Raw genomic sequence first — 144179 nt, 5'->3', positions numbered from 1 at the left:
GCACGACACCAGGAGGAGCCGCAGATGCAGGAGAGCCTTGGGTTTATTCTTCTGCCTGCAACTGAAGTGACTGAAATCTTGTTTCTGAAACACAAAGGGATGATATTTGAAAGTTCATTTGTTAATGCCAGCGAGGTAAGATAAGTCAATGTACCATATTATTTTCTGCAAACATGAGCTGAAAGGGATAAAGCAGAAAACAACTGAAAATGTGAAAGCAGACAAAGCAAAACCAACTGAGCAAGGAGGAACCTCAGGCAGCATTTAAAATGAGGGCAGCAGTCATAGCATCTGATAGCATTTAATTTCATTTAAGGACTAGACTACACATACAAGCTATACTATCTTGGGAATAAAACGAAGGAAACAGTGAGCTCTTGTTAAACAGAGGTTTTAAAATAATACAGTCACTTATCAGTAGCTTGTACTTCTGCAGTCCTTTTGATGCTATAAAAGGGTGGCCACTCCATCACCTTTGAAATTTCAGGTCTTTGACACATCTGATTGTATCCAATCCCACTTACTTTCTCAATTGCTATGAGCTTAAAAGAACACTCCAAGGTCAGTCTGAAAATAGCTGTGAGCCACTGAAAAGAATGAAGAAATGTTTGATTTTTTCAAAAAGCAAACAGATTTCATTAGCAGTAGCTGTTATTTGAATAAAAAAAAAATACCAGAACTGCGAGTCCACAGTTATGTGGTAAATTAGAATAATATATCAAATTATTGAAGTAATGAATTATCAGAGCACTGTTGTCCTTCTGCCTGCGTATGAATATAACAATATCTGCATTACAAGTACAGAAGGTCTTTCTAAGCAAACTAAGCAGGCTGCAGAAGAATGTGACTTTTAAATCTCATAAGGATGTGTGTAGGTATCCCTGCTGAACACACTACTGGAATAGATGATCAAAATGTTAATTTTTACTCTTTTGATGCTTGCATTCCAAAAAAAAAAACATCTAACAAAACCTGACATCACCATTATGTAATTTATTATGGATGTATTTCAGGAAGTGAATGGAACTGCATACTATGGACTTAGATTTGGGCTCCTTCATTACCACACCCTTAGAAATAAGAAGAAAGAAAACGACGGCTTTGCATGAGTACAATGACACTTTGATATGTTATAGTAAACGCACATCTCAGCAACTTTGGGTAGTCAGTTTGAATGCTTATGTAAATCTTTTTCTATCTACCACTGCTCAACAAAATTGCTTTTACTCTAATCAAATATCTCATTTTTTTCACTTCTGGCAGTCCAGAAATAGAATCACAGAATCATAGAATCACGGAATCACTGAAGTTGCAAAACATCTTCAAGATCTAGTCCAACTATCCACCCAACACCAGTATTTCCCCACCAAACTGTATCCCTCACTGCATCTGAAATCTGCATTTCTTAAAATACTGATGTTTCATATCCTTTATATATTATCATCTTCACATTCTGATAAGACAAGATAGCACAAATCTCGGACAAAGTCTTTATAAATAAAAACAATAGAATGCTTCTTTGAAAATACTTTCTTAATGTAAAAATATGGTAAGTCATGATTTTATATTTATGCCACAGGTCAGTGTGATTCCTTGGCACAATAACTTGAGTAGTCCTACAAACTGATTTACGTTTCTAACTTGGATATGTACATAAATAATGAACTCAGATTAAGATTACTAAAGACATGAAATCAATCACCAGCACATTCCATTTCCATGCAAGTTAGAAACAGTCTGAAATTTTCTCCACATTTCCTGTAATTCTAAAACTTTATGAATATACTTTAATGTCAAAACATTCAACTGATTCAAAAACTATAAAGGAAGACAGATGATCCAGTGCAATCCATTTCTATTTTCTTGCGTTGCCTGAAAATATCACTTCCCCTTGAAAAATCATGTTATCCCAGCTCTATCATGACAAAATTCTAGGGTGAAAATTTCTAACTATGCCCTTACTCAAGCTTTGCAGAATGTCAGTTGGTGACTGACTTGGTGGAGTGTTTTGTTTCTCTGAATACAAGCTTCAAGATTTTCTTTAAACTAGGTACTGAAGTCTTTAGAAATTCCTGTGTTTCTAGAACAATATTGGTTACATGAGGAGCTATACTATGAATCTTATATTAAAGATCTATATACTGGAAAAAGATTTCAAGTGTAGATTTACATCTTCCTTATCTTTATTGTATGGTTTTCTTCTGTGCACAAAATTGATTGTGACCTCAAAATTCTGTGTTTAACTGAAAGAACAAATCTTCAAAGGTCAGCCAGCTGCACTCTATACTGAAATGGATTCAAAACAGTGGCACTTACTGGAAAAAGCAATAGAAAATCGATGTGCTTAGTATTGGCATATCAAACCAGTAAAGAAGCAGATAGATGATCGTAATCAATCAGATGCTTGCATTGGAAGGATATATGCATCAAGTAAGCAAATGCAGACTCTTCCTTCTTGATATTTTTTATTGTCTGATATTGATACAGCATTAGCTCTTGGATCAAGACCCAAGACTGGAAACCATGCATAAATGTACAGAAAACAAAGCCAAGGATTCTCAGTTCCAAGGCTAATTTTGGGTATGATAGAAAAGATTTTAGATATCCCTTAGATTTGTTTGTGGATTCTCTGTCCTATGTCTATCAATAAAATTCTGGGGGAAGAAGGACAATACCTCTGACTTTTATTTATGACCATCTCCATCACAATAGGTCTGCCATGTGTATCAATTGATTGCAGGTGAATGTTTGACTGTTTAGCTGCTAAACTGACTACCAGTCTTTAGGACATCCATAACATCTTTAAGGTCCTTTCCAACACAAACAGTTCTGTCATTCTCTGGTTCTATGATTAGATTGTATTTTTATGTAGATGAGACACTAAGTTGCTAAGCACTCAGTGCTAAGCCCAAATGTACTGTGGCAGGGCAGAACAGGTTGAGAGCCTGTGAGTTAGAGTTAGGGACTGGACTAATAAAGGCGAGATGCTAATAGGAGTACACTACAGGCCACCTGATCAAGGGGAGAGAGTTGATGAGGCTTTCTTGCTTCAGATGCAGGAGGTATCGTGCTTACAGGCTCTTATCCTGGTGGGGACTTCAACCATCTGGATATCTGTTGGAAAGACCGCACAGTGAGCTGCTAGAGGTCCAGGAGGCTCCTGGAGTCTGTTGATGATAACTTTTTGGTCCAGGTATTGAACAGACTGACCAGACGTGAAGAGTTGCTGTACCTCCTGCTCACCAATATGGAGGAGATCATTAAAGGTGTCAAAGTTGAAGGCAGCTGGGGCTGCAGTTGAACATGCCCTGTCGAGTTTGTGATCTCAATGGATGTGGATCTGGCAAAGAGTGGGGTCAGGACCCTGAGCTTTGGAAGAGCAAACTTTAAGCTGTTCAAGAAATTGGACAAGATCCCTGGGATGCTGTCCTAAAAGACAAAGATGTTGAGGAGAGCTGGCTACTCTTCAAGGATAACTTCCTGAGAGCACAAAAGCCCTCTGTCCCTCTGAATAAGAAAGCAGGCAGAGGAGGTAGGAAACCAGCAAGGCTCGGCAAGGACCTGCTGGGCATACTGAGGGCAAAGAAAGGTGTGTACAAGCTCTGGAAACAAGAGCGTGTCACTTGGGAAGAACACAGGTATGCTGTCTGGATTTGCAGATGTGGGATTGGGAAAACCAAGGCACAGGCAGAACTGAACTTGGCGAGGGATGTGAAAAACAATATGAAGATATTCTACAGGTACATTGGCCAGAAGAGACAGGCCAAAATGATGTACTTCCTTCAGTAAATGTAAAAGGAGAACTGGCTTCAACAGATGAAGAGAAGGCTGAGGTACTGAATGAGTTCTCTGTGTTGGTCTTCAGTGGCAGCCAGGATTCTAGCATTTCTCACATCCCTGAGTCCTGCATCCCTAAACCTCTTGGTGAGGTCTGGGGTGGTAAATCTGCCCTTACTGTAAGGGCAGAGCAAGTCCGAGATTGCCTCATGAGACAGAATGTGTACTGATCTATGGGTCTGGATGGCGTGCATCCCAGGGTTCTGAAGGAGCTGGCTGAGGTGGTTGCCAAGCTGCTCTCCATCATATTTGGAAAGTCGTGGCTGTCAGGTGAGGTCCTGGATGACTGGAGGAAGGGTCACGTCACTCCCATTTACAAGAAAGGGAGCAAGGAGGACCTAAGGAACTACAGTCTGGTGAGTCTCACCTCTGTACCTGGGAAGATCATGGAACAGATCCTCCTGGACAACATGCTTGATCACATGAGGAATGAGCGTGTGATCCGAGACAGCCAGCACGGCTTCACCAGGGGAAGGTCATGCTTAACCAGTCTGGTGGCCTACTATGATGGAGTGATGTCATTGGTGGACAAAGGGAAGGTGACTGATTTCATTTACATTGAGCAAAGCCTTTGACATGGTTCCCCGTCACACCCTTATATCCAAATTGAAGGCATGTGGATTTGATTGGTGGACACTTGATGGATAAGAAACTGGTTGAAAGGCCACAGACAGAGGGTAGTGATTAACGGCTCCATGTCCGGGTGGAGGCCAGTAATGAGCCGTGTCCCCCAGGGATCTGTCTTGGGACCGGTGCTCTTTAACATCTTTAACATCGAGTGCACCTCAGCAAGTTTGATGGTGTCACCAAGCTGAGTGGTGTAATTTACACAATGGAAGGAAGGAATGATATTCAGAGGGACCTCAACAGACATGAAAGGTGGGCCCGGGTGAACCTAATGGGATTCAGCACAGCAAAGTACAAGGTTTTGCACTTGGACCAGAGGAATCACAGGCATTTATACAGACTGGAAGGAGCAGTCCTTGAGAGCAGCCCTGCAGAGAAGGACCTGGGGGCCTTGGTGGATGAAAAACTTAACATGAGACAGCACTGTGCTCTTGCAGCTTGGAAAGCAAATGGTATCCTGGGTTCCATCAGAAGAGCAGGGACAGGGGGGTGATTGTCCCTCTCTACTCTGCTCTTGTGAGGCCCCATCTGGAGTACTGTGTCCAGGTCTGGAGCTCCCAGTACAAGAAGGACAGAGAGCTGTAGGAGAGGATCCAGAGGAGAGCCACAAAGATGATCAGGGAGCTGGAGCACCTCCCCTACAAAGACAGATTGAGGGAGCTGGACTTGTTCGGCCTGGAGGGAAGAAGGCTGCAGGGTGACCTCGTTGAGGACTTTCAGTACCTAAATGGAGCCTACAAACAGGAGTGGAATAAGCTCTTTGAAAGGGTAGATAACAGCAGGACAAGAGGAAATGGTTTTGATTTGAGGCAGGGAAGATTTAGGTTGGATGTCAGGGGGAAGTTCTTTACAGAGAGAGTGATGAGGTGCTGGAACAGGCTGCCCAGAGAGATTGTGGATTCCCCGTCCCTGGAGGTGTTCAAGGCCAGATTGCATGGGGCCCTGGGCAACTGGTCTAGCATTAAAATGGGGAGGTTGGTGGCCCTGCATGTGGCAGGGGGTTTGGAGATTCATGATCCTTGAGGTCTCTTCCAATCCTGGCCATTCTGTGATTCTGTGAGACAGAGCATATGGCACTGCACTGCAGTCGTCTGCAGTGTATAACCACTTTTATTAGCAAATACACGTCTAAAAACTAGAAAAGGAGAGACAATGTGTAATGGATTTAGTATCTGACCCACCATGCCTGGAGATTACAAATCACTTGATAGTTTGTGAAAAGACTAGCAGGTAGAGCCTGAGGTAAGAGTAAATTAGAGCAGATAGTTATAGAAGCAAATGTCAAATCACAAAATACATTTGGCCTCCCAAACTAAGAAAAAGTGCAATATGACCTAGATTCTGCTCTGCTCTAACACTTACTTGTAAATGGAAAACTATCATGCTGCAAGTGCAAGAAAATGGCAAGGTGTCAAATTCAAAGCTTTACAGCAAATTTTTTGTTGCATTTCTGAAGCACAAAGGAAATCTTCTGTAATGCGAGTCCATATATATTTTTGCACCCATTACTTTGTTCTACTAAACCAAGTGCTCAAACACTTTATCATTCTGTATTTTCCATTTTAATCACAATGAGAGCAAATTTCAAGTGAAATCAAAAGGTCATTTGCAAAAAAAACCACACAATTACATGTGTACTTTTTGTTCAGTTGCCTTGACAGTGCCTGCATGGAAGGTAATTTCTGTTCCAAATGGGCAATTATGTATCACACAGATACAGAAATGCGAATGATTTTACACAGACTGCTGTACTGGGGATTTGGTGCCTTTCTGATAGCTAGAAACAAAAGGCACAATAAAAAGCTATCATCTCCCTACTCTTTCTTTAGTGTAAAATCCATACTAGAATTTACCACTTTGGTTTTCCTTTGAAATCTGCTTTGACTCTGGCAGTTCCTATCAGATATTTAATTGGAATAAGAGTTCAATTCTGTAAAATACATTTTCTTAGAAACTGCACTAAAATTACTGACAGCTCCATCATTCTCACCTATATGCTTCTATGCAAATTCTTCTTTTTTTCCCCTGAACTTGCAATTTTGCTTGATACCCACTCATCAGAGTGATAAGGGACTCTACCAAATAAATTTAAAAAAGAAGACAAGTAATGTGTGCTGTTGAGCTAGGGTGCAACCACACTATAAGCTGTGTAGAAACCACTGTGGTGGCAGACAGACTTACACCAGTGAATACCTTCTCAAACATCTGTGAGTGCACATGGGGGTGGTGTGGCTCCAAACCCTGCCTGGAGCAGGGCAGCAATGCTTCATGTCCTGAACACCCTCTTTGGTCTCTTGACTTCTCCTGAGGCTGCTGCTGCCACTTTACCCTCTCTCCTTCTCCACAAAGGTGCTATATGTCTTCCAGGAGCACTGGGAATCACCTCTACCAAAGAAGTAACACCTTTCAAGTCACATTAGCAGCTACCAGAAGAATTGTGTTTCTGCCTCACTTGCTCTCCAATTGCACCAGGGCCCCTGGGCAAGACTGTGGGGCTACTGTGCCATTGTGGGTGCTTCCTGCAGCATCTCCATCCCACCAGCACGAGGGAAGAGCAGCTCTTTTAAGCTCCAAGAGCACTAATGGGAAAGCCTAGAGAAAGGACAATCTTGTCAAATATATTTTCTATTTTCAGATGAGCAAAATCAGCCCATTTTCTGAGCACAAAGCAACGTCCATATGATGAGTGTTCATTAGTACCACACGACTGGGTCAGTGTGTCTGCTACCCTGTTTTCTTCCCAGCAGCTTATTTATGGCCAAGGTGGGGGACAGATTCCCAGCTGCTCTGACCCACACACCACTCTCTCAAGGGGAGGTAAGCAATGGCAGTGAGAATGATGGCAGCCCTGATGTGGTCTTGGGCTGGTCTGGTGGAGGCTGATGCTAGGTGGATGCAGGAACAGAAACAGCTCAGCCCCAGAGCAGATTGCAGTTCTGTCCTTCTGGGCCGTATGCTCAGCTGTGGTTATAGGAAAGTCTCCTGAAGAATTCTCAGAAATTAAATGCATAAATAATGTATCAGACCAGGTGGCAGACACATAATAAAGATCGGACAGTACCCACTTCTGCCTTAGGATCACTGAGGCTTCACTGAAAATATTCTTTCTTCCTACACTATTTTGAAGTTCCCTTAAATTATTGTCCTTGGTTCATGTGGTTGCCTCTGTCCTCTAATACTGAAGAGAAAATGATATATACATTTTTAAATGTATATATTTGGCATCAAAGATGGAATGAAATGTGCTCAAGTCTCAAGTCTCTACAGCGTTAGACATTTAGGGACTGCCAGTTCTCAGGAGCAGAGAAGCACAGGGAAGCAGCACAGGTATTAGTAGCTGATGTGGGCAGGGTTGGTGAAATATGCTGACAGCCTCAGTGGCATTACTGCAAAACAGATAATTTCTGCTTGCAGAGGCTATTGTTTTGCTTTTCAGCAGCTGAGCCCTGGCTATGGGAAACATAATTCCCTGCCACTTGCTGCCATAGCCCCAGGTCAGTGACAGCACCACCCTACATGGCACCCAGAGAATGAGCATGGGCCTGAGGGCAAGGAGCTGGTTTCTTCTCAGAAAAATAGATATGCACAAGGATGGCAGGGGGACGAGGAGAGCAGATCCCTGGTGATGCTACTGTGGACATCAGGCAGAAGGTTTAAAGTCAGTGCTATGTGTTTTTACAACCTTTAGTGCTTCTTTTTGATTTAGACTGTATGTTATGAAGAAATTCTTCACTCTGAGGGTGGTGAGGCACTGGCACAGGCAGTTCAGAGAAGCTGTGGATGCCCATCCCTGGAGGTGTTCAAGGCCAGGTTGGATGGGATCCTGGACAGCCTGATCAGGTGGGTGGTAACTCTGCCCGTGGCAAGGGAGTTTAAGGTCCTTTACAACCCAAGCCATTCTATGATTCTATGGTTCTATGATTCTTTCTGCAGTGGGATTTCTACAGCCCCAGGATTTTGTCCAACAATGTGTGATACGAAAGCCTGAAGCTCTGGCAGAGGATTTTCTTGAAGGGAAAGGAGAAGAGTAGCATTCTTTAATTTTATACCAGATAGTGAGCAGTTTATAAGGTCTACATATGTAATGCACCTTGTTCCTGTATTACTCCAGTCTTGCTTTGCAAGCAAGCACACAGCTGATCATCTCAGCTGTGTTCAGGTTTCTTAACACCAGCTGACATTTTGTGAATTATTTACAGAGAGACAATCGCATGCCTTATGTTGCTGCTAAAAACTTAACTCTCCAAGGCAGCTGTCTGGGTTTCCTGACACTGGGACTACCACTCCCAAAGAAGGGCACAGGATGGGGGATGCAGGAACTGAATCTGCCTATAGCACCCCAGACCAGTCACTGCCATTTTCATAAGTTCTAGTAGCTGATAAAGTAAAACTGATAAAGAGCCTTTGGAAATTAGGAAAATCCTCTCTCATAAGTGTCTGATGGGAAAACCACGTGGTTCACAGTAAGAACTTCAACACGCAAACAACTCCAGGTACTGCTGTAACTGTCACAGCTCGGCACTCAGAAAGGCAATGGCTCCTCAGGGAGATGGGGACAGCACTGGCATGTGGGGCACCAGAACTCCTGCCAAGTAGCAGTAGAAACTGAGCTCCCCATCCCTATCCATGGCAAGTCTTTCACAGGCTCAACAGGAATGAGCTCAGTCAAAGTGGCTGCACAGCTCTGCATATTTTGCTAGGATGGTATCACAGAGACATCATTATCACTGTACTGCTTTTCTGCAAGATATGAAAAGTACTGCAAAAGAAGGGATTTGCTGTAACATTTTCTCTTAGAAATGAGGTTTATGCCCAGCATTCCACACCTCAAGCACATGCCAGTGCATATAAACAAAGATGTCCCTGTAAAATGTGGGACTTCAGCTCACAGAAGTTTGCTAAGCATATATGACTTTCCCCGGATTAACCAACAAATTGATCTTCTGGGACAGCTGAAAGCTGAGCAAAAAACCTCCTCTGTCCTTACATACCTGTACAACTCTTCCATTCTAAGTGCAGATGGAATTCTGTACTGGAAATAGAGGTGCCAAACAACATCAAAAAGCGCAGATCATGCAAGTGCTTCAGAAGTGCAATATTTTAGAAATCACTTTGCATCTCTCAGAAACTCCTGTGCCCTGAAGGAGTTGTACTGTGCAATGCAGAAGCAGCAGAGAACAGAAGAATGGCTCTGTTTTTTGGGGTGCTTCAGGAAAAGCTGAAGTGGAGCGTGGAGAACAATTGCTGGATTTCCCTGGTTTTGTTATGCTATCAGACTGGAGGTGCAAAATAAGGCATAGGACAAAACACATGACAGAAAACTCTTTCAAACTTTTACGCCTTTGAGGTAAAGATGAAGGCTAAAGCAGGGGCTAAAGCAAATGAAAATCAGTAGCTTCTGCCTGTTGCAGAAGGGGATGTGGAAAATCAAGTCACACATTTGCCAGTGGGGGCACATTTGACAATGTTTTCTTTGAATAAAACTAGTTTTCTGACAAATCCTCTGCTAATTAGACTAGTGTGTGGGAAACTACAATGCTTCACCTTGTCCATATGCAAGACAACATAGAAGTTCTCTTGTGCTCATCACAGCCAGTATGAAATAAAGGACAGCCAGCTACTCATCTCCAAAACACTACATGATGCTCTCTTTCCAGTCTAGTATGCATACATCTGATGCCACTTGGATATGCAGCATTGCTTACTCATTTCCTGCAACCGGAGACACCAAGGCAATTAAAAGCCATGTCTAAGGGAATGTCACACAGAAAGCTGGAATTGTACATGCCAAATTTCAATCCAAAGATTTCCATTTTTTTCATAAACAAGCCTTTTGTTGGAGGCTCGTTGGAGGTCAGCTCTTTGGAAATTGAAGATGCAGGTGCTTTAGAAAATATCACTATCAGTTCTCGCTTACTGTGATGTAGAAAAATGGTTGCGAAATAAGCAGCTGAACCTGCAGGTGTCTCAAGGTGCAGGATATCCCTTTACTCCATGATTTGTCTTCTTTTATTTTCAAAATGCTGCCATTTGCCAAGTATTACCATTTTCTGAAGCCTCAGCTTACAGTGATTAAGAGGTTTAATGGCTGAAAAAATGGCCTGAGGGTCAGAAATCTTCAGCATGGTTCAGTGCTGGGTCACTGCATTGATTCAAGACTGCAGGCAAGAACCTGACCTCTCCGATCTGTCTTATGCCCTGTAGTGAAAAGCAAGTATTGTAATTGATGCATTGTTTATACATGTAATTGATTTTAAAGAGCTCGGAGTCCCTCCAGTTAAGCCATTAATAGCAAGAAAAGCTAGTATTGCCATTCTAAAACTGCTGAAACTAAAATAATGCTAAAAAGATCGATGTTCTAACTAACAGTCTAACCAGAGTTTGTTTCCTTTTATATGCTCCTGCTCAGAAAGATAAAAAAAAAATTAAGAAGTTTACTCTGATGAGTATGTTGGGGCTGTACTGGCAGTGTAAAGCGGACAGCACCCTATATCAATGGAGAAGCGTGTGTACATGTGTGTTATGCATGTTTCTGAACATGCGCATGAAAACACATGCGTGCAACAAGGCAAATGCATGCACAGCACTTAGCACAGGCTGGATGCCAAGCTTTTACCATGCATCTGTGCAAGAAAGTCTTGTTTATCTTCATCAGTTTTAAGACTTTTTATTTCATGTATCCTTCTGCAGTAGCAGTTGAACAATATTGTATACATAACTGTGCCAGAACATGCAGGCACAGCATGAAAAAAGGGAAACAGAAAATTTTGCCATTACCGAATTCCACTTAATTTGGGTAGTAAAACATGCTGTGGTGTCCTTGGCAGCCTTTCAGACAGCAACAGAATTGGTTTACTTGGTTGGGTGTTTACTCAAAACTTCAAAAACATTCTCTGTTATTTAATTACATTAGCTACCATCTCATCAATAGACCCATTCCTTTCTGGTGGAGCACAAGCTCTTACAGTCCTAATTTCATGCACAGTAAATTTCCAGCCTTCCTGTTAATTTATCCATCTGCGATAAACTAGCGAACCTGTGAAGGGAAGTTTTGATTTCTGTTGTTTCTCTTTTCACTCATCACACAATAACTTATATTCTTTTTCTTTGAAAACTGGACATAGATAAAACAATGGCAATGCAGAGAACAGAAAAGACCAACATTAAAACTAACTATATATGAAAGAGAAAGAAAGCAGTTTGCATACTGCCTCAAGAAGCATACCACCAAAGGCCATTTCACATCTCCATATGCTCTTAACAGCACAAATATAGTTAACATACAGAACCCTGGGACAGAAATTACTAGAGATAGACTCCATGGAGTTGCATGCCAGCCTACCACCTGGCTTTTTGAGCTGCAAAAGTATTTTTTCCCAGCATCACCTATCAGGAGCCACCAGACACATGTTCAATGGCCTCAGCTGCTGGCACCTCTGGGAGCAGGATTTGTGCAGTGCAGTTGGTACAGCACAGGCAACTTACTTCCATACATACTTCATAATCAAGTCCTACACCTTGGGAAACCCAGTAGAAAACCGATGTTTTATTGACAAATGCGATCATTCCTCTTGTGGAAAAGATACTGTAAAGTGCGAAGTAATGTTTTGACATCACTTTTAGTGGACTTCTTTAAACAAACTGTTTATCCTACAGTATTGCTAGGCCTTGACACTGAAAAGTACACTCCAAGTTTACTGTGCTGGTAGCTCATAGCTGCAGTCCAACAGCTCTGAGCAGCACTGTGTCAATAGCTGCACTAAGCCTCAGACCTTGAGAAGCATCCAAGCATTTCACTGATGAACACAAGTTGATAATAATATAAATTTCTAGTGCTAACAACAACATGGCTATTACTAATAGAAGTGTCAGTTTCAGGAAGTTGCTGAGTATCTCAGAAATAATTCATGATGAACGCAATTTGCTAGCAATGCTGCTATCTGAAGACGGAGTGCTGACGGAGCCTGGGGCTCACAGTAGCGATGGGGACATTGTACAGGGTGCCCCACTTTGGCTGTACCAGAGCTGCCAACACCCCTACGACACTTCTCAGCAGGATTGACACCTTTTACCCTTCCAGACAGTGCAAAGATCAGTTCTCAGGGTCTGCCTCCCACGTGGAGATAACAGTAACAAAGCCCTGTAGAGCAGCTCTTGGTGCATACCCAACCAACCTGCAGAGAAGCAAAGGTCCTATCTCCAGCAGCACACACACAGTCCTCGCTAAAACATGAAAAGTGGGAAAGTCATAGAATCATAGAATCAGGGAATCATAAAGGTTGGGAAAGACCTTTAAGATCAACCATCCACCAACCATTGACCTACAACTAGTATTGCCCATTGAACCATGTCCCTAAGTACTATATCAACCCCTTCCCTAAGCACCTCTAGAGACAGTGATTCCACCACCTCCTTTGGCAGCCCATTCCAACCTTTCCTCCTAAGAAAGCTGAGACTTACACAGATCATCAAAGTACATCAATAAAACCTTTTTTTCCCTACATTCTAAAGCAAAGTATAGGCACTGAGTAGTACCACAGAAATAAAAATCATATTGAAGAATTTTGTGTGCATTATATGTATGAAAATACATTTCTCTGCATATGTGTCTGATGGTTTTGATTTCCTTCACCACTGCTATCAGCAGCCGCACATGCATAATGATCACCAGAGAGTGAGGAAAGTTGCCTTTATTTGCACTGCTATTTGCAGAGTTTGGTTTGTTTGTTAGGTGATATTTCTGTCCCAGGATCTGACAAAGAGCGTTGCAATTGCCAAGTATTCTGGTGAGAATAGCAGTGCTTCTGCAATGTCACCTAGTGTGGCCAGCAATAGTTTTAATCTCACAGGCAAGCTTACCACTTAAGTGCTGCAATACTCCTTAAATCAATGCACTAGGTACATGCATTAATATTTAATATTGAAAAGCAATATTAGAATGTGGCAATGCTGCACATAAATAAACACATTTTATTCAATACAACTCCATCATATCTGAATTTGACCTGCTATACTGACTTTTGCAATTAAAAACAGAAGCACAAATAAGTCAGCTACTGGAAGAAAGAAACAAACAAAACAAATATGTTGCCCTGGGGAAAATACAACCAAAATGAAAAAATAATTATTATGAAAGAATAGCATACTAGGGTAAAACCTGAAATATAAAACATTTATTTTAGTTTAGGTTAAGCCTTCCAAAATTGCTCCAGAGCTGTTAAGGTATTATTTCCCTTACAGAAATATGTGTGTTAAAGATTGTTTGTGGTAAGATAGGTGAATTTTATCTGTAATTAGGCTCACTGTAGGTGCACCTGGCAGTTTGAGAGCTGTTTTTTTTTTAATAAACCCGCTGACCTTGGAGCTTGTTCAAGTGCTGGCAGATTTGTTCCATCTCACCTTTGATGTGTGAGGACAGGCTGTGTGCACACATATTACTCATGTTATGAATGCTGGAAAAGCAGAATTCAAATTCACGCTGGAGACAATTAAATTGAGACCAGAAGAAGCACTAGGGGACTGTGGAGTACCATCAGCTCCCCACCAAGGACAGTCTCTGTCGTAGGTGACTATGCAACAAGTCCCAGAGCATCCCTCTGTCTCAAACTCAGCCCTGGGAAAGAAATCCTATAAAACTCAGCTTACGCAGTGACAAAAACAGCCTTATTGCCAGTGCTCTTCCAAAACACCTTGCAGTCCAAAAACACACTGGAGGGTGTCTGCAGCTTCTCATATGCCGCACACTGCCTGACACTTCTCTCAATCACCCTTCAACTTAACCCTCATACTTACTACTGGTAAGCAGGTTCCACCTGTTCGGAAACAGAAAATTACTGAGAGACAGGATATATTTCCCCAGTGAAGGAACCATATATTAGTATGTCAGGGTGACACTGCAACTCACTTTCACAAAACCAGTAACTCCTCACTAAAAGTCATTCACTCAGATTTCTGACGTTTCCACCTTTTCTTACACAGTCCTAAGGCCCCACAGAAGGGCTGTAGTCCCAAATGTGTCAAATATTTCAGCTGCTCCTAACATTGGGATGTTAACTTATGACGGGCACCAGTGTCTTTGTGCTTCATGCTGAAGGTAAACATTTCAGGGACTGACAAGAGCAGGACTGCAGAATTGAACAGCAGCAAAAAACAAACCAGAGAAGAGAACACAATAAGCAACAATTCTTTTTCAGATGGATTTAATAAAATTCGAGGTAACAGCAAAGGGACAAGAGAGAATGGCTTCGAGTTGCACCAGGAGAGGTTCACATTGGATGCTAGGAAGAAATTCTCAGGAATAGTGGTCAGATGACAAAATGGGCTGCCCACAGAGATGATAGAGTCACCATCTGTGGAGGTGTTCAAGAAATATAGAGATATGGCACTGAGGGGCATAGTTTAGTGGGCAATACTGGTAATAGCTAGATGGTTGGACTAAACGACCTTAGAGGTCTTTTCCAACTTAATATTCTATGGTTCTATGAAATGAAGGATTACCCTTGCTTCAGACATAAAGCTTAATCAACATGGAATTGTGAATTTGGAACACATTAGGGTGAAGGGCAAATCTGCTATGGATTAGATGCATTTTCCCATGGGCATTTTGGATCAGCATCTCTTCTTTTACATATTTAGCAATGATCCAACCTGTATCAAGCAGGATGCCTGTCTGAGGAAGGAAATGGCACTGGGCAAAAGATGGCACAGAAGCATTCAGGAAAACTGAGCTACGTATCATTTCAGATACCTTGTCTAGTATTAAATGGGCAGTGTAGTGGCCCTGCCTGTGGCAGGGGGTTGGAAATTCATGATCCTTTGGGTCCCTTCCAACTTGGGCCATTCTGTGTGATTCTGTGATTCTGTGAGATTTTGTGTCCCTACATTATGATTCAGTACTTTGCAGGAGACAAGCTTGTGATGCCTTAATCTGTAGCACAGCAGCAGTGATGCCTCATGCTCTGCGACTGCTGCAAAAGTAAAATTTGCATCCCTTTCATTATTGGCAGCCAAGAGGAATTATGTACAAATGAATAAAGGCACCCTCTGTCTAGAGTTGGAGGCTAGTGTGTGATTGCTGTTTGCCTGCATTATCTCCTGCCTCCTTAAAATATCACTGCATCCTGACATATATATCCAGTCCCAGCAAAACTTTCTCCATGGTTGTAATGCTGCAAAATGCCCCTTGGCAGGTAGTAGTGGGAAGTGAATTGAAGGAGAATTAACCGCTGGGTGATGGAGAGAGGACAACCAGAAGTGGCACTTAGAGAATGCTACTTGAAGGCTTTCTCCAAGCAACTACTGGGAGGAAAATTGTGCTAACTGTTGCCAAAGAGATATCTCAGAAGAAGTGTTATTTTTCTACTCTCTGTACAATTTTAAATTTTTTTCTTGCAAGGAATGAGCACTGAGTTTGAGATGGGACTGTGGTTGTGTGAAGGATTTCTCCAGGGTGGAGACTTCCATCTCTTCCTTGTCCTGGCTGTGGATAAGAGGAGAGAAACCACAGAAGACATGCTATGAACTCACACACCCACATAGCTAGGCTTTCATTTCAACTTGGATAGTGGGCAGAGGCTCAGAGGCTCAGGGGGGGAAAGGGAATGCACTGTCTTTACCTGCGGAAATAACGTCTTCATCCAAATCTCTATGCTTTTCAGCAGCAGTTTTGCTGTAAGTGTATATGTTCCCTCTGGAGCTGCTTTAACCTCAGAACCGTCTGAGAAAAAACCTTCTTCCACTGGTGTGCTCTCAACATTCACTCCCTCTAGACACTTACAGCTCCATATCACCACATAAATGACAAATGCTATCCTTGTCCTAGCCAACAGGAAGGCCCGTTGCCCGCCTTCTTCTGTAGGTCTTCTCTCCAGAACTAGAGGCCCTCATGCACTCCTCTGTGCTTTGGACAAACATCGCAGAGCAGCAACAAAGCTGTTTCTCAGAGTGCACTGGAGGAGATGTTTTCATCTTTTTTATTTGCTTTGTGTGGTTATTGTTTCTGTTGGTGCTTTCACAGATCTCAGGTTACTGTATTTTCATCCTGTCAAGTGTGGTGACCCGTGTTAACCTTCTCCATGCAAATCAATCATCTACTATTTCCCTCCACATGCTCTGCCTTCAACAACAGATTTAGAGAGCAATTAAAGTCTCAGAAATCATATGATTAGGTCTTCACTTCAGAGGACACTACAGTATTTGACCCATTTTCCTTCCCTTTATCCCACTGCCTAAGGATTGCCTTTCTCAAAGATAAAGGGAAAGGAGATAGAGGGAAGAAGAGGATGGTCTTCCTGAAATCTGACCCATTGCAAAGCTTTTATGTTTCAGCTCAGACGTGGAAATAATTTCTGATACTCATACCCAGGACTACAATTGCCATTGCTGGTTTTAGGCTTGATTACTACTTCTTAATGATCTCCCAGACTACATCATGCCATGGGGCCACAGTGCTTAGCATCTGTTGGCTGGACATCCTTGAGTACACACACTTTGGGAGTGTCATATTTTAAATATGTTTGTGTCTCCAGGAAAGGAAACAGGCAAATAAAGCTTCAGAAAGAAATTTTTTGGAGACAGAAATGTCAGAGAGCAGGGGGAAGATCAGTAAAATGCATAGGGCAACAAAAAGACATTTGTAATTTTTCTCAGTAGTAGTCGGTCATTTGCACTGAAGCAAATGGAAAAAAAAAAGCCCAAAATGAACGTCAGAATTACAGAGTCAGAACAGAGCTGGTTGGATAAGAAAATATAATACAAGTTAATAACCTGATTGCTATCAGGGCAGTGCACTGATTCTTCCTAAGATTTCTCTCTGAATCACTGTCCCTTTTATACATGTGCACGTGTATATGCACATTCAGCACTTTTTATCAACGGCAAAGGGGTCTCTCATTATCACTATTTTCACACTCAGGCTTGCACATATCTGGCAAGGATTTGAGGCCATAAGAAAACAAACGTTCATCTGCAAAGCCAGGCATGGCGCCTCTGGGGCAGCGTGGATGATGTGCGGCCCCATCGGTCCTTCTCACTGCTCATAGCTCACACCTCCTCCATAGCATCTTCTGATCCCAAGGGCAAGTGCTGTCAGAGAAGCAGCACCCACACTAAATGTCTGGGGATGGGACAGGCTGTGCCAGGTACCATCACTGTTGCCTTCCCAGCATGAGCAATGCAAGGCTCCTCTCCAGCTGCATGTTGCAGAAGCCCCTCCATAGGCATGTGTACTTAATGACCAGCACTCCTCACCAGGGTCCCACAGCCTGGCTCAACAAAGCACTTTAAGCATGTTCAAAGTATCACACAGCTTTAAACACTTCACTGGAATCACATGCCTGTGGTAAATGCATTTACAGCACTGCCTGGGCAAAATTGAGTGAAGAGGATTTGTCTTGGGCCACATATAAAATTTATAATGTAGCTAATGTATGTAAGTAACAAAATGTATTTATTTATTCCATATTTTTTATTAAAACATAAAAAGGAGGGTAACAAAAACATGAAACTACCAGGTTGGGCACATATGCTTTGCAGTCTGCATCTCCTCACAGCAGTGCACTAGATCCCAAATCCTGCAAACTGTTGCAGATTTACTTTAAAACAGAAGGTGAAAGCCCAGGCTTCCACTGAGGGTGAGGAAGATATTGAAAAAAGGAATAAAAATTTGTGTAATATAAAAATTAAGAAATAAAAAGCAATATTTGATGGGAACATAAAATTGCTTGACAGATATTACCAAAGTTTTATTGTTTTTGAAAAATGAAAGGAAGAAGAACATATCACAGGACAGATTCAGTTTGGAAATACCTAAATCACATGGCTCACAAATAACACCTTTCTTCTGTGCCGTCAACAAGCAGTCAAGGACTCATGTAAAATGTATGTTATTCAGAGATAATTCATTAAGTAATTTCTGCAATGATCTTTGTTCTCACAAAGAGTTTGTGTCAAATATTTGGCACTCAAAATTGTTTCGCTCTATTTCATCTGGCTAATGAATCTAAACCAGAACTTTTGTTATAGCGAGGTTTGAACTTGGATTGCTGGAATAAATTCATTTGTATACTCATTTCAAAAACCATTCCCCCATAGTGTTGCAATGCACTGGTAGAGTCCCCCAAACATCTGCAGTACAGAGTGTCAGTTTTCTCTTCAGACCTGAACAGGGCTGCTTAGAATGACTAGTAAAACAGCTATCACCACACAAAGAGAAACGCGAGGTGTGGAAATCCAGCTTCATAGTTGCTTGCCAGATCAGTATTTCACAGCTGTAGGATATATCAAGGTCAGGCTGAGGCATGCTGACCAGAGACTGCTCAGATCCACCCAGCCTCAGACCATCAGAGAGCCAAATACAGAGCAGGGTTATCCACATGAGATGCCTGAAGATGCCAGTTATACACAAACTCTAAGAAAATTATGTGACTTTGGCAGTAAACTCAGTCCATGTAGGATCATGATGAGAAATTATAGACAAATAACTGAAAATAAATGATGAATTATAAGAAAGAATCATATGGAGCTTAAAAAAAGAGCAGGGTAAGAATTTCTACCTATTCTCCCATGTGTTCACATGAAGAATGGTGCACTTCAAATTGTAAAGTCATTTCTCAAACACAGTTTAACTCGTGAAATTTATTCCACAGTGTTAAGTCTAAAGAAAGGAAAATACTGGCTGAATGGACATGCTACAGTCAACATGCTGGTGAGAAGAGATACCATTCAGAGAGACCATGAGATGCTTGAGAGATGGGCCTGCATAAATTTCATGAACTTCAACAAGAGCAAATGCAAGATTCTGCGCCTGGGTCAGGGCAATCCTAAGCACAATACAGCCTGGACAGAAAATGGGTTGAATGCAGCCCTGAGGAGAAGGACTTCAGGGTGTTGATCAATGAGAACTCAACATGAGCCAGCAGTGTGCCCTCGCAGCCCAGAAAACCAACTGTGCCCTGTGCTGCATCAAAAAAAAGCAGGACCAAGAGGATTAAAGAGGTGATTCTGCCCTTATACTCCTCCCTCACGAGATGCCACCTGCAGTGCTGCCTTCAGCTCTAGGGCTGCAAATACAAGACGTGAAGCTATTGGAGCAGGTTCAGAGGATGTTCTGAGGATGATCAGAGGGCTGGAGCACCTCTCCTATGAAGAAAGACTGAGGACTTTGGTCCTGCTCAGCCTGGAGAAGAGAAGGCTCCTTGGAGCCTTCTAAATTTTTATCAGTCTGATGGTGATTGGACAAGAGGGATTGGCTTTAAACTAAAACAGGAGAGACTTACATTAGATATTAGAAGGAAATTATTCACTGCAAGGGTGATGAGGATAGGGAACAGGTTACCCTGAGAAGCTGTGGATGCCCCATCTCTGGTATTATTAAAGGTATTATTCAAGAGCTACATTCCTTCATCATTAAAGAACCTTGCAGGACTCAAAACAGTAACTGAACCACATTGTAAAGAAAGGCAAATACTGCAATTGCAGTAAAACCGTTAATTTAAACATCTGTATGTTTTGGTAATACTATTAAGCTTCCATCATTCAGAGCATACAGCATTTTCTCATGAAATGAGAGTGTATAAAGAGTTTTCTTTTGTACTGGTTAATTAGTTATCACCCGCTTTCATACCTTTTCTTCCATGTTTCAATGCTGCTTCAGTCATTAGTGATTACTGGATTAGATTAACCACTCATCCAATGAGGCAATACCCAAGCTCCTATACCAAGCAAATACCTTTAAAGCAATTAAAAAAAAAAAAAAAAAAAACCTTAGATTTTGCTGCATTAACTGTTTTGTTTTGGTTTTACACATTTAAATGTTCTGATTTGTAACCATACAGCCAGCGAATAAATGCTCCTTCCTTTGTCCTGAAAGTTTGTCTGCTTCAGAATGTGATTCCCTAACAAGGAGGATATTCACAAGATACTTGTCAATATGGAAATGCCCATTTCTACTGGAACCACTTTACTAATCATATGGCAACTAATGCTATTACTGATTTCACTGTGACATCAATAGTTGCCTTGGCTGTGTAGATGACAGGGAATGTGTGAGAACACTTCTACTTCAATCTTGAGATTTGCAGAAATTTCAAAAATAGGCTGTAACAAAAATCTCACTTTCTTCGACATTTGAGAATTTAACAACGAACCCATGAAATCCTACTTGGAAAAGTGGATAGCAATTAGATTAATTCATCCAGAACTGAATGCCTTAATTAAAGTACCCAATCAAACAGAGAATTAATAATATACTCTATATATCACAAAGACTTTGTAAACAGTTCACAGAGCTTCTATCAGTACTCATACCTATAAAGTGTTAATTAGTGTTCTTGCATTTGCCAGATATTTAGAAGACCTTTTAACTCTTGCAGAATGCTGTATCTGTTCAGGCATAATCAACTCACAAAATATTACTTGTTGATTTTCCCACATGATTAACATACTTGGTTTTAAAGTCAGCACTGTAGAACACTAAAAAGTCACTAATTTTATTTTTAAAACACCCCACAATGCTCATTGATGAGGTGGTGAGGAAGGAAGACTTCTGGGATGGATTACTGGTGACAGTGTGAGTACCATTATGGAACTTCCACATACTTTACTGAAATGCCTGGGAAATAAGGGTGCTGTGCAGGACTCTGAACACTGCAGCAGCCAGCTGCTTCCTACAGGCTTGCAAACTTTAGAGGTGTAAAATTTTGCCTAAGTGCAATACCAAAGAGGAGGGGAGAGCTGGAATCACATGCGCTCAGTGTATTGCACTGCTTATCTGTTACGCTGCTGCATGTTTCTGGACAAAAACAAACTGGGAAGAGATGGGCTTTCTGTCTTTCTATTGGGCCTGGAGTAGAGTAAGGAACTCTCATGAAGGCAGTGCTGGGGTCATACGGAGGGAAGAATTTCTACAGAAATAACTTCAGTCTCCAAAAATATGAGGGTTATTTTTTAATTTGAGGTTCAATAAGGCCAAGTGCAGGGTGCTGAACTTGGGTCAGGTCAATCCCAGGTATTTGTACAAATTGGGGAAGATTTCCTTGAGAGCAGCCCTGTGGAGAAGCACTTGGGGGTCCTGGTAAATGAGAAGCTGGACATGAGCCAGCAGTGTGTGCTTGCAGCCCAGAGGCCAACTGTATCTGGGCTGCATTAAAAAAGCAGTGGCCAGCAAGGAGAGGGAGGTGATTGTCCCCCTCGGCTCCTGTGAGGCTCCATCTGCAGTACTGCGTCCAGGCCTGAGGCCCCCAGAACAAGAAGGACGTGGAGCTCTTGGAGTGGTCCAGAGGAGGGCCACTAAGATGATCAGAGGGCTGGATCACCTCTCCTGTGAAGAAAGGTTGGGGGAACTGGGCTTGTTTAGCTTGGAGAAGAGAAAGCTGCAGACAGACCTCACTGTGGCCTTCTTGAACTTGAAGGGAGTATATGAGCAGGAGGGGAAGCAGCTGTTAACATGAGTGGATAGTGATAGGACAAGGGGAAATGGTTTTAAACTAGACAGGGGAGGTTTAGGATAGATATTAGGAGGAAATTTTTCACACAGAGGGTGGTGGTGCACTGGAACAGGTTGCCCAAGGAGGTTGTGGATGCCCCATCCCTGGAAGCATTCAAGGCCAGGCCGGATGTGGCTCTGGGCAGCCTGGTCTGGTGGTTGGCGACCCTGCACACAGCAGGGGGTTGAAATTAGATGATCATTGTGGTCCTTTTCAATCCAGGCCATTCTATGATTTTATGATTCTATGTACTTCTGTTAAGTGTTTTCCAAATAGTTCCTATCTGTCTGAAATATATCTGTGAGGACTAGACTATGTAATTCCCATTTTTGGCATCTCAGGCTAGTTATATCAGAAATATTTATCCTGAATTAAACACTGTTTACTCTGGATCTGGAGAGCAGTGAGAGTGACAATGACCTAAGGTTAAATATAAGTTATATTTATATATTTTAAAGTTATCAAGCTAATCCATGTACACATCCTGAGTGTGACAGTCACTAACAAGTCATAACAGTTCAAATAAACCCTTTTAAAGGAAGTTCTAAATTTCTTGGAAAGAGCAGAGATGCAATTTGCACAGATCTAGGAAGATAACAATAAATGCCATAAGGCTTCACAGTAACTTGTCAACTGTAAGGTACCATGCAAATGGAGCAGATCATAAAAGACATTTTAGCCTAGCTTCCAGCAAAGCTTATGAATCTAAGTTTGTTCTTGCCAAGAAGGGAGAAAATACACGGGATGGCAAAAGACATTAGTCACTGTATTATAACACTACTCATAGCCATTCCCTAGGTGATAGATTTTTTTTCTAGATCTGCACATAGCTATATGATATGTCTTGATAATGCAGAAAAAATCACGTGTTGACCAGCATAGTAACAGTGTTCACTCTTTCACCTGAGGGGAAAAAAAAAAGAAGAATTGGCTCTGGTGCAGATAATTTTCTCAGTGAGCATAGCTGTCTGAAGCCCTGGAAAAAAGCAAGTATTTTTCCTACCTGTTTCTTATTACAGAAATAAAACATAAATAATTGTTTTTTTTTTGTTTTTTTTTTTTGGTTTTTTTTTTTTTCTTTTTCCCCCCAGACAAGAGAACTTCTGTATTGGCAAAATGTATTCTAAGCCAAACAGTTTGAATCCACACAACATACTATCTTTTGCAGATGGTTTTGGAGCATAGCCTGAACTAACTCTCCATTTACAGATAGTAGTGATGTGGGATGAATATTCGCTTCCAAGTAATTGTTCATCTCATATACTATATTATGCAGAAAAATACATTATAGATCGTCAAAATCCAATCCTAAAGAATGTAACAAATTCTAAATCACTTTTCTTTATCTACCAAAAGAATTTCAGAATAATAAAAACTCGTTCTGTCAAATGTGAACTTCCACAAATGCCAAAGCATGCACTCAAAAGCAATTATGCCTGCATTGTACTGCTGGCAGGCTAAAAGCTACTCAGAATTGTTTCTGAATATCAGACCAGTTGGAAAAAAATTCTTTTTGTTTACTAAAGTACATAAACAATATATACATACCTTGAAAATCTGTTCTTTGGAAAGTTATACAGTTTATTCTATGGTCAACAAAGTCCTTGTCCGGAACTAAATCATAATCAAGCCGTAAATGGAACGTGATTTTGGTACATAATGTATTTGATCTTGGGCACGATTGTACATTACAAAAGTGAATAAGCAGTTGAAACAGGCTAATTTTGCTCTATTCTCTTCTGTTTTTTACTTAGCAGAAAATCATTTAGCTGCAAATTCAAGGTCTCAAGTTTGATGACAGGGCAAAATTTGTTTATATGAAGATTATTGTAGGCTGGCAAACACAGAAATATTTGTGTATGTATCACTTAAGATTTTTGTGTGACTTTTACTTCATTAAAGTACCATTTCAGCTAAGAATGTAAAAATCACAATGACTGAACTTCCACTGTAGAAAGCAGAACATATAATTTGGTAAGATATACTGGAACAGAGGGCAAGGAAGAATCATAGAATCATAGAATTTTAGAATCATAGAATCATTCAGGTTGGAAAAGACTTTAAAGATCATCAAGTCCAATCACTACCTAACCACTCTACTCTTACTCTAACAACCCTCTGCTAAATCATGTCCTTGAGCAAATGAAGAATAAAGAAATCACCTTACAATCAATGCAGATAAAATATATGTTGCGTGCATTTCACCACATTCAACGTGGGGGAGATCTTGCAGACCACCTAAAAGAGAAGTCTGATTTCTGTCAGTCCACAGCAAGAACATGGAATGCCCTCTCTAAGTAGAAGGAGCCAGAACATGATCCTAGGAGCATCAGGAACCCCTTTCTATAACTGGGAACACAGTTCTTTCTCCTGAAAGCAGATTGTAGCCCTACAGGCCCCACCACCAATATGCTTCCTGGCCATTCATATTTCCCATTTCTCCCAGTCACATCCTGCTGGAAAGCCTGGGGTAGGTGGATGCCAGCTAACTCTTGCTTTGGAGTGCCTCCAGGACTGTATTGGTCTGTATCCAATGCAGTGCCTCCACTGCATTGGATGTTCTCAAGTGTTATGTTCAAATTTTCTACCTAGACCCCATGGAATAAATACCTGCCTTTGACACAGAAGATGAAGCTGCAGTTTCACAGCCAAAAAGGTAAAGACATTGTACTGGACAGTAGCTGGATCCTGAGAATGAGAGCCCTTAAAAAACACTGCCTTGTGTTTACCTTAAAGGGAGCTCAACAGGCTAACGTCAAGCAGTGCATATTACTTTGCATAGGGCTTTGGACTGGTCAGCGGCTCCCCTGCAATGAAGACTGACACCCACAGCTAGATCAGGTTGCTCAGAGCCCCATCTAGCCTGACTTTGAATGCCTCCAGGGAAGGGGCATCCACCACCTCTCTGGGCAACCTGCGCAAATGCCTCACCACTGTAAAAGACTTTCTCCTTATATCCAATATAAATCTTCCCTCTTTTAGTTTGAAACCAGTTCCCCTGTCCTACTGCAGCAGAGCCTGCTGAATAGTCTGTCCCCTTCTTTCTCCAACAGGTCCATGTCTCTCCTGTACTGAGGACTCAACATCTGGATGCACTACTCCAGGTGAGGTCTAACCAGTGAAGAGTAGAGGGGCAAGTTCCACCCATCAAATCCATATCTTTCTAATCTGGAGAGATGGATGTTATCGGTGACCTTGCCAGAGGCCTTACTGAAGTCCAGATAGATGTTATCAGTGGCTCTTCCCTTGTTCACTGATGCAGTTACATTGACATAGAAGACCATATGGTTGGTCAAGCAGGACCTGCCCTTGGTGAAACCATGCTGGTTATCCTGCATCATCTCCTACTCTTCCATGTGCCTTAGCATAGCTTCCAGCAGGATCTGCTCCAGAATCTTCCCTGTCACGGAGGTGAGGCTGATAGGCCAGTAGTTCCCAGGCTCATCCTTTCTACCCTTCTTAAAAATGGATTCTAAATTGCTTTTTTTTTTTTTTTTTTTTTTTTCTTTTTCCCCAGTCATCCTCTTTTTAATATCTTGTATTTATCAAAATCATGGATTGCTTTATATCCTGACATCTTTGCCAATGCAGTTGTGACTACGTTCTGCTATTACATCAGCTTAGCCAGTGAAAAAATAACATATGTAGGAATCTAACACTATAAAATAACATCTTCCTTGCCTTCTAACATACCAAATATATGTAAAAGGTAACATGAACAATGAAATATATTTTCAAAAAACCCTTCCCACTGAGAAAATGAATAGGCAAGATGCTGTCTTTAGAAATGTTATTATTGCATTAATCCAAAATTGTTTGAGTTCTATTACTTTCCAAAATCTCTGATCAAACCATTGAGTGGATTATATATGCCTTTATAACATACAGTACAGTACTGATAAAATCTAAAGCCAAAATAAGTTGAACAATTTTTCTTTTGATAGAAAAACTGAGTAGGACCATAATAACTGAGGGGTATAAAAGAGTTTTGCATCTTCCTGTGCAAGGAAGCCTGCCCATGACAGGCTTTATCCTCCCACTGCTTCCAGTGGGCCAGCAGTGATGCTCACTGCCACAGCAATCACAGCCACAGTCACTCATCTTTTCCCCAGACTGATCTTTCAAAGTATGTCCTGAAGGAGATGTCTTCAAACAGCTTAGTCAGGATTGAATTTAGCAACTCACTTTTTGACCCTGGAACAAGGAAAATTTGAGTCAGCAAGTCTGCAATGACCATGTTCCCACTGACTTCTTTGCTTTAAGCAATGTCATTGGCAGCATGATGCTTGAGTTACTTAATCATGACATTAGAACATCTCTCCTCAGTTATCAAAAGGACCACAGCTGATCTAGCAGTTGCTTCACTTGCTTTCTCCAGGGTTGAAACAATAATTTAGGCCTTTTTTTTTTTTTTGGCATTAGATGCAGTAGCACTTCAGAAAAGGTTTTCATTCTCTGGCAGAAGCACAGTATATCAACATGCCAATTTCTTCCCCTCACAGATTGCTTTATACTCAATTAAAAATAGGATTTTTATGGATAAAATATCTTTCTGGGGCAAGGCCTTTTGGTGCTGGTGACTATTCTCCTCTGCTGTTATTCCTTGTGACTGCAGCCAAATGCAAACCCTACAGCCAAGCACAAGCTGTCCCTCTGTGGGGGCCACTGTGCCCCTGGTGTTTGGAGCTGTGCTACTGCCCAGCACTGCAGCACATGTGCCCACACAATCATTGCCAGCATCCAGCCAACCGGGAAATTAAAGACAAGGCTGTGACTCAGCAAAACATTAATAAAGCCATAACGGCATATGAGAGCAAAGCAAAGAGTAAACCTCAAGCAAACTCAAAGCCAAGACAATAAGCATCTGAGAAAACCACCACTTTTCTCCAGAAGGATATTCTTCATTAAAATGGCATAATTCACCATCAGCTGCTAAAACAGTGAAAACAAAAACAGTTATCAACACATCAGTGTCTGAGAGATGGTACTGCTTATTTCTTTCTTCCTACATGCACAACAAATATAAAAAAGATAACAACAGCATTAGCACTTTGTCTTGCACTGTATTATCCCTGTCAGCCTCACATCTGTCTCCCTAAGTGTTTTTTAGTGCGCAAGCTTCACATGAGCTTGGCTGTGGCTGGACTGCCAGCTGCCCTGTGAAATCCCCAGGTCAGACTTCAGCTCATTCCTGAATTGGGATCACTTCTAGGCAGCATGAAAATTTGAGCCCTCCCATTTTCGGCCAGCTTACCAAAGCAGGAGAGGGGAATGATGGGGAGCATGTTCGTCCTTCCTCTCACAAGTGAGTTAACAAACTTCTGCATGCACATGAGCCTTGGAGGCAGCAAAGTAGAAATGTTTACAATATTTAAGAGCTTGAGGACCCACAGAAGACAAGAGGATTTCTGAGCACTGGAAGGGTGCCTGGCCAGGCTAGCTTGATGTCCCCAGCCGTCACCCCCTTACCCTGCTTCCTCCTGCCAAGATCCAGGCACACAGACCTCACCACACATAGCAAAACAAGTAAACTTACTCCCGTGCAGCATCTAATTAGTCTCAGAGGAGAGTGAATCTCAAAATGTCATCTTCTGCAAGCCACGATGACCTATACCAACCGAGGATCTTCCTTCTAAAGGCTCTCAAGGGAACATTATTTGGATCAGCATATGACCTCCTCCATCACAGCTGCCTATTCAAGGGTAACTGTATGGTAAGGGATGAACGGGGATGTTAGCACTAAGTTAAAAACATGAGGTACAGCAATGTCTAAGCATTACATACTATGACATTTCTCTTTCAGCAGCACACAAATCAGAATCAGGGAACCCACTCTGTGTCAGTGTTGTTTCCCATCTCAGTATAGGGCAGCCTGTAACACTGAGCACATTTGCTTTTGCTCCCTTTGTTTTGAGCTATTAATTTTGTCTAGAGTTCTGAGTAATAAACTCTAAGATGGGAAAAATCATGTAGGCTAGCCAAAAAGAGCAAAAGAAAACTAAAGTATGAACACAAAATTTACAAAATCAACTTTTTTTATTACTGTTATTTTTTATTTTTAGAACTTTATTTTCAGGATAAGTGTCTCAGACATCCCCCATGCCACATCTTGGTGACCCATGGCTTGTACAAGCCTCCATTCACATTACCAGTGGATGCAGCTAGAGACCCAAGCCAACAGAAATTGCAGAAATCCACTGCCTAGCTTCAGTCTCTGCTTGCCAGCTGTGTCTCTTTGGATAACAGCTCCTCAGAGCTGTATCCATTGTATTTCACTGCTGCCAATATGCGTAGCCATGACCCTGATTTGTGCTCAAAAGTATTAAAAAAGGACTCTGTTGCTTCAGTCGTCTCCTTGCCAGGAGGTGGTGTAAGCAATCATACTCTTACTGTAGCATTGCACATATTTCTAGCTGCAAATAGTGCCATAGTTTCTTTACAGTTTCTCCAAAAGGCAGGCAACAGAGCTGAGTTGTCCCTGCATCCTTCTCTGCTCATCACCCACTCTGAGTGATAGAATGAAGAGAGGGGAAAAGAAGGCTGCTTCTCTTTTCCATATCTGCATTAGGACCCTGGTGTGCTGCTCAGTGGCTGCCTGGTTTGCCCATAGTGTGGTTCTCATTTTACAGTAAGAGACAAAACTAAATCTAAGGGCCCAGAAATAGAGCTGAGTCTCCCCAGAAGTTTGGAACATGATGGTATGGAGGCTTTCTGCTGTGGTATCACAAGACTGACAGTGCTCTTTCTGCAAGCTAAAACTGCAGAGGTTGGCAAGTTCCATCCTGGTTGTGATCAGTTGATTTTGCAGGGATGACAGTCTCTTCATGGACCAGAAAAGTGAAGGAAAAGATGCAATACAAAGAAAGTAAGTGAAAGATAGAGGGGAATAGATCTTGAGTGCCCTCAGCAGAAAAATTAAAACAGATGGTGAGATCTAGAGGGTGGAAGATAGAGATAACCACAACAGCAAACCAAGAGCCTGGCTACTATCAGATAAGTACTGAAGCAGAAGGACTGGTCTAAAACCAGTGACATACTGATTAAGGCCGAGGTCTCTAAAAGCAATGTCTTGTTGACACTTTAATATGAAACACAGAGATGGAGACCATCCAGAAAGAAAGTAGGTGCTTTTGATACCCTCCATTTAAAAGAATTTTTGGAGTTAGTTTTCAGAAAAAAAAAAGTGAATTTTTTCCTCACTACTATGGGAAATTATCTGGGATCTGAAAAGCGAAGAGACAGATGGAATTGAATTTGGCGAGGGAAAAATAACAAGAATGGGTTCTTCAGATACATTGCTATAGAGACGAGCCTAAAGGAGTGTAGCTTCTCTGATAAATGAGAAGGTAAATCTCATTTCAACAGACACAGAGAAGTCTCAGGTACTCAGCAAGTTCTTTGCTTCAGTCTCCCCTGGCAGTCAGGCTTCTCACACCGTATTCCTGGGCCTCCAGGTAGCAGTTGGCTGAGCAAAATCCCTCCCACTGCAAGAGCAGAGTTTGAGACCACCTCATCTAACTGAATGTGCTCAAGTCTATGGAGGCTTGACGACATACATCCAGGAGTCCTGAAAAAAGCTGCTGATGTGGTTGCCAAGCCATCATTTGAAAATTTGTGGTTGTCAGGCAAAGTCTCTGGTGACTGGAAAAAGGGAACATCACTCCCATTTTCAAGAAAGGGAGAAAGGAATACCTGGGAACTTCAGACTAGTGAGCCTCAAACTGTCCCTGGGAATATCTTGGAGCAGAACCTTCTGAAAGAGATGTTAAGGCACATGTGAGATATGAAGGTGATCTGTATCCCATCCTTTTCTCTAAATTGGGAAGATACAGATTTGAAAAGTGAACTATTCAATGGATAAAGAATTGGTTGGATGTTCACGGTTAAAAGACTGGTCAGCAGCTCTATGCCCAGAGGCCAGTTATGAATGTTGTCTACTGTCTTGGGACTGGAACTCTTCAACATCTTTATCAGTGACATGGATAGTGGGATTGAGAGTATCCTCAGCAAGTTTGTTGATGGCACCAAGCTGAGTGATGCAGTTGATACAATAGAAGGGAGCGACACCATACAAGAGGGACCTGGACAGGCTAGAAAAGTGGGTACATGAGAACTGAATGAAGTTCTACAAGGCCAAGTGCAAGGTGTCACACATGCTGGGGCAATCCCAGATACAGATAGATGCAGATACAGATGCAGATACAGATACAGATACAGATACAGATACAGACTGAGAGAAGAAGTGCTTGAGAGCAGCCCTACGGAGAATGACATAGGGTTGGTTCCTAGTAGATGGAAAGCTTAACATGAGCCAGCAGGGTGCTCTTGCAGCCTGGAAGGCCAACTGTATCTTGGGCTGCATCAAAAAGGGGTGGCTAGCCAGAAGAAGAAGGTGATTTTCCCCTTATGCTCTACTCTCATGAGGACCCAATGAGAGTACTGCATCCAGGCCTGAGGCCTCCAGCACAGGAAAGATGCATAGCTATTGGAATGGGTCTGGAGAAGCATCTTGAAGATTATCAGAAAGCTGGAGCACCTCTCTTATACAGGGTGAGGGAACTGCACTTGTTCAACCTGGAGAAGAGAAAGCTCCAAGGAGGACCTCATTGCAGCTTTTCAATATTCAAAGGGAGTTCAAAAGCAAGAAGGAAAACAATTTCTTGCACAGATGGATAACAATAGGACAAGGGGCAATGACTATAAACTACAAGGAGATTAAGATTAGATTTCTGGGGAAAAAAGTTTAGGGAGAGAGTGCTGAGGTACTGGAACAGGCAGCCCAGATGGGCTGTGGATGCCCCATCCCTGAGTTCAGCTTGGATGGTATCCTGGGCAGCATGCAAGGTCATTGAATCTCATTGATCTTTGAGGTCCCTTCCAACTGAAGCCATTCTATGATTATACGATAATGGCCATTTATTAGCATAGATGCACAAAATCCCTCACAAAAGACATGCCTGTTCCCCAACGCCTGTACTCCCGAGCTCAGCAGATGCTTTTTTTCCTCAAAAATTGAAGTCTCAGAGCATTAACAACAATGAATTGCTTGGGCCTCATTTAAATTATGAGTCAGGATGATTTTTATGTGAATCCTGCCCTCTGTTGATGCATTTGAAACACTTCATGAAGGCTTTGGGGCTAGCTGAAGAGTGGCTGCTTTTAAAATTGTTTCTCGCTTAGGAAAGTGTTGGTTGACTGGTTTCTTTTGTTTCTCAAAGGTAGGCTTTCAGTGAGCCTGTAACAGACATCTGACAAGGCTGCAGCAGGAATGTACTGATTTTAAAAAAGATTTCCTTGTTACTGTTTTTGAATAAAGGAAACTTTTCTATAAAAAATTTGAACTTTGTGAAGTGTCTGGATTTCATCACCGTTCCTTCAGGCAGTTGTCCTCCCCAGATCATAATTCTATCAAATATATTTTGTCCCAAAATAAACCAGACGAGGCTATGAAATCATACATGTCTTACCAAATGACTTCTTCCTTCAACAGTTTTCTTAAAGCAAGGATCTCCAAGCAAGTGTGTTATCTCCCAAGCATTTTTCATTCTGCTAACCAGGAATGCATGGCTCTGGCTTGCCTTATACCAGACATACCACTCACGGCACCACCTTTACAGCCCCTCCATGTGCTCTTTCTGGCTTTCTGGTCTCTAGCCTTTTCTATTCAGACCTTGGTACTGTGTTCACTATGACAATTTTTAGTGTAATTAATATCAAGTCTTTCTGAAGTCTCACTGCTTGTAGACAATATCCTTTTTTGTAGAGGATCCCTTCATTTTACTTCACATCTCAGTTTTCTTTCCAGCTTTTTCCCAAGTTTGTCATACTTGCAGCAGTAAGTTACCTTCCCAACAGTCAACCATACATGGGTTACCTTATGTACTCTTATTAGCAAAAACAATTTTTTTTAGGCAAAGAGATGAAACCTTAACGTATTTCCTTCGTTCCATTCCAAGCAAACTGGCTACAGGGTATGCTCACAGACAAATACTTGCATGGCTAAAATTTGAGGAGTTCTATGCAGGCTTGCTATTTCCTCCTCACACGTACATAAGATATTTGTTATCAGAGACTGAGACATACAATCAACATGAAATAAAGATGCTGTGGTTCAAACTTGCAGACATCAAAGCCAAGGATTCTGGCATCTACCCAATAACAGTACTGGCTGATGGTCAACAGAAAGGCAAAAGTCTTGCAAGGGTCGATGAAGTTTGGAAAATATTTATTAAATGCAGAAGTTAAGATTTTAAGTTGATGCATTTAGGCTGACCCCTTGTTTGCTTTGATGCTAGTGCCTAGCAAGAGTCAAAGCAGTGTGTTAGGCAGCAGCACTGACTTTCCCAAGACTCACCTTTGTCCACCCAGAGACAACACTATCTAATACCCAAAGGCGAGTTTCTAGCAGGATTTTAAGAGGGGATGCTAATGTCTTCACATCTTTCCCTTCTTCCCCTCTGCATCTTGGGGCAGCTGGGGCTGCTGATAGACAGCCTGGCGCCCTGTCCTACTCATCCTGCTTAGACAAGAAACACCCAGCATGACTAACACAAAGGGAGCAGCCAATTTCAACTCATATTCTAGCAGATTTATCATAGCCCAAAGGGAAAATGAATATTGATTCCCAGCCCTTAGAGACTGCAAAGCATACATACATATTTATGCTAGATCACTGAGTTACATTCAAGAGAACTGTACACTGTGATGATAGCTTCATTTGGCACATGCAGTGAAATCTAAGTGAACAGTTCACCATTACAATGAGACACTGCGATACCACTCAAAATCCCACTGGGAAGAGACCTGCTCTAATAGAAGAAACTACCTATGGTATCATGGGCACTATTGTCAGAAGTGGCGCAGAAGCTCTGCAGGAAGGGACTTGCTTGTAGAAGTCAATATTAGGCAAAATTTCTTGGTTTCTTACTCATCTCATCAAGAAAGTTTATATAAAAATTGATAAAATCAAACAACAAAAACTATCAATTATTATTGCAGAGCTCAGATTCTTGTTCAGAATAGGTGACTACATGCTATTGTGCACCACGAAGTACATAAGCTGTGTATTTATGTAACATGTGTCTGTAGCAATGCCTCACAAATGCACATACTGCTTTATTTTCAAGAGCTTGACATGAGAAGAATAATTTGGGAGACGGTATGGTAGAGATAAAACATGTAAAACTTCATGACTTTACCCAAGAAGACGAGGTTTTCCCATATTTTGTAATATGTTTAGTCTCAGCAAACTAAAACCACCACTGGTAATCTAAATGTCTCATAGAAAAATGTATCATAACATAACAATCTACTTCACTGACTTATTTATTAGAGTTTTAGACTGGAAGAAGCATGTGGAGGTCTCTCATCAATCCTGCTGAATACAATTCTGACTCAGTAGCCAGTTAATTTGAACATATTATCCCACTCTGTTACATAGGGAAGGATTACCTAAGTGAAATGCTTATTGAGATGAGAGGAAACACCTTTTCATTTGTCTAAGAATGCATTTTCAGCCTCATGTTCTGATTACTCTTACAGGAAATTTGATTTCAAAAATCACTTACATTCATCTATAGCCACCATTCCAATTCTGGATGCAAGTCAGGAACATCAACACCCGTAGGGACTGGAACGCTGTAATTTGTGCCACTTCTGTCTCAGTCAGACACCAAACTGATTTTCTTTGTGGATAGAGTTTGTGAGGTTGCCACGCCAAGGAGATGTGGCGGCATTGGGAAAACACAGGATTCTTCCATGTTCAGGGATTTTTTTCAGTGCAGCTTTCTTTATATATATACTGACCCTAGTCAGCTTCTGCATGCCTCAGGGGAAATTTATTAGGGGAAAAATCTTTAATTTATAAGCCTTTTGAAGAAAGGACTGCCTTTCTCGTACTTCCCCTTGAAGACTAGGTAGGTTGTCAGCTCCTACACAAGAGGCAGTTGTATTTCTAGGCACATATAAGAAAGCTGTCTTGCTTTGCACTCAGAGCCATTCTTTCTTCAGAAGAAATCCCTGTAATTTTAACACTGGGTTATTAGCGTGGGCTTCTTCCCACGCTTCACTTAGAACAGATGAGAGCTAGAGCTGCAACTGGTGATGACTAGGCTGTAAATACCACAAATGTAAATTCAAATTCCCTCATTTTCCTTGGATATCTACACAAAAGAAGCAAAAAAAAATTAAAAATAAAATAAACACTGACAGTATTGCTAGCAGCCATTGCTGTGATGAAGTTGTACTTTTCCTTGTAAAAGCCTGATGTGGATGTGATATACACCCATGCCCTTAGATACACACAACAGAGAAATGGAAGCGCTAACAGATCTCTTAAAATGGGCACTATTTCATCACAGTTTCTTTTTTAGGTCCTCCTTTTAATTAAGCTTCATTAAAGGCATCATAGGTGAATATCAAAGGCAACCACTACACAGCAATGCAGCATAGACAGCAAGATATGAAACATTCCAAAAGAGGTGTTTTCTTCACATTTCTGTTTACTAATATTTTGCAGCACAAATGTCTTATTAAACAACAAACAGACGTGCCAGTGGCTCAGCCTTTTTCTCAAAGTATGCAGAGATCTTGAAGAAGTTCAAGAAAAGGTTAAATTTGGAACATGGCACTAAAAACCCACAGAGATGATTTGCTTTGGGATTTGATCTTGGTTTGCACTTGAGACTGGCTTCTAACCAAAAGGTCTGCTTCTCTTCTGGCTGGCCTTCATAGCAGAAATTTTCCCATATCAGATTTGGTCAAATAGTACTGGACAGATTGCCCAAAGAGGCTGTGAGATGTCCATCCATGGAGAGGTCTGGACCAACCCATTCTCCATGCATGTGCCTTGCACAGGGGTTGGGTTGCAGACCATCAGTCTGAAGCATGCTGTAGCTCCAGCTCATCCTTTGGCTTCCCCAAATTTCTCCAGGCCATTTTTCTGATTTGTCTTCTGTTGTGTCCCATGACAATAACTGAAATGAGCATCCCTGGTATTCCCGATGTGCCTGGGAGGATGTCCCATCAGCACGTGTTCAATCATTTCATGGCAAAGGCACACTAAAGTTCCTTTAATCAATACCAACAAGACAAACTTCAGGACGGTGGGCAGAAATAAGAAAAACACAGTTTATTTTCTGAATTTTGGGAGACGTTGTTTGTTTTGTTTTTTTAAGAACAAATATCTTACTGACTGGATTTGGAGCTCCTAAATTCCAAAGAAGAAAATATAATCTCAGTGCAGGAACTGAGCTTACTCTTTGCTCTTTTCTTGGTCAAAGCCCAAGCTGGGGCTAAGGGCAGGGAGCTGCATCCTGCTAAGGCCCAAGGGCCACAGATCTCTTGTGCTCATTCTCCCCTGAAACTCACCCCTGAAACTGTGCACACTCACCCCTGAAACTGTGGAAGCTGCTGGAAGCTGAAATGCCCTTTTCTTTCCAACAACCTCTGTTTTCTCTTAACTTCTCCCTTGATCTCCACCCTCCCCCAGAATCCCTCTCTTCCCCATCCTCCATGACCTCACCACCACCTCTACCACCTGAGTTGTTGCTACATGGTGTGCTTTACTTTGCAGAGCTTCAAGTGCTTTTCTTTTTGGCCAATATCTCTGGTTATTCCTCTTTGCCTCTGCTTTCCACAAACTTCCTCAAGTCCCTTTTACGAAAGTCACAGGGACCAGAAGTGCACATAGTGCTTGAGGTGAAGCTGTGCCACTCAGTGCTGTTACTGAACTGAGGCTTTTTCAAAAATGATCTTCCAGATCATCTTACTATCTACTATACACTTGAGACCACTAAAAGCTATGGAGCAAATGTTCCAGCAAGCTACCCACAGTGACGCTTAACTCAGAAAACAGTAATTATATTCTAGCTGCATGAAAAATGCCTAGTAATTAACTATGACAGCACTGTGTGGATGAAAGTAATTGAGACTTATTATGATGTTTGCTTAGTTTTCTTAAACTGTCAGTCAAGTACTGAATAAGAGGAAAAATCAGCTTGCTTTAAAACATCCAGTTCATTTTCTATGCAGGATTTAATAAACAATCAGCAAGAAAAATGTATTTCTTAACTTTCTCAAGCTTTAAAAGCACAAAATGAGAATGAATATTCCAGGCACCAGACTTGGAAAATGAGTTTGAGTAGTTCCAGAAATATGCATTATTTGTTGGAGGTTTTTATATATTTAGGGGCAACATAAATGTCTGCAGATCTGTTTTGTCCTGGTATGGATCAGACACATAACACTGATGCTATTTTCATATGCATGTAGCAGTTATTCAGTTTGCAGTTACCATCTGAGAAAACGTATTTTGATAGTTGTAATATCAAGGAGGCATTTTAAAGTGGCTTACAATGGCCAATTGTTAAGATATATTTTAAAATGAAGACTTACTGTTCAGTAGTACAATTCGAGACCAGCAGCAATCATGTTAAAAATGTTCTCTAACATGAACACTAGCTGCTAATAAAATGGCTGTTTAATCCTTCCAATGCTGTTTATTTAGGCATCTTATGGAAGGGATGTTTTGGTGTTTCTACATGATTACACAGAAACTAGACTTATGGCTCCTCTTGACTTCTTTGATTGCATGGCTTCAGAACTAAAATCTATAATGTATAGAATTAATTCTATTTATTGCTTGAAATCTCATCAATAACTGAATCCAAATAAGGCTGAACTCAGAACTGCTGGAGCAGCACTTAAGAAGAGGCAACTCTGTCAAATAAATTGGATGCAGCTGGAGAGAAAGTGTATCTCAATATTGCAGTCTGAGCAGAGGTCTCTTGGTGCAAAGCTACACTACCTCAAAATACTACACAAGCCAGATAGCAAGTTTCTCCAGTGGGATGTAATCAGTGACATCAGGGGATAGAGGTAAAAAATTCTTCAGCCTAATTTATTCCTTATCTACAGCAAATGATGACAGGAGCAGAAGATAATAAGTTCCAGTTTCATCAATTCTGTGCATGCAATGATTGAAAAAAAAAAAAAGGACCAAAGAAAAGGAATGTCTTTCAAGATCTTAACTGAGGAGTATTACCATTGCATTTCCCATCCCTCTGATTATGGATTATTTTGTCTTTCCAAAATAGAAGTGTCTGTCGAGAACTATACCTTAGAAAAACATATGAGGACTGTACCACTCATGTTCAGAAATCCTGTATATAAATCAGAGGGACTGGGAGAATAAAGATTAATTCTGGTTTCCACATCACAGACCTGCAGACAGAGCCCTGGTTTAAGGTGAAAGCTGTTACAGCTGAGTCCAACTGTGCCTTCTGTTTTTGTTCTTTTTCCTAACATATTCAGTAGTTAGGGTACTTACTATCACTATGAAAAAAAGCACAGTGTAATAACAGAAGTGTAAACACAGTATGTATTTACTGGAGAGGTATCCAGATTACCTAGGAGCAGTGCAATATTTGGATGGCTTCATTTTAAACAGTTGTTCTATGATCTGGTATTTTAAACAGTGATGTTAGAATTATTTGAGCTGGCTACAGTTGCCCTTCAGTGAGAGTTACTGTTGACATAAGAGCCGGTAGCCATGGCAAAAGCCTGCAGGGAACCACAAGAAAAGAAAGTAAACACCTCTATGGAGCTGAAATATGCTTTTGGTATCTGCCATGCTAAAGGAAAGTTGTGGAAAGAAATGGTTTCACAATGTCTAGACCTGCAGTGGTGGCCAGATGGCAAATGCTCAACAGATCAAGAATTGGTCAGAAGCTACCAGACTCCCAGAACAGATCAGCATGACGATTTTCTGGAATTCCACAAAAGGTAGATTTGGGTTAGGGGAACAATCTCTCTGCCCAGGTTTTAAAAGTGTTACATGAAACACTTGGCATCACCCAACAACTGCATGACCCCATCACCCACAGCAATCAGGGAAAACTGAAAAAATGAGTAAAAGCATCAGAAACACTGTCCAACACAATGTCCAAAATTTTTACAGAAACTGGTCTGAAGTGGCTGGATGCCACCTGTGAATGGTTATTTCAGATTAACTCAGTATGTGTTGCAAATACAGAAGTACATAAAATCCTCCCAGTACCAAGCTCAACTACAACAACCAGTGCCTTTGGGAAAGAAAATGCACTGCTGTAAACCAGGAGATTACATACGGATAAAGTACATCAAAAGAAAAAACAGTCAAGCCCTAAGGGGGGGAAGGTTTTTTGGTTTTGTTTTTTTGTTGTTGTCATTGTTTTGGTTTTTTGTTTGTTTGCTTGCTTGCTTTGTTTGTTTGTTTTTCATTATTAACCTTCTTTTCTGCAGCACATGTAAAAGAGAAAAATACTTCACTCTTCAGAGGCCCTAAACAGCTTAGCTCCTGGGGCAGGGGGTGCTCCAATCTGCTTGTTTCATGCTGCCTCCTTGATGGCAAGGACACAAAACCTGCCCTGTCTTCACAACTCTACCTGTGTTGCAAACACTGTGCCCTGGCTGGATGGGAGTACAGAGCCAAATGGAAGAGGTGCAGAGAGCCAGCTGAGACTGCAAAGGGATCAGCTCAATGGAAACACGTCCTAGGAAACTTACTAAGAACAAGGAGGTGTGGCAAAGAACACGCGACAAAAAGAGGTGCCCAGAGGGAAGGTCTGGTGCAAGAGCAGGGAAACCATGGACAGACACGGGTACAAGTCCCAGCTCTGAGACATCAGTGGGATCAAGCAGAAAATGCATGCTGAATTTATCCCAAGACACAAGGCATGTTAGTCTGGGGGTTCTCCAGTTTTACTGCAGTTCTTTACTGACCATTGCCACACGGCCAACTGGGGAAACTATATCCAGGGGCATCTTAAACAGTCTTGTTTCAGCAGGTTCCTGTCCATTTGATTTCCTGGTATTCATCCAGAAGAAACTTCACCTCAAACATTTTCAGACAGCATGTTTTGAACTGCTCCTTAATTTAATTGTTGAATAGAAATTGGATTTCCATGGAAATGACATCATGGCAGATGAAAAGAGATCACTGAGCAGCATAAAGAATGACAACACTGCCAAGTAAGATGAGTTCCCATAAGAGATGGCTGCATCTATTTTAAAGCCTTAAACAAGATTAAAAAATAAACATAACGAAGTGTGTGATCAGGATCTTCCATGTCAAGCCCCACTCTTGCTGTTTAACAGCAGATAATGGAAGGCAAAAAGTAGATCCTACCACAAAGAGATTTTCCATCTCTCAAGCCTTCCCTGCCAGAGGCTGAAGATTGTCTGAACTCACAGCCCCTCAACCGCTGAAGGCCAGGAGGCTGCAGAATTCTTTGTTGGTAAGGTGCCAAGGCCCTGCTGTTTGACAGACTTCTCCATTTCCAGTAGGCCCAATTACCCTACATGGCAAAAAAAGCTGTTGCTTTCTATTATTTCAGTATTATATTATTTTCAGTAGTGCTGCAGATCAGGTACAACTTATTTGCAAAAGACCACAGAGCTCAACTCAACACATAATAAAATAGCTAGGGAAATTCAGTTATTCCAGACAGGGAGTGGAAGCCTCACTATGTGCCACAGGAGTAGCAACCAGCTTGTTCAAACACCCATTGCACCAAGAAATTTTGCAATGAAGAGTTTACAAACCAAGCCTTCAACAAAGCACATAAGTCACTGTTGCACATGGAGAGGGAGATGGCACTGCTGCCTTTAACTAGGCAGGTCACTGTGACCCCAGATTACACCAAATGATTGCCACACTCTTAGAGGGGACAGCTTCTGGGGCTAATCTTAGGTCAGATCTCTGTATCAGTGGCAAGATGATCTTATAAGAGTTGCTGTTACGTAGAGATGATCAAGATGCCTGTAGAGGTCATAGGCAAAGAAACTAGAAATGTTTCCCAATTAACATATATATTACATGTAGGCACAGCAAAACACAGAAAGACGTAAGTGGTGATGCTCCATTGGTGATTAATGCACCCAATCACTCTTTTGAATCCGACAAGTACATGCCTAAGGGATGGTCCTCAATGGTGGGAGAGACAGAATGGTGGCAACTGGCTCTTCTCTTAAGTCTTAAGGGACTTAAGTCTGGTTCTTCTTAAGTCTTTTATAATATTATGCTACCTGAACATTAAATCCTAACTACACATATATTGCATGATACTTCATATTAAAATATTTGACACAGAAATCATCCTGCTTTCAGGCCACCTTAACTTAGTTCTTAATTAAAGGTTTCACAAAATCAGTAACTTCACTTCTACAAATCAGTAACTTAGGAAACTAGCTTCTGTCCCCTGCCTCCATTCACCTGTACAGGTGAAGCCAAAGAGAATCTTGGGCAGCAATGCTTCATGCTTTTCTGCTCTCCCTGAAAGGCACACCTCTTTGCCTTGTTTTTGCTCTTGCAAAACACGTAACTAGGCGCGTGCTCAGAAAAAGCAAAAGGCATAAATCACATCATGGAGAACTGTCCATCAGCCAGGACAGGCTGACAAACATTAATCTTGCAGTGTGACATGTATAACATGTGTCATATCATGAACCTGGTGAAGAACCATTCCTCTTCAGGTCAAGGTCTTTGGGACGCAGGATGTTCTCGTACAGAAGATTTGAGAGCTAAAACTCATGACTTAGACAGTGTGAGGGCCTGTGTGTAATTCTGTCTTACATCCACAGGTGTCAGTGAAGGACTAGAAGCATTTCTGGGTGTTCTGTAGCAAAAGATCAGAGAGCTGAGTAGCACTGCATAGCTAAGTTTCTGGGCTGCAGCCCCACCATTGCAGGATAAAACACATGTCAAAATGCACAGCTTAGTGGCAAGCTCAGGAAAGGCCACTCCTGATATGTGCAGGGCTGCACAGGTCAGTAAAGCAATTCTCTTCTATACCAACTCTGCTGCCACAGAACCTGATCTTATTTCTCTTTCATCCTCTGGAGAGATTCCTCCAGTTTCCCCATCCCGCAGCATCTTTCAAGTGTTAAACTCTCTGTGTGTTTTCTCTTCTCTCCACTGGGTATGCAGGGGACCCTCCTCCAAGCTCACCAACTCCACCTGTGATGATAATTCTTGCCTTGTTTGTACTTTTCCACACATACCCATCAGGCTTCTACTCTGTAACCAGAACAATTGGGGAAAACACAAAGGCACTGTCTGCCCTCAGTGCCTCCATGTTACCGCCAAAGAACTGCAGTGATGTGCTGTGGCCTGGCATGATTTACCCTGGAGCTATGCAGAGGAATAGAATAGGGTGCAGCTGGAGGTGAGACAAGCATATGGGCTCCTGCTCATGTGAACTGATGCACAGCAAGACAGGATGCAATCCATGCTGAAAAATATTAAAATTTTCCAAAGAAAATTAACATTTTTGAAACAGTTCCATTTTTCATCGAATGTAAGCAAGTGAAGAACAATGTTATGCTAACTGTTGCTTCTTTTCAAAACTTCTCATTACTTCCAGCTGCTCAGAAATACTTAGGAAGTCACTGGAAGAGCTACGAGAGACTCAATTAGCATTACAGTCTGTACAGGTTTGCACTAGTTTATTATAACTGAATCGGTGTCATGCTTTACTGGTTACAGAAATTCTCTCCAGTTCTAGTCTCCACCATCATCCATAGAAAGTATTGTAATCTACACAGTAATCAAGGTCTCTGAAGCTGATACAAGCTACAATTATTCTGTTGAGCTATTCCACTGAGTGGATTTGTTTTTTGATCATTTCATAGAATCATTATTTGCAGGAAAAATCACAGAATCATAGAATGGCCAGGGTTGAAAAGGACCACAAAGATCATCTAATTTCAAACCCCCTGCTGTGTGCAGGGTCACCAACCACCAGACCAGGCTGCCCAGAGCCACATCCAGCCTGGCCTTGAATGCCTCCAGGGATGGGGCATCCATAACCTCCTTGGGCAACCTGTTCCAGTGCACCACCACCCTTTGAGTGAAAAACATCCACCTAATATCTAACCTAAACCTCTCAGTTTAAAACCATTCCCCCTTGTCCAATCACTATCCACTCATGTTAACAGCTGCTTCCCCTCCTGTTTATATGCTCCCTTCAAATACTGGAAGGCCACAATGAGGTCTCTCTGCAGCCTCAAGCTGCAGCTAAACAAGCCCAGTTCCCTCAACCTTTCTTTAGTTTTCATTACATCTGGTATCATCCTTGTTAATCTTCCAGACTATCCATAATATGTAGAAAGGAATATTTAGTGCTCAGATTGGCACTGAAGTGAAAAATCATTTCTGCAATGTTATAACTGATGGAAGTTGAAGCAGGACAGGGGGAGGAGAAATCATCATCATCCAAACCATCTTACTTCTGTGCCCAAGGCAAACTTCTGCAAGTCTTTGAATAGGTATGTTCTGTATGACCTAAACCATGGTGTAGGTAATGGTAGCTCTCGTCTGCCTGTTTAAAGTTGTTCCTGAGCCATGTCCTGACTTCACAGAATCATACAATCACAGAATATCTCAAGTTGGAAAGGACCCATAGGGTTCAAGTTCAAGCCACTGGCTCCACATAGGACCACCCAAAATCCAAACCCTATGTCTGAGAGCAATATCCAAATGAACTCAAGTACTTGGGGGCCCCTGGGCAGCCTGTTCCAGGCCCCATCTGGTTCTGTCCTCTGGTGAAGAACCCATTCCTAACCCCCTCTTGCAATTCATTGCTGCATACTTCTGTGACAATACAGATGTAGAGATATGGTTCTCTTATTTTTGCTGTTCACAAGAATTAAAACACAGCCACACAGCCTGCACACCATTACATGGGCTGAATTACCCATTTTGCTTGCCAGCTGTATCGTGGATGCAGACCCTCCACTGGACCTGCCCATAAGTGATGCTGTGCACCAGGACAGAGGCACCTCACAGAGCCATCACACCACCCTGAACACCACAGTGCCCTGGGGCTCTGTCCAGCCCAAGAGGTTGTTGGGGCAGGCAGTCCCCTTCCAACAACTGCACTGTTGCTGTTTCCACCATGTTGTTCCCACCAAGACCCATTACCTCCTCTCACAAGATGAACATTTTCATAGCAATAAGCATGCTAGGTAGGTGTTTGGGGTGAGAAACTATTGTGAGCTTTGTCATAGACTGTCAAACAGTGAACAGTGTTGTAAATATCATTGCTGACCTCTACTTCTCTCATGACTGTGTTTAACCTACATACAGGGGTAAGCTGCCCCAGCTGCACGTTGCTGTGAAGTTTGGGCAATCTTACAGATTTTACAGTGTTTATAGTTTTCTGTGAAAAGTATAGTTGTGTAGAAAAACATCACCAACATAAAATCTGAAAGTTTGAGTTGTGCTGTGAACCTGTCTGCAGTGTAAACTAATTCCATGATGAGCAACCCGGAGGCAGAGAAGGAGTGTATTATCTGTGGTGTGGAAGGTATGCAGGAAAGCAGAACACATATCCCAAGTTACAGTTTTGCCATGGAATTAGCACCATATGCCCCCTGGGATGCAGAAGAGGCAAAGAAGAAAAGTGAATCAAAATGGGAGCTTAAAAGTCTGGCGGTCTTTATTCAGTCGTTTATGGGAACCAAGTTTCAGGTCTACACTTTCCTAGCACATAATGATAAAGTTATGATAGCTACTTCATTGTTAGTCAACTTCTGAAGGAAATGAGTTTCAAGTGCAATTCATCCAAGGTGGCAAATTCATGCACATAAAGGTACCCAGCCTAAGCATACATTTTATTGACTCTTTAGCTTTTTTACTACAACTTCTACCCAACCTTTGTGTATCAAGACTCAAAGTACTGTATCCAGACTACAAGCACTTCTCCAGTACTGCTAAAAATCAACGTTATGTCATGAACTCTTTTCACCATTAGAATATTATGGAGTGTGCTTGTGCTTGAAGAGAAAAAGATGTTCTTTGCATTGCACATAGTTACATGGGAGATTTTTTACTTGTAGAAACAACTGCAGTATTCTTGCCATCATCAGACACTCTGTGAGAAAGAGGGTGATAAAACAGTGAAGGATTATTGATGTTCAGGTTCCTTTCATTGTACGACACTCTACTTGCACACCCATGTTTCATTTCTGTTCTTCAAACCTAACATGGCAACGCTCCTCCCTCCAGATGGCATTTTCTCTGTTTTGGAAGGCAGCATCAAGGATAAGACAAATTACTATGTTTTTACTAGACTCTGTCCCTCCACACGTACAAAACATAAAAAATGCACTCTGGTATGCCCTGAAGTTGTTTTCAAGAATTTTGGTTCCCTGATGGCCTGTTTCATAATGGCAAAGAAAAGAAAATAATGACTGTGTGCCACACTATGGGCTTTCATGTTCTCTGAGGGTCTGTAGCAAGCTGCTTCTGTGATGCCCCCTGCACCCACAGTGATGAAGAAAGAGCCCTTGTTGGTCACCTAATGTTCCTGGAAACCAAACTAATCTTCACAGGAAGGCTACACAGTCTCTCAAATCTGTGAAGTTTGGTACTTTGCAAACAGTAGTAGGTAGCAGTTTTTTCTGGACTATATCTCCACCAGAAGCTGGAAGCATCAGAATATCCAGCCTGCTGCACAGATGAGGACAAAAAAAAAAAAAAAAAAAAAAAAAAAAAAAAGGAGAAGATTACAAGCAGAAAGAAAACATCATGTTGTGACCTGAGTATATTGATAAAAACCTTGACAAATGACAAAGTTTTAAACTTTTCTATGGGGAAAATGAAGACAGAAATCTAAGCAATCCATACCACCATCATAGCAAAACCAGAGGAGCTGCATTTACCTCTTCCATCTTTGCACTTGCACAGTTTTAGCAATAAGGGCTTGATCATTCACAGGGCTGCAGGTCATCTGAACGAGCTGCTTGTACTCACACAACATCCATCCTCCAGATTTCTGTTCCGTTCTGGGATAGATCCTCTCCACAACAGCTGCTAAAAGTTCTGTTATTTACCAATAAGCCTTGACAGCTCTCCCAGACTCAGATGTTCATTGGCTTCTGGCACAACTGCCAGGTGGTGTGCTCAGTTGCTCTCATGCCCATGAGCTCCACACCAGCAGTGCTCCGCCTCAATCACCCACCCTCTCTGCCACTTAATCTGGAAAAAAACATGGTCTTTTTCTTATTCAGTAGTTCACAGCTGGGTCCACACTAAGCCAGTAAGACAAAATAATGTAGCTTAACTCACGTGTTTTTATTCCAGAATCCCAAGTGAAAAACTACGTGCTAATGAATCTCCCTTATATGTCAGACCCAGCCTGTGAGAAGTGGGTAAGATATAAAGTGACAGGTTTCAATTTCAGGGTTGGCCAGCTCCAGTTCCAAGACTCTGTGGTGTACAAGCACGCACAAGTGAACAGTGCAAGTGAACTTTATACTGTTTCTGATATAAGCAGAGATTGGATCCTACATGACCTTGAGGTTACACTGCCGGGATATTTCTGAGGTTACTGTACAGGGCCCATCCCAATGCCTGCTTATCTTACGATAGTTTCTCCATGTATTTCAGAGATTTAAAAAACAGCATCCTCACACACATCCTGATCAACCCTGCTTACACAAATCATCCACTTTTTTGTGTTCTGCTAACATCTGCCTCATTTCATACTAAGGAACTTGGCCAACAGAGCACATGCAGGATCCTTGCTAGCTAAAATATGCAAGAAGTCATCCACCAGGGGAGATAATACTTTTTCCTTGTAGCCCAAAAGCTTGGACACCAACATTTTTAGCGATCATTTATAAATTACATAGAAATAAAGATATTTCTTAGGCATTATATACAATTTACGTGTCCAAACATCATCTGCCTAATTGTTGTGATGTGAAGGAAAAGCACAATTCAGATTCTTTGTAAACTAACTTTATTCTTTCGCATTTTATGTATGTAGCATATGGAATTTATCTGTTTGCCTGTTTTTCTGCCCATTTTACATCTTAGTTTCAAACCAACCTTAATGCTGACCTTTGCCTGACTTCATCCTTCTTCGTACCTATCTCCTTGCTGTATGACTGAGATACACATTTTCCTTTGCAGCAAAGGAGTATGCATTTTTTTTGTGCATTGCATCTGCCAGTAATCCAGTGTAGTGGTTTCCATATCAGATAAAATATTTCCTCTTAGAGATTAGCATGTCACAGTGTAAAGCTGTCCTTTTTGTGCATGCCGCTGACTTTTCAGAAATCCCAAAAGATTAAAAGAGTGGAAAAGAATTGCAGTTAGCTAACCTGTATTTTAGGCCTTTCACTTACAAACATAACTCTCTGATTGCGAATGGATCAATCTCAATTTCATGCTGCATGCAGAAAAGGTCTTTTATCCTCTGCTTAGATGGATATTTCAGCAGCTCAAGGGTATTTTTAACCTCATGTGTGTACACTTCCGTGTAGTATTCACTACTCTGAGACCAGAGTTATCAGATGGGAAACTATATAGAGTGAAAAGAGACCAATTCTGTATGGAAATATGGGTTGAGAATAGATGAATTTGGATTACTGGATATGTAAAGAGATTGAAAATGTATAAGGTTATTTATATTATTGTTAAAAATACTGTCTTCCTTTCAGGAAAGTGAAATTAAACCCTTGAAATGGACAAACACTGCCATAAAAAGTAATTAATTCTCAATTCGTTTTGCTCACTGCAGAAGATAAAGCACTCTCGTGATCAGGTTTTTCCAAAGCTCAAATCATATCAAAGCAGTCTTTGTTTGTACTACCTTGACCTAGAGCATTTTGTTTAATTTCCATCTTAAGAACAAAATCCTAATTAAAACAATACGTGCAAGGAGATTGAGGAGGAAGATTTTTACAAGGCCATATCCTCCATATGGATGAGTAATTAGACTACACTAGATGGTCATTTGCCTCTATCAAGGTAAGATAATTTCCATGGGATTAATATGCAAACACAGCATAATGAAGCCTCTAAAGTTGTCATAAGCATCTCAAGTGTTTGAGTTATAAGAAAGGAAATAGCTTCCATGGTAAGACTGTAACTCACACAGTCCAAAGATTAGATTTGTCACTACAGAATTGCAGGGAAAAATAAAAATTTAAAAAAAGCTAAAAAAAAATTAAAAAAAAAAATCCTTAAAAAAAATGTCCTTAAACTTGTCCTTAAAATTGTAGGAAGGTAGCAACACACAATTTAATTTTGTGTTCATCTCGTCTGGCACCTCTCCTGGAAAAAGATATTAACTACAGCAACTGTTCTGTGAATATCTGTGTACGTGTGCTATCTTTGGAACCATGCTGGTGAGGAGCAGTGGCACAGGCTGCCCAGAGGCTGTGAAATCTTCTCCTTGGAGATGTTCAAAAGCCATATGGACGTGGGAGTGGGCATCCTGCCTGGGCAGGGGTTGGTCCAGAGGGCACAAAGAAATCCCTGTCATCCTCGACCACACTCTCATCCTATTCCTTCCAGAGGTAATGTGTGAATAATAGGATATATCAGAATTAAAATCACGGTTTGAAAAAGATGAGTGATTGGGCAGAGGAAACCCACATTGTCTCTGTACCACAGTGATCCCATCCCTATTCCTATTCTGTTTTTGGCAGAATGTGCTATAGGTGGTGAAAAGGCAGTACTCTTGAGTTCCCTGCTTTCCTCCTCCCATTCATTCCTCATTCAGCTCAGCCTAATCATGTCTGTGGCTTTTGGAACTTAAACCCTCACTTGTGTTTGAATATTTGTTCCAAGGAGCAACCTTACAAAAAGGGCAGCTACCAAGAGCTGTAACCTGTACAGCAATTTGAATCACAGTGAGAGTTCTAGATAAGTAACATTCATGGACAGCTCTATGACAATCAGATCTTAGTCTATTTTCCCATTTGTTAAAATCCATATGAGCAAGCAGTCCCTGTGAAATGACTTGGAGGATCCAAATCTAGCCTCATTACGCAGCTACTTATTTAAAAGTTCTTTACCCACTGGTAATCATCTCATCTTCAAATCACAACTGTCTGCAATTCTGCAAAGGAGCTAAAAGTAACACAGAAAACAACACTCATCCTTTCTGTTTAGAGGATGCAAGTAGTTTGTGATGAGTTTGGAAGAACCTCCTAAACAAAGGATTTCACAGCTTCCCATTTTACTCAGACAGTGCAGCGATTCAGTTTCAGTTCACTTCTCAGTTTCAAAATTAATTCTACCAAAATATAAGAGGAACTTTTTGTTTGGAAAATTAAGGAGAAAGAGGTAAAAGCAAAAACGTAAAGTGATTATGATTCTATGTGTGAGAACAAATTGCAGAAGGAAAACCAACAGGTCAAAAGACTGAAAGTGGAAATAGAGAAATAGTACTGAGAAACAAAGCATGTGTTCTTATCAGTGGAAGTAAGAAGTAATTATCATAAGATGCTCTCTAAGGAAAGTAATCAGTACTTCAGTTTTCCAAAATGAGAATAGAACATGAATTTGAGAGGCATACATCTTTTCCATTAGTCTTCATAATTGCAAAATAGGACTTAACTACTGCATCAAAGACTAACAGCTGACCAGCTGTGAAGAGTCTGAAGAGAGAAGTCTTCCTTGTGTCTTGATGGGCTTTGCTCCTTCAGTCTTATTTTGTAATTCACGTGATAAATTGAGCAGTTGTTTCATACAATTAGCTGTAATGAAGACAGGCTTATCTGCTGGGATTAGCTTTAAAAAAATAATTTGCTACATGACTTTCTTTACTGAATACTTTTTATGTTTAAGTTCTATATGATAGCAATGGAGGTGTTCAAGACCAGGTTGGATGGAGTTCTGGGCAACCTGGTCTAGTACCTGATCGGGAGGTTGGGGGCCCTGCTTGTAGCAGAGGGATTAGAACATGATGATCGATGGGGTCCCTTCCAACTCAAGCCATTCTATGATTCTATGATTCAAGATGTTGTGTATTGGCACTGCCTGATTTCCTTTCATTGGGCTAGACCTGTGTTCGTGTCTTTGCTCTCAAGCTTGGCCTGACATCAGAAAAGAATTTGAGAGAATACCATCTTATGGCAATTTAAGCAAATACTGAATTGTAGCAATCCTCTGTAGGTATGTTTTAGATACTAAGGATAGATACTGATCTTGTCTTCTGCAATAAACAAAAATATTAACCCATCAAAATATTTGGGAAAGTGAAATATTATTAAAAAGCTGATTTTTAATTCAATTTTGTGTTCCCCACAACATGTAGGATCTATATAAGTGTCAACTTATGTACTCACATTCTGCATTGAAGGATAGCAAGTAATTGCAAAGCAGATCTGATTTCCCTCTTCAAAACAGTGGTGTTCGTTTTAAGCAAAGCTCTAGAATTTGCTGAATATCAGAAGTCTGAAGAATAATTACACTTAAAATGTTGCTCATTAATACAGACCTCTATACGTGTTGAGGTGTTCTGTACATGAAAATTCAAAGAGTAGTTTCCAATATCCAAAACAACGGATTTCTTAGGTGTGCTTTCTTGTGAGTACTTACATTTTCTGTCATGTTTTTCATTTTACTAATGATTTGTAGATTGTCTTTGCTAGCCTCAGTCTTTTCAGAGGAAATGGTTGAGAATAAATTCATAACATAAGATTGAACTGTAGCTGGAGGCAAAGAAAATTGCAAAGGAAGTGGTACTGGAGAATAAATTGTGGGCAAGAGACTATCAATTTCTTGCAATATGCAGAATCACAAATCACCAAATGGTTGGGGTCGGAAGGGACCTCTGGAGGCCCTGTGGTCAAAGAACTCTGCTCAAGCAGAGACACCTGTGCTGGTCGCTCACACAGGATATGTGCAGTGAATGTGTGTAAATAAAGGGAAGAAGCATGCTCTTTTTCAATAGATATGCACATTATCAGTAAAATTCAGGAAATTGAGCCCCTGGCAGAAAGGATGAAGTCAACTGAAAGACAAAAAAAAGAGACAAAATAATCGGGAAAAATTTGCAAGCTGGATACTTTCTTCTAAAATGTAGCCGTCTTCATTAAGCAAATGTCATATTTGTGGGGGTTTATTTTGTTTTTTTGTTTGGTTTTTTTTTTTTTTTTTTAATTAGATGTTCTGGTTAGAAATAACAAACTTAGTTGCAAATAGTTCTTTATGATAATGTAAATGTTAGACAACACCTTGCAACACAGCTAAGGTTTATTTAAATAATTCATCCGATGAACATGGATAACGGTCTATTGCATCATTTGAATTTAAATAAATAAAAGGTGGCACTCTGCAGGCTCATAAATCTGAGAAAATATTGCCTTCTACTTTTCTGCACCAATAAGCATCAGTCTTCAAGTACCTCTGTAGTAAATGAATGTATGTTACTAGAAGAAAGCTTGCTGATAGAGAGTATTAGGAGTTACTGGTATAGTTCACAGTTGCCATAGTAAATAATTGCAATTATGCCCCAAAGACTAGATTTCTGCCTTCCAGACAGTGTGAAAGAATGGAAAGACTTGGATCAGAAGGCACCTGTGAAAGTCACCTAATCCAACATTCTGCTCTAGTAGGGATAAATTCAAAAGTAGACAAAGTTGACAAATTTTGAAAATCAGGAAAAGTGGATGCTGGAAAGTCTCTATGGTTCTCCTCCCCAGAATTGCACTACTCTCATAGGCTCCTTACTGTAACAATTGGCTCTTTTTTAATCCCACTTCCAAGAAAAGTGTTCTCTGTCTTCTCCATGATGTCCCTTCACATGATGGAAGATTGCTTTAGGATTCCCACCCCATTGCACTCTCACTAGGCTAAGCAAACCCCTAGGTTTTTCTCATGCATCAGTGCTCTAACTGCAACTATTTTGACTAGACTCATCCAACTTTATCACTTAGCAATGCAATGGTGAGGGCAAAATTGGACATTTCATTGCCATCAGATCTGAAATTGCTGGTGCAATGCAATTGCAATGCATCAGATAGAAATTGGCATGCAAGGACAATTGAGTAATAGGGAGAAAAATATAATAGAATCACACAATCTTTTGAGTTGAAAGGAAAGTTAAAGGTCATCCAGCCCAACTCCCCAGCACAGAGACATCTGCAGCTAGATAAGGTGCTCAGAGCCCTGTCTAGCCTGACCTTGAAAGCCTCCAGGGATGGGGCATGCATCACGTCTCTGCGCAACCAGTTCCAGTGCCTCACCACCTTTATGGGAAAAATCTTTTTCCTTATATCCAATCTAAATCTTCCCTCTTCTAGTTTGAAACCATTTCCCCTTGTCCTGTCACAACAGACCCTGCTAAGGAGACTGTCCCTTTCTTTCCTGTAGCACTCCTTCACATACTGAAAGACCTCTCTCAGGTCTCCCTGGAGCCTTCTCTTCTCCATGCTGAACAGGCTCTCTCAGCCTGTCCACAGAGGGGAGATGTTCTATCCCTCAAATCTTTTTTCTGGCCCTCCTCTGGATGCACTCCAACAGGTCTGTGTCTCTCCTACAGCGAGGACTTCACATCTGGACAGAGTACTCCAGGTGAGGCCTTAACAGTGCAGAGCAGAGGAGCAGGATCTCCAACCTTGAACTGCTTGCCGCACTTCTTTTGATACAGCACAGGATGCAGTTGTCTTCCTTGGGCTATGAGGGTGCATTGCTGGCTCATTTCCCTGTCCACTAGTACTTCCAAGTCTTTTTCAGCAGGGCTGTGCTCCACTGCTACATACCACAGCTTGTACTGATAGTGGGAGTTGTCATGATCCAGGTGCAATACCTTACACCTGACTTTGCTGAATCTCATGAGGTTCTCATTGACCCATGGCTCAAGACTGTCTAGGTCTCTCTGGATGGCATCCCATCCCTTGGGCACATCAATACTACACTCCAGGGCCTGATATCATCCACAAACTTGCTGAGACTTCGTTCTGTCAGTGTGATTGATGGAGATGATAAAGAGTACCAGTCCCAGTACTAAGCCCTGAGGGACACCAATTGTCACTGATCTCCATCCAGACATTAAACCACTAAACGTCACTCTCTGGGTGTGATATGTTGAGAACAATTCCTTGTCTATCAATCCACCCATGAAATCCATATATTTCCAGTTTGAAGACAAGGATGTGACAGGAAACCATGTCACATGCCCTGCTGAAGTCCAGATAGATGACATCAATGGTTCTTCCCTTGTCCACTGATGCACTGCATCAACATAAAAAGCGAAGAAGTTTATCAGGCAAGACCTGCCCTCGGTGAAACCATGCCGGCTATCCCATATTAACCCTCTCTCTTGTTCCTTAGCATAGTTTCCTGGAGGATCTGCTCCACAGTTTTCTCAGAGGCAAGGCTAACAGGTCAGCAGTTCCCTGGGTCATCCATTCTATGCTTCTTTAAAAGGGTGATCTGTTGCCTTTTTTCCTGTCATCAGGGACTTCACCTGACAGTGACATTTCAAATATTGTTGAGACTGGTGCGGTGACCACATCAGCCAATTTTCTCAGGACTCTGAGGTGCATCTCACTGGGACCCATAGACCTATGGATGTTTACATTTCTCAAGCAGTCATGAACCTGATCTTCACTTACAGCAAAAGGGACATAATTCCCTCAGCTTCAGAATCATCAGCTTGAAGGCTGTAGGTAGAGTAGAGAATCATTAGTGAAGACTGAGGCAAAAAGTTGTTAAATACCTCGGCCTTCTCCTTCTTTATTGTTACTAGCCTGCCTGTGTTGCTCATTAGGGAAGATATGCCCTACTAGCCTAGCAGCATCTCTATTTTCCTCCCAGGCTAACTGTTCCTGCTTCCACTGCCAATGCTTTTTCTTTGTGCTTTCCAGTTTGACCAACATGCCCTGGTTCAGCCAAGACAATCTCTTGCTTTCCTTTTCTGACTTTGTCCACCTGGGATGGAGAGCTCCCGTGCCCTAAGGAAAGCTTCCTTAAAGATCTGCCAGCTCTGCTGTGCACCACTATCCTTGTGGACAGATTGCCAGGGGTTTTTGTTGACTTGTTCCCTGAAGAGCTGGAATTTGGCTTTCCTAAAATTAAGTTTCCTGATTTTATTATTTGCCTGTTCAGTATCCCTCAAGCGTGTGAACTCCACAGTTGCACAGTCACTACAGCCCAGACAATCTCCACTCCTGATGACATCAATCCTTTCAGTCACATAGGTAACAGATCTTTGCATTGCATTCCCCTGGTGGGGCTACTTATTACCTGGCTCAGGAAGTTATCCTTGACACATTTCAGGAGACTGTTGGATTGCATACAGCATACAGTGCTACTTTTCCAGCAGATGCTGGGGTGATTTAAGTCCTCCAGCAGGACAAGAGCCTGTGATTGCGATGCCTCCTGTTGCTGGAGGAAGAAAGCTTCATCAACAGGTCCTGCTTGATCAAGCAGCCTGTAGTAGACACCAACCACAAGGTTCCCTTTGTGGCCTCAGTCTCTAATTCTGACTGCTGAGCTTTTGACACTCACGGCCACTTCATGGATGGCTCTTCATTTTCTATTCCTTATTTGATGGAGAGGACAACACTTCCTCCCCTTCTTTTTCATCTGAAGGTATGACAAAGAACAGTGGAATAATGGGAAGTGAGCAAGAGTGAGAGGTATGAGAATAGCACTTCTGTCTGAGAAATACAACTTTGCTTTTTTTTTAAAAAAAAAAAAAAGCTTATCCAGGACATAAGTACACACTGTTCCTCCTGTGGGCTTATAATCCACAAATACCCAACAGTCAAAAACTCAAGTTCAGCCCTATTTTCTGCCTCATCTACCCATTGTAGCTGCTCCTTTGCTCGAGTTCAAGAGCTGAGCAGCAGAAATGTGAACCAAATCAGAGAGATAAAGAGAAAAAAATAGCTTACTTCGCGCTGTGGTCCTTTGAATATGAGTGCTTCATGAAATGGAAGGAGGAAGGAGCTGAGAAGAACCCGGGGCAGTGACTGGGAGCTGGGAGTTATGGACATAATCCCTTCTGTAGCATCTTGTGCAGACTGAAGAGCTATAGGATTATCCTGGAAGCGAAATTATTTCTACACAATATTAAATAGGAGCTGATGAGTAAATGTGCAGGATTTCAACTCTGCTTCTCATTCAAGATCATACCACTGATGGCTCTAAAGGATACCCAACCCTGCAAAATCCAGAGGCTGAGTCACAGAATCACACAAAATGGTTGAGGATGGCAGGGGTATCTGTGTCCTTCTGGCCAAATCCCTGCCCAAGAAAGGACATCCACAGCAGGGTGCTCAGGCCCATGTCCAGGTTCCTTCTGAAGTTCTCTGAGGAGGAGATTTCACAGCCTCTGGGCAGCCTGTGCCAGGGTATAGTCAACCACACAGCATAGAAGTGCTGCCCAGTGTTCTCAGGGAACCTCCTGTGTTCCCATTTGTGACCTCGTCCTAGCACATATAATTAACAATTAATAACCTGTGTGTTGGCATTAGCAATTAATCATACAAATACTGTCAAAAGTCAGAGCAAGAGTTGTTTTCAGAAAGCATGAAAAGAAGGGGAGAAAAAAGGGAAAAGGAACACTGGTGATGACAGTCATGGATGGCAGGGTGGTGCAGTCATAATATAGACAATTAAGACTGTAGGAGGCATCCTTCATTAATACCAGTTTATCCATTGTGAATTATATGTGAGTTTATGATTATCCTGTCACTAACCTGGCATTAGTCCTTTCTCTTGACAACCAGAGGAGTCAGGCTGAACTGTTGGAGCTTCCTCAAATGCCCATGAGATGGGTAGACCATCTCCAACAAATTACACATCAAAGCATGCACTGTAGTTACAGAAACAAACAGAGATATTTCTCATTTCTAGCACCTGATTCACGCTTGAAAGTTATTGGTAAAAAAATATTTGAAAACTTTGTTATCCCAGAAAATTTGTTGTTTTTCTATAACTCTGTCACAGGATATTGCATCTACCTAAAGGAGGAATTTTTCATCTTTCCAGGGCAAATTTTGATTACATAACATTCTGAAAACTTGCAGCTATAGCAATTTAACTATCTAATATTACCTGATATTTGATTGTAGAGTTTAGCCAATCTGTTTAAATGACATCAAAAGAGAAGGGTTTCAGAAGGTTCACACTAATCACAGTGTAATATTTAACCTTATTTGAAAGCAATTGGGAACTCTTGCTTTAATATTAAACCATCCAGCACAGCCAAACAGCTGGTTGTAATCTTTCTGTGCTTTGTTAGAAAAAGGGCTGTCAGCTGTTTCTCTAAAGTTCACTTTTAATTTGCTTTTGACAAAACTGATGAAGACTTAGAGCCAAGTCTGAAGACCTGACTTTGCTCCTGCTGCCAATGGCCAATAGGCTAACAACATATATGTCTTGCTTTATTTCCTTACATAAAAACATATTTTGCCCTTGAATCTCAATTTAAGAAGCAAAGAAGGTTAACCTTAGGATAATTGGCTTCTGTGAATGAAGTATGTACGAGGAGAAAGAGAAAATATGGAAAGATTTTTGAGAAGTTGGCATATAAACTTTGAAATGAAAAATAACGCTCGTACTTTTTCTCCTTCAGCACATTTTCTCCTGAGATTTTTTGCAGATGGTACTTTATCACTTGATAGTAATGCAGACGCTGCTCACAACTTCTCCCAGCCTCTTAGGTGTCATGTAAGATGAGATAGCTTTGAGTATGAGACAAATACAGCACGCTTGAATTTCCTCTTGTAGATCCTTCTTTCCTAGTTGGATTCTTACAGAAGAGCAAAAGCTACATATTATCTTTATACCTATCTAGCTATCTAGATGTGGCTCTGGGCAGCCTGGCCTAGAGGCTAGCAACCCTGCCCACGACTGAGGGGTTGAAACTAGATGATCTTTAAGGTCCTTTTCAACCCAGGCCATTCTATGATTCTACGTATGTAACAGTTTTTCAACTGAAATAGTTGGAAAAGGAAAGAATAACATCTGCTGAGTAAACCCTTATTTTGTTTTCCTTCTTTTCTTCTTTTTTTTTTTCCTTAGCAAATTCTGGTAGATCCATTGATAGTCTTTTAAGGCAGAGATAATTTCACATTACGTAGGAATTTGTCCCATCACTTCTGATTTTTCTGACCGTGTTTCCAGTGTAACATCACTCTAAGCTATTAAAATGTTATCACAGCTGCTATATTTCATGAATTTTCTTACACCATATGAGACTAACAGTAAGCAGGTAAGTAGGTGAGCAATCCCCACTTTCATTTGTTTAGTAAACAAACAAAACACGGCTTCTAACTTTAAAATTCAGAACAAGTACCAGAAAACACCCCCCCCCCCCCCCCAAAGAAAGAAAGAAAAAACCAACAACAAAGCCCACCAAAATGCAAATTAAAACAATTGTTAAAACTCAAGATTTTCTCAGTGATTTTAAAACTTTGTCTAACTTCTCCTTATTGTAAGTATTAGTATTTATTGCTCATTTATTCTGCACTGTACATTGTATACTATCTTTAACAGTCAGGAAAAATTCTCAAAAATCCTACAGCTTAGTATTCTCAATCAAATCATTTCCTTTTGAGCATTTCTAGAATACATTAAACTCAATTGCTTTTATGCAGTTCAGTCATGCATTCATGATTCACAGCTGGACCTCATAATGTCACAGCATCTTCAAAGACAAAAGGTAGTACTGATGGAGTTCACCCTCCTAGGTTTGCATTTCTCAAGCTGGGGATTGGCCTGTGAAACACAATTTTAATTTTTATATTGCTTCGTCTCTCATTGGTTCTTAAATTCTCATGATCTCTCAAAACTATTGTAAATAATTGAGGTATGGTATGGAGAAAAGGCTACATCTGCACAGGTTAACATCAATTCCCATGCCCTGAGATGCATTTTTTAAATGAAAACTAGAACTCCCAAGAGAGGCCCATTGCTATACTGAATTACTGATAACGTTGTGCAATATCCTTTAACTACTTCTTTCTAATAAATCTTGTCTGTCAGGGGTGACACAAGCGGACAGAATAGAGGAACAAACCTTGTTTCAATTCTGAGTTTTCACTTTTCACAAAGGTAACACATTTCCAATCAGAACAAAAATTCATATTTCTGGTAAAATTGCACATCTTAGTAGCATCAGTATCTATGATGTGTAAAGTGATAGTATCTTATATACTACTATGGGTTACCAACTCCTTCTGTTACATTCCACATATTTCCATTGAAGTTTAATTTTCAAATTTCCTTTTTAACTATTTTCTTTATTTTAAAATGTTGCACTTAAGAGATAGTAAGAGAGACTGTGTTGGTCTGTCACAAACTTTCATTAACATGTGTGTGATTTCACAGCTTTCTTTTTGAGTAGCATAATTCTAAAAACCAGTTTGTGTGAAAACTGCATGACAGGTTTCAACAGGATACATGGTGAGCAATGACCTTTCCAAGTGAAATGCTGATTGCAAAATAGTCACTGTGGTCAAATCGTACGGTGGAACATCCATTAAGTTCATCTCTAGTTGGACTTCCTAAGAATTGCTTTTTGTGCATCTGGACTGCTACCTTTTGACCTTGGTCTTTAGCCAGTTCTGCTCCACAACCTTTACACTGTGCTAGCTACTCCCTTTTCCCACCTGACCCTCATTAGCAGCAAGTTTCTTCCTGTTTTGTAAGAGAAAAAGGAAATCTGCTCATCCAGTCTGATGCAGCCTGTGGTACTCACTGCCAATAAAACAGCCTAGCTGACATGCAACAGGGGAGTTGAAAAAGGCCAGGAACGAACACTGAAGAAAATAAAGCAACAGAAAATAAGAAAAATAACAGAACCCTGAAAATTATATTGTGGGGCTATTTCAGGCCTCTCATCCTTCATCTTTGCTGACTTTATAAGAGTCATTCAAAGAAGTGATTCAAATGAAATGCTGTGTTCAGCTCGAGATACCGACAGCTTGTGGACATTGACTTAACTTTGCCGAAAACAGCAGACTCCTACAGCTTGCAAAAATGGAAAGACCCACAAACGCAGAACAGCTGTCAGGCCTGCAGATTCCCCAGCCAAGAGTCCCGTTCCTCCTTCCTCACTGCACCATGAAGGACAAACCACGTTACCCACTCATTGCCTGTTCATCAACACAGTTGTCTCAGAGAGTGTTATGTGGAAGCTGAAGCTGAAGCATCATAGAAGATATGAATTATAGGCAATGATGTGAACTTCATTAGCCGTCCTGAACAACTGTTTTTCCAGTTGCACAGTCCGAAAGCATCAAAAGCCCACAGAAGTAAGGAGAATGATTTTGTAAAGTTATATATGTTTAGCAGGTAAGAAAAAAGTGCAAAATATATGGGAAAAAATGCCATTGTAGTTCAGTTTACAGGGCAAAATGAACTGCAGGAAGAATGTACCTGACTGTACGGAACAAGGAAGCACAGAGCTGAGGGGCACTCAGAGACAGCCATGTGCCAGCAGAACGATGGGCTGGGGTCTGTACACTGGGCAGGGCCATTGTGAACCCACCCAGCCGCACTGTGGTTCCTGTGGGTGCCTGCAGCCCACTGCCAGTTCCCCTGCACACCCTCGGCTCCTGCCGCCCTCACAGACATGGCCAGCTTTCAGCAACCTCCTGCCGCATCTTCCCCAAAGGCAGCATTCCCCTTCTTCTCTACAAGAGAAGTACCACTAAAAAGAGATTCAGAGGAAAATCTGCTTGCAGCCTGTTCTACTCAAAATCTCCAGAAAGGTTTAAATCTCCATAAAGACAAGGAGTAGGAAGTGAGATGAAACCTTGCAAACTGTATGACAAACGTGGCAGCATACCAAAAGTACTTGCTCCACCCTGTCTGCCTGTGCCCCCTCCCACCAGGAGGACTGCAAATCCTTTAGGGCCAGTTCCTGATCTTTACCAAGTGACTCAGCAGTCGGTATCTGCCAGGGCAGAGATCTGCTCTTTTACAGCATTCTCCTCAAGAAGAATACAAATGAAGAGCTGCAGTAATGCTGAGCCCTATTTCTGCCTCCATTAGGAAGAAGCATTACCTCAATAGTTTCACCAGTGGAGCACAGCAAAGCATCATGACTCATAGGTCATTTTCAAGGTGTTCATTTGCCTGCCTAAGATGTTTAACTAATTAAATAGAAGTGTTTAATTAAACAATTAGATTGTTTAACTAACCCTGCAATGGCAAATAGCTTAGTCTCATTTTTGTAGCTGACAGGTGTCTAGGATCCTAATCTCTAATGTCACTGCGGATCAGGCCACGCAGAGAGTAAACAACATCAGCTGAGACTGAAATTATGTAACATTTTAATTTTTCAGCCTTTCGGACATTCAACATAATGACCAGATTTCTAGAAATTGCCATAGGATGGTTCCTTCCCTGGGTCCAGTAGCGACACTGATCGTAAGAGCAATGGCTTCTATTTCACTGCTCGGTATAAGATGCAGCATCCCAAAGACGACGGAGTTTGGTGATCTTTCTACCTTCTGGCACTGGGACCTTCTCTTCTCAGAGAAGAATCTGTTGCACGAGTGTGAAGTAACTTGCACTGCTGCAAAGGAGCTCCTGCGTGGTAACTTTGGCTGCACACCATCTCAGGCAGATGCTCGGAGCCACAATGGAGACAGAGTGTTTGGGAGCTCTGTTGGTTTCTCCATCCCTGTGGGGTGTCAGGTTGGCAAACTGCAATTCTCTGACACTGTTGAGCGTGGTAGGACTGAAGAAACAATTTTGCTGCTCAGAGAGCAGCTTAGCACATAGTGCAGCAGGTGTTACCTCTGAAGGAACACCTCCCTCTTTTATTGATGTCTGTGTAGGTACAGAATGTATCTACATATATAGATATAGGTTTACCATCCACACTGTCTAAATGTGTTGACAGGACAAGGCAGAATGGTTTTAAACTAAAAGAGGAGATTTCTGTTAGATGTTATGGGAAATTTTTCACTGAGACAGTGAAGTGGCACAGGCTGCCCAAAGAGGTTGTGGGTGCCCTGTTCCTGGAGGCACTGAAGGCCAGGTTGGATGGGGCCGTGGGCTGCTTGAACTGGAGGGTGGCAGCCCAGTCCATGGTAGGAAATTGGAACTGGATGAATCCTTGAGGTCTCTTCCAACCCAAGCCTTTCTGTGATTCTGTGACTCTATGTCCATTCTGGGTTTGAGACAGTTTTAGGATCAGTTTTGTTAGTTCATCCTTCAGAGTTGCTGGAACACAGCTTCCAAATGCTGTGCAAGCTCAGAAGCTGAGGGCTTGTGGTTATCACCATGGATGTGCAGGCAAACTGAGACTTCACAGAATCAGGGAATTGTAGATTTGAAGGGACCTCTGGAAACCACTGAGTCCAACTAACTCCCTGCTAAAGACAGTTCTCTACAGCAGGTTGCACAAAAAAGCATCCAGTCAGGTCTTGAATACATCAAGGGAAGGAAACACCACTGCCCCTCTGGGCAGCCTATTCCAGTGCTGCATTTCACTGACAAGTACTTGTTTGTGTTTGTGTGGAATTTTCCATTAGCCACCAAAAACAATCTGCCTTCATCACCTTGACTTCCACACTTAGATATTTATAAACAGTTCCCCCTCATGGGAACTAAAATCCATTAAGCTAGTTGTGAAATTGTATCCAGAGCATGGTGCTCAGTGGCTCAGCATCTGGATGAAGATCAGAGATGAGTTGCATCCAGCGTGAGTCAGTACTGGGACCGGTGCTGTAGGCTGGATATAAGGAAGGCGTTTTTTATACGGGTAGTGAGGCACTGGCCCAGGTTGCACAGAGAGGTGGTGGATGCCCCATCCCTGGAGGCATTCAAGATCAGGTTGGATGATGCTCTGAGCAACCTGGTCTAGCTGTAGGTGTCTCTGCTCACTGCAGGGGAGTTGCACTAGATAGCCTTTAAAGGTCCCTTCCAACTCAAATAATTCTGTGATTCTATAATAAAAGCACCAATACACAACACTCCTCTCCTTTGTCTAAGATGGAAATTGGGTACAGGAGATTTCAAACTGAGCAAGCTTGACTGTAAGCTACAGTATCACAAAGGCAAAATATTACTGCTCATTACAAAATATATGCAATTCAGAGGTACATGTGGAGGAGTTTTTCTTATAATGAGGACTGGAAAATTAACTTGACATTAGGTTAAGGTACATTCTTATTTCTAATTTCTGGGTAAACTTTATTATTATTATTACTATTATTACTACTACTACTACTACTACTACTACTACTACTACTACTATTATTATTATTATTATTCCGTAGGAAATAGCTTAGCAACTAGCACACAGTTCTGAATCCCTTAGATAAACACTTGTAAACAGTGTTGTCTATCTATCCACACACACTGAAATGCTGAGCAGCCTCTATGTGAACTGTGGACATCTGTCTTTCTGGTGTTTGCAGGCAAAGATGGTGGCAAGCCCAAGAATACTTTGAACTAACCCACCACCTGCCTGGATGGAATGCTGTGGGCCTTCGCCCACATGGTGGTAAGGGCAGACCCGCCTGGCAGAGCACCATAGAAATAAGCAGGTAGTTGAAACCTGCTTTCCAGGTTACATGACATGAAGATATATGGAAAGATATCAGAGGCTCAAGGCACCTCAGTGGAATGTAAATGGCAGATTTCTGCATCCGAGGCATTCTGGAGATTTGGTGTATTCAAGTACTTCTGTGAATTGCTGTTGTGCACAACAATCCCGAGATACTAATGAGTGATGTCCTCATACCAGATCCTGACAAGAGCGTAATCAATCAGTGGGAAGGTTATTTCCTTGTCAGAATAACTGACCTGAGAGCATACTGTAAGGAAACCACATGTGAGCATGAGTTTCAGGAAACTATATGTGAACATGAGTTCTGAATACCCATATCAGAAAATACAACTAGGTGACAGGAAATATGGCCTGACGGGATTTTGAGAAGGTACTGAAAGGTGGGAAGCACTTGACTGACTTCACATGGTTTATCATATCAGCCATAGGTTACCTGGCAGTCTCTCTGCCCTTATCTGCATCTCAACAGTGTTTTGTGTTCCTTTTTTGTTGTTGTTGTTCTTTTTAAGACAGATAGATACAGAAGTCGTCATTCACTAACCAGCAAAGTGTGTGGCCACTGTTCATTGTGATGAATGCAGCAGTTCAGTAAGAACTCCAGAGGTAGCAGTGGCAAAAAACTGGTGCAGGAAGTTTGTTTGCTGGTTTCAGATTACAAATTAATCTCGAAAGAGATTATGAGTATCTTACAGAGTTAATGAGTATCTTAAAATTGTCTGTTTCTCTTAATTGTCCAAAGGCCAGTCAGTGCTGATGTGTATAAAATAGTGCTGCACAAAGATGAGAAGCACAGCTCAGGCACACAGTAAACAAACAACGGGTGGGAGCTTTGTGCTGTGTCTGCTGGGAAACATGAAAAAAATTGTTTTTTCCCTCATTCGTCTTTCTGTGCTCTTACTCAGTTTCTCCATCATTTGCCTGGGAATCCTTTGCATCTACACAAGTTCCTCTGCATGCAGGTGCAGGAATAGCACGCTGGTTGCTTACTGCCTGTTAGCTCTGGGACTCCTGCTCCTTGTGACTGGCATTTTCTGGAGCATGGTCCATGAAGCCATGAAATACGGGGGCCTCAGCAAGATCTTCACGAGAAACCCTGGCCTTACAGAGCTCCGTGTCAGCACCATAGACAGGTACGTGCTACAGAACTGCTGCCAATGAATGACAGGGAGAGATGCTTAGCTTTAAGCACACTGTGAGAACAGAAGTGCAGTGCAAGAGCCAGAAGCAATACAAAACAGCAAGTAAGGTAAGGTATATCCCCGAAAACATAGCAGGTTGCACAGAAAGCTTCAAATGAATTCATAGAGGGAGCAGGTACAGCCGTGCTGACAGCAGTGAAGATCCTGCCAAAGCATCACTAGTTGCACTGCAATGGACCACACGGGTTTTGCCCTGCAGGCTGTGCTCCCATATCGCTATTCTAGCCACTCTGCTCAAGGAAGTATGCAGCGAGCTACAGCTCCCTATATGGTCCTAGCTAAAGTGTTATTGCATAATTGTTCCCACTATTTAGGAGCAAAGTCTGATGCTCAGAGAGACATTTTCTTACACTGACTGGTGCTGGGCCTGAGAGTGTTTTTTACAGGGTCACTGGATACAGATTAGTTTTCACAGACTGTTGTGGAAACCACGCCAGAAACACTGGCAATGGGTGTTCTGAAAACACTCTGTGTACAATGTTCAGCAAATTTTGGTTAGACAAGCAGGAATATGCTATGTGTAATTTAAAACTGTGTAAAGTAATGATTATTATAATACTAAATAAATAAGCTACTTCGGGCAGTGATCCCTTTCTTTCTCCAAATCGAACTTATCTCTTGCACTTGCTGAAATACACCCATGTGTATTTCATGGGAACTCTCTCATGTCTGAATTTCGTTTTAATAAAAGTTTGTGGAGAAAGACACGGGTAATGAGCCCAGCTATGCCAGTTCCTTTGCATTTATGTATTGCACATCTTGAACCTTGCCTGGGTTTCCATATAAAGCTTAAGTCTCAACAAAACTTTGGAAACACAGCAGATAGCTCCTCACCAAGATCTCAGAGACAATTCACATTTCACCATGATGCACTTCATTTTGGTTTGCTGCTTTTCTTTCAGGCCTGATTTCTACCCGCCATCCTATGAAGACAGCACTGACCCTGAGAAGCAGACCTTCCCACTACCTGTGGCCTCTGCACCAAAAGAGCAAGAAGTCATTAACATTCCACCACCTCTGTACAGCGAGAGCAGCACAGAGCCTGTCAGTGAGACTAACGAGCCAGAGCAGCCCCCGCCATATGAACTACCTGGCCAGGTCTTGAGCCCCATGCAGGAGTCAGATGCTTGTGCACCCGCACAGGACAATGCTTGCTGACAGCAGACAGGCAGACAAGGGACCTCAGAGACAGAGCACGGGACAGCCGGGCAGGGACATATGTCAGTGCTGCCTGGGCCTGCATCACCCAGGTCAGAGCCACCCGGGAGAAGCACTGTCTGTTTTCATATTTGAGGGAAGCTGGAGGGGGAAAGCAGAAAGGTGCTCAGCATTTCAAAAAAGGAGATTCACAGGTCTGCAGCGTTTGCTTAAGGAAATGCCACCCAATGTGATCACAGTGTTTCTTCACATGGAAATAGTCACCTCTGTGTAACACTACCAAGGGACTTAGAGCAAACAAGCTGTCGGCTATGTCAGGAGAGGAAAGGTAGGTGCATGGAGAGATACACCCTACTGTTACTGCACAGCCTGCGAGAGGCACTTGTGGAGGCTGGTGCTTACCCAGTGGATAAGAGACAACCCCTGCCCCTCCTACTAGGTGCGAGCGCTGCTGCTCTGACAGCCTGTCCATTACAGTATCGGTGTAACTGCAAATCCTTCTGAAAGAAATGTAACAGTAAGCAGCTCTGAGGAAACAGAAATCAGTGGGAAGTCATCTGCTAGCTTCATTGCAACTACGGCTTTAAAGCTCAATGCTAAAGCAATTCTACCCAGAAGGCACCAGGGGATTTGTTACTTAATCACTGTTGTCTGATATCTGCAGTCAGGTAAGGAAATATGCATGCAAGAAAGTTACCTTACAAAAACCAGATCCTGTAAGGATCTGAAATAGGAAAGAAAAAAAAATCCTACTGCTTAATATTATGGTTTTTTTCATTGGCCATAAATGAAAAACCTAACAAGCTGCTTTTTCATAAAAAGTATTACTTTTTTTTTCTGCTTTCCGTGCACAGAAATGCTCTTGACATTCAAACAAATGTTGTATCTTAGAAAAGTCGATGTCACTGACAATAGGAGTCATTTTGTATGCTGCGAGAAAGATGCTAATGATGGGAGAATTTCCTGAGAGCAGCCCTGCTGAGAAGAACTTGGGGGTTCTGGTAGATGAAAAACGTGAGACAGCAGTGAGTGTTTGTAGCCCAGAAGACCAGTGGTATTCTGGGTTGCATCAGAGAGGGGTGGCCTGCAGGGAAAGGGAGGTGATTGTACCCCTCTGCTCTGCCCATGTGAGGCCCCATCTGGAGTACTGTGTCAGGCCTGGGGCACCCAGTATAGGATGTGGAACTGTTGGAGAGGGTCCAGGGGAAGGCCACAAAAATGACCTGAAGGCTGGAGCACCTCTCCTATAAAGACAGGCTGGGAGAACTGTGCTTGTCCAGTCTGGAGAAAAGAAGGCTGTGGGGACACCTTCTTACGGCCTTTCAGTATTTAAAGGAAGATTATAAACAGGAGGGAAATCCTGTTTAACATTTTACAATGATAGGACAAGGGGGAATGGTTTTAAACAATGTTTGGATTAGATGTAAGGGGGAAGTTTTTCACTGAGAGTGTGATGAGGTGCTGGCACAGGCTGCTCAGAGAGGCTGTGGATGCCCCGTCCCTGGAGGTGTTTAAGGCCAGGCTGGATGGGACCTGGGCAGCCTGAGCTGGTACTTGATCTAACAGCTGGCAACCCTGACTGTGGCAGGAGGCTTGGAACTTGATAATCCATTAAGTCCCTTACAACTCAAAACATTCTATGATTTTAAGGAGCTTCATGCTGTTACCAGTCCTAAATGTCTTGTGTCTCACAAGGAGTTTTGGCTGAAAGTCCTCATTTGTGGTTTTATAACAATAGCTGACTTGGGAAACCTACTAATTCACCAGCTTTTGTCTGGAATTTGTAACATTTGTAGTAACTGAGTATTTTTGTAGCATATATTGTAAGCTACTTGTTTTGTTCTGAAGTACTAGTACTTGGTAATTTACTACTGAATTTGTGAATAAATTTTGATTTAAAACCAATGCCATGCATTCGCTTGTATGATACAAGGTGCCATCAGTTAAAGGAAAGTACTCAGTACAAAACCTTGGTAGTTGCTACACTTCCTAACTGCTAAACAGACAATCCTGGTTAGGTGTGCAACTCCTCAGAGAGAACTAGCATGGTGGAAAAACCTGCTCAGGCCCCTCTCCAAGCTCTCTAAAAGCAGAGCTTTTAGATTTGCTGTTATTTAAACAGCTGCTTTTTGAATTGCTCTTATTTAAGAGCTGTGAGGAATAAAAATGGGACTCAAAGTACTGGAAAGAGGACAAGCTTGGACTCATCCTTTGTCACATGCTTCCTTCCTTCCTTTTGCAAAATCACAGAAGAAAACTTGCATCCAGGCCACTGTAGTAAATAATTTCAGATAACAAGAAATATGTCACAGAATCACAGAATCCATGATTGGAAGGGCAGAGATTGAAAGGGACCTCTGGAGATCACCTAGAGCAACGCCATGCTAAGGCGTCCCTACAGTAGGTTGGACAAGGTGGCATTCAAGAGGGTTTTGAGTATCTCCAGAGAGACTCCACAGCCTGTGTGGGCACCCTGCTCCAATGCTCTGTCACTATTAACGTTCGTTCTTGTTTTCAGGTGGAACTTCCTTGTGTCCGTTGCCCCTTGTTCTGTCACTGGGCACTGCTCAAAAGATCATGGCCCCATCCACTTGATATCCACCCTCTAGATATTCAAAAGCATTGATAAGATCCCCTCTAAGTCTTCCCTTCCCCAGGCTGAACACTCCACATCCTCAGCCTCTCCTTACAAGGGAGATTACCCAGGTCCCTAACCACATCTACAGACCTCAGCTGACCTTTCCAGTTGTCCTCAATCTTTCTTGAACTAGGGAGAACAAAACTGAACAGCCAGCACTGTGCCCTCGCAGCCCAGGACAACTGCATCCTGGGCTGCATCAAAAGAGGCATGGCCAGCAAGTCAAGGGAGGTGATCCTGCCTGTCTACTCTGCACTGTTGAGATGTAGAGTCCTCAGGACAGGAGAGGCATGGACCTGCTAGAGAACATCCAGAAAAGGGTGACAAAAATGATCCAAAGGGTGGAACACCTCTCTTGTGAGGACAGGTTGAGAGAGCTGAGGCTGTTCAGCCTGGAGAAGAGAAGGCTCTGGGGAGATCTGAAAGCTGCCTTTCAAGTTATCTAAAGGGGACTGACTGCAGGAAAAAAGGGGACAGACTCTCTATTAAGGTCTGTGGTGACAGGACAAGGGAAAATAGTTTCAAACTAAAAGATTTAGATTGGATATAAGGAAAAAGATTTTTTCAATACAGATGATAGGCACTGGAACAGGTTACCCAGAGAGGTGGCGGATGCCCCATCCCTGGAAATACTCAGGGTCAGACTGGACGGGACTCTAAGCACCTGATCTAGCTGTGGATGTCCCTGTTCATTGCAGGGGAGTTGGTCTAGGTAACTTTCAATGGTCCCTTCCAACTTCAACAATTCTATGATCTTATGATTCTTTGACCATTGTCTTGATGGGCTAGACTGTCCCTCTCAGCCCTAATGATATGTGATCCTGTAATTCTTGCGAGCACTGCTGCCATCCAAGCTGTCTGTGAACACAGCGAGCTTCTCATGCTGCCGCTCATTCTCTTTTAGAAGACACTGCTCCAAAGGGAAAATGTAGTAACCATTTGGCTGTGCTAGGAGGCAATTTCCTCTTATTTTATGAGTTAGCTCAAACCACATGATGCTGGAGAGCAGATGTAAGTAGTTTGCATATAAAAACCACGCTCCCTCCTTGAGACTACTCAAAACAATCTGCTGTTTCTAATCACATGGGCATTATGCTCTCATTGTTTTCAATAATTCAGTCTCAATTATTGTGCTTTTGTAAACTGCTTAAGTGAGTTGTCAGTCATCATTCCATACTGCTCCAAAATGGGCCTCACAGCGCCTAATACAGACTATACTTCGACTATAAAATTATCACCACAGTTCATATGTCAATAGGCACATGAGATTATGGGCAGTTTTCTTTAATACAATACATAAGTGCATCTATCCTTCTTAGATTATGCTCCCTTCATTTCCTTTATCTCTCTCTTTCCATTTTGCAAACTTGTTTGCTAATTAGTGACGGATACTCAAAAATATCATGTTCTGAGAGAGAAAATTACTGTCCAAATAAATACTAGCACAATTGCAGCTGAACAACCGTTACAATTTCCAGACCTGATAAAATTGTGAACCAACAATAGAGGCAGAGCGGTCCCATCTCTGAGTGCTCATCTGTTTAGAGTCAATCATGAAGACAGTGTAACTGTATGAAAAGCAGTTTTATTAGGAAGCTTGAAAGTGCAGTGTGTCTTGCCAACAAGACAGAAATATAGCATTTCTCTTTACTGTGTACTTAGTGTCATAGAATTTATTTGACAGAAGTGCTGAAAGAAATCAAAACCAGTTTCTTTTGCTGCAATGTTATATAAATTGCATTAGATTTGACAGCCACAATGAAATGAAACACACTGCGGAAAGACAGGTGGAACAAAGCCACCTTAAGAAATCATACAAGTGACCACACTGTTCCCAAGGAAGCAAAGCTTTCAAACAAGTCACATGCATAAAGTCTTTGCGTGTAGCTAGAACTGCAGTATCATTTCACAAGCAGAAAAATGCTGATGTCTATATCCCCAGATGTCCTTCTCAGATTCAGATAACAGATAACAGGTCATCTCTTCACTCTTGGCACTCCCTAACTTTTTACTTCATGATCCACTGTAAGAAAAGAACTAACAAAAGCTGAGTCCAGCTGCTGAATGATACAAGTTATTTGTGTTTGTTTACATTTCCTCTTCACTACACACCTCACTAGCCACTTTGTGCTAAGTGGAACACGACTATTGCAAAGACTTTAAGAATTTCCATCATAACTTCTTTCTGTAAAATTGCTGAACTTGAAGTAATTGTCTTTCAAACATAATAAGCACCAGCTTCATCTTCTGGCATAAGGAATATCACAAAAGACAGCCAAGATTCTATACCCAACATATTGCTGCAAGGACACAATCAGCTTCTACAGCACAACTGCCTCAAAAGTCAAAAATCAAGAAAACGCAAAGGCACAAGTAGGACTGATATGCTTTAAAAGCAGGGTTAAAAAAATATGGGATGGCACTTTCTTTGAGAGCATGTGCAAGTGTGTATACAACACTGCTGCCAGCATGTATTTGTGAGCAACATGAGAGATTGGAGAAGTGATGTCAGATGAGAAAATGCACGCTTCACAAAGCTGAGCACAGAGCCCTTAGGCCCCAGACATGTTCTACATACGTCTCTGTAAACCAACAATAAGGATACAAGGATCCCAAACATGTCTTTGCTTTGCAGCTTCTTCCCCTCTCTCCATAACCGAAATTTCTCAACTATTATCATAGTATTCAAAAATAAGCAGTTTGCCTTTTCTGTCACATCGCTGGCAACATTTAGGAGTTAAGGACTTTTTCTGTGATTATATCGTTATCTGAAATAAAGATATTACAGGTAAAACAAAGAAGTCAATACACTACTGTCTTTGGAGATCATTGTAACTGAATATGCTTGACATGACATTGAATTTTTCATTCCACCTCCCTCTATCCCCAAGAAAAGTTTTTAAACCATATAAGGCACAAACATCTAACATGTTTCAGCAAAGTCCTGTCTCTTCCTTGCTGTTTCTCTTTTGGCTCTGTTTTAACAATCCTCCACAGCTTCAGGTGATGACAGTGGGTCCCTTTCTCCCCGTCCTCTCATGGATCTGAGATATTTTCAGTGCGATCGCTATAAGAGGACTCAGCACAGCCTGAAGAGGAAGAAATGAAATGAATTACATACAGCAGAAATATCAAGAGACACGTTATTTAAATTCCTCTTCTACCATAGTAGTGATTTTCTGATTCTGTGTAATAGTAGCAAATCATTAAACAATCATTAAAGAGTTGATGCACTTATGCCATGTCGTGTACTTGATAGCAGTGTCATGCCAAGCAAGTTTTGTGAAGTTTCACATTCATTATACCTGCACTATGCTTCAAAGAGAAACCAGTAAATACACCACAGTAATAATGTCTCAGTGTAACAGGAATAGAGCAGCTCTTGTAAAATCTTCTGTATGAAATAGTTTAGAGATCACCTCGGTATAATTATTTCTATTCTGATGAGTGATGTACTAACTAGGATAAAAGCAAGAAAACAAGCAACAATTCTGAAATTCAGGGCTGCTGACTGTACGAAGTGGCTCTACATATGACACTGTTCAGATTGGTGAGTGCAGGTAACTGCTAAGATAGAGCCATACGAAAACAAAGTAAAAGATGATTTTTCAACTAATAATCTTCTCCCAGTTAATTATATTAGATAGAAAGATGACCTGACAGAAGATGAGTTTTGTGCAAAAAACTTGATTTTCAGAAAACTATATATTTCACTGCAAAAGTAATATTCTAATTTTCTGATTCTCAAAAGTTATTCTTTTGTCTCAAACTATATTCCAGCCTTAAATCTATCAAGTTTGAAAAGCAAATAAAACAGTGACTCTAAACAGCTTAACTTTACAGATTTCTTTTCAGAAGCTTAATGTAACCAGTTCTTTAAATCCATTTCAGTCACACAGCAGTTTCTGACAGTAGCAGTATTTGCTTTACCTGCACAAACTGTCAGACTGTTAAATGAAATTGTGAGGAGACAAAACAACTTTGCAAGCAAAGTCATGAAGAAACATTTTGCATTTCATTGGCAACAAATGGGTTGGTGATTAAACTAAGTTATGTACAAGTGTAAGCAGTCTGATACATCACTGTTCAAAAAACTCCAGATTTGCAGATACCAGTGAACTGAATTATGACTGAAATCGAATACAAGCCCAATGAAATAAAATGTGCATAGAGGAAATTAATATATGGAGTACAGATTCATGTCATGAGAAAATGTTGCTGAAGTAAGAAGTAAAATGTGCCAATTTACAAGGACTTATCATTCCTTCCATCCCACGCTGTGGAGTAAGGAGAAGTGAAACAAGAATAAAACATCTGAACTTCCTCTGTCACTTCCTTGAAAACACTCTGACCTGTCTATTCTAAAAAGTACAGGAAAATTAAAAACAAAAAATCCTTACTGATCTAGCTTTACTCTGTTGGAAAGACCACACAGCGAGATGCAAGAAGTCCAGGAGGCTCCTGGAATCCCTTGATGATAACTTTCTGGTCCAGGTATTGGAAAGACTGACCAGAGGTGAAGAGCTGCTGTACCTCCTGCTCACCAATGTGGAGGAGATCATTAAAGCCGTTAAGTTTGGAGGCAGCTTGGGCTGCAGTGGCCATGCCCTGGTCAAGTTCATGATCTCAAGGAGTGTGGGCCTGGCGAAGAGTGGCATCAGGACCCTGGCTTTGAAAGAGCAAACTTTAAGCTGTTCAGTGGACTGCTGGCCAAGATCCCTGGCATGCTGTCCTTAAAGATGTTGAGGAGAGCTGGCTACTCTTCAAGGATGCCCTTCTGAGAGCACAAAAGCCCTCTGTCCCTCTGAATAAGAAAGCAGGCAGAGGAGGTAGGGAACCAGCAAGGCTCGGCAAGGACCTGCTGGGCATACTGAGGGCAAAGAAAGGTGCATACAAGCTCTGGAAACAAGAGCGTGTCACCTGGGAAGAATACAGGGATGCTGTCTGGACTCACAGACATGGGATTGGGAAAGCCAAGGTGCAGGCAGAACTGAACTTGGCGAGGGATGTGAAAAACAGTATGAAGATATTCTACAGGTACATTGGCCAGAAGAGACAGGCCAAAATGATGTACTTCCTTCAGTAAATGTAAAAGGAGAACTGGCTTCAACAGATGAAGAGAAGGCTGAGGTACTGAATGAGTTCTTTGCCTCGGTCTTCACCGGCAGCCAGGATTCTAATATTTCTCACGTCCCTGAGCCCTGCATCCCTAAACCTCTTGGTGGGGCCTGGGGTGGTAAATCTGCCCTTACTGTAAGGGCAGAGCAAGTCCGAGATTGCCTCATGAGACGGAATGTGTACAGATCTATGGGTCCGGATGGCGTGCATCCCAGGGTTCTGAAGGAACTGGCTGAGGTGGTTGCCAAGCTGCTCTCCATCATATTTGGAAAGTCGTGGCTGTCAGGTGAGGTCCTGGAGGAAGGGTCACGTCACTCCCATTTACAAGAAAGGGAGCAAGGAGGACCTAAGGAACTACAGTCTGGTGAGTCTCACCTCTGTACCTGGGAAAATCATGGAACAGATCCTCCTGGACAACATGCTTGATCACATGAGGAATGAGCGTGTGATCCGAGACAGCCAGCACGGCTTCACCAGGGGAAGGTCATGCTTAACCAATCTGGTGGCCTACTATGATGGAGTGATGTCATTGGTGGACAAAGGGAAGGTGACTGATTTCATTTACATTGAGCAAAGCCTTTGACATGGTTCCCCATCACACCCTTATATCCAAATTGAAGGGATGTGGATTTGATTGGTGGACACTTGATGGATAAGAAACTGGTTGAAAGGCCACAGACAGAGGGTAGTGATTAACGGCTCCATGTCCGGGTGGAGGCCAGTAATGAGCCGTGTCCCACAGGGATGGGGTCCTGGGCAGCCTGATCTAGTATTAAATGGAGAGCTTGGTGGCCCTGCATGTGGCAGGGGCGCTGGAGATTCATGATCCGCGAGGTCCCTTCCCACCCAGGCCATTCTGTGATTCTGTGATTCATTTCTTAAACAAATGCACACTGGGGAAAAAAAAACACCGAAACAAACAAAGCACTACTCAGTGCTTTCAACAAAAAACAAAATCCAATCATGTGACACCCATTTACAAAAATATCTTAGCTGCTGCTCTTCAGCCAAATGGTTCCAATTACCATTAAAATATTCTGCTGCTTACAATCATACTAGTTAACAGATAAAAACTCATATTAGTTCTTTCCTCTCATTTGCCTCAACTACACTTTCTTCATCTTGCAGATGTTAAAAAACAGCATTATTTTTAAAATGGCAAAAGCAGAGCAGAACAAGGATGAAGAGACGAAGAGCTGAATATGCCAAATGAAATGTGGGTAAGTTTTACATAATTTGGGCACACTCATTTTCCATAGGTGCTAAGCTCACATTTCTCAGTCCACTCTAAGTCTCAAAAACAAGCTGCCCCATCAGTTTTATCAGTGGAAAGAAATTCTCAGAACTTATCTAGGACAGACAAATCCGAAAACACTCAGAGAATAGCAGCAACATCAACAGGACACAAACCATTCTAGTGATCACAAGTAACTACTATTCTCTCAGAGTTCTCACGTTTTTGCTCTGTCTTCTCTTACTGTATTTATCTGCATTTTGCATACAGCAACAAGTTCACCAGCATAATTTTGGTCTCTCTCAGCTGTAAATGTACCCAAGTGAATGAACAAGGTATAACACTCAAAACACAGGGTCAGTTATTCATGTACATATCATTACTTGTAAAACACTAAGCACTAACCCATTTGCTCCCTGTGTTCTGGGACCACAGAGAGGGGCAACAGAAAGCCATCTGAATTAGTCACTGAAAGAATGTACTGCTGGGGCACCATCCATCAGCTAAGCCTTTATGTGACTTACGGTATATGGGCATGTAGGCACCTGAATTACTGACACAAAGATCACCCCTTGGACAATAATTATTTCAGAACAAATATTCTGAAATTATAATGCTACTGATTTCTAAGCAGAGCTGGCATAGTACGTATTTCAGCACAATTCACTTTCCTAGAACAATTGTTCAAATTAAAGAAAGATAAACAACTCAGCACAGCATGAATTTGTCAAAGAAGGACTGCAGTTCAAAATTTGGAACTCTGCCATGACAGGAGATATGCCAAGTGTTCTCCATCTTTGCATTTTCCCTTTCTAAAAGCTGCAGTCAAATCCAAAATTCTACCTCTTCAGCTGCTGGTCCTTCATATTTAGTGTCAATTAAAGTAGTTTTCCAGATCCTTGAGGTAGCTTTGAGAAAAACATGCTTGTAGATTGAAGTCACCAAAAGCTGTACTTGCTAGGTGGTGTTATTACTGTTTTATTAATAACGATAAGCCTTGAAGATTCAGGCATGACTTTGCCTGAATTAACAAGCAGACATCACCACACCAGATCTTCTGCAGGGCTGATACATATATAAAGAGCTAAACACAAAGCTCAGCTCAATGTGCCTGCCCAGTGGACATATCACTGTCAGGTCCTGCATTCCAAAAAAGCAGGAGTCTCTGGAAAAGTTTATGCTGCAGTCACTGGTCCTAGAAAATCTTAAGCCATGTGGATAACCTGGTTAATAGTGGAACAACTTGGGTCTGTAACATTTACTGAACTGGTCATGTTATAATAATGATTCATTACAATGATGCAACGTGTTTGCTGAGGTGAAAAGGGAATTGATATCTCTGCCACCTCGCTATCTGTGTCTAACTACTAACTACTCTTTGCAAACTCAAATAAAATGATAGTAAGAGTCAGGAGGACAGCTGTTCTGCCCCAGCAGTGGAAGACAACCTGTGCAAAGGGTGAAAAATACAAGAGGAAAATGAAAATTAGGTGGTGTTAGGAAATATCTCTTGTCAAAAGATTAATTCTTTTCTAGTATTTAGAATAGTCCAGACTGAAACTTAAGTTTAGCTAACTCATTTTCTTGACTCATAAAATATTTCATAATTACTGCCACGATATATTTTTCCAACATAACAAAAAAAAAATCTACTCCTTCTAGTTCCAACTGATTTGATATCTGTTCACTGGAAGGCTTTTGGCAGATCTGGAAGCCAAATTACCTGAGTAGCATGCATATAATGTATTACACCATAGTGCAATCAAATAGATATAAATATCCTTATTCCACAAGCCTTCAAAGAAAAACATATGAATTAAAGTAGTAAAGGTAAGACTTAATATAAACTCTTCAAATCACATATTAACATCCAGCAAGAGCCATGTTAAAAGATCCAGTGTTTCAAAAAATAACAGAGAAACTGTAACTCTAATAAACTGCACTCATGGTTAGAGGTTGTTAACAGTATTTTGACAGAACCATATAGAAACTTTTAATTTTATCTCTATTAAATGATACTGGGGAAAAGGATTCACACGTTATTGATTCCAGTTCCCTGCTCTTGCACAAAGTCATACTTGCAAGAGAGAAACAATCCCTTCATACAATCTTTACATATATATAATTATATATCATCTTAATCCTTTTATATACATTCCATGGTCCACCCCAAAAAATTTTTCTCTACTGACATTCAAATTTTCTTTCAGAAATTCGGTTTTGGATGATGAAGACACTTTTGATTCCAATTACATTTTTTAATTGGTTTGATTTTTTGGACAAAAGCACAATGAAATAACTCTTGTGTAGTTGCTGCTACTATAGTGATTCTTTAGCTAACAAACACCTATCAATCTTCAGCAAAAGCCATTGCTTCATTTGTGATTCACTGTATCATACGGATTGAAGAGTCTACAACACCTATTTATCTCTAGTGCAATTCAGATAATGAATAATAAAATATTGTAAGCAAAGCTGATTAGTTCATATGCAGAGTAATTCAGATTATGCACTACACCACTCCCAGAGTATTTAGCCTGCAACAGCAGTAAAACCACGTGATTGAAGGGAACACCATTTTTATAAATGAAACAATTAAAAACAACTCTGCATAATGAATCATTTCATTTTTGATCTTTGTACGTGAATCTTCATGCTTGAATCTTATCCAAGTTCAATAATGTGTCCAGGTGGCTCGACAAGGGACAGGCAGATAGGAACCATCTGCTGCAATCTATAAACAGGGAGTAAGTTGATCTATAAAACGAAGCTATAAAAGAATTGAAAGGTCAAAAAAATCTTGTTTTACTACTTTGGGCCTATTCAACCTATCATCTCTAGATTTTCAATCTGTGTTTTGATTTAGCACAGCCAAACAATTCTATGAAATATATACAAAGATCAATTTCTAAGCACAAAGTCTAAAACTTTACACAGAAGTTTGTTGTTTGTTATAAAGCAATAACTTCCTGAAGTTGCTCGCCAGATGCCTGCTTGGATGTTAGAAGCCATATATGTCATTCTCTAAGAATGTCTTCCAAGCTACCTAGAAAGCAACTTTCTCAGTAATACACAGCAATGAGGTGCATCACCAACAATAAGAAGCAGCAAATTTGCTACTCCCTTTTTAAGAGGAATGTTCCAGTTGTAGAAAAGAGCTGGGCATCGTTTCAAATACTTTGTTTAAGCCCGCATAGAAGCAGACAGCGACGTCACTATACACTGTGATTTAAAACTGCTCACAGCAATAACGTCCTTGGCATAGGACATGACAGTCATTTATCATTAATCGCTCCTCATTAGGAAGAACTGAATTAGTCATGAAAAGACAGTAAATATCCTTAAGCTCCCATGTTATCACGAAGTTGCTTCTGCCCATTTATTTCAACTGACTATAGAGTGGTGAGTAGTCACTGCTATTCACATTTATCAGTGGCCTTGGACTTCTAGTTATTAGCATATTTTACTACTTTCTCTTGAATTTTAATGTTGTTGACCAATTGGCCAGTTAGCTGTAATTTATTTGTTCTATCTAGAAAGTATTAGCCAATTAATTATATTAAGATGCTACTAAAATAAGATAGTAATTAAGATTTGAGAGACCCTTCTATTCATTAATAGCTACTGTCTGGCCAACATACAAATTGGAAGAAAAGTTCCTGAAGAGTCTTTTTTCTCTCTACTTATAAGACTACTTTTACAGAAAGACTTAGGATGGAAAATAAACAATTAAGACCTGAAAATCACCTTTTCCTCTATGATCCATGCAGATATACATAGAACTGATGTACAATAAGTAATGAAGAGAGCTCACTCAAGCACCATTCATTTCAATGGTTCCATGGTGACAAAATTAAGGGCACAAGTCTGAGGAACCCCCATAGTACTTCGAAGTGCATTAGGTTTTCTGCTGGCTATCAAATCAAAATAGGTCCTACAACTAGAGCTCTCCAAGTAGTTGATCCCTGATGATAAAGAGAATAGTTGCATGTCTTTGTTTAGATTGTTTTCTGGACAAGTATTGCTTGTAATCTACTGGAGTTTCTTAAGCAACAATCACTGTTTCACTGTGCATTTGGATGATAGATACTGCAAATGATGAACAGCCACAGTGAAGGAAAAACAAAGGCAAACAATGCTAAGATTGACTAGTTATATGTAATGTATATGTAACTACAAGGAAATGCTGTTACATGACAAGCATTTCTGTTTATTGCTACTGATTCTATACACAGAGTAGAATAACCATAGTCTGTTCCAATTCCAAGTGCAAATTCCAGCAATTCACATAAAATGCTTGGTATTTAGCTAGAGTCCTTGCCTTTACTAGGAGAATAAACACAGAGAAAAGAACATACGTTCTTAAAAGTTTTTTAAGAACAGCCTTCTGACATTTCACATACACGATTGTTATACTTGGCTGAAGAAGTAACAATACCAAGTTGTTATAAAAATTAAGCAAATACTTTGTTGATTTTATGGCAGAATTCATATCCCACTTCATAATAAGAATTGACAAAAAGTTAACAGAAGAGGTTTCTTTCTCTTTGGAAGCTTTCCCAAACTCCCAATATTTGATTTTTTAAGTTATAAAATTTATGAAGAAAAACAAACTCAATCAGGATGGTGCAGCTCTACTGAACATAGATGATTTCATCCCTATTCAGAGAACAACTTATGCTCCTTATGGGAATAGTTTCAGCCACACTCTGTGGACAGCCACTCTAAATCTGAAGGACATCTGTAAGATCAATTTACAAAAACAAGAAGAAAAGACTTGTGCTTGAGCTTGACAGATAATTGTCTGGTGGTAAGATCAGAGAACCAAAACAAACTTGAGACTGAAACATAAGAATCACATGAGGGCAAAATACAAAAAAATCACAGAGGTTTCAGTTTGAAAAACCTCCTAACTCCACTGCCATTCAACAGATACAGGTGGTTCTAAATACAGTGACTATGGATACAGCCCAGAACATTAACACAAACCTGAAAATGACTGATGGAACAAAGCTTGATTTCTATCCCTGTTCTTTCATTTTAAGATTTTCTTCATTCCTGTATAGATTTTTGAAGATTTTCATTAATTTGCTTGTTTGTTGTACTAAAACAAAAACGGAATAGTTATGCTTATCCGCAGAAGTAGAATGAAATGGTATTGTCATCAGGCAGAAATGGGGCAATGCAAAAGCACTCAACTTCCGGCTGTATATGTAAACAATCAAAAGAAGGTACTTAAAAAAGTGGTCCAGTATGCAGAAGAAACTAAGCGTTTAGTGTCTTAGCATCAAATAATTTTCTTCTGTTTTATGATACAGAAAGTATACCATAAACATGGGATACCCACCTGGCTCCATGGACTTGTGACAGTCCAGGTGGAGTAGTAGGTCTCTCACTGTTCCCACCTGAATGCTGGTGAGGGATTTGGAGCACAAGCCTTATGAGGGAACTGGGATAGTTCAGTTTAGAGAAGAGGAGGCTCAGAGGAGACCTTACTGCTCTCCACAGCTACCTGAAAGGAGGCTGTGGTGAGGTGGGGGTCAGTCTCTTCTCTCATGCAACTAGCAATAAGAGTAGAGGGAATGACCTCAAGTAGTTCCAGGGGAGGTTCAGGTTGAATATTGGGAAAAATAGCTTCTTTAAAAGAGTGGTCAAGCACTCGAATAGACTGCCCAGGGAGGTGGTGGAGTCACTGCCCCTGGAGGTGTTCAAGAAACATTTAGAATGTTATACTGAGGGATGTGTTTTAATGGGGAAATACTGGTGATAGCTGGATGGTTGGACTAGATGACCTTAGAGGTCTTTCCAACCTTAGTGATTCTATGATATTTCAAGAAAGAGTGAAGAAAATCAATATATTATATCTGCAGGAAATCAGGTAGCAAAATTTCTGGAATATCTGCTAGACAATTGCTGAGTAACATAGAAGAAACTCATTAAATCTATGGTAGAAATCTAGCAAAAAAACCCAATGCATGGTTCAAAAGGATTTCATGTTCGGAGAACCTTTGCATCTGTACTGCACTCATAAATACATGAGACTTCAAAAACAGTTTTAAAGTCTTGCAAACTAAATGCTTATCCATTCTTCCAGGAGAAATACTTAGTCCTCTTTTGTTTATTTCACAACATGACAGTGTTTCAGTGGAACTAATCTGAGAGGTGGAACTACAATTTGTATTATAAATTGTTTTAGGTCTCTGCTGGATTTCACTGAAATCTGCTCTCAAACTTTTATTTTCCTAGGAAGGAGTCTGGTTATGATGTGAGATAATTCTCAGATAGCTGCGAGTCTTTCCCTTACAAGGAATCCCTACACTGTTCAGACTCAGGCATCCCTAATTCCTAATTGAGCTTGCACTGCAAGGCAACCCTGAGAAGCCTTCACTAAATGATCCCTAGAAAATCTGCCCCCAAATTTATTAATTTTTAAAATATTGCTCTTTAAATACCTGAGTGGAATATTTTTTTCCCAGCATTCAGGCATCTCAGGCCTTACACAAATATGTACTAAAACTGCTAGTCCTACCTCAAAAAGTCAACAGTCCCACAGAAGCATAAAAGACCCAGAAATTGCAGATTCAATGAACAGTCGAGATCAACAGGCAAGCTCATGGCAATGGGGCAGGTCCAAGGTCAAACAGAGGAGTCACTGCACAGTTTGGGTCCAATAAGTGGCAAGCAGGTCCACAGTGACCAGGCAGGGTTGAGGCCAATGAATAAAGCCAATATATCCTCCAAATTTAAGGCAACACCTGATACTATAGATGATATTGTCTTTCTGGCATTTGACTTAACCACGAATATCTGTAATTTAAACAAAAAATTGGCTTTCTCAGGATGTGGTGGTTTTCTTCAGTTGCCCAGACTGACTGAATGAATGAATGTATGAACCTATTTCTTTTCTCTTGATCCTTCAACGTTCCGCTTCAGTGCTCCTCATTGAATTGATGATCTTCACTGAACGGATGATACAGATTTCCAAAATATCCACTTACGGTTTGAAAATGCATCAATACAACTATTGGAAACTCTTCAATTTCTCATTGTATTCCTGATATTTCTCTCCCGAGATCAAGAAGCAGCTTTCCCAAACCAAACATAGTAGGCCTGCTAATGCTTCCTAACCATTTAGCAGTTTTGGTATAATATTCTGAACATTCTACCTTTCACACGTGGTTAAAAAAAAAAACAAAAACAACACATGTGCTGTTCAGGCTTCTAAAGGCATCCACTGGAGCCTGATTTTAATACAATTGTAAACAGTCTATTCTTGCAGGTTTTCTTACAATGTTATTACATTACCTGTGGCTCCTTATTGTGTTGGCTAGGATCCTTCTCATAACTCTCTGCATAGATCCGGAGAGTAGCTCTCACATGGCTAGAAGCGCTCATTCTAAAGATGAGCCTGGAAGCATCTGAAAAAACAATCCGCAGCCCCTATGGGAGAAGAAGGAGTATCATACATTGAGGTGGCAATACCTCTAATACATCACAGTTTTCACTGCTCTAAAATAAAACAAGAAAGGAATAAGGATACAATCTCACTTTAACTCTGGACAACTCAGTCATTTCTTTTTTTCCATCTCAAGACCAGAAACAAAAACAAGTGGTTTCACTCCCACTCCTCCAAGCAAGGGCTTTTTTACTGCTGTTTTTAGTTTCTTTCACTGATTTGTTCTTGTTCTGTGTGGTAGAGCAAAAAATCACTAGTCAGTGAAATATTTATATATCAACAAAGTATGGGAAACAGCTACAGGAGCTAAAGGCATTCAGTACTGAATACAAAAGTCAGCATCAGTTCCCTCACAGACCGTGCATCAAGACTTGATTACAAGGATTTCAACAAAAGTCTGTAATACAGTCTAGAAACCCAACATGTGTTGTTAATTTCAAGTATGTCATTTAAGGTGACATTCTTCACTGTGTGAAGATTTAAAAAGACTTATTATTAATTAAGTAGGAATTTACTTCAGCTTCCATCTCTCTTTATTACCCTTCCTGCTTTCATACTGTACATATGGACACATTCTTCCACAGGCCATGTACTGGATCCTTAGTCAACAGTCGCTCTGTACAGGGATGACATAAGGTAAGCAAGAAGGGCAGACAGGTAAATTTGTTCCCATTAAAACAAAGCACTAAACTGAACAGTTAAACAGTTGCACTGTTTTCATTATCTACCAGTTTTGCACTAATATATGTTCTTGTTTCTTTTCTGTAAATGGTATCCCTAGGTTAAACGCTACCTCTGTTCTGCCAATGAACTTCTCTTTTCCATTTTAGTTCTGCTATTGGCAAATGAGTGCATAAACTGAGATCATTGCTAATTTTGTTGAAGTTGCAGCAAGGCATTCAAAAACGGGAGAATTAAAGAGAGAAGTACTAAATTCTTTCATCTTTATCAGCAGCCTGGGAAGACACTGCTGGTTAGGAACACGGTGCTCCCCCATAATAAAATAAAAGTGCAAAAAGCCTTTGTTTGGTCAGGTGTATGTCAGATCATTTTCAACAGTGTCTGGATGATACTGTCCATCAACACGAAGAAATATGTAACACGAAAACATAGCATATGGGTAAAAGGCTGAGTCAGATGGCCTAAGAGATATTATCCATCTATTGCTTTGGTTGGACATGGAAGTGTGTGTGACACAAATGTGTCTCATAGAATTCCTGCATGAGGAAAAAATGGCATCTACTGACATTCAGCAATGCTTGCCAAATACTTATGGAGACCAAACAGTGGATGTGAGCAGAGAAAGGCAGTGGGTGGTGCATTTCAGCAATGGTGACTGCGACGTGAAACACAGGCCACATTTAAATGGCCATGCAGATTCTTACAAGCACAGCATGCAGCCTCCTGCTCATCACTGGCAGAAATGCTTAGCTAATGGTGGTGACTGTGTTTAAAAATGGTGTTTTATAACTGAGAATTTGCTCTATCAAATAGTGTTATTATGCACTCTGTATTCGTTGCAGCTTCCATGGAAATAAATAGGAGGCATTATTTTCCTGCACATTAATTTTAACACATACACAATGGTAACATAAATTCATCTAGTATTTTCACCATGAAAAGCATGTGTTGTAATCAGAAATATTTTATATTCAGCAGGATAAGCTTCAGAGCCTTTTTTTCTAATGTTTGCTATTAAGCCAACTTATTAATGAGTTGGTTCGCATGATGTTAGTGGAAGTTCTGCCATCAATGGAATTTTAGCTTGGACAGCAAAAAGTATATAGTCAGTTTGTTATGATCTCATCCTATGAACAAGGAGTTGTCTCTTGCTGATTGCTAATTACTTCTAACTTTATGACAGCAAAATGAAAAAAAGATAGCTCTAGGTATAGTTCATTTTGAATAGTTGTCAAACCTACAACCAGGAGCTCAAAATATGTAACATTCATGTCAAGCAGCTCAAAGTGAGAAGGAAGGAAGCTTAACATGCTTGCACAAAATTAAATCACAAGCATAAAGAGCATGTGAATATCCTCCTACCTAACGGCTACACGGACATTTTGCATGTCCCTGCTAGGTCAAGCTACCTCCACAATGACAAAACTTGAACACTCCTCTGCATATTCTGTGTATCTGGGAAGAATAACAACTGTACATTGTTGCTTCTCTCAGAACCTCAGTAGAATCTTGCCACTGATTAAACCATGGTCTCTGGAACAAAAAAGGTTTACGAACACTTCCCATAACTCTATCCTTTATGATGCTGATTTTTTCCACCAAACCAAAGAATCTGTAGCCACTTGGATGCTACAGTTTATAACACTTGAGATTTTTATATAGCACACACACACACAACCTGCATTCAGTTTACTATTTCTGAGCTTATTTTCACATTTCTCAGGAATAAATGACTGACAGTATTGGTTTTTACAAAATAGAGATGTCAGCTGATAATAGTCTACAAGACAAGAATTTCTGCCGTACAGACAAAGATATTTTTCAAAAGGGAATTGTAGAGATGCAGTGACTGTACTCACTGAAAACAACTACCTCTGGAGTGCCAGGGAGAAATTATGTGCTAAGGAAACAGCGGCCTTCACAGTTGGACTGTCAAAGTCAACTTTTGTGTCACTCCTGCACCTGGAGCTAGAGCATAAGTCATTTTTGGCACAGAGCTCAACAGCAAAAACCTGTCTTTTGACTCTCCACTGAAAACAGCCATTTCAAAACTGGCAACACTTTTTTACTCTGGAAGGCAACAGAATTTAATGAGAACTATGATGTACTTACATTTCTTAACATTTTCTGAAACTTATACCACAAAGCTGTAGGTTACACTTGTTAAAACCAGAGGAAAAACAACCAAAAACACTGTTCCCAAATAACTGTGGAGAAACATTACCTGTCAAATAACCTACAGGTCTGCTCTTAGGTGAAGACAAAGTCAAAAAGTTTATCCCTGCTCGCTACTACACAGTTTAACATATTAAATATTTCTTTTTAGCATTTTTTAGCTTTTGTGATCACTGTTGTCAAAGCAAGCTGGTGAAACGGAAAGCAGCCTACTTACTGTTAGACATGCTGGTGCTTTTTCACCTGAGATAAGCTCAATTAATTTAAAGCCATGTACTTGCTATTTATTATATAAAAAAGTCAGCTTGAAAGTGCACAGAACAGAATTTTATAAGCAGAATTAATAAACTGACTTAAGGAAAACACAGTGAAGAACAACAAGCTGGAAACTCCACAGTACAGAAGAAGTTCCAGTTTTAATAAAATGGGGTGCACTCTTTGTCACAAACATGTTTTATTATGGAAACTGGTAATTCTTTTTTCCAAAAGGAAGCAAATGAAAACCTTCAGTACAGCTCTGACAATGGATATCCGCAGATACATTAGGCAAATCAGACCTGCTCATGGACATTAATTAGTCGTGTGGAAATTTTGAAACAAAATGACCTTGTCACTGGTTAACCTGCTGGCTTTGAAGCCAGTGTGACACAGAGAGAGCTTCACAAGGATTTCTCTACTTTTCACTATAATCCAGTGAAGCAGTTTACTGATACACTAAGATCTCTGAAGTGTTCAGAAGACAAAACTTAATACTCATCGTAATACTCATTGTGTAATTTCACTTCCAGAGGTTTCACTGTTTTTTCAGTTAGCAATTTCATGATTAAACAAGTGAGAATTAGCATAGTAAATTAGGATGAACAAGACTAAGCAGCAAATTAAAAAAAAACCAAAAAACTTAAGATTTTGAAAACTGTTATTAAATGGTAGAGTGTAACACCAGCAGAAAATCTGGTTTAGTAGCAGTATATCTAACAGACACATACATAAATTAGAAGCATGCAGAATAGCTATCTTTCTTCAAAACACTGTGGTTATCATAATTTTTATTTGCTCAGCTGTGGACCCTTGAACACCACTGGGGCATAGGAGGCCATTCTGGCTACTCTGACAAGAAATATGCTATTGTTGACATGGGACTAAAATATCATTCTGAACAGAGAATAGTTTTTTTCCTTATCTCTGGAGGGTCATATGAAATAACTTTCAGAACAGCCCCCCAAAAAACATGAGATTACACACAGAGAATTTTACAGCCTAAATCTAACAAAGGAGCAAGACAACATTATGAAAATTTAAATGACAACCACTGGGAGTTTTATTCTGCAAATCTCTGAATATGATAAATCTTTATGAAGGAGTCCAGCATTTTAGTTGGTAACTTGTTCAGTATGTTATGGGCTATTTTCAGCACAATTATCAGCACAAATATACCAGCACAATTTTCAGGAACAGCAACATGTTTCATTTAACTTTATATCTTATTACTGGACTTTATATCTTACTACTGATGATAAACAATATTTATGTGTTTGTTTCAGAATAAATTAGAGTACAGCCTGCTTGTACTGCTATATATCTGTTTTGTTATTGTGTTTGTTTTCTGCAGTTTATTAACACTGATTTAGCTGTAGTTCAGTAGAAGCAGTTCAGATACATTGAGTACAAATTTCTATCCACTTTCCACTGAGGAATAAAAGGTTCCGGACAACCTAGCTGGAAAATCTACATGAAACTCATGACAGTCACAAAGAGGCACCTGCATTTGCACAAAGAGCATAATACATGAGGAAAATGGCAGCAGTGAACTGTTGCTTATTTCCATGGATTAATGTCATTTCTTATTTTATTATGCTTGGCGAATTCCACCAAGGCTGCAAACACACAGAGCCAGGAATGTAAGCTTGTCAGAAAACAAACAGATTGAATTGTATTCTCACCAAATGAGTGCTTTTGCCTATGAAAAGACATGCTCTCCATTTCAAAATCCATTTAAAAACAGGGTAAGTCGTGCTTCTTTGTATTACATGGTGACGTGATCAGCAGTTGTACTCCAATTTAGGAAACAGCTTTGGGTGAAAAGAAAGGGAAAGTACACTAAAAGTTTACTTTTTTTTTTTTTTTTTTTTTAAGGACAAGAATCACAAGCCTGCCATGCCTGTAATTTTCCAGTGGATTTGGATATGACAATATCCTTGTACCTTGTTTCAGCAGCAATATGTACAAGGACAGTAATTCAGTGTCAATTGGGCTGCTTATACCATCTGGATGCAGTGATGAATGGAAACTACAAAGATACTGCACAGAATGGAGTGACAATTGTTTTAATGGCTCATAATACCACTTGATAGAGTCTGATCAGGTCAAGCAGTTTACAAACTTCACAAACAAAGACAACAAGAATAAGCAGCATAAAATCAGAATACATTTAAATATGAGTCACAGCTCATATTCAAAATGTTTTGATATACACCTACACCAGGCAAAAGTACATGTCTGCTTTTGTGTTTGTCATGGAACATAAAAGGCTCGATTTGAGTTGCAGAACTTGATAGCTAAAAGAACTTAATATTGACATAGTCTGCCCAAAAGGAACACAGGGCAGTTATTTTAGCTGGAGAAGCCAAACATGCCCCGATATGGAACAATCTGCTTAAGTCTTCTGCATGCTGTTGCCAACAAGGGAATAACATGCCTTAATTATGTGAATAACAAAAGCAAGAAAATTTGACCTTTTTTATGCGATATATAGCAATTGTAAGTTTCAGACAGAAAATAGAAAAAGCAAATGCTGCCTTTCTACACAACACCTTCCATTTTTCAGGAAATGGGTCTCTCTGTCCTCTGCTGGCAGCAGGGACCCCATCTCTGCCTACCTTTTCTATAACACAGTCTCCATTTATGCACAGCAAGTGCAAGCCGAACCAGAGGTGGATTATCTTATCCAGTCTGAGAAAATCTTAAGTAGGAAATGCGGTATCTATCAGTGCAAATAAAAAACTGTCTATAAATAAATGGTAAGACTTTCAGCTGAATGCCAGAAATGTTTTAAGAGATATATTGAAAGCTGCAAAATTTTGCTGCTTTACCACCACAGCCATACCTGTCTTTTGGTCACAGTGCCATCCACAGGATCTATGTACTCAAAGCTGTCTGTTCGTTCCACACTGTAGATACTGCTGCCCACAGCAAACTGCTGGTGGCTGAATGACTTGTCAGTGATCAAAGCTTCCAGGTCTCTCATTATGAAATACGCTGTTCTGGGTTCCAATGCTTCATAATCAAACCTTGCATGCATATAAAAAAGTAGAAATAAAAAGTAAGTCCACCACAGCTTAGAAGACAATTCTTTTTTCTCAGTTCTCAATATACACACAATTAGCAATTTGTTGCTTACTTCAAAAAATTGACAGTAGACTACTGAAGTACTGCAAATTAAACCAGTGCATGCACGCAGTCCTATGCAATCTGCCCATCTCATGTATACACCACAGTTCTATTCTGGCCACCTAATTCTCGAGGCAATAGAAACCATTTAGAAAATACATTGTATCTTAAGTAGCACAGAAAACATCATAAAATCACTACAGAACTATAGAATTACTAAGGTTGGAAAAGACCTCTAAGATCATCTGTCCAAACATTCACCCACCACCAGTATTTCCCCACTAAACCATGTCCCTTAGTGCAACATGTAAGCACTTCTTGAACACCTACAGGGACAGCGACAGTGACATCTCCATTGGCAGCCCATTCCAATGCCTGACCACTCTTCCAGAATCATTTTTCCTAATATCCAACCTGAAGTTTCCCTGGAGCAACTTGAGGCCAATCCTATCACTAGTTACCCAGGAGATGAGGCTGTCTCCCATCTCACCACAACCTCCTTTCAGTAGTTAGTTGTACAGAGCAGTAAGGTCCCCCCTGAGCCTCCTCTTCTGAAGACTAAACCCAGCATAGACAGCATTCTGAAATCAAGGACACAATCAGTGCAATGCTCTGAAGAAAATAAAATAGAAGAAACTTTGCTGCAAGTTTTGAGGAACAGCTGTGCTCCTCCATGATTATACTTACTCATCTGAATTAAATCTATTCTGAAAGAAAGAGAGAGAGAGAGAGAGAGGCTAAGGTAAGATCTGTGTTATGTGAACGCCAATTAGAATTCACCCTTCTGAGACATTAATAAAAACAAGTAAATGTATGAATCTTCAGAGGAGTTCTCTTGAGTTCAAAGTAAGCATAAAATCAGTTTTCACAAAAGCATTTTCATGAAGAAGCATGGAGAAAGAAGTTCATGCTGAGATTTTGACATTTTTCAACACCATGTAACCAACTGCACCCAGAGATTCCACATCTAACATACTGGAAGTGACATATATGCACAGCTCCTTCAGCGAATACAGTCTGCTTACTCAACTGATAAAAACTGCCCATTACAGTGGCAATCTGTAGCAGATTTTCATTACGTGGACATATGAAACACACATCTAAATGTAGCTGAGTGCAGGTAATCAAGCCTTGTTTGCAGCAGAATTGACCCAATGACTGCATAAGTTTCTGTACCTTTTCTTCATTTTTCTCACCTGCAGTAGTAGTGTCGACCAAACTTTGCCCAGTGATCCCTGACAATTTCTTCTACGCTCTGCTTTCGAGCTGCTAGGATTGAAAGCCAAACTAGAACAGCCCATAGACCGTCTTTCTCTCGAAGGTGATCAGACCCTAAAGAGAGATATGTAAAGCACATTATTTGATACCACTGTGTATAAGAAAACAAGCTGAGGAGGCTGGGCAAATGTCTCACTTAACTTGTACATCACCTAACAGTAACCAGGAAGGTACCAGCTTCCATAACTATGGTAGCTCCCAGATTGATAACCAGAATTTACTTTTACATATGACAAAGTCTATACTCCTAACATTAAATAAAAAATATACATGAGTACTTGGATTGAAGTGGTAGAAGTATCATTATAATCATTATAATCATTAATCATTATACATACAGGTTATTTACACACTTCTGGTACTGTCTCCCCAAACTGGGCAAGACACCCAGATTCCTGGCCAGTGTTCTGTGTTATGTGAGTCAAGTTCAAGAGCATCTCCCTTCCAGAATTTCCAGAATATTTATAACCTTACATCAGGTCAAATAAATAAATATATATATATATACGTAAAAAAACCAAAACAAACAAACAAAAAAAAAGCAACAAAACCATGATAAATAGCTTCTGGAGGAAAAAAAATAGCAGAAAAGAAAACTTTTTTCCCTGTCTGACTTCCTCCTTAGTTTTCAGAGATAAAAACGTTTGAATGCTCAGATCTAAATTCCTTCCTAGTTTCATATTTATGACAAATTAATACAAAAGAAACTAAGAATAATTTTTGAAAATCCCATGGGATTTAGGACACATTCAAGGATACAGGAGACACAAATTCAAGTCTACTATTTGAATTCAAATAACATGGACTTGAACTGCCAGTTTCCACATACAAAACCAAAAGAAAACTTGGAGTAACGAGCTGCTTTGCTGTAGCCATATCACTTATCTTGACCAGAAACATTTCTATGAAAGTAAACTCTGTCTGTCAAAACAGTAATGTATCAAAAAGCAAAAAGTTTCAATAAAATTATCATTTCGTAACCATAGAGTATTACATAGGAAAGGTCTTGGCCATGTCAGCAAGCACCCCCTCCTTTTGGATAATTTACAGCAAGTTTCTGTGGCAATCTGCACCTAATCTAGGTGAACATTTCTGAAAATCAATAGAAAGCAAGATCCAGGATGCTGGACTTAGCAGATACTGGAAGATGACTACTTCAAGTAATAGACTCAAGAACCTTGATATGTGAAACACCAGATTTGATTCAAGTTTTTTAGTTGCATTTAGTTATCATTTTCTGTTCTTACACTGTAGAAAACCTGGGTACAAGATACATTAAATCACAATTTTTTTTTTCCCCTCATGAATTACTGATCAATAGTTTGACTGTGTCTCTAGAAATTACTCAGCAAAAAATTCTCAGAGAAATCAGAAAGGTTTTTGTTTCAAAATCTGTTGCATGATATATTCTCCATCATCAAATATAAAAATTCTGCTGCACCAAGTCTGCTTTGCAGTAGTTTTATATAATAGCCTGCAAGTTCTGTACACACATTTGTCAAAAATGGCTGTGTTTTCCTACTGGCAAAGGATCTGCTTTTTGTTATATAAATTGAAGCTGTTAATCTTGTGAAAAATTGTCAAGAGAAAATTAAAGACATAAGGAAAACAGTAAGATATGCCTGGAGCAACTGTGATTTCTGGGGTTAACTCTTGACATCCATCCTTCAGTTACCACTGCTGCCTTTGACTTTCAGTCCATCTTTTTGACAGAGAGCAGCAAGTCAAGGTAGCAGCTGCTATTCACACAAATTTGCTAAGTGCCCATCGACCTGGGATTTTCACAGCTCTGCCTGTAGCTTAGGCTCCTTGGCTTTCATTCAGCCCCAGAGGTATAGATTCCCATCCCTCCTGAATCTAACATTTACAAAAAATTACGACAGAGTTAACTATGTGTAAATTACTAATTCAGCACAATACCAGAACTGTATAAAAATGATTACAAAAAAGTTGTAAAGGGGAAAAATGTTTCTAGGAAGCACAAGAAAAAAAGGATATATGGAGATTATGCTTGAGTCTGTGAGTTGGGCTCTGTAGAAAACTAGGACACTGAACAGCTCAAATGGATTTAAGAACTGAGACACACAGTGATGTTCCTTCATGTTTGCAAAGTAGCTGTCATGATACTGAGAATACTGTCTTTCTGCCAATTTTGATCTGCCTTGACCTGCAGTCTGTGAACTGTTCCCAACAAGGACAGTCTACTAATACAGTGCCTAGAGCTATAGCCTGGTCCCCTAGCAGCTGCTATAAAAACTCCAAGAGCTTACTTTGTTCCCTGGTTCAGAGCCTCCAGATGCTATCAAAGCATGTAGTGCTGCTTGATCACAAGAAAAAGGGCAGGGTTACTTATGAGCCCTTGGAGCTTTGCAAATAGCTTTAGATAAAAAAAAAAAAGAAAACAAATGTCCCCGAACAGGAACTCAGCCCTTCAGATAATCAGATCCTCACCTTTTCTACTCTCTCTTCGCAATAACACAGTAGATCAACTGAAGGATCCCTTCTGCAGATATACCAACAATCTGGTCTACAGATAACAAAATCAGCTTTGCTCATATGCAAAGCAGATGGCATGATCCTATCTTTTATACAGACAAGAGTTTGTTCCTAGAAACACTGCCAGTGCAGTTTCTGCCACTGCCATTAAAAGGAGGATGTAGAAGAGGGCTGTCACCTCCCACCTGCACTTGTCATTCCTCTGGTAACAGCAGGAAAAGTTGTTAGGCCAGCACAGCTGCAGGGGACTTTCTGAGTGTCCTGACTGCTGGGAAGGACAAAAGGGTGTGGAAATGCAGCCTGGCTCTGCTGAGTTGTTTTGGGAACAGGAGCTGGTGGGGGGTCCTGGGCAGGATGGAGGAGATTGGGAATGCTATGCATTCCCTTTTTTCTTAACCTTCCTGGTTCTTCTTTTAGATATTCATTCTTAGCACAGGAAAAGTTAATTCTGCTTAAAAGTCATCTCTATTGCTGATATTACGCACAGCTTAAATTGCTTAATCTGCTCAACGGACACAAGCAGCAAGTGGAGATACGGTAGAGATAAACACTCCAGTGACTTGTTTCAAAGTAAGTGATCATTTACTTTCCCATTGTGCAACATGCTGCAGACTGCAAGCCATCAAATCACACAGTGAAAGGCACACCAAAGTGTCAGCAAAATTGCCAATACATCTTGACATGTGTGCAAAGATCTAAACTTAGCACCGAAGAAAATAAGCATTTTCATTTCACAAACAGTTTGAGTATGTTTCACTGGATCAAACTGGTCCAGTGAAACATGGACATAAGAATTTCTGGAAAGGTCTCTGAGCCTCGTTTTGGCATGGCTTAAGCTTATAAATCTCTGTGAAGACGGATGAGTGTGTACACACGTAACATTCTTCTGATCCATTTAGCAGCTTTGGCACGTGTTGTGTCCTTGTGTGTCCTTCATGATGACATAAAGATTGTTGTTCCTCTGGAAAGAAAAGGATACAAAGAAAGCAACCCAGAGGCAAAAGTCTGTAACCTGTAAACAACCCAACCATTTCAGAATTAAAAAAAATCAGTGATTAAAAACACTAGCCTAACAATAACAATAACCTTGTTCCCAAGAAATGTCTTGATTCATTATTCTTATTAGAAGGAAAAATGACAATGGGAATTTCTCAGAACTTGTTTATTCCACCTCCTATTTCACCAGCTGATCTACTAGTTGGGCTACTATTTGCACATATGTGCAAATTTACTGCTGTCATTTCTTTTTAGTAAATTAAAATCCACTACTGCAACTCTGCTAGTGAACTCTGGTTTTCACTTGTTTTATCTTTGTAGGTGTCTTCATTTCTTCTCTCCCTTTTACTGTCCAGCTCACATGCCAGAAACACAAGGCAGGGAGCTAGTTCTGCCAGCTCTGTTAACAGTATCTTCCTCCAGTTCATATACCTAATATCTGTTGTTGTGAATCTGCAGAGGCAGTTTGTGCAAAGTGATCAAATAAAAGGTGCTTCACAATTCCTGAGACTGTAATACTGCTGTAATACTACCAGTCATTCCGTCTTGCTGAGGGCACTCAGCAATCTCAGGATAATTCTCATTGGTACTTCTGATTGAAAAATATATAGCATTAATGAATTCCAGCCAGTAAGGAGACAAAACAGAAAAGAACAGTGGAGTCAACAAACGTTTTTCTAATTATGTCACTGTATTTAATTTGCCATTGGTAAGGAAAATTACAATAACAGCAAGTACTCTGACAGCTTATTTTTAAGTTAGTTTGCCATATATTTCTCAATATAATAATAACAACAAAAGTTATTTTATACTACTGCAACAGTTAATTGCTATGGGCAGACTCAGAATAAACACTGGGAAAAACTGTTAAAGCACATTCCCATTCACAAGAAAGTACACAGACAGGCTTAAACTGAAGTAGTCTTGAGAGTCAGTAGCCTGAGAAACAAGGAAAATCACGAAAAAATGTTTGCATGATTATTTTTTTCTGATACTGTCAAGCTGTTGGGCATGCAGGCTTTCTTTTATATGTCTCATTTACTCTTTATCTGAGAAGAGTTCCAATTTTGATAGACAGTGAGCCTTGAGGATCATACATAAGAGGAAAATGTAATTGCTTTTCCCTAAATTAGCCAATTGTGTCTAGCATATTGCCCTCTGTAATGAAATTTTAAAACAAATGTGAGACTGAAGCATGTATATAAACTCACAGTAGAACATTTTGTCTGCACACAGTTTAAGCCTTACAAAATTATCCTTCAGTGATTTGAATCTTGGTGATATTTTGGGCAAATGGAGTCCTGTGTTACTGTAACAGATAAGACCATACAGCTCTTTAAAGGCTTTCATTATTTTCAGCACCAGACCATCTTTGTATTCTCCACTAGTTCTTCTTACACATAATCTTGCAGGAGAAAGCAGTTGTTGTTAATGGCATCTGGAAATTTGGAGATGGAGCATGCAAGTTTATGAAAGATGCATCAATTACTGATTGATGGCTTAAACTGCAGAAAGATAAATCAACCACACTGCTCTCTGAATCCTGATTAATTCTTTGCTGATGAAATTTAGAAACTAATTGCTGCTGCAGATGCCCTTCTCTGAACTGTGTCCTAAGCATTAGTCATAGAACCAGAAAGCTACTAACCTCATCTGACAAGCTCTCCACACGACTACAAAAATGGAAGAAGATTTTAAAGTACTGGTTGAGCTCCAAGATCAGCTGCCAGAAAACAAGTCTGGGAAACGCAGCACTAGGGATGTTTTCAAAATCTTTTGTCCTTTTATAGCAGAAAATTTGCTTTTATTTATTTGCCAGTACAAAATCCCTTATATTATAAAACTAAGGCTCTGTACTGTTTGGAAATTCCAGCTGGGCTGGATTACCTAAGTATACAACCAATCAGTCTCCTGTGCTGCATGGTTAGTTTGACAGTAGAATATAGATATGTAAATCCCCATTCTCTTGCACAGAACAATGATTTTCACGCTCTGATCTGCTATATGGTATATTTCTTGAAAACTTCGGCACTGAAAACTAAGATGTGTCATTTCAGTTCCCTAAATAGCTGTGACAGAGATGAGAGATGTAGAATTTACTCAAATGCCCAATACTGACAGAAACTTGTGAAGGTCATGCAACTTTTAGGACATTATCAAAAGGTTCACAATAAGGCAAATATTTATTGCTAAAAACAGCTCACATTGCTAAAGTATTGGTCATCTACACACCGGCCTATGTTTTACTAATAAACATCCTGGCATATGTGGTTTTTCCAGACAGCTGCACAGAACTGAAAGATGATTAGAAAATTGAGGCAAAGAGAAAAACAAACCTTAGATATCACTGTAATTGCCCTCTAGGCTCTGCCACTATTAATTTACACAAAAACTACCTACACACTGGCCCAATGCTCCCAGTGGTCTGAATGCCAATAGGCTAGAATCTCAACAGTTTATACTACTGTTCAGATGGCACTGTCAAAAATGAGAGGCCAAGTGGCTTTCTGAACTGACAATGAAGTTCTCTAGGTACTAGGAAGCTGATCAGAGTGGACTAAGATGCACATGTCCTGTGTTCCTGTAAGAATAGCTCTCCACATCATCCATGAACATGTTGCTCAAGCACCATTACAACTCACAAGAGACAGAATTTACTGGAAATATGAAGAATTAATAACGGGATAGGAGAATCAGATTAAAACAGGAATACAGAGAGTGCTAGGAATGCAGAGATGGGTATGAAGTCAGGAGATGAGAGCTGCAAAATCAGAATAGAGGCTACAGTACAAAATTCTATTAGTCTAGGACTTTACAGAAAGATGGAAGTAATGGGAAAAAGTTTAGGGCAGGTGGAGAGGAGTTACAGTTGCCTACTTTCAAGAACAGGCAAACTCCACAGGCTCTTCCTTTATCTCTAATAGTCCATCTTCCCCCACTCCAACAAGCATCTGCTACTTTGGTTAATAAAGAAATAAGGTCAACACAAATCACAACATCTTCAGTGTTTCAGAAGGCCAAGCTCAGAAACCTTTTCGCTTGATCTCTTGATATGGCTGATCTGCAGATCAGTATAACTGATACTGAGGAAGACCTGAGCATGCACATGGATACAGGTCATGTCTTTTCAAGGTGCCAGGGAAATTTGTTATTTGGTCTTTTTCATGCAGTAGGACACATTACACTCAGTAGGCTAGGGCATCCAGATGTAGTTCAGTCTGTGGGAGCTCACCATCAAACTCTCACAGGCTAAATCCAATCACAAATCACATTTTTCCCTTCCTACAGCGTGACAGTGAAAACAGGGTTGCTCATTATCAAATAATTTAGGTGTTAATGACATATGCTGATGTCTCAAGGGCTAACTTTCATGGAAATAACCACAAGAGAAACTTTAATATCCAGAGAGAAGTGAAGAACCGATGTAGTGAAAAAGCATCAAAAACCTCCCCTCTGGTTCAGACCTCTCACAAACAGAGATGCAGCCTAACGGATGTTAGGCACAAATGACAGTATGTTCTGAAAGGTACAAGATCTTCTGAAAATGTCCCCCTTCCCAAGCTAAAACTGTCATTCTATGACCCTGCAGAAAACCCTTAGAAAAAAACCTATCCAAGGCAGTACCATACTGTGGCAGCCACCACAGTGAAGCCAAGGCAACCAGGGTACTAGTAATGGGACAGTGTTTCACAATCAGAACAGAAAGCAAAACACACATTCTTTACTCATTATTACAGACATTCAAAGAAAAGTAATGTATTCTTGGATTTAATGAGTGGCTATATTAAAGTGGTATGTGTATGGCTTAAAGATATCCTCATTTTTAAACAAGCAGCATTCTGGCCTAATTGAGCTAATGGTAACTTAGTTCCAGAGTTAACTAAATCAAAGCAATATGAAATTTCTAATCAGATTTCACTGCACAATAAATAATTTTCTATGAAAAGCTGTAGTCAAGTATTACACACACACGCAGAATCAAACTTCATGGAATTTGCATCAAAATATGCAATGTATCATTAACCATGCAATATGTTAAGTTATTCTGATATGCAATTATTTAAAAACACCCATATCACAACCACAGTAATAAAAAGCATAAAGAATAAATAAATTATGTTCCAGAATCCAGGAAAGAAAAAAAGAAGCACTGTAAAATGCGTTCAGTTTTTCTCATTCTACAATACCAAATTTGTTCAGTTTTGCAGAGCATAAGCTACCGGTTTGCTCTGAATGAGGGCAGCTCAGATTTATCTTTCTGCATTCTGTTGTTTGGTTCTTGCAACAGATAAGGGAGAAATACTTAGGGGAGAACAGGTGTTGATATTCAGCTGAATTTATTCTAGTGATGACTTTATCACTGTCTGGCTTTCCAGTGTTCGTAATGTTCTAAAAAAGGGATGCACGTAACAGGTTTGATTAGACATAACAATCCTCACTTTGTACACTGATTCATGTTAGGAAAAACAATAGTCTGCAAAACAATAGTTTGCAAATACAGGCAAAATCCCTCAAAATGCCATTGCGGTCCATAGAAAAAACTATTACAGTGGAACTGGAGACATCCTTCCACATAACATTCAAGTCAGAATATGGTGGCAGATGCCTTTGAAGGCTGTAGAACAGCAAGAAGATCGCCATCTTTCACATGGCAACTACTACCAGACTCCTAAAATATGAAAAGCTGACAGTCCTTTATTCCAGCACAAGATAATTTGCTGAATTTTTCATTATTATTATTTTTTGGCTTTGACTTGATGTACCTAGGAAAATTAATGTCATTAAAAGTCTCCGGAAATGTCTGATTGCGTACTGCTTACCAGTGCCAAAGCTTTCCTCCCCACAGAGTGAGCAACGTCCAGAATCCATGAGATTGGAAAAATATCTCCATCCTGTTGGTGTTTCATACACAGGAACCTTCATTACTTTTGCCACTCTGCAGAAGGCACAATAGAACAATAAAACACCACACATTTCAGAAAGTGTTTTTGTTTTTTTTTTTTTTAACACATAGCTTGAGGTCAGTCAAGGACTATTCTAGGTTTTGCTGTATCTCCAAACAGCTGAGCTATAAAACAAAACAAAACAAAACAGATGAACAGCACCACTCAAACCCGATCCCTCAACACTTGATGTCAGCAAGAACCTAGATAAGTTTATACACTGCAGCACTTTACAAGAGGTAGGAAGCTCAGCTAAACTGGCTTTACCAGTACATTTCTCTTGTTAATGAGCCGGAACATGAGTTACATGTAAAGTTTTGTTGTATTAATGCTTTCCTTAAAGTTTGATCACTATGTTGAAGTACTTTCCTTTACAAAACACAAGAGGCCAACAACTACACGCTAGGAAGACACTTGTGTTCATGTGTTCAAAGCCAAGCCATTACAGGTGAGTTTTCAAAGCACAACATCTACTCTAAAAAAGCATTTATGTGATTCTGTGATAAGCTGGGTTTGCAGTCCCCTTTAAGGAGCCCTCTACAAAGCTAAGGATTTACACAGACTGAGTATTACCATTCCTCTTGCTCTCACTGCATTTTCAACTGCTTTCTAATATGAAAAATAAGATGTGAGGAATAGTCAATCTGATTGACAAGGACCTTTCACAGAAAAATAACTGACATGACTTACATAGGTTGCTCCTAAAGTAATGCCTGCCATTTATTCTCATGGAAACTACAACAGACACAAAGAGCACAAGAACACTATTTGATAGAGTAAATTTCCAGCCACAAAACACTGTTTCTCAACACAGTCACCACCATTAGCTATGCATTTTCACCAGCAGTGAACAACATCCTGCATGGCACACTTGTAAAAATCTGCCTCGCTGCCAGTGTTACCTTTGCTGAAGCACACCACCCACCATCTCACTGTGCTCACATTCTTTGTTTGATCTCCAGAAGTATCCAACAAGCATTGACGAATGTCAGTGGGTGCAATTTTTTCCACATAGAGGAATACAATTTCCACACCTCTGCTTCATACGCACTTCCATGTCAGACATCATCTCATCAAACCGCCCCACTGCTGCCACCTGTCACACAGCATGTATGTAACAGAATACTGGTGGGAAGTTTCAATCTCTACTGTCATACCACCAATATCCACCTCTGACATCATGGCCCAACGTAATAATAATACAGGAGACATTACTTTCAGAGTCCTCATACTTAATTTTAACTACAGTCAAGCCCAAAGTAGACCAGGTGGGATTCAACCTGCTTAACACAATCCACCTAGAACTCATGAGTCAAGGCTAAAGCAGTCACCTCTCTGATCAACAGAGAGACCTTTTTTCAGCCAGGCTGCTGCTCTTTCTTAAAGCAGGTGCATACTGAGGTAGACAGGATGACCCTTCCAAATGTGCAGATACTGACCCTTTTGAAACCTGAGTGAAACTTCAGTCTTTCAGAATTATCTGCAAAATCTTTAGTTAATCAGTGCCATCTGCAAATCCACTTTTTTTTTTCCATATAATAAAGATCCGTTGCTATCTAAGTCTCCTATTCAGCCTAGGTGTTCATTTTTGCATTATACGTTATATCTAAAAAGGGTATTTTATAAATGAAATCAAATAAGAATTGCTGATACTTATTTGAAAAGAGTTAGAAAGAAATACATAGAGAAAAAAAAAAAAGCATGTGTTTAATCTTAAACTTGTGTTCCATGTCTGTAATGTGAGGTAGAGGCAAGTGTATATCTTTGTGTGTTCATACAGCACCAGCTGTATTTTTGGGCCTTAGATATACCTCTGCATAACAGAAGTCATACAATGAAGAGCTAAACAGGGTTATAGTTGGCTCTGCAAAAAAGCAAAAACATAAAAACATTTTAATCTGTATGTAGTAGTAAGTGCAGGCTGGGAATGGGACCATCCTGCCAAAAAGTAGAAAACAATACAAAAGAAAACAATGGTTAGCACGCTGGAAGAGCAAACACAGTTCTCTTGAGGTAGCCTAACAATGCACCACAAATATCTCTGTTTGCAGAAATGTTCCAATGTCCTGGTTTTAGAAGAAGGAAATCCCTTCCCTTTCACTTTTCTGAATTTCTCTACTTTGGGAACAAATAGACTCAGGTGGACCTGCTTTGACCAGTACAAAAAGCTTTCAGGATTTTGTTAAGCTTGTTCAAAGTTTTCTGGCTATTTGGCCAGCTCTGAAAATACACATGATGATCCTGTTGGTATTGGGTTTATTTTAGACTAAGCCTTTCAAGCAAACGAACATAATATACATATAAACACATAAAGCTTACACTGAAATACAAGATCATTTCTTGCAATTCTTTTGTTGTTTTTGTTCTTGAATCCTAACAGAGTAAATCAGTAGAAGCAGCAAATTCAGGTCAAATTTAACAACTACATATCAGCAGCAGTGCAGAAAAAGTTACATCATATTATGCAAGAAGGGCCAAGTTCGAGTAAATAAGAGACTTGACAGTACACCATATCCTGAGCATAAACAACTTCTTCTCTGTTGTGTCCAGAGAAGGTTCACTTTCCTCTCTATGCCTGCTTTCCCCCTTTGAACTGTCTCTTCTTTGAGCAAGGAGTAGTTCTGTTTTCAAGGCTGTGAAAAACAAAAGGGTTCTATCCCAGTTGAGTAATGCAAACCACACAACAATTTTTCTTCATCACAAAACTACAGAAAGGCAATAAACTGACGGTGTGAAGTGACATTCAAATATTATCATATCTAACAGGCCTAGCTTATCATTTCATCCAAGCAGCACGCTAATTAGAAAACATACGGCTCTTCCCCAAACCCCTTAGCCAACAGGTTTATCCCTGTCTTGCCCAAATCTGTGCCTACAGTTTCAGTAATCTGAGGAGAATGTACACTTTAAATACAACAGTTTTAAAGAATCACTGTCTGCAGTAACTACTACTGGCATCACAGAATAAATTCTGGTAAACAAAGGCATAGTTCCAATTCATGGATCAATTCAACAAAGTCTTCTGCATTTAGTTGAATCTCAGAAACATGTAAACCCATCCTAGCATTCCACAGATGCTTTTAGAGACACTGTAGTTGCTTCATATCTGCACATAATACTTCAGATTCCTACATTAAATATGACATCATTAGACACTGAAGATGAGAGCTATTTTCCTGTAGCACACTGAAAAATAAGCATCCTCTTTCTTACTGGCATTTTGCTGAAACAGAGAATCACCAGTGGAAGTCCCAGCACATACATGTGCCTTTACCATGCAGCCTATAAACATGGCAAATGAGGGTTCCCAAAATTCTTACGGCTGCAGACAAAGAGCAAAAATGTGCTACCTCAGCTCACATAAACAGCAATGCAAGCTACAGGAAAACACTCTGAGAGGAAGGAGCTGGGAAATTACTACATCTTCAAAGACATGTATGGTAAGCACAAATTAAAGGTGGAGGCACAAGGGGGAGTGTAAATTTCACATTCTACTAAGCAAAGAAAAGACTATAGTGAGGGCTTCTGGAATGTTTAATTCTGCAAGAACAACTGCTGACAAGTCATGCTGTATGTTCTTGTTCTGGAACACAGATCCATAAATTACAATCAATGCTGCTTTTAGCAATGCAACTTCACAGGATAGCTCAAACAAGCTTGCATATACACAGTTATTTAATTTTCTCTTTAATTTCTCCATGTTAAAAGTGGGAAACTGAGTTCTGTGACCCCTAAATTCTGGGGACTTAGAAATGGAAAGTCAAGGAGTTACAGTGAAGGGAGTTTTTTTGTCTATATGAGATCTCTTGGTCATGTAGGATATCATTTCTCTCAGAAAGTGAGTTTTGGAACTGGTCCCATAAAGAGATTTTAACTAGAAGAGGCTGTGGACACATTGCCTACCTCATCTGAGGGAATTTTTTATGTCCTTATATGTACCATGTCTCATTGCCAAGGTACTGATGCAGCAGTGCTCCTTTAGGGACAATACCTAAGCCTCTGAGTTCTCTGGGTGTAGGCGTGAGTTGTCAAAAGGTCTGGTAAGAATATATTTCCAGAGCAACTCAAGAAGACTGGTAGAAAATATGCCATGTGAGTAGGTTCATTTTCCTGGACTGTTTGAGCAGAGGCGTTCTATTTATGTCTAACCACGCACTCGGTATACCTGTGTTTATATGTTCTGTGAGTATGAACAATGCAGAAGGAATACAGCAATCCATGGGCATTCTGGCTCTTATCACCTCAGACATTAATGGGATTAACTTCAAACAGAATTCCTGTTTGCCTCCTCTCAGCGTAAGCGCTCACTACGTCAATGAGAATACATGGTAGAGTTTCTTGTGCCTTCTGCTGCACTGAGTAGCTCTTGCTAGACAGGACACAAGGTATTTACACTCAGGCCTAAACTGCAGGGCATTCATTTCAATCATTCTGTCCACAGCAGAGCTAAGGGCATTCATTTCCCAGTATGTAGAAAAGTAAAGGAAAAAAACTTCAAAGAGTAGTTACACATACTATTTAAAACTATGTTTTGTGAATTAAAAAAAAAAAAAAAAAGGCAGCAGCAGCTGTTCTTACAGGGGGAGACGGGGAGATAATAAAGTGAGTTAAAATTACTGTATGGTTACGTAGTTACACTTACCCTTCTACTCTCACTTTTGTTCTGAAGAGCTAGTCGCTCACTGTCTATACTTGTCGTCCACTTTTTATTAAAGCAATAGAACACACACAGTGCAACTATAAAAAGCAACACCAGAAAATAGCATTGTTAAGTAGAACTGTTGATTCTTACTTAGGCTCTGCAGCAAGGCTCACCAAAGCGTGAGCTGGAAAGCTCATAATAGAGTTAAAAATGAAAATAATGACAAGATTCACAATGACGATCAGGACTTTTAAAAATTCCCTGTCTAAAAAAAAAAAAAAAAAGAACAGTTAATTCTGAAACTGTTTCTGAAAGCCTTAAGAGACTGATGTGGAAAATCTACCTGTTCTGAAGCTGACAACTGCACAACTTACCTTACGAATTGACACAGTTGACAGCCATGTGCAGATCACCTAATTAGGAAAATACAGGGTACAGGACTCTGGATTCTGTTTTGTCAAGGAAAATATTATCCTGCTTAAACTGTGTGAAAAATTAACTTCCCATTGAAAAATATATATAGTTAAAAGGGTTAAAAGGAATATCCTTATGAAACTATTCTTCCAGTTTTCCATCCACAGTAGACAACAGATTATTTTTCACAAGTGGACTAATAATTGAAGTGGTCTTCAACAATATCTATCAGTCTCTGTACATCCGTAAGTCACTGCAGTTTTGTAATAAAAAGATACCACTGATTGCAGTGGAATAATCATTATGTTCACAAAAGCCAAAGGAGGGTTTGCTCCAGCCTGTTAACTACATTGCCACAAAAGGACCTGATGAATACCTGTCATTGAGATATAACAAATGGTCTGGGGCAAGCTGACTTTCTTGTGTTCAGTGAAACTTTTATAACTTCTGGGAATAGATCAGTCAATCAAACAAAACTGCTGTGCCAGAATTATGACACCCATTCACTGAAAAGATAAAGGTCACAACAACAAGGGGAAGGGCTTTCTTTCACAGGTCTCGTGAACAGCAAATGACTGGCTAGAGTTTTGCACTGCAGGTGAAATGCTGGCTTGGGTAAACTGCAGCACTGCACTCACTGGAGTCTTAGTGGGAAAAAAAGAGAGGGACATTGAAAAAAACATGCAAGAAGTGGCTACTGAGTGTCTTCCTCTTATCTTCCACCACCTGCAGGCGTCAACTACATACATGAAACATGCTCACCAACACCTGAGTGAGCAGATCTCAAAATGCAGGCTGGTACTTCATGGACACATTTTTTTCCACCCCACTCCTCTCTGTGTAGCAGGTACTGAGGTAGATAAGGTGCTTAACCTTAGGCAGCAAAGAGTCCGATTCTGCAGGAGGACAAGCACTCTGAGTACTAAGTCAACAGAAATCAAAGGAATCTGAGAGACAGAAGTATGGGTCACTGTAGGAAAGTATGTAGTAGTGCAGTTCCTCAGAATATCACTGTAACTGCTTCTTTCAGAGGTACTGGCTATAAAAGAAAAAGGTTTCACATTGGGTCTTCTAAAACTCACCTTTAACGACTGAAGTAGACCATGTTATGTAATCCCCAGCTAATTAAAAACCTGATTCAATTTAAGGCCTAAGGCATACATTATTTTAAAGTCTATGATTTGACTGAAAGAAAATCAATTTTTCTTCCAAATTATGTAGTCTTTCTTCATAAAGTATTTGAGGTAAGGATCTGTACCTGGTTTATCAATAAAAAAATCTCTCTAGCTGAAAATAACAGTCTTGGTATGGTCTAGCCCTGGCAAAAAATGCAGTTTTTGATATTTTATGAAGTGAAATGATTCAAAATGTCTGTAATATTTTTCAATCCTGAGATCAAAATAACTGGCTTATGCTTTCCTACATCAATTTTTCTTTCCTTCAATTACAAATTCTGCTTCTCTTCTCACACTGTATTGTATAGCCTTTGTTATAATGAACTTAAGTGCACTTGCAATCGGACCCGCAATTTGATTCTTTTGGAGTACTGAGATGACATATAAAACTGAATGCCTATCACATCACCGTATTTTCTTCTCCATCCAATATCTGCATTAATCACTTCATTTCCTCTCCAAAATTCATAATTCATAATAGTTGAGAATTTTTTTTATCTTGAGTTGAGATTTTTTTTTTTATCTTCCTTGAAAATATGGACTCATTGCTTTATCCACAACAACGTCCCTGCTCCATTCTCAGCTCATGATGTTTCCACTTATTCTATATTCTCAACACAGTAACACTGGAAGTCTCCCTGCAACTTCATTTCTCATCTCTAGAAGTTTAATAACTGGTCACCTTTGGTGACTTCTCTCCTATTCTCATGATTTCTCAAGGTGCAGGACTTAACCTTCTTCAATCTGATCAGTAAGTCATCCACTTTTCTTTATAATGGTGAAACACCTAGCAGTCTGTGAGAAATTCACAGCAGTAGCAATGACAGCACCACAGCACTGGCACCAGCTATAATACAAAATAGATGTTCTGCTTCTGGATGTTTTCATTCTGTCTGCACCACCTTCCCATAAAAGGCTTCAACTGCATATTGTGCAAGGAGCAGAGCTAAAACAACAGCCACCCCCCCTTTTATGGTCAAGTATTACAGTGTTACCCTCTCACACTCTTTAATTTATTAAGTAAAAAGCAAAGGAATGCTAAGTGCTTGAACGCAACACAGATAACCAGGACATCCCACTAAGATATGACGGTTGGCAGAGGGGTTATCAGGAGAACAAGGCAGAAAAAAAAAGAAAAAAAGAAAAAAAAAAGATACGGAGAACTAATTTCTTTCTCGCAGAGGACTCCAATAACAGAAAATGACAAATAAAAACCATGCGGAACGCCTTAGCTACAAAGGTCTCCCCACCCCCACTAAGTTTTAGCTGTAAAATGCTTCTGCAAGTGGACTAAAAGTACACTGAACTTAGCTCTGGTGTCTGAAATTGCTTCTGCATGAAAATAGGCAGTTTCAGGTGCATTTTCTTGCCTGACAATAGTTCTGAAGATGGTTACAGATTGCTAATAAGTGCAGAAATCGGATCCTTATTAAATGTAATTTGGGACAATTTGAATTCCCTTTCTATCAATGGAGCTTCATGGAATTCATTCAACAGCAAGCATAGTGCCAGCTCACTGTTCCAATATTCTCTCCTGCCTCTTAGACTCACAATGGCCTTTCCCTGTTTAAATGCTTTCAACAGCACAAACTAAAAATTACCCCAGCAGAAAGAGCAAGTCATATAAACACTACCTACCATTCCCATGCCTTGTAACACAGCAACCACACACACCAGAAATTTGTTTGAGCTACGCAGAACACATTCATTTTCAGCACAATTACCACTATACTCCATAGACATGAACTACTGCATGGAAAATCAGCCCCTTGGCTTTAAATTCCTAAAACCAAACAAATTAAAAATTCAGTGTCTCCCTTTGGATCACTCCAGTTCACTGGATTTTACTGACCTCTGTATAAGTAGACTTGAGAAGACTTGCAACACCTAAAGAAGAGTTAAGAAACACTCATCAGGAAACTCAGACTCCAAAGTGCACAGTTGGGCCCTGAAGTCCTTTACATTCCTTATTGCCACCTATAGGCCATGGTATGAACTCACAGTTTAGTATTTCCAGTGACAACACCATCTTCTTGCACAGACATTTTGTAACACCTAAGGCAATATTACAAGGCCCTTGTGCAAACAAACAAAACAAAGGTAAAAACACAGCAGTTTTTGAAGCACAATACCCTTCAGAAAACAACGGTGTAGCCCCAGTTTATGCCCCAAAGCCAACAGGCTATTCTGTAATGCAATCACAGGTGGTAAAAGTTCACTCTTGTTTAACTATGCACTGCTGAAGCTAAATGCATTTTCACACAGGCCAGCAGCTGCTGCACAGCTCTACCTCAGAATTCTACAAAAGTGCTGTAGAAAGCCTCTGCTTTTTCCCCGCTGTTCAGGGAGAGAAAGGTCAAAGCAAACAGCCAGCGCAGCTCATTGCTTTACCTTCAGAACTGAAGTGATAATCCTTTCCACTCTGGGCAGTATGTATAAGGACAGCTTTTATGGACACTGTACTTCAGTCCTAATTTGCTCTGGAGTGAAATGCGACTGATGCAGAATTAACTGATGGCAAGGCACAGTAAGTGCACCTTTAAGGTATGAAATAAGGAGACAGCATGCAAAGCTCAATCTTTTCACCTCACATTCACAAGTGCTGCAAGTAGGTTTTTGTTGTAGCAACCACGGTAAGAAATTGCTGCTTTTAATTTAAGCATTAAAACTACCAGTAGTGCCAGTTTACATATATATTGTCACAGTGAGACTGTCACCACTCCCAGCTTGTGGTTCAGGGGACTAGGAGGAACTGAAGTATCTTTTTCTGAGAAGTTAATTCAATTTTAAGGAGTTGTGCTGAAGGAGGCCAGATTGGCTTAGCTAATATGGTCTTTAATTCAGCTTTGGTTCTTGGTCCCTTGCCAAGTATGGATGACAGCAAAGAGTCCTAGCGATGAGATTCCAGAGGAGACAAAAGCTCTCTGAACAGCTATGTGCTTAATTCAGTTTAATCAATGTTTGTACATACATAAACTGCCTACATTTCCATCTTTTCAAGGACCTACAACATGAAAGAAATTCTAACAAGAAACACTCACTGTACTTTCTCAAGAATTCCTCCTTCAGGCAGGAAACTGGCCAATGAACCTGTAACATCTGCTCCTGCTCAGCTTAGCTATTATGGTAAGGACAGCACTGTCAGCAGAAAATCACTGTAGCTCAGTGTACAAAACACACCATTCTTTGCAGTCTCCAGACACCCTCCAAAAATCTCCTCTGGCAGCTTTTAAAAACATCTCAGCCTTTGACAGAGCAAATGTTCATTAAAAAATCAGAAATCGACACAATTGCTCAAATCCAGACATTTGTATAATCGGAATAAAATAAGAACAAATAAATGCTGACCTGGTGGTGCTTGCTTCACTTGAAACTGCTATAAAATGTGGAATTCTACAGTAATAAATGCAGGTCAACAGAAAAAAAAAAAAATCATGCCTGCCTTTTTCAAAAGAAAAATTAATTTAATCACAGTGATAAACATTTCACTATAAAATAAGTATTTGTACTGTTCCTGCAGGCATTGGAATCAGGCCAAATGTGAATTCACATTTAACTGATAGAAGCAATTCTCAGTCACTCTTTACTAAGAATAAGTTAGCTGAAGAAAATTGTTTTCAAGCTATTCATAATTTCACCTATCTTGAACTCCTTACATGGCCAGCACTTTCCCTTCCCTTCTCCCCTGCTGAATGTTAAAAGTCAGATTGAATGTGCAGTGTTTAAAATTAAATCCAGACTATCAGTCTGAATGTCTATATCTGGACTGAGTTTGCTAACAGCAAGATTTTATTCTTAGAATTTGTAGTGGTGTCCTTTCCTGTTATGTATGAGGGAAAGCAGTCCTGACAGGACAAGAAACAAGGAAGAAGATCAGAAACAAATCTGCAGTATTTCTCAGTACAGCTCCACAGTCCAAGTTTTACTGAGTGGAGAGGACTAAAGTGATTTAAGTTTTGCTGAACCCCCACCAACCATAGGCAGCACTGAAGGCTCAACTGATAATAAAGCATATTGTGCACACAGCACTATTCAGAGATCTCTAGCCTCACAGTGAAGAAGCTTATCTGTTATGCAGGAAGCAGACTGGTCCCATCAGTGTGGCACCGATGTTCTTTGGTCTCCTTCACAGATTCGGTGCCTTGCTAGCACAAAAACACACAGGCAGTGGGACTCTAGATAGAATATCTGCACTGCTCTGTGTTATATAAATGTTGTGTGACATCAGTATGGTACAGGCTTTTCTGAGATGGAGCACTGTCCAGAAACTTTACAGGGCCTTACATGATTTCAAACTACAGTACTGTCTGTGGAAAAGCAACCCAGTTTTCTGAGCTGTGTTTCTCCTCGTCCTTCCAAATCTTCTCAGCCCTGTTCAAGCATACCACCCATGCTGAGATTTATGAACAGAAGAAACCTGGGAGGCTTGTGCTAAGAGAATGCTGACCCACTCACACTACAACTTAAATTTCTCCTCTACAGGACAAGTGTTTTATACAAGGGATCAGAGCCAAACAGTAATGAGGATAGCACATAATAAAATGGGGAAAAGATAAAACACTGAAGTAATGGAAAAACTAGTACTTCGTGAAATTTTTATTTCTTCTGTATTATTTTAATACATATACTATAATAACTTTTCATGTTTCCCTTTAAATCTCTGGGGTTTCATGCAAACTTGAAAGTAAAGTATGTACTCTAGTATTCTGTTGGGATGATGCCAAAAGGTAAAGGTCAACTACTTTCCTTTATTGAGTTTCAAGCATCCTTTAAAAAGCAAGACTAGTTACTTGTTCTGCAAGACCTGTTTCCAATCTGCTAACAAATCCAGCACCTTGCAGACAGAAATACTGCTCCTTAAGAAGAGGAAAAAAAAATGATGCCAAGGTGGATAGGTCTGTGTAAATAAAGATAAGTTCAAATGTTTATTATTTTAAGTACTTGCAATGCACAAAAACGGCTGCATTCATCCTCTTGCTCCTCACTTCTCCTCACTGTGTACATTTGTAGAGAAAAACAGGATGCTGTGAACACACCCCAACAATTCTTTAGTTTAACAAAAAAAATTGAGATGTTTGTATGTGCTGAAAGTGGATACTGCATGCGCTCCCCTGACCTAAAGCCTGCAGTCCCTTCCATTTTCTTTATCTAGAGGTACCAATTACGTGTGACCTTATTTAACCTTGTACTCAAGGTTCATCAGCTACAACAGTTTCACCAGGTATCAGTAATCACTAACAAAAAAGTCATAGCTGAGACAGATTCCATAGCTTGAGGAAGGGAGGGCAGCTTTTCAGGTTCACACGGTGAAAGAAAGCCCTTCAGAATGAACATTTAATGAGCTATATTTGTCCCCTCTTGTCTCTACCCGCTCAGATTCACCTCAGTGCAAAATGCCAGCAGTCTCCTAAGTCAAAGGGCAATGTTTAAAGGATCCTAAAGATAATCCATGACTCAGCTCACTTCCTATCAGGAGAAACTCGTTAAATGCATTTTACAGTTACTCTCCAGATTCTGCAAGACACTGAAACCACCATAGAAAGCAAGGAAGTGATCACACATGCTACAGGAGACACATAGCATGTGAGTCTACCCATCTGAGGAATCAGATAACTTATGAAAGAAAAAAATGACATGTAATGATATCTTAATCATGCCACCTTGCACTGAGGAGGGTTGACAGGCATATTTTACTACCTACAATCACAATATTTGTAGTGGTGTTGGAGGCAAAAAATATGCAAAGCATGGGGCTGCACTCTCACTCCACCTAGATGGAAAGCATATTGTAAAAAGTGAAAGAAAATATGAAAAACTTGAAGAAAATGTAAAGAAGGAGCAAACAAAAATCTCTGAAAATCCCATAAAGAATATTAATTATAGTGGTTATGGATGTCCTTTAACCTGTATAAGCTATAATGATTAGTAATGTTTAAGATATTTCAGTTAAAAGTCATACTGGAGCAGCAGGAAGATAATGATGAACTTTGTTAGTTGGAGATAGCAATAAATGCCAATTTGTAATAAATGCTTACAAGAGCACAGACAGATCAGCAGGATCCCATGATGCTGAAGTCCTATATATGCCATCTTTGAGAACCACAACACCAAGCAAAAGAAACAGAAAGGAGCAATCCTTAAATCCCACCACTGTAACATTTTGGCAACCTCATGATATTGTTTAATGGTAATAAATACTATTTGGACACCAAAACCCTAATAAAAACCCTAATACTAGTACGGGTTCATCAACAACAAAGCCCATACTTCTCAGAAACACAAGTGAGTGATATTAATTGCTGCAGTGATGAAAACATGGAAACTTTTACTAGTCTCACAGGCAAATATGGTAGGGTAAAAATTGTTTATATATTACATCAGTAAGCTATATATATGGAAAAATATTATATGCATATGTATGTGTATTACACGTACACACACGAAAACATTATCACTCTGCCTTTGAAGCGTGTGTTATTTCGAGGAATCCAAACTTCCGAGTTTAAGAATTTCTGACCAACAGTATCACAGTAACTAATGTTGCTTTTCTCATTTCTCTTGGTTAGAAATGTATTGGAAAGCTCTGCACTCCATGCAATGTGTGTAACTCTTTATTATTAAGGGTTTGTTTTCCTCAGTGTGTGGGATGCTAACAGGCGTACTCAACACAACGTTCCATACCAAATGCTATTCTCATGTCGCTTCCGTCATCGGTTTGAGATTCAAATCCAAAACACGTAATTTTGCACCCTCTCTCATAACTGTTTAAAGAGTCAACTTCGAAAGGAAGTAAAATCTTTAGGACAGAGTCTGACTTCTCGCTGCACGAAAACTTCATTTTCTCCTTCATACCAGACCTAACCTAGAATCACTAAAAACAGCTGTTGACATGTACAGTATCTAAATAAAGCTGTGATAAAAGGCAAAAGGTGAAAGTTTTGGTAAAGTCAAAAAGTAAAGTCAACTAGCAAATGCAAGTACAAGTACATGATGAGAGATGTGCTTTGGCAGCAGCTAACACAATGATGTCTTTCACATAATAAAACCAGTCGGCACAATACTCAGAGTCCCTGCAAGACGAAATTCTTACACACATACTCCAGTTCCACACAGAATCTGGGGTTTGGTTGCAGATAGTACAGAACACTGATAAAGAGAAGTCCAACCAGCTGCTAAGCACATAGCCATGGTCTCCAGATGCACTGCAGTAATCCCTAAGGTTATTCACGCCCTTCGTGGCCGAGACACAAAAAAATCTTTTCATTACTATTTCATCACTGCTATTTTTACTAGCGCTCACATGTGTGTACATAGTTAACTCCTCCTTGTCAATAAAGGAGGAAGGGAATGGACAGCAGTCAGGAACTCCTGGCATTTTCAATGAACCTATATATAACAAATTCTTACAAAACTTTTAAAGGTTACAAGCTTATTTTAGCTTCCAAATTTTGCTTTGGCTTAGGAAAAGAGAGACCATGCCCTATTCTAGGAAAAACAGCACCCCCATGTTTATATATTTGTTTGTTTTTAATATCACAGCAGAGTACATTAGACTGTGTCCCATTCCCTGACTGTTAAGCTCCACCAGCAAAGACAGTGATTGTGCTGCAGATCCATAAGAATGGCTGTTACTGTTATACTGTAGTATACTGTAATAATAGCCTACTGTGTTACTGAATTCCTCACAGAGTCTTCTCAGTATATGAACAGAACCAAATTGAATAAAGACTTGGTTTTATAAAGCAAGCTTTTCCCTGGAGAAGAGGATTTACCTTTGAATATCAGACACAACAGAGCACAAAATGGCACAAATGAATACTCTGCCCCATTAGGATTTGGCAAGAATATCAAGCAACAAAGAAAGGAGCGTCAGAAGGAGCCACTGGGCATGCATGTGGCAGGGAAACAAAACAAAGCTTGAACAAAGAACAAAGAGTGCTGGAAGTTTCCACCCTCCCACCTTCCTGTTGCAGCCTAGAGCCCCACATGGGCACTGCAACAGAGAAAACCTACGTTTCCAGCAGTAAAAGTGATCTATGAAGTCAGAGACTGAAGTGGAAAATAAAGAGTGGGACAAATAGGAGGAAATAAGTTCTCTCATTCAGTAGAAACTGTCAGGGAGAATTTATTTTAACAGAAAAGAGATGTAATAAGTGGAGAAAAGATAGAGGGTGATCTGGTGTTTGCCTCACTTGCCTCTACAGATACATACTCAAGGAAGTCTCAGTAAGGTCATCCCTAATTATGAGCAAGACCTGTGTTTTTTTACAAAAAATACAAAAACCTTATGAACCAACTACAGTGAAAAGACTTTCCACTAATTCAGATTATACACATGGCCAACTGTTATTAGCCCGTTTTAGCTCTTTTACAGTGAGGTCAGCTGGTTGAAAAGGCACTGCATGCCTGTGTTCATCAACTAAAACACAACACAGATGTGAAAACAGCCAGAGCATGACACCAAACTCTGTTATGACAGCAACTGAAATTGGAGTTTCTGTATTCTGATTTGTCCAAATAATAAATAAAACAATGGCATTAGGTATGTCACTGGCTGGTTCCACAGTTTCTTCTTCACCTCATTAGTGCTGCAATACTGCAACCATCCTCTCACTCAGAGTTGTCAGCAGGACAGCTCAGAAAATGACCAGGAAAAAAAAAAATAGTGGATCTTCTCTATTTGGATAATCTCTTGGATTTGTAAGAGAAAGAAAAAAATGAAAGAATCAAAACTAAGATTTCTACACATCACTTTTTGTTAATTGCACTAACTGCAGGAATGCAGTAGTGCTGGTATACTCCTGCAGTACTGCAACAAGTCCTAGTCTTGCTGGAAGGGGGCACAGCATAGGGGCATAGCAGCACTAGAAAAAAAAAAATCAAATTGGAAGGCACCACAGAAGATCTCTAAACCAAATGTGTGACCAAAGCAAAGTCAGCTATGAGATAAGACAGGGTTACTCACAGTGTTTTCCAGACAAGCACTGTTAAAATCCCTTGTTCCAAACTATGCAGTCTCCTGTCCTCTCACCACACAAACCTGTGAAGTGCTTGGTTCCATCTTGACAGCCTCTGTGTAGCTACTGGTGGCTTGTATTAGGTTGTGACAATGACATCCCTTCTCCATACTATCAAATCCAGTGCTCCCACCACTCCTCTTGGGGCTCAGGGTAAAACAATATTGAAAACATGGTGTTAAAAATCTTCTTAAAATGGAAGTAAATGGCATCTGCAGCCTTACTCCCAATAACAGACTTACTCATTTTATCACCTAGACAATCACACTGGTCAGACTTAGATCTATTTTGGTTGCTTCCTAGTGATGTCATCAGGATTTGGACTTCCTTACACTATCATTGTTTTATCTCTTGTACTCTGTGTATTTTAGAGAATTAGAATTACTAATTTTTCTATGCAGTTTTCACAAAGAAGAAAAGTGCTTTTACAGTTTCAAGGTAGTGGTCATATCTATAGAGTAAAAGCAAATTCAGAAGAAGAAACTATAATATGCCATAGAAAAAAATTACTACAGCATAGCTGATGTTGGCAGGGGCCACAGGATCCCAAGCAGGAACACACAAAGCAAGGTGCCCAGAACCATGCTCACACAGCTTTTGAAGGTCTCCCAGGAGGAGACCACAGCATCTCTGGGCAGCCTGAGCCAGTGCTCCATCACCCACACAGTAAAAGAGTGGCTCTTGATGTTTGTATGGAACCTGCTGTGTATCAGTCGGTACTCACTGTCCTGTCACTGACACCACTGGAAGCAACCTGGTTCTGTCTTTCTTTTAGCTTAGAATACTAGATTTTGGATATTGGATATTCTTTACACCTGGAATATTCTTATACTGGCAATTACCAGAACATGAAATATATATTTCAGTACTTTCCATATATTCTAGCTGTAGAAATGATTTAAATAACTTCATTCTGTTTTGACTGCAGTGTACTATTTGAAAGCAAAAGTGGTTTCTCATACTCACAGTAAACACAGAGCTTCAGTGGTAAATTACAAAACTATTAATACTGAGAAAGGAAAATTCCATTCTCCTTTAATATCACGTTCTCCTACGAGCGCTCTCTCTCTCACACACACATATTCATAACCCTTTTCAGAACTCTATTCTGATTTTGGAAATATCTCAGTTGCCTTTCATTTCTGCACAGAAGGAAACAGACGAAAATGTTTCTGCCCCTACAAAATTAAACTGACAATTCAATCGACTAAGTCTGAAAGATCTGTTCTAACAAGGCTCCCAAATGTCTTCAAATCATGCTACGTACCCTGGTTCTGTCACAGTCTTACACAGACTTTGTTCAAAACCCCCAGAATGTGAAGAACAATTTCCTGTCTTCTTATTTGTAAACAGTAACTTAGCAGAACATGCTTAAGAAACATACATAAGAAGTAGAATTCTGTTTTTGACATTCTGTGCCAGAAAGGTTTTCTTTGACATCAGCAGGAAATTTACCCATGAAGGTCATCCATTTACAGAAGTCCTTTGATGGGAGAGGTCAGTTTTGGGCTGGTACCAGCTGTGCTGTCTGGCACAGATGAAACATGTTCAGACACGTTAATCCATGTGGGAGCCTTTGGAGGCTGCAGCCCAAAATAAGTCCATGGAAAAAAAAAAAAAAGGGGGCATTTATTTTAAACACTCTTTTAGTAGTCACAGCGTCTTCTTCAACTGTCTTACTGAAAAAATTCTCCAAATGTTTAAATTAAAATGCTTTTGGAATTTTTTTTATCAGGATATTTGTAGAAATTCCTGTTGCTTATTCATATTTGTATACATTTTGAGATATAAGACAGATGCAGCACTGGGAGAACTACTGACCTGTTTTCCAACATCTGTCTATTGCACAGTGCAAGACTTACTCAGAAAGACTGGTAAAATGTTTATTTTTCTTAGGTGGTTTTCACACGCTGCATGTTAAGCCCAGACGTATGTTTGTTTGTTAAGACTGCAAGGAAACTTCTTAATAAGTCAGTCACGTCTGCAGTGTATGTTTACATCACACCAAAAATAGAATATTGTTTTAACCTTGGTGGACAAAATGTAGAAGTAAAATTCACAGCCAAGATGGAAAAAAAGCACTGTACATCTTTCAGTTCATCTTTTAAGGGATGAGAGCTTTCAGTACAATTTTCTGCACTCAGTCCTGAGAACGGCTCACTGCACAGCCAATGAACCTGCTCACTCCGGGCGACAGCGCCTACACCTGCCCACCTTATGCACTGGAGGCAATCCAATGACTCTAAGTGGGAGTAGGGCTGCCCTGCAGCCCGCCTTTTTTAGTTGCCCTCAGGATCACAACTGACCAGTGAATCCCCTTCAGGCCCAAAAACTAAGCTGTGTGCCAAGTAAAGATGTACGCCACAGGACCATCCTGCCATAGAGTACAACTCAGTTTTCCTACTGATGTAAGACACTCCTGCATCCTTTTCTTCCCAAGGAATGAAATACAAGTACTGAGAAACATAAACAAGCAAATCATTCTTACAGAAAGTTCAGAAATACACAATACATTGACAATAACAGCTAAATTACAAGCACGCTGTACAAATGAAACTAAGGCACAGCTAATGAATGGATGTCAATGTTCTGTAAAGACACTTCTTCCTCCACAAAGCTTTTGAAACATGCAATATATGAGTACATAAAGCACCTATCTTTTAGCATTTATTAATATTGCAATGTCATTTTAAAAGCTACCCTTCCTGAACAAATTTGCCATCATACAATGCTAAACAAATTTTTATTATACTCCAAACACATTAAATTATATTCATGAAAGTTTAATGCAGTTGTCTTTTACAGAGGTCTAGAACAGACCTTCTACTTGTTTTATTTCATTTAGTTTAAAAATGGCTTGTACGTGACATGGAGTTGATTTGACAGAGGTGTCTTAAAAATCCACAACAAGCCTCTTACAGATAAGAGAAAGTGAGACTGACTTATATGACTGAAGAAGATAACAAGAGCTATGTTAGAACTGGCAGAGCTTGAACAAATCACAGTCACAGAAGTGAACACTTTTACCTAGTTGACTGTAAACTGTATTTATAAATTGGGGAAGTCTTTATTTTGGAATATCCCTTACAACAATAAAGGGCATCCATGCCAGGCAAGGGCCATGCATACCCAGCTTTTTGCATACACTGTCATTAAAACAGGTGGATTAAGAATACCGAAGAAAAGCAGGCAGCTACAAGCCACTTACAGAGTTACAAGAGGGACAAAGAAATCCATAGAGTATTTGTAAACTAAAAATTCAAGGAAATAGTCACAAAGACACAATTGGAATGTGATATGCTATTCTCCATAGCTAATCAGAGTTGCATATTTCTTTAGTTGCTAATGTTTCTTAAACAAAAATAAAAGGCCCCTTTCATTAATTGATCCAAAAAAACTTCTTTTTTTCTATCTGTGTTTACAATTGGAAGATTAAGCTCTAAGCTTTACCTTTGAAATCCATGTTTCTGCTTCACTGTAGACCTCTTTCACTTCATATCCATCACTTAGACTTCATTTTTCAAACATGGTGTTTGAAAAAAGAATAACAGTCAATTATTCAACATAAAATTTTTCATAGGTGCACAGATACGAAGGATGCCAATGGAACTACTGGTGCTCACAATCCTTTGAAAGTAAGATCAGACTAGGGAGAGCTGATTGATCATCTCCAAATTAGAGGTCACTTTTGAAAGCAACAAATAATTTCCTGGTCTACAAATATCTTACTTGGATGAACTCTCTGGGAGCCATAGTTCATGCATACATAAGTTGATGCAAATCCTATACTTCCTTGCTTTATTCTAAGAAAGTTTGTATCTATATTATTATTCAAGAAGTGCTGAATATGTCTAATGCCTTTGTGTCTATAAAAAAAATACTCAAGATCTTCATACAGAAGATGTGAATTGTAATATCAGACCTGACTGAGTTAAATCTAGCTGGTTATCAACAGAGATTTCACAATAACTCTTTGAATAACAAACATATTGGAATAATTTTCTATATTAGGTATTGCAGAAAACCTTCAATCAGAAAAAAAAAAAATCTTGAAGTTAAACTTCAAACTGTGACCATGTTGTAACAGAGTCGAGAAAATGCCATAATTGGGTATTACGAGTAGTTGCAATAATACAGTTCAAGCCTAAATTTGACTGAATGTTAACATCTACCCTTTCAAATGAATCAAAATAGATTTAGGACAAGCTACAACACTTAGGCATTCCTCACCTCAGCCTAATTAAGGCTTGTGAACTGTGTGTAAGTTGAAGGCCTGGGCCCCTTACTCCTTCAAAATAATTCTTACAGAATACAGTATTTTCATCTGTTCAGTCTGTGATGTCTCAGTTGGTTGTGCTCCATATGTAAATTCATGTAACCATATTTACACTGTTTTATGAAGGCACATAATTAATGACTGTGCCACTAGGTACTGGCCAGTCAGTCCTGAACTTAGCAGCAGAGCTATTATAAGCAGCAGTGCTACTGTCACTTAAATTTGCTACTATCACTACCTTAAATTTGCAAATGATTTAAGTAATTATCTGGAGTTGTCTTGAGATGGAGTAACATTCCTTTTCAGTAGCCTGTTACCTCCTGTTCCCATACCTGCTTTTGAGGATTCAGGATTTAACAATGCATCACTGCGTTGCACACCTACACTAACTGACCTGAGGAGTATTAAATTCTGAACTAAACCCTAAGCAGAATGATGAAAGCACAGCAGGAAATGTATTTTCCTGCTGTATTTAAATTACGTTTAAATATGTAAACAATGTATATGCAACACAGATTTCCAGGGAAGATGCTATTTAAAATTGTCTCTTATATGCTACCCTCACTGTCTCCTGCTGTGCCAGGGGACTGGGTTATGGAAAGAAGATGACAGGAAGTAGCAGCAGAAACACTTAATCAGGACAATATATTCCCCAACAAAAATCATACAAAGAGGGTCCAGTGCTTCATGGAGGAAAGCAGGCCTGCTTGGGGCTTTATCCCTCTGCCAAGTCTTGAGTTTAGCATTAGCAAGCATTAACTCCCAGCAGCTCTATCCTTGTTGGTAACAGGCTTTGGAACTGCTTTCAGAGGAACATTCAGACCTTCTTTCTTTGCCTTCCTATAAATCTCTTAAATTTTTGAGCACAGTTGGACTTTGACACACAGTAAGCACTAAATCATCATTAAAGCTTCATTACATCCTTGTGGTTTCTATTATGACAGTGTTTTAAATGCCAAAGAGAGATGTTCATTATTTGTTTGTGGAGGTAATATTTGCTTCCCTGGTGTTTCCAGGTAGAAATCAGAGACCAACCAAAAGCAAACCAACTTAAGCCAGGAATACTGAGGTTTCTCTTATTAGGCAATTTCTACAAGTCGATGTTTTCTTTGATTCCTAATTCTCACAACTGGGAAAAAAAAAAAGACAAAAACAAAAACCCAGTCTTCTGGAGTAGTGTTGCACTTCTCTGGGCACTAATCAAGGGGAACTCAGTTGGTAATAATGATGAACCAAAAATACAGCCTTCCCCATGCAAATGGCCAAAATAACTCGAAGACACTTCTCTGAATTATTATCTTTCATGCTCACTCTGTGTTTGTTGCTCATAATGTGAGGCTTATGTCCTACAGGAATAGGCAAAGTCACTTAAGCAAAGTTTCCTATTGTGCTACAGAAAAAAACAACCCTACTCCAAATTTTCATCCTGTTAATTTAAGTTTCTTGCTGACTGGCGGGATAACATTCTTTCTGCACTCAGCACAGCACATTCAAAGCCATCACATCTCTACCTTACACAGCATGAAGACACTTTGTTAAGCAAGTCAGAAGAGACACCACCACAGCACGCCCTCTCAAAACCTGGCTCTTGCCAACCGGACAGTAAATGGATAGGCAGCAGGCACTGATGTCTCAAAGCTGCATTAAAAGGTGGGCTACCAGGTGTAACGTCACAAGCTCCTGAGTAGTGAGGTAATCAGCTCCGCTCAGACTAAATCTAGTTAGAGCACACAAATACTGTTGTAATGACCTGCCTGTAGAAACAAAGTATCAGATAATGCTAGCCATAAGAGAATTCTCTAAACAATCCTCTTTTCCTGTACCAAGCTGACTACTATTTTCCACACTCACTCAACTTCGTAACTCCTACATAAACAACTTTTGCTCACTCTTCTGATTCTCATTTTGTAGACAATGAGCTAACAACTCTGAATTCCATTTCCTTCTCTGTTAAGCAGAAATCAGATAAACCAGAATACAAGGATATGAAAAAGAATAGTTTGTTGAACAGTGTACACAGCTACACATTCACTACAAGAGAAAGAACACCAATCTAAGGTTACATACCACCAGAGAACTGAAGTCTGGAGACTTACCACCACAATCCTGTTGATGTTGGACCAAATTAAAGCAGATGTTTCCTGTCAAATGTTATACTGTTATACTCTGCCTACATTACATACATGTGTATTCCAGCAGTCACTTCAAGCAAACCTGTGTAAATGTTGAACATCTTAAGTGAATTCTCTTGTAAACCACTGCTCTGTTACAGTATTTCTAATCAATATTTAAGTCCTCTAGATTATTGTTTCCTGCTGTTTAACAGCACACACTAAAAAACTATTAAGCAACACATTATCCTGCATGGACATGAACAAAGCTCTAGAGTTTCTTTAATAGGTTTAGATTTAGGCTAAACTGTGGCCACACAATATGGATGTATCATAAAAAGAGGTGGATTTTCTTTTCTTTTTTTTTTTCCAGATGAAAAAGGTCCCCTGACCTTGGAAGACAGCAGTACGACGGAGCCAATTCTCTCTCATGAAATGTGCTCTTACAATCGATATCCAAAAGTGGGCCATTTTTTAACTCTGGTAATTTCAACTAGGAAAATACTTCCATGCATTTTAGTGTTTTATGGAGTAGTGACGGTTGTTAAATCCTACCTGGACATGCTTGAAGGTAGCATTTCCTTACCTCTTCTGGAAGACAGAGACCTAACAAGTAGAAACAAGTTTTCTTTCTTGTATAGGTACAGTTTTTCTAACCTACTGCGCAAATGTTATATGTTATATATATTATATTACAAATGTTGTCATTTTCCCTTTCAGTCATGTTTATTTTAATATATTTCTCATTTTCCACCGTTAGAACATCAAAGCACTAAAAATAAGGAACACCAACATTCAACAGTGCAGTAGAAATGACTTTTAATCAATACATATAAGCCTTAACAGTTAAGACATTTCACCCACCTTAACAATTCATGCTTTCTACGCACAATATTACATGCTTTTTCCTAAGCACAGGTATGAGATGAAGGACTCAAAAATTCTCTAGCAAGGAAAACTTTGATAAAGGATGAACAGAACAGGGAACATTTATACAAGCAAGACACAGTAAGTCCGTAAGACCTCAGGACCTAAAGGATTTGGCCAAAGTAATTGCCAGGCCACTCTGTTATGTTCAAAAGGCAAACTGAAAGAGCCTTCTGAAGATAGCAAGCAAATACCAATACTGCCTTCAAGAGGGGCAAGATCTAGAGGACTACAGACCTGTCAACCACACCTTATTCCCTAAGGTGAGGTGGTGGAGTGCCTTGTCGGGAAATCAGTTCCAGACCTACTAAGGACAAGAGCCCAACTGCAAGTAATCAACATGGATTTATGAAAAGGAAATCCTGCACAGCCAACCTGTCAGCTTTCTACAATGAGGTGACTAGCTGGGTAGACAAGGAGAGAAAAGTGGATGTTGTCTGCACTGCCTTTAACAAGGCTTTCAACTCTCTCTCCCATAATAATTTCATAGATATAATGATGAAACATACATGAGAGGATTGAAAATTAGCTGAATTTCAAAGCTCAAATTGTTGCCATCAACAGCACAAATTCCTGCTGGAAGACAGTCTACTTACTACAAGCGTCCCACAAGGGTGTACACCACAGCCAGCAACTGAATGTTGTTATTAATGACCAGGAGGATTGGATAGAGCATATTCTCAGCAGTTTGGAGGTAATATAACATAAGAAAGAGTAGCTGATACACTAGGTAGTTTTGCATCCACTCAGAGACCTTAAAAGATTGGAGAAATTGGCCAACAGTAAACCTCATCAAAGTCAACAAGGAGCAATGCCAAACCCTGCATGCAGCAAGAATAATCCCAGGCACCCCATATATAAACTGGAGTCAAAAAACTGGAAAGTAACTCTACGAAGAGGATCTAGGGTCCTGGTAGATGATAACTTGACCATAAGCCAGCAAAAAGCTTTGAGGCAAAGAAAGCCAACAACATCCTGGTCAGCATTAGGAAAAGCAGTGCCAGCAGGTCAAGGGAGGTGAACCTTCCTCACTGTGCAATACTGGTGAGGTGGGATCTGGGATCCTTTGCCCAGTGCTGGGCTCTCTGGGATAAGATATACATGGACTTACTGGAGCAGCTCTACTAAAAAGCTACTTAAATGACTAAAGATTGGAGCCTATGTCATAGTGGGAGAGGATGAGGGAGAAGGGGCTGTTAAACCTAGAGGAAAGAAGGTTGAGGAGAGCATATTAGCAGTGCACATAAAAATCTGATTGGAGGAAGGAATAAATAAAGATGGAGCCAGACTCTTTTAGTGGTCCCTAGTGACACAACAAGAACCAATGGGCACAAACTGAAAAACAGAAAATTCTGCTTCAAGATAATTAAAAATTAAAAAAAATAATTAAAAAAACCCTTGTTTATTGTGAGAGTGGCCAAACAGTGGAACAGGTCTAATCAAAATCTCTCTGGAATTTCCATTCTTGAGGACACTTCAAGCCCAAGCAGATGTGGCCCTTAGCAGCATTCTCTGGTTGAGAGAATGCTCTGAACAGTTGTTAAGCTAAATAGTGTCCAGACATCCTTTCTAATTTCAACTACTGCAAGATTGCTTCCTTCTCTTATGTCAGAGTTAATATTCACAGTATATTTTTAAATTTAATTTTTAATATTTTATTTCCAGTGTATGAGCTTGAAGAATGAGCATTACGGGTACATACACAATGAACTTCTTTGACAGTTCTAGAGTACAGAACAATCCATCAGAAATGAAAAAAAGGGATCAAGAAACAAAAAAGATCATAGATTAAAAGCATACACTAGTGAGCAGTAACCTGCAACCTATTGCAGAATTGCATCTAGCAGCATTATCTTTTCTGTTCTGAACATTCTACTCAGAACAGAAAATATTTTCCTCACTGACTTAATTAGAGTGGAGGTGAGAGATACAGCAGCAAACAGAAATGGTGCTGTCACTCTAGACAACATGCCTTCTGCTATCAGACATCACATTCTTGAAGAACAGGATTTCCCTTTCCACTGGAGACACTTCAAGTCTCAGAATTCTAATACTAAACATTAAACTAGTGTGCTATTTCTACACAGAATTGCTCAATCTTGCCTTTTTTCTTTTTGTCAAAATCACATTACAAATATTCTTATCCTTCAAAATGGATTATTTTTTTTTCTTGCAAGTTGGCTAGTTAGTTCATGGGAATAGAAGTATGAATGCTTTAAGCACAGTCTTTCATGCTCACTGTCCAACGATAGTATTTCTCTGCACTAGGACAACTCTCCCTTATGTATATGGGCATAAGAAATCAGATCCTAGTTCAACACGAAACTCCGTCAGCAATATACTACATTTCAGACTATGATATTCTATGATTTTTTTGAAAAATACCTCTTACATACTGTCTTTCCTGGAAGTTAATCACTGCCAAAAAGTGGGCTTTACTGGTAATGCTGGAAGACATGATGGCTCAATAATTCCTCCACCCAACCTTTGAGGAAGGTGTTTATGACTGTTTACTGTGTGCCAAGGCATGTATCCTGTGCATATGCAGCAAAGCTACTTCCCTAAAATGAAAACCACATGTGTCTTCAAGTCTAAGCTGGGCTCTTTGAGGTCTGAGTTCAGCACTAGCACATGTAAGTGAAGCAAGTAAGAGAATTCTGCCACCACAGCATCAGAATATCTGGACATCATTACTGCACTGTTACAAAAACTTTAGAAGTCAGGTATTTTGAATTTTCAAGAGTCTAAATAAGAGTCCCAAAAAAAAAAAAAAGAAAACTGATCCCTTTGAAAAGATTAACTTTTAAATATTCAGGAAAACAACAACAGTCTAGAAAGAAAGAAAAAATATATATAAAAAAAATGTCCTGGAGCAAAGCAGCAAATTTCATAATAATTATTTGACAGACGACAAGGAAAATATTTATATTCTTCCATCATTTACTGAGTTTTATTTAATAATCAGACTTAGTTCCACAGAACTGATTTAGGTAGTAATCACCCTAAAACAACTTGTGCACCAGAAGATCAAATAAATACTGTCAAAGACATCAGTCAAGTAGCCACTTGGTCATTCTGGGGATTTCAGCACCTTCATACTTCCTGGCATATTTACCCAGCTTTAAGAAAAGTAGAAAAAGAAACATATTTAAAGGCCACTGTGTCTTCGAGTCTTACAGGAATGCATAGATCCCAGGTTGTACTTCCAAAACTAACTGCTATTTATTTTAAATTATCTATCTATTATTTTAAATTAACTATCTCAATGTAACAGTAGCTTTCACTTCAACAGTGAGATATTTGTTGTCTAAACAGACATTTGAAACATTTGATGTCTAAACAGACAGCATAAAATAAAAAAAAAAACCTGCAATCTAACTGCATTTTTTTAAAACAGACTATTCACCCACAAGTAAGGAATATTTTCCTAAAGATTCTGTCAATCATTAAATGAAACCGCTAGCTGAGTAAAGTAGTAAATTCCTGAAACCTCCCAAATAGAGATGCACCCTGATATTCTTGCTTCTCAATGAGTGTAATCAACCTTTTCATAAAATCTACATTTCATTTTAAAATTACTGCTTATGTTTCTTGATTAGACACGTTTAGCAGGCACAACCAATCACTCTTGTACTAGTGAAGCTATGCAGCCAGACGAACACTGACACACAATTAGCTCTGTGATCACTCCTTCCACATAGAGAATCTAAGGCAATAACATTTAGCTTAATCCTCTTATGAGGAGTTTACAGAAAATTTAGGCCTGGATGAAATTTCTTCAAAATCCAGCTGCTAACATAGGATATACTTTTTCAACAAATTTTTTAGAAACAAATTAGCCTTGTCACAGATAGCTGAAGTATACTTTCAACAATTCATGTCCTGGAACTGGAAATGGATTTCAGGACTACTAAATACCCCTTCCAGGGCATTTTATATCATAATAAAATACATAATTAACCTGATTAAAACAACCAGTTTTGTGGAGGTCTTTTTTTCTTAGTGCTTGCTTAGTAAAGCACTTGCATTTTAACTGTTTTAAAATTCCATGGTTTGAAGAGGGAAGGCTGCCAGATGAGACTATTATTTAATCAGAAAAAGAATGAAATTATTTGGAAAAGGAATTACCCCTTTTCATAATATCAGAAAGATCTGACCTATTTATTCCTTCTCAGGGTGAATTAAACTATTTTAATCCAAGTAAAGGTTAGTAATATTCATCTCGCTAAGATCAAAGCATCCTTAAAACAAATTAAAGCAATGAAACACATAAGCACATCATCAAATGACTTAACGATTTTGCAACTGCTTTATAATACCAAGCATGGAGATAATATAATGATCAACATGATAAAGATGTTCCATCTTACTTGTCCAGGGCTGTACTGGTGGGCATGCTTCTACCAAATCCTCGGACACCCATCTGACAGAAGTATGGAATGCAAGACAGATTGGCAGCAATAATTGCCAGTGAATCAGACGCATTAACAAAGAAACCATTTTGGCCAAGGATCATATAGCGGTCCTGGAAAAGACAAGAAATGCAGAAACCTCAAATGCCTCAAATCCTATGTTTTGGTTTTTTCTTTTAGATGAACAGTAGAAAAAGTTATTTTGTGGGGGTTTTTTTTGTTTTTTTTTTTTTAAATAGGCTTTGTGTTATATGTATCCCTCTTCAGGCAGAGTAAATTTACTGGCATTGTCCTGACAGATTTATAACCTTGCTATCATACCCTCACTCCCTCCAGTAAACAAAAGCTCCTAATCAGACTCTAGCCTGAGCCTCCTACACTGTACTTCAGTAGGTCTGCTCCTGCCAGGGAATGCCTGTGTAGGAGAACCTTTCTGTCAATTGCACGCACTGTACTGTGAGTAGGAGGGTATTCTGTGTTTAGAGACCACAGAAAACAGCTTCTGTTCTTCAGAACCTTTTCATCATTCTCAAATCCTCACAAGACAGCAAGTTGTTTTTGCAATACTTTACTGATATGTTGATAACATGTCACAAAAACTAAAACAAGCAGAGATTATAATTCAGTGTTTTATTCAGCTAAAAATCTCTCAATTTATGTTAGCCAAAACTCACTTTCTTAGTTACTACTTATTAGTTAGTTACTATTTAGTGACAAGTTGATGCCATCTGTACATGCTGTCCTTTCCCACGCAGAGAAATGTTACACCAGAAGAAAACAAATACAGATAAAAAAGGAGGGGAGGGGAGGAGAGGAGAGGAGAGGAGAGGAGAGGAGAGGAGAGGAGAGGAGAGGAGAGGAGAGGAGAGGAGAGGAGGGGAGAGGAGGGGAGGGGAGGGGAGGGGAGGGGAGGGGAGGGGAGGGGAGGGGAGGGGAGGGGAGGGGAGGGGAGGGGAGGGGAGGGGAGGGGAGGGGAGGGGAGGGGAGGGGAGGGGAGGGGAGGGGAGGGGAGGGGAGGGGAGGGGAGGGGAGGGGAGGGGAGGGGAGGGGAGGGGAGGGGAGGGGAGAGGTCATTCTGGATTCAAATCCTGCTCAACTTGCAAACATCCGTACGAACAAATTATTGCACGTGACTGATTTACAGGTACAAATTCTATCATCTATGCTTGAAAGTAATGTTATTCATCGTCAAGAACTGTCTGAAAAGCAAATAAATTGTACTTACATGTCAATACCTGACAGCAGACAAAACAATAACTAAGGTGAAACTTCCACACCTATTCACAATACTTACTCCATCAGCATCAAAAGCAGCTCCAAACCCATACTCTCCACCTCTCATAGCCTCCAGCAAGGCAGTTGCATATGTTAAATTGGGATCAGGACGCTGTCCACCAAAATCCTCCAGAGGAATACAGTTTATAGCAGAATTTGCAGGAGCTCCTAATTCATCACAGAGGATTCTTCTCACGTAAGGTCCCATAACTGCAAAAATATAAATCTGCCATGCAATCACAAAAACATACGCTTGACATTCAAATTTTTCACAGTACTTCAGAGACTCGATACAAAACATATTTCCAGCAATTCTATACATCTGTCCTATTAACAAAAGGGAAATCATCATTCCTCAGAAGAGAATATGGTCACTCCACACAGATCAGTTTCTAAGTCGGCATTAAAAATACACTTCTTCACTGAAGTAACCACTGAATATTGAAAGATAGAAATTTTATTTAGTAACTATTAGGGGAAAGTAATTAATGTACAAACACAGGGTATTCCTTACTAGAATAAAAATAATATACTATTATAATATTTTACATGTCCTAGACTGCAAGCAACAGTTTAGCAAATGCACTAGCAAAGAAAGTAAGCAGTAATAGAATGCAAATAGGGAATACACTTCTTTCAGATTTCTCACACTGAAATTAAACAGGTTTCTCTACTGAAAATTTTGCTGCATTTTTCCTGTTGTCACGTACATAATAAATAAAAACTTTCCTACAACTGATTACAAAATAACTTTTTTTTTCTTTAATCATATGGCCAAATAAGACCGTGGTTCATGTTACCATATCATAACTAGTATATGCAGTATTGTGGGGTATCCAAAAATATCACACAGATTCATTTTGAATCTTTTTATTTCACCTTTTGAAGCTTTTTATTTCACCTACAACCCAGTTTAGCATTCCAGGACTTCTCTTAATTTCCTGGTAAGATTTACCAATCCTAACCTTATCTGCTGAACAAATGCACATGCATTTCCATCCTTTAACCAATTCATCTCCATTTTCAATAACTGTAAGGAGTATTTTCTATCATTTCAGAAATAAGAGGATCCTAAACATACACGCATCTGGAAATGATGTCATTATCAAACTGTACCAAAGATTTTCCAATTTCACAATCAAATATTTTGATCATATGGAGAAAACGGTAATGTTAGTTGTATCTGAAATCTATGCTTGTGCACTGGGTGTCTGAGTAGCATTTTTTAGAATCATAGAATCATAGAATTACTCATGTTGGAAGGGACCTCAAGGATCATCAAGTCCAACTGCAGCCTAACCATAGTACCCTAACTCTAACAATCCTCTTCTAAATCGTATCTCCGAGCACCACATACAAATGGCTCTTAAACACATCCAGGGATGGTGATTCGACCACCTCCCTGGGGAGCCTATTCCAGTGTTTAACCACCCTTTCTGTAAAGAACTGTTTCCTAACATCCAACCTAAACTTGATGCAACTTGGGGCTGTTTCCTCTCGTCTTGTCACCTATCACCACTGAGAAGAGACCTACCCCGAGATTATTTAGTATCTTGTAATAGGTGAGGACATCAGAGATCTATACATTATTTCAGTAACATTTCCTCCAGAAGTGTATGTGATGAAAGGCATTCCATTCCTCATTGCTCGGCCAACTCACCGAGGATTCCTGGTAGCAATTTATTCAGATTTAACTAATTTTCATTGAATCACAGAATGGTTTGGGTTGAAAGGGACCTTAAAGATCATCAAGTTTTTATCCCCTTGCCATAGGCAGGACTACCACCCACCAGATAAGGCTGCCAGGGACCCATCCAACCTGCCCTTGAGCACCTGGAGAGATGGGGCATCCACAGCTTCTTTGGGTAGCCTATGCCAGTGCCTCACCACTCTCCACGTAACGCATGTGTTCCTAACATCTAACCTAAATACCCTCTCCTTCTGTTTAAAACCATTCCCCCTTGACTCATTACTATCTGCCTGTGTAAAAAGACAGTCTCCCTCCTGCATCTAAGTTCCCTTTGAGTTCTGGAAGGCTGTGGCAAGATCTCGCTGGAGCCTTTTCCTCTCCAGGCCAAATAAAATGAGCCTTTCTTTATAAGATAAGTGCTCCAGATCTCTGAGTATCTTTACGGCTCTCCTCTGGAGGCCCCTGGACTGGAAGAAGCAAACCAGGTGAGGCCTCACAAGGAGAGAGCAGAGGGGGACAATCACCCTCCTGCTCCGCTGGCCATCCCTCTTTCGATGCAGCCCAGGATACAAATGGAAGCCATTTTTCCTTAGCAGAGACTGTCCTCTAACCTCCTTGGTTATGACACACTGCAACGTATCATCCACTCATGGAAAGATCAGCTCATCCTGCTTGCTTTCAAACGCAGAAAGAAAATTTTTATTGCATATAGATGTCCTCAATTCCTTATCAAGAAAGGACTAGTAGTGGGTTAGGCCTTTATTAATAGTCTGATGTGCAAGCCTTTCAGCATTTCTAAAAATCCTGACATTTATACACTGTATGTATATTTACCTTTATAGTAAAACTATAATAGCAAACTCATATTTTTGTCCTGATAATATCTTAAGTTCATACCTCCGTTCATGGCATCAATCCTTATTTTGATCTGGTTGGGTCCAGTCAGTAAATTTCTGATTGCGTTGAAGTCAAAGATATTTCGAAGGAGATTGAGGTAGATATCCACAGAATCAACAATTTCCACTAGAAAAAAAAAAATAATGCAAAAAACAATCAAGAACATAACAAAACAGAAATACAGCTTACTTATGGGGACATACGTCTCCCAGCACACTTTCACAACCATGTACCTGAATTAAAATAAGACCTCACAATCTCTGTGTAACATGGATTGGTGCTGATGCCGAAGAGGCAAAGTAAAAAGCTCTTTCATCAACCTTAAGCCTTGCATGCATTTTTGCTTGCTACAGCACTGCAGAGAATGGAAGACGTCCATGTTGATAAAAATTCACAATTTCTATTATCTGAAAGCAGTATCTATTTGCATCACTTCATCAGGAGAGACACACAGCCTATCCTTTTCATTTTTGGCACTTACGATCTGCCTCTAGTTTATTGTCATTCTAACACCATATTTTTGCATTTTATACATTACTGACTTCAGAAAGTTTGGCTCAAATACATCTGTTTGGTTTTTCTTGTTACAGTCCTATTAATATGAATTGTGATGCCACAAAGGGAGAAAGCTTCTTCAAGATACTAAACAGGTCAAACTAAAATTAATTACTGAAAGTAAATTTGTTGGAATCAAACCAGCTACCATGGTAAAGCCATGCTTTTCAGTCAGCTTGAAGTTATTTTTCTGATTAAATTCAGAAGAATGTTACACAAACACCTTTCTATCTGGTTTAACGAATATCCTGAAATATTTTAGTTTTACAAGTTAAACTGTTGTCCTCAGAAATGCTGACCTCACCCCCATCCTCTTCTTCAGGGTAAAATGTAAGCATAGTACCTAAGAAAAAAGCTTAAAATAAAATATACTTGAACTAGAAACAACAACAAAAAATAGTTCCCATGGTCGAAAAGTAAAACCCACTGGAAGATGAGTCAATTATCTGGCACATGGCAAAATTCTCAAAGATTTGCTAAAATGATATTTCAGCATAACTTGTCAGCCCTGATCACAATAAAGTTTACATTATTGTTAAAGTTCAAGGCTCCAATTTTCCCACACACGAACAAATGCCACAACATCCACAGAACTGTTCATATATGCTAAGATAACATGCATGTAAAATTGAAGTCTAAAAATTATTCTAGCTCCTCCCAAATCCAATTAACTTATTTTCAGTTGCACCTTTTGATCAATTGCAATACTTCCCTAGAGTCCCCTGGCAGCTATATTGTCCCAGAATATAGCATCTTTCCAGAGATGACTGGGAAATAATTCTTCCTCAAATCAGAAAACAACAACAACAAAAAAAGGGATTGTTTTTAGTCTATTTTAATGCTACCTGATATTTTTTGTGTTTTCCTGTATGCAAAATACAACACTCACACTCACCCTTACCACCGAGCATTTTGAGATCTAGTAGCAGTAAGGAATTCTGAAAAACTAATGATGTGATTAAATAACTACTGTTTATCATTCTGTGGCAGTTCTACTGTCTACTACTAGAATCAACACGTGTAAGCAGCATACATAAAAGCCTTCATTTATACCTCGGAAAGGTTTGAATTTGTTCTCCAGATCAAACTCTTGTCTTCCTAAGCGAGATAAATCAACTCTGAGATCAGGACAAATGGCATATTCTTCCAAGGTTTTGCTGATTTGATAAATCTTATCTGAAACTACATCTGGAGCAGGTCCTATAAGAGAAGAGAACTTGTCAGCTCATATTTTTACATGGAGATTCCATACAAAAAAAAGTTTGCTGGTTTAAAAAAAAAAAAAAAAAAAGAATTTATCTACTGAAGAATATGCTCCAAAAAGAGCAGTGGTGTATTTTTTACATTGCAGCACACTTTTTAAAGGAAAAAAAAAAAAAAACAAACACAGAACTTGGGAATACAGTGCATTCTCACACCATTTTGTTTCATAGAAAGTATTTAAGGCAATCACTAGCCTAGAGAAAAGAATTCAATCATTTTTCTTCGTGTTTATAACACAAAAACATTGCCATTTTTACTTCTACAGTGAACCTCAACATAGATACCAGTGGAAAAACTGCCTTTCAGGAGCAGCTTCTGGTGTCTCATGGGTCCTTCTGCAAATGCACAACCATGAAGCTGAGATTGTTTGGCATCTCACTTGATTTCCTTGGCCACAGATTATCATTAAAAACTCCTTAGCAGTTTGACAGCCATTAAGCCACCAATACCCTAATGACACATTCATACGAATCAAAGTAATTTAATCATTTAACAAGTTGTGAGAGCTTAGGTCAATGCAAAAGAGAAATCACATCTAAATGTGCATTATTATCAGCAAATCCTGAAGATCGGCTATATTTTTAAAAAATTACTGTCATTCTAGTTAAGAGTTGCAGGCTTGATGCAAAATGACCAAAAGACCATTCTGTCTTATCCAATTCTTCTTTGCTTATACTAAAGCCACACTTCCAACTTGGAAAAATGAATTCCTGTGTTCTTTTTGTTTTCTCTCTCTCCTACTTGAATGCCTCCTTCTTTTCACCATTGGATGCCTTCCTCCTGCAACAATGCTGCTGTACCCAGTATAGCCTTACCACATGAATCAGAGTCCAACATCTCAGACACAGCCTATCTGATGGTCCAAGGTAATAAATACAACACACAGTAGCCACTTAACTTTATTTGGCTTTGCAAACGACTTCTTACTGTTTTATTCCAAACCCACTCACAGGGAAAGGACAGGCTTCATTCACACTACATCAGCCTTGATAGGATGATTTTAAAGGCACTTTGGGATTTTCAAAAGGAAAGCATCCTACGTTTGTGAAGTGTACCAGGCTTCAGCATTTGTAAAAATCATTGGGTTTGCACAGATCAGTAACATAAAATGTATAAAGTGCTACATAACTACATGCACCAACTTAAAAATTTCAAAAAACAAGACATCATTACTGTACATGCAAACTGTGTAATTCAGGAGCAGAAATGAGACAGCTAAAGTAGTACAATTCTCCTTGGATAAGTGCAATTTTTCTTCCTGGTCAACATGAAGAATGCTTTTTTCCATACATGAAACATATTCTGACTTATGAGTTACACTGCTTACAGCACTTCAGAAATCACATGCTTTAAATTAAGTGCCAGGACAACCAAGACAGAAACATGAAACAAACAAAACTCCCTCATAGGCAACCTCACAGAAAGATGAAAACTGTTATAATAATCCGTCAGAGGAAGTAAAATAAAGTAAAAATTGGACAGTAAACCTCACAGAACTCTTAGAACATTGCAAGGGCTTTAATGAATGTTTAATACTTACTGAACATATGCCATGTAAACAAAAACAGTCCTACCCTTGAGAAAAATAAAGAACAAATACGCTTATTCTCTGCAAAGTTGTTAAAGAATAGTCTGTGAAAGAATAACCAAAAGCACAGTTAATGTCAGCTGGCTATCCCTGAATTTTAATCATACTGAGATGCAGTGCCATAAACGTGTTAGTTAAAAAGAACACCTACCTCCATTTGCAACCTCAAACTTGACTCCAAACTCTCCTCCAGGTCCCCCAGGACTGTGGCTGGCTGTTAAAATAATCCCACCAGCTGCTTTTATCTTTCGAATAATACATGAAACAGCAGGTGTGGATAAGATACCATTCTGCCCAATAACCAGTCTGCCGATCTAGGTGAAAAAAGGTGTTATTTTTAATGTTAATGAAGAAACATACACATCAATATACGTGTATACAGTGGCTAACAGAAATTTTAAGCTCCTACCATGGAACCTATTTGCTACAGAGAAATACACAAACTGGAGCTGGTTACTTGCTACATTGGTGTGCCATTAACAAGTGCTGTATTATGTATACCCAGAGCAGCAAGGAGCACAGACACAACAGCAAACTGCAAGCCTCCATCAATGGAATGGGGTATGATCCTGCTATCAGGCCTTTCCAGGTATCCTCATCAATCACCAAAGCTCCTCTAATAACAGTATGTTTCAGTGTTGAGAGTGTGGAAGCAAGCAAGGTCGGAGCTTCAATCAGCATAAAAGAGAACAGCAAAGCAATCTGGCTTTCATGGAGGGGCTTTTCAGAGCAATTGCAAATATAACCACAATATATTTCTCAAACGTGCAATCTCTGAGTCTTTGTAACACAGATACCCTTGGACATCCTGCCCGCAGAAAATACCAGTCCTCCTTCAGTCATTATTTACTCTTTGGCTATTTCAGGCGAACATGGAGTGTTTCCAGGACACAGCTGAGCAAGGGAAGTTCCCACCAGTCTTAAAGTAAAAAAAGCTTTCAGGTGGTGTTATTAAACACTGCTTCAGTGTGTTTGGTGTTATGCACAATTCCACTGCATGATTCCAATTTCAAAGCCTCTGCCTTAGTTACCTACACAGCTATTACAGTTTCAGCTCAGCATGAATAACCGAGGCGCTAACCATACACAATAATTTTGATGCATAAGGATCTTTCTGCTGGAAAATAGGAAAAGCTATCAAAATCATAAGTAAAGTTCACAGAAAACATTCAAGGTTTGTCTGATTTGCTCATGGTAACTAATGTAAACACGTTTTGTTGCACTGCCTTTTTCTGCCAGGTATGGACAAATCTGAAGGAAATGATAAGATACAAAACCCAAGAAACTCAAAATGGTAATTTCTTGTTTTTCCACTGTAATTATAATACTTCCCAGGAAAAACAAGTACTCAGGGGGGATGGGGATATGTAAGTCAGCAGAATCCACTTTAAGTTGCCATTCCACTGACATGGTCAACTGGTGAGGGTGGAGTGTATAGCTGGTCACCTTCGGTACCAGGCAGCTGAGCCTCATTTCTGCTCAGTTCAGAGGTGCTTTATTATTCATGTCTAATAATACAGACCCATTAACCTGTGATAAAACAATGAGAACACCGCCTTACTTACTGAAGAACCTTGATTATTTGTGGAGGAAACCAAGCTAGTGAATACCGATTTCCCTCAAGAGCAGATTAAATGTTACGCAGGCACACTGCTGCAGATTTGCTCCCGTCAGACTTCGTACTGCATTCTGGCACTTTGTCTCACTTCCCTTCCTGCTCTTGGTTCTCTCTGAAGGTATAATTAAGCAGTAATTTAGAGTACGAGTATTTGTAAATCACAAAATTTATCATAAAGGTCTCAGGAGCAACAACAAAGATATGTTTCTTCCACTTAGTCTCCAAATAGTGAAGGGGCTGATATTTCTCCATTACAGAACCGAACTGGTATCTCTTGCTGACTAGAGCACTTTGCATTCATGTAATGGTCTTAGCATCTTTTAAAACTCTCCAAATGCTCCAAAACTCTCCAAATGGAGATTTAAAAATCTCCAGAATTTGCATTTTTTTAACTCAAGTGTTTTGAATAGAAACTGCTTCAAAAATGGTTTATGTATAACCTTACTTATGACTGCAGAAATGCAGTTCCTATGTTATGGAATAAGGAAGACCGTTTTATATAAATAAGCAGAAGTGTTCCTAGTGTTCTGGGCTGTCTTTCCACAGACATACCTTTGCCTCAGAAAATACCCAGGACAGAACTCCATCCAAACTTCTCAAGGAGAGGCAATGATACTGCTAGTAGTTCAAGCATATGCTTTGAGGCACCTTAAGAACCAAGTTCAAGAAAAAAGGATTTCCATGAGCTGTATTACTTACTGTTTTCTTTATATCAGTGGTTATTTATATAGGTAGTAATTTGAAATAGAAATACTAATGTTTTCCAATTGTTTTGAATTTGAGCGTGTCCTTTTAAGGCTTCTTTTCAGCCTATGCACAGCTTTTGGACAACACGAGACTTCTTCCAAGACTGTTGTACAAGTGCCATCATTTAATCATCACTCCTCGTTGTACCAAAGCACTAGAAGAAACACAGACCACTGGGAAACGGGCTTTAGCAAACTTTCCCCCAGTCTATAGCATGTACCCCCATATTTATGGGAAATAAAATGAAAATAAGTAACAAAAACACTAGTTTTGAGCACCTTCTCCCTCTTTTCTAAATTATTATGCATGTAGAATACTGAGGCAAGTGAAGACTCCATTTTCCAAATACAGCTGTCGAAAAGTGTGGCGGCTCTTAAAACGTTATTGTGGATGGGTAAGCAAAAGGAAGATGACAGGAATTATGTTTTGCTGATGTACTGTGAGGTATTAAAGTACCAATACATTTACATTTATGCATGCAGGGTATATCATGAATTCTTCTATACTTCTACGTGAGGTTTAGGTTTTTTTGTAAGCGCACAGAAATCACCGTTCTGAAGTAGCCAAAACACAGATTATTCACAATGCACAAATTATCTGGCACTGTCTTTTTACTGCACTTCACTTTTCTCCTGCTCAACACAAAGCAGTTCTCCCATTTTCCTGGACGCCAGCACTTATACGAATAGGACTATTTTGCGTTGCTTTCAATATTTGTGACAGGTTATTTGTTCAGGTAGTTATTCCTACACTAATTAGAATTAGTGCAGAAACAGTGTAAGAATTGTTTGAACTAATTCCTTCCCTGTAGAAACACTATAATGTTTCGTATTCTAAATTAAATAAGAAAGTGAAATTACGTCTTACGATACTCTATTTTGTTCACAGTGACTACTGCAAAGAGCTCCATTTTACATATAGCTCTTCAATGCTTCTATTCTAAACTCTAAATTCCGGCACTCCTTAGAAATGTAAACATCTTTCTCTCTTCGTTTTGATGGCAGGAATGCAATCCCATCCACTCTCAGTCCAGTTGCTGTTCATTATGTCTCTGAATCAAGTATTAAACTGATATCTAATTAATTTTAAGAAATGAACTCTCAGATTTACAGACTTCTCCAGGCTAAACCAGCAACCAGATGGTGTCCACGTACTCACTCACAATTAAAGTTCTAGTATTATCCTTCTGAAAATCTTGGACAGTTTCATAGCATGGAAAGATTATTTCTGGAATTCAAAAACTTGCATGGCTACGAAATCACAGGCTTGTAACTGTCTCTTTTAATACCGTGCCCAGCGCCACGTCCTGTTTTGTCACTCACGCCACATCCTATGTTGTTGCTCTGCTTTTAGTAGCAGCAGCATAAAAGAGACCATGTTCCTCAGCAAACTCTGAGAGTACAGTCACCCTACCAAGTATTTTACAGCAACATTTTTATGCAGTATTACTGCATGCAGTGTGTATTTTCAGAAAATACAATGGAGTCACTTAACATTTTTAAATTGATCTTCCCAGTAATTTTTCTCTCACATGCCTCAGTCAACTGAACCTAAAATAACCCTGCAAGTGAATTATAACAGGATAGGGATATATCTTCTTTCACTGTAGGATCCTAATGATGACTTAGCGTCATGCCTAACGTAGAAGCAAATAAGTCAGCCATACAGGTGTAAGGAGGAAAGATACGATTCTCATGGGAAACAAAAAAAAACATGGTATTGCTAAAAAAGCTGGAAAATTCTTTGCCATCTCAAACTTTTACAGCATTATTAGCAATACTTCACGACCTCCACAATGTTGCTATGAATCTCCATAGGCCAAGTACAATCAGCAACTCATCCGTTTCTGATCAGATCCAGAATTTTTAGTTTAAACTTATTCTGAACTTTGCCTCAAAAATAGAGCACCACACCCAGCTGATGGCTCTAATGGAATACTTGCATTTAATTTGTAGTGAAACTTTGTCACATACGATGGATCCTTTTACCTCAGTTCTTCCTAGCATTAAGAAGCAAAAACTGCTGACAAGTGGCAGATGAAATGGAGATGCAGCTTCAGATATTCTCCTAACATCTCACTTCTGAGAAATGCCTGTTGCAAGCTGGAATGAGACAGGACCTTGCACTCCCACGACATGCAGCCTCTTACCAAAATGTGTTTGCCTCAATCCGATTTGTGCGGTCTTTCAAAGAATGACCACTAGTTAGCTGCTTCCAGCTAACCTACAGTATCTCTCCGAACAGAAAGACATGATGAATCATGTGCTGATGGCCACTGCATAGCACGCACTACCCATAGCCACTGCCAGCAGTGGAAGCCTAGAAGCTGCAGCCATGGTGTACCTGCAGTCCCAGCCCATAGGGTGAGCGGAGGGCTCAATGATGACAGGAAGGCAGGGCAAGCAGCAGCAGCTGACTAGGCAGGGGGCCTCGGCTCATTCCTTCTCCGAGGGCCTGAGCCAACTGTGCTAGGCTGCTAAGGCATGGAGAATGCAGGGTGAGTCACCGAATTAGAACAAGGGGAACCTAGCGACTCTAAAGGGCAATACGTTTACAGTTGATAACAGAAAATCCCCTTTATTTTTATACTCAGCAGGCACAATTAACCAAAGAACTCAGTATGTGTCTTCCTGGAAGGAGACTTTAGCTCAATTTGTCAGCACTACTTGGCCGTCTCTCTCCTGGAACTCCACTGAGAGTTTCAGGGCAGCTTCAAGCTCCTACACGTTTCATCTCACCCGGCATTTGCCAGCTTGCCTTTTTTTTTTTTTTCCTTTTGATGCTGGCCAGGCTCCTGGTAGAGATATTTGCCTTGGCCAAAGGGAGAGGTATTTGCCCTTAGCAGTATTCATGCTCTTCACCTGAACCATACAGCACAGGACTAAGCAGTGCCTTTGGGGAGGCTTAGATAATTTCTCAGCTGTCATATATTAGCAATCAAAGAATAATACATGTAATGGGTATTCTTTGGAGGCAAAAAAAAGTGAGGCTTATGCACTTACAGTGTGTTGCAGAGATACAGAGAAGCAGCCGGCGGGCCAGAGCACATGGGAGCAGGATCAATGTCAACCCCAACCACCACCCTCTTGAATTTGTCAGGACTGTGTCCCCAGACAGAGTATGGCACTTGAACTCAGGAATCTGTGGGAACTGCCAGCAGACACTCTTGTTTCTTGGCTTCAGAAAACAGTAAGGAGAAACTGTGCTTCCAAGAAAGCTGCAATAACTTAAGGAAAGGGAAGCCCAGTTAGAGCAAAGTGCCAGAAATACACTAAACTGGAAACCTCCTGAGGTCAAAAAAACCTAATCTGCAAGGGTAGCAGAAGAAAATGGGAAATGTGACATGGGATGCTGGAAGGAAGCAAGCTGACAGCAACATTTGCCAGGACAGAGTCCTGACTGCAGCTCAGCCCAGCTGAGAACTCCTCAGCCTTCTAAGCCCTACATTTCTAGCCTCCCTCAGATCTCAGTCCTTGCGGTCACCTTGCAACTGCAACTCACTCGGTGCATACAAGAGCAGTGGGCGACTGCAGGTGGGCAGAACAGCCTTGCTGTGCTTTCTCCTGCCCACCCTACAGTGACAGAGCTTCCCTTGCAGAGCTAGCAGTGAGAGGAGCTGACGCGAAGTAGTCCTGTGGAACTTGCAGTTCCCAGCTATGAGCAGTGGCCTGCCACTGCTCCATGCTGTGTGCGCTTGCTGGAGGGTCAATTCAGCAGTCAGGAGAGACAGCAGCTTCAACTCTGCTTTGGAGAAGAGACTTCAAGACCATGCTGGCTTGTACTTCCCAGCTTTCTGCATGTACAAACAGACAAAGGTGTTTGCACACTTCTATCAGAAAACATAATTCCCCTCTTGAGATTTTTGACATTTTCAAATTTGAGCAAAATATGCTGTAACCCATCTGACTGGATGGGTTGTCACCATTATCTCATTCACTAAATGAACAGAGAACACTCATTTTCTTAAGCAGCCAAACTGCTGAATTCCTCTTCCTTTACATCGTTTTCCTTGAGCATCCCTAAAAGACTGTAAGCACCGAGCACACATCTAATGCCCTCGCTTTCCACGCGCTTATGTTTGACTCTGCTAAACCTTCTCTGCAGAGTCAGGTGTGGTTTTTCAGCTTCCACTCCTGACTCGGTCCCAAACGAGCTGTGCAGCACCACGGTCGGCCCGCAGTACCCGGGGCTGCCAGAAGCACCCGGCTTACACGCACGCATCGCCAGCCTCGCCCAAAGCTGGCGGAGCAGCCTGACCGACGGCACAGAGCACCGGCGGAGCCGGGAGCCCCGGGCTTACCCCGTTGGCCGCGGCCATTTGGACGACGATCTCGATGGCCGTCTTGCTGAAGTAGCGGCCGTCGCTGCCCACCACCATGGTGCAGCCCTGGCGGTCGCGGAGGTCGACGGAGGAGAGCAGGCTCTGCACGAAGTTGGGCAGGTAGTTGCGCTGGCTCTCGAAGAGCCCCGTGGGCCGCCGCAGCCCCCCGCCGCCCGTCGGCCGCTGGTCCTCGTAGGGCGTCGTCTGCACCGTCAGCACCGGGATGGGGTTCCTCTCCATAGCGACGCTCGGTGCCGCCCGGCCGGCCGCGACTCCGCTGCGGAGCGGCGGCCTCACACGGGCTCCCGGCCGGCGGCGGGGCGAAGAGAGGCGGTTCCGTCCGCCCCGGCGGCGCGGGATCGGGCTCCCCCGACGGTCGGCCCTCGTGGGACGGAGGCGGGCCGGCTCGCCCCTCGGAGGCCCGGGGGCGGCGGGAGAAGGGCGCAGCGGGGGAGCCGGGGAGGGCGCGGGGTCGCGCCGCCCCTTCCCCGCCCGGCGGAGGTCCGCCGGCGCCGCGCAGCGCGCAGGGACGCGCGGGACTTGCCAGAGCCGTGCCGTCAGCGTGCGGCGGCCGCGGCCAAAAATAACCCTGGAAAGCAACGCCGAGAATCGCGGTCTCCTGCCAGAGATGTAACCGGAGGCTGGCGGAGAGGGAGAGCCAGCGCCGCGCACTTGCTCGGGGGGATCACGCTCTGTCAGCGCCGCAGCCGGCCCCGGCCCCCCCCTCCGGCTGCGGGAGCCGCGCGCCTCAGGACGGCGTGCCGGGCGGCCGCTCGCCGGGCAGCAGCTCGCTGTGGGAAGCGCGGGAAGCGGTCCCGTGCCGTGTCGCGGGCGAAAGAAACGGGGAGTTAAGGAGTGAGAAAGTTGTTCCGCTACAAACGCTGAAGTGAGCGTGGTGGTTTTCTTTCAGCTATTGCTCACGAGCGACTTTCCTGTATGGGAAGCAAGCTTAGGAAGGGTTGGGGATTTTTTTATTTATTTATTTTTGGTTCTGTTTTCTCATCGTGAGCTGGGAACCACAGCAAAGAGCTGATCTGGCAGGGTAACGAAGGTGTGAGTTGCCATGCAGGTCTCCTCCCTGCGTGTCCGAGAAACGCTGAACCTGTGCTTCCCTGAGAAAAAATTGTCAAGTGTTACATATTTTGTGTGGATGTGACAAGAGCTCATTGACATGCATGTTCGTTTTATTTGAAGTAAATACAGAGGTGGTAGCACTGCTGAGGAGGTGCCTGACATTTCCCAGTGTTAAGGCTGTGTTTACAGATGCTTATGGCTGTCAAACATCAGCAGAAATTTTCCATCCAAATGCTTCACGCTGGGTCCACACACAGTTGTGGTTTTGTTTTGTTTTGTTTTGTTTTGTTTTGCCAGGATAGCTCTGTTGGCAGGAGAACTGGAAAAAAAAAAAATAAACATGTAACCTGAATGTCATTCTTGAGGTCATGCAAACTCTAGTGCAGAAGTGCACCTGAGCTGACAAAAATGATGGCGTAGCTCTCAGAGTTCACTTTCGTGGAAATGTTCTCCAGGTCTCTGCTAAAGAGTCTGCTTGTAAACTGCTCAGGGACTTGACTGAGTGTCCTGGCTAAAAACAGTTGTTAGCTGGATAACCAGAGGTGAGCAGAAAAGTGCTTGCATCTCTTTATGCTTTAAGTGCTCATGAGGGGAGAGTCATGAGACTGAGATCCTCAGTGAAGCTCCGCTGATGAAAAGAAACCAGAGTAACTCAGCCATGCTATTGGGCTTCTGCAAGATTTTAGTGGTCAGAGCAGGTAGAGTATGACAATTTATGAATGTCTCTTACTCAAGATGCTCCTCTGTTCATCCACACCTTCTCCCTCACTACAGAACACCATCCATGCCACCGTAGGCTATGCCAAGCAGTTTAAATAAACTTAGCCACTAAAGCAGATGGGAGTTCTAGCTCTGTTGGAGGGACTTACATGCTAGTGCATAGCCAGCACAACAGAACAGCTACAAAGAAGCAGTGATCTCTTTATTCTCTTCTGTTAAACCTTCTAGAACATACAGTATCTTGGCCTACAACTGAGCTGTAGGAATAAAGCTGTGTTTGCAGCTGTCCTTCGTTGCAGATGAGCCCCCGTGCTCATCTTTTGTGACAGTGGATTTAATAGAAATTATTCATTTCTGCAAAGGAAGAGGGAGAAAATGTGTTTTGTTTTCTTCAGAAAAGTCCTTACGTTACCAGTGTTTGGTGAAATCTAGTGCCCCCACACTTTGAGACAGTTTAGAAAGCAGGCAGTAATATGCCTATAATATTTCTGAAGGGTGATCTACCTGTTTAATCGTGTGAGCTAGGTTTGTTTTGGTTGTTTTGGTTGTTCTTTTAATTCAGATATCAATTGAATAAAAACAGTATTTCTTAGAAATATTAATTTTGTAGAAAGTAGTCACATTTGTGACTGTCTATACTGGTTCAGAATGCATGTTAGTTGGCCAAAGAAAAAAATCTGCAGTATAAAAATGCCAGTTCTTACACCCCTAACATAAAAAGGCACTGTTACAGATGACTCAAAATGATTTGGGGCCTGAACGTTCTAATACAAAGCTTGCACAAAATGAACCATTTTTCTTTCTTTGTTTTGTAAGTGCTTCAGTTTTTAAGTATCTCGATTAGCCTTATTTTGGTATATTTATAGCTTTGGAAGCTCTTCATTCTTTATAACAACATCAGTCCCACAGGTGGCTCTGCTCTCAGCAGATTTCACTGTAAATGCGACGTCTCTATGATTGGCTAATATTGCAGTACATGAAGTGCTTACGGCTATGTATCACATAACGAAGGAATAATTATCAATATGGAATGATATTAAGAACTTGGGATGCTTTTCTGGAAAACAACAGCTAAATACATTCTTAGTATTACCGGAGTGTGTAGTGAGTTGTGTTTAAGTGGTGGTTAAAATAAAAAGCAACTTAATAGAGTGACAGAAAACAAGTTAAGTATATTTCATTTGCAAGTAAAACAATTAGTTTTCTGACTGCTGGCTCAATTAGCAAGCTTGATTTCACATGTTTTTGTATCTCAAGAGCATTTTCCACCTTTACTTTAATTCTTAAAGCATACTAGCTTCTGACCCCTAAAATCTTTATGATAACTCGTGTTCTGTGCTTGATTGAATTGGCGTTATTTACTTTAAGACACATAATTTTTGTGTTTCCTCAGCTTTTTCTTTTCCCAGCATGGTTCTGGTGCAATTTCTTGTCTGTTTAGATCCTTTTTCTTTTCATCCACTGATCTGGACCGTGGGTTCTTTTCTGGGTTGACTCATAGGAAAGAAATCAGTCCCACAGAAGCCCTCTTAGAATTACTTCTGCTTCAGTGAACCTGGTGACTGTAAGCATCCCTTCTGCAAGACAACAGAAAGTGCTAAGGGATCTGCTTCAAGGTTGATTACAAAGCCCAGCTAAGCTGTGATTTGATATTAATACACAAGAAATTGTGAGGGACCTGAAGCCTTTTGTCCTGTTAAAGAAAAATATTTTTTAGTATTGGCTTGCAGCAGAAGTGTACCAGCACACAAGCAGCAAGTTCAGCTTCTTCAATGGTGTTACTAATTATAATTCAGTGCTAGTGTAATACCTGAGTGTTAGATAGCAGTGTATTTTAGAACAGTTCCATGCAATAAATGTTTGGGATATAAATGGAGAAACTCAAAATTAATTAAGCTATTCATGACAGTGCCATATATAACAGTGAAAATCCTCATTGTGACCCTCAGCTGGATGGGGATTTTCCAGTTGCTTTTAAAGTGTACTCACCATTTGCAGAATGGTATGCAGTTGCCTCATTAGATAAAATTCTTTGTCTGAACTATCAAAAAAAAAAAAGGAATTTGCAGATAATTCACCACGAAAAGTTGGCCTATCAAAATTGAAACACTGGGAAGAAAACCAGCAAATTTCAATTTCTGTATTGCTTTTCAAATAAAAGCAAATTTTAAAAATGTAAAACAGTGCTTCCAGCTGAGGCTTTTCCTACCTGTGAATACTTTGTTTTCCTTGGCTTGCAATGACCTTGTTTCAAAATGTAATTCACACAGAAGTTTAAAAATAAATTAAAAGATAAAATGAAAATGAAAGATTTTTTAGTAGTTTGAGACTTGTGCTGTGTTTTCCTTCACAATGAAAGATAAAAATGAGTTCCCAAGTAAAAGATTTTCTATGTAAATGCTCCTATCAGCCATTTAGAAAAGGCAGAAAATGTGTATTCTTATACATGTATAGGAAAATGAGTTCCCTTGTAGAAGAACTTTACTGAAGAACGGTATTTACACAGCTTTCTTAAGTCATTGCCTGTTAGGCATTCCATGTATGTTTAAAAAAAAAAAAAATAAACTATTAAAGTCTTAGTGTGTGTGCTAGACCAAAATGGCTTTTTCTGGTTATCTGAAATTCCGTGGATCTCGTGGATATGTTTCTTCACAAACTACAGCTTCTCATTGCGCAGCCTGTCTGGATTCACATGTCCAAAGGGAAAAAAAAAAAAGGGGGTGGAATAAATGCTGTGGTGATAAGACTGTTAAGTAGCAAACGATTCAGGTTTTTCCCTGTGTTGTTCAGTGAGCCATTTGACAGCTGCTAGATTTGACTAATCAGGTGGGCTGTAAAATGTGTTCAGCCCTTTGTCGCATGCTTGCCATCAACATTAGGAGTCCAGACTAATTCAGAGAATGTCTTCTGGGGAAATATTCAGTATTTTTAACTTGAATTAATGTTGGGGTTTATATATAGATGTGAGATTATTCTTGTCTGTGTGGGAATTAAAAATGGATGCATACTAAAAATTTAGCATGGCATGAAGAACCATCAACACATACATTGTTTGTTGCTGTCCATTAATGAAGTACAGATTGGGAGGTCTCATGATCCAAGGGTGCAGAGAGCTCTGATGGGGATGGAGAAAGGAAAATCTAGGAGAAAAAGATTTCTGCAGTGCAATGGTCGGCTTACTGGAGAGAGAAGCCATCTGGAGAGGACATGGCAGTATGAGTTGCTCTTGCTATGCCATAAATAAGATTCAGTGAACTGAATGCCCAGGATGAACAAAGCATGTATTTAATCAAATTAAAAAATTAAAAAAAAAAAAGTCCAACCTGAATGCCCTGCAAGTTATTCACAAAATCTGGAAATACAGGTAAACCCTCTAAAATACTAACGTTTTCAAATATTAACATTTTGTAATTAACTAATTTAACTTACTACTTGGGAAGTAGCAGGTACTGTGAGTCCAACAGAAACTCTTCCTGTGTTTGCTTCTGTATAAATACGACTTTTCCCTCCGGGAGTGCTTAATATGGAGAGATGCTTCATACCTTAAGTTTTGCCCCAGTTTTTAGAAATTCACTCTTTCTAAAACAAGTAAGTTAATTAATCCTTCTGTGCAGTTGTCATAGTCATGTTAGCCTATGTGATGATGATCAGTATATTCTGTTTAAGAAGTTGTTTGTGCTGCCAGGAGAGCTACATGCCTTCAAGTCCTAATTTAGGAAGAGCTTACTCCCTTTAACTGTGGAGTCTTCCACTTTCTTTTATGGCTATTTACAGTTTGTGTCACAAGAGTGAAAACTTCATCATATGTTTGGCATTCTGGCACATGATATGCAAAGAATGAAGTACAACCTACAAACTGCTCCCTCTGCAAAATACCTGCACATTTCAGGTCTGATATTAAGAGGTACAGTAAGTGAGAATGATGCAGAAGAAGGCCCTCTGGGCTGTTTTGTTCAGATGTCCCTTACAGGTACTGCTCACCTAATGGCCTCTTCTCCACAGTCTCCCACTGCAGAAACTCTGCAGGTAAGTAATTTCACTATTTGCTTGTCAAAAGTCAAGTAAGTTTTCAGCAATGGGAATGGATTTGAAGATAAATTTCTTGCAATAATGCAGAGTGTCTGATAAACAAACTTTCCTTATTCAGGTAGCTCTGATTGTTTCTTTGGCTGCTAATGAGGTCAGATAGAAGCAGTTCTTTGGATGGACTAAAATAATCCAGAAACATTAAGTCTGAGATCTCATCTGACTGCATGCTGCAGAAAAATCAGACAAAATGTGTCAGTGGCAAAATTTCCATGTGCTGCAGGGCATCCCATTTGTACTGCAGGGATAACACCCCTCTGCTGCTCACAGCAGGAATGCAAAAGTGATCGCGCAGCGCCACTGTCTGCAGGATGCCCACTGCTCCCATGCCTGATCGCAGGGAGCCCGCCTGCAGGAAAAGAGTTGTGCTTCTCTTAACCCTTATCCTCTCTCCCATGTCCTGTTGCTCATCTCCGAGAGGCAGCCTGTTCTCACCACCTGCAGGCCTGCAGGATTCTTTACTAGAAACACGGAATCATAGAATCACAGAATCACAGAACGGTTTGAGTTGGAAGGATGTTTAAGATCATCTAGTTCCAACACGCCTGCTGTAGGACAAGCTGAAGAGTGGTGACTTCAGGGATCTGTTTTTCCCAATGGTTTCTTTTAATCAAAGGTATATTATGATACAGCCTTCTTTATCCTCCATCTACCCTTCCCCAGGAGTGCTGCAGGCAACATTCCCTGCACACTGATACTTGGGCATAATACAGCCTCCCAGATTTAACATTCCTGGTTTTCCTTTTTTTTTTTTTTTTTCTGCTGCCTTATTGTACTGTCTTATCCAGAGCTTGTGTACTCCAACAACCATCAACAACATAACTATCTTTTAATTGCAAAGAAGAGATGTCTGGTTGGACAGTTCTTCAAAGCACATAAATTGCTTCTGATACCTACAGATCTAAACAGAAAAGCAGCACAGCATGCATGGTCTATAACAGAAGTGAGTCAATCCTCAGGACTTCATACACCAGCATCCTCCTGCCATCCCTGGGAATCATATTTTTGAATAGTTTTATTTTTTTCATAGTATTATATAAGTAAAACCCATGCAATTTCTTTGATTTAAACAGGATTGCTTTGGTTGAATCTCTTTCTCTCTTTATTTTTTTCTTGTTTTGGAAATGTGTCCAGCTTGTACTGAGAAAGTACTGCTTTTACATTCTTTAAATACTGAAGTGTTCTTTTCACTTAGCTAATTAAAGTTAACCCTCCTTCACTGATGGTTTCACAGCAAAAGTTTACCTTCTAAGGTGTCTTTGATGTCATCATTCCACATTCCTGTGATATCCGTAAAATCCTTTAACAGAAAGCTGAAGACAAAATTCTCTTAGTTTTACTG

General features: G+C 40.3%; 2 protein-coding genes across 2 annotated transcripts; one reads left to right on the top strand and one right to left on the bottom strand.

Annotated features, from left to right (window-relative positions):
• Positions 1-62116: 62116 nt before the first annotated feature.
• Positions 62117-63627, top strand: TMEM252 (transmembrane protein 252; the record flags this gene model as incomplete). The annotated part of the gene is made up of 2 exons (XM_079548276.1): positions 62117-62400; positions 63372-63627. Exons 1-2 carry the CDS (start codon positions 62123-62125, stop codon positions 63625-63627), a joined length of 534 nt encoding a protein of 177 aa, XP_079404402.1. The 5' UTR covers positions 62117-62122.
• A 5637-nt stretch (positions 63628-69264) lies between these two features.
• PGM5 (phosphoglucomutase 5) lies at positions 69265-137197 on the bottom strand (the record flags this gene model as incomplete). Its single annotated transcript, XM_079548642.1, has 11 exons — positions 69265-69354; positions 79923-80057; positions 86033-86216; positions 87513-87648; positions 95907-96022; positions 122962-123116; positions 124298-124488; positions 126866-126991; positions 128474-128620; positions 130423-130585; positions 136937-137197. The coding sequence occupies 11 exons, from the start codon at positions 137195-137197 to the stop codon at positions 69265-69267; spliced, it is 1704 nt and encodes a 567-aa protein (XP_079404768.1).
• Between the last annotated feature and the right edge of the window lie 6982 nt (positions 137198-144179).

Source organism: Tetrao urogallus, assembly GCF_951394365.1.
Source record: "Tetrao urogallus genome assembly, chromosome: Z".
NCBI classification, from domain to species: Eukaryota; Metazoa; Chordata; class Aves; order Galliformes; family Phasianidae; genus Tetrao; species Tetrao urogallus.
This window is presented reverse-complemented; position numbering and strand designations above follow the sequence as displayed.